Source organism: Emydura macquarii, unplaced genomic scaffold (genome assembly GCF_026122565.2).
Source record: "Emydura macquarii macquarii isolate MOO-44397 ecotype Brisbane River unplaced genomic scaffold, CSIRO-AGI_Emac_v2 contig_499, whole genome shotgun sequence".
NCBI classification, from domain to species: domain Eukaryota; kingdom Metazoa; phylum Chordata; order Testudines; family Chelidae; genus Emydura; species Emydura macquarii.
The window spans coordinates 292,574-436,752 of record NW_027130636.1 but is presented as its reverse complement, the minus strand read 5'-3'; the positions used below and the strand labels follow the sequence as shown (position 1 = coordinate 436,752).

Genomic DNA, 144,179 nt, shown 5'->3' with positions numbered 1-144,179 from the left:
CCCCAACGGGGGCCCAAGCTGGATCGCTCCAGGAGGGAGCTCTGCACAGACACTGGCTCTGCATGGGGAGCAAGGGAAAGAAAGGAGATTCTAGGGGAAGGACGGCTTTTGCTGAAGGTTTGGAAATCAAGGGAAGGGCAAAGATCTGGGAGTGGGATAGCTTGTCCCCATGAAATGGGCTTAGCCACTGATCACACTCCCCCTTCTCTCTCTCTCTCTCATTTTTAATTTTCCTGTCTGCCCTCAGATGATTTGACACTTCCCCCTGCCTTGTTGTGCTTTGCACTGGACCTTCCAGACACAACCACATTAACTGCGATCCAGCTAGCTTGAGTAACAATAGCAGAGAGGCCGGGGCAGCATCAAAATGACAATCCAAATTGTTGCTTAGACTCGATTCATAACAAAACAATCAGTTCAATTCAGTTTGAAGCAAAAAAACAAAAAAAAGTTTCAATTTGATTCGAATCACAATGCAATTTTTTTGTTTCTTCCTCCCTTTCCTCCACTCTCTTTCAGTGAGGAGTGGGGGAGCAAACCAAACTATTTTCATTTTGATTTGAATCAAAACCAGAAATTTTTGTTTCGAAGAAAAATTCAGCAAAAATTTTGAAATGGAACAAAAATTATTTTGTTTCTGTCACCTTTTGTTTGCAGAAAACGACCGCCATTTGCAACCACAGTAGGTCATTGGCACACATTTGCAACAACGGAAGCCATGTGCTTTGTTTCTCAGCATGAGCGAAGGATTTAAAGAAAGCTCCGGTAACATCTGACACGGCTTGGACCACCTTCTGAAAACAAGTTGTGTAATAAGAATAAGGAAGGAACAAAAGAATTTCTTGCCTCAGATACCTTACAGAAAATGATACAAGGCGAAGGAGCTTGTTTTTGTTCTGTGTTTGTTGTGAGAGGAGTGTGTCACAGAAGGAACATTGTAGTCTTGGTTGAGAGAAAATGGCTCCATGCCACTGATTTTCTAATTGCACAGGCCTCATTTGTGTTCTAGTGGATACGGTGGTGCCTTGTTCATTTGTTTTGCATTTATAGTCACAGTAGGGATTGTACTAATGGCTCATTAGGGACCCAGTTTCCTCAGCCCTTTCATTTCCTCAACCACTCAAATGTGCAGCGACAAGCAAAAAAGCTCACAGAATGTTGGGAGTCATTAGGAAAGAGAGAGATGATAAGACAGAAAATGTCGTATTGCCTCTTTATAAGTCCATGGTGCGTCCACATCTTGAATACTGCGTGCAGATCTGGTCGCCCCATCTCAACAAAGATATTGGAATTGGAAAAGGTACAGAAAAGGGCAACTGAAATGATTAGGGGTATGGAACAGCTTCCATACGAGGAGAGATTAATAAGACTGGGACTTTTCAGCTTGGAAAAGAGACGACTAAGGGGGGATATGAAAGAGGTCTATAAAATCATGACTGGTGCGGAGAAAGTAAATAAGGAAGTGTTCTTTTTTCCTCATAACACAAGAGCTAGGGGGTCACCAATAATAGGCAGCAGGTTTAAAACGAACAAAAGGAAGTATTTCCTTCACACAACATACAGTCAACCTGTGGAACTCCTTGCTAGAGGATGTTGTGATGGCTAAGACGCTAACAGTGTTCAAAAAAGAACTAGATAAGTTCATGGAGAACAGGTCCATCAATGGCTATTAACCAGGATGGGCAGGGATGCAAAACCATGCCCTGAAGTGTCCCTGCCTCTGTTTGCCAGAAGCTAGGAATGGCCGACAGAATGGATCACTTGATGATCACCTGTTCTGTTCATTCCCTCTGAAACACTTGGCATTGCCCACTGTCGGAAGACAGGATACTGGGCTAGATGGACCATTGGTCTGACCCAGTATGGCTGTTCTTGTGTCTCTTACAACAGAAGTCCATATGGTACTGGGGACTGTGTCTTTAAGGCCTGTGCTTCCTAGACACAAGATATGGCTAACACTCCAGTCATGGGGTGTGAGTGCCACTGATGTGGACGTGCCTAAACTAGCTTTAATCTAGCTAGCTGGGGTACCTGAGCAGTGAATAAAGCACCTGAAGGGCTGTGTGAACACTGAACACACCGTCCACAGGATTTTCTAACCCGCATCCAGATTCTGCTCACTAAATTTATTTGCTCAGAGCTGTCCCTATCAACTGTACCTCATTACAAGGAGCACCCCTCATTTTAAACCAAACTTGAACCTGGGCACCAAATTGCTTGAGCCCCGGCACCTCTTTCATTACCTGTTAAGCACTGAGCACCAGACACAGCCTTGCTGTTACCTCATTTTCCAGTGCTGTAAATTCAGACATCCAGAAATGCCAAGCGATGAGTAGCCATGCGAAGTGTTGTCTAGAGACTACAACAGACACCAGGAAACTGTCACTGACTCACTCCTGGGCCATGGGTGAATGCCTTAATCTAGTCACGGCTCAGTTTAAGCATCTGGATAGTATGTTATATGGGGGCAACAAACACCTCCCATGTAATTGACCCAACATGTCTCTACTGCGGTGCCTTAGGAGAGCTCACTCCTAAAGAACTCCACCTTGCTCCTCTGCAGCAGAGGGCGGGCCCCGTCACCACAGCCAGTACACATGTTCTTTATAGATAAGTAGAGCAGAGTGGCTGGAAAGGACATATTTTACATCCCGTACTTCTCAATGCGAACAAAACGTCCGTGCCTTTCATACAGCCCATTTGAACAGGAAATGGACAGCAGCAGAACGAGTTTGCCCTCCAGCCAGCAGTGTAAGATTTGGGTGATGATAAAGTGTTCCCATGGGCAGCACGGAGAAACTGCATGAGTCACTGTACAAACACCTCTCTTTGACCAAAGCACATCTCCTTTCCTGGCTCCCCCATCCGGCGCGTGAGAGATGTGGATACAGAGATAAGCACCTCTTGGAGAATGCAAGGATCTTAGCAATCATCAGGTAAGTGTCTCAACCCAGGCCAAAGCCCATTAAACACATTTTTCAGAGGTACACATATAATAGGAATTATCATTTGTATTTCAGTGGCACCTGGACACCCCAACCGAGACTGAAGAATTTACAATCAAATCTGAGGGAATATTGTGATTCCCGTTTTACACATGGGAAACTGAGACACACAGAGCTTCAGATCACACAGAACACACATAGCCGTGCCTGAAAACCTGAATCTTAATCCCAAGCCTTACCACAGGACCATGTCCTCTCCCAGAACACCAGCTCTCATGGCACCATTTTACTCGCAGGAAGGAGAAGAATAAGTTTGACCTGTGCTGACGCTAGAAAGGGTTTTTGGGGCTCAGAGATACAGGGCGATGGTTCCTGAGACACGGGGAGAACCCTGAAGATTAGTAGAAGTTAGTAGAGCCAGATGATTTTTCACTCAAGCAGTCATCAGAGCTGTCAGAGTCTCTTAGCCACGTTCCTGCATTGGGCACTCATAGTGCAGGGTGCTGAAATCAAAAGGCAGGACAGAGACCCACGTCCCTCCCTTGGTTGTGCTGCTAATCCCCATCCCGTCTGTCATCTTTCTCCAGAGATTCTGGGGCTGTGACAATCCCAAAGAAGCATCTCGTTGCCACCCTGTAAATTGACACTACTATTATTATTTGTATAGTGCCCAGTAGCCTAGCGACAGACCAGGACCCCGTTGTTTCATTGATTCCTAGGCCAGAAGGGACCACTGCGATTCTCGTCTGGCCTCCTATACCATACAGGTCAGAGAACTTCCTCCAAAATAATTCCTAGAGCAGAGCTTTTCGAAAAGCCAATCTCGACTTAAAAATGGTCGGGGATGGAGAATCCCCCACAATCCTGGGTAAGTTGTTGCAATGATTAACTACTCTCACTGTTAAACATGTACCTCTTATTTCCAGTCTGAATTTGTCCAGCTTCAACTTCCATCCCTTTGATTGCATTTGACGTTTCTCTGCTAGATGGAAGAGCCCGTTATTAAATATTTGCTCCCCATGTAGATATTTATAAACTGTAATCAAATCACCCCTTAACCGTCACTTTAAAATAAATTAATTGAGCTCCTAGTATAATAGTCTATCACCAATTGTGTTAGGTGCTGTACAAACGCAGAACAAAAAGATGGTAGCTGGCACTCATCCTTTTGAAGGCGCAACGTAATTGAATCCATCTCCTAAATGAAGGCACAACACAGCTCCATTCCATTCAGTTAAGATCCGATTCAGAACACAACCCATGGCTGGGGCAAAATCCAAAGGAGACTTCACTTTTCTGGTGCAGTTTTGTGTTCAGCCACTCCGGGTAAAATGGAGGATCAATCTGATTTCTTCAGGGCAAGTTACACAAATAAAGTAGCTTCTTAATGAAGGGCCTGATGAATGGCATTCCAGTTGCTGAGTTATAAACTACAGCCTTGGAAGAGGATTTCCAGTTAGCAGCTTTGTACTGTTTCTCATTTAGTATGTATCTATTCTAGTCTAATCAGAGAGGTGAATAATGTGACTGGGGAGAATCTAAAGAACTGGGCTCTGTTTAGAATATTTTATCTAAAGCACTGCATGAAATCTGGGGGGAGGGAGTCTGCCCTCCCCCTCCCTTCTGCTTTGGAGAGGAATTTCCATGTTATTTTAAGTGGATTTTGGGGTGAATTTCAATGCTCATGAAACAGAGGGGCTGGCCATGCTGCCTAGAACCAGGATAGCTGGCACAGGGGCGGAGAGCCTGCATCGAACAGCTCTTTGGGTACAATGCTCTCCTGATCTGCACCATCTTCTCCTGCTAGATCTGTGGTTTCACTTACAACCTTCATATATGGAGGAGACACAGGTCTGCCCCTCTGCTCCCAACCTGTCCCGCTTCCATCTCAAGATCAATCTGCATAGATGAACTCCCCGTATTTCCTCCTGAACCCTCGGATGTTTCCAGGGACAGATCCACTATTCTTCTCACCTTCAGTGTCACTTTTGATTCTTCTCACTCTCCCCCTACCCTAGTGTTTCGTTAAGGCCCCAGTCCTGCTGTGGGCTCCAGGAGAGGTGGCCCCCCTTTGAGCCCACCTGGGCGGCTCACTGTGAGAAGTCCATTGCAGGATTGGGACCTCCATCCTTCAACTTCCTCCCCGATAGCATCTCTCAAACCTGCTCTCTTCTTCAAGTCCCCACTGCTAGAATCCTTGGCCACACCTCGGTCCTCTTCCTCCTTGGCTTTTAGCAGCTTCCTCCTCTGACAGCTGCAGCTGAAAGGTGCAAGCTGAGTATTTGTTATACTATTCATTATTCATTTCTGGCCTACCTCCTTCTCACTTCCATGAAGCTAAAGATCGAGGTCTTTGTCCTCCATTTCCTGTTGAAGAGCAGACAGCAGGCGGGGTGGGCAGGAGGAAGGAGGGACTTCTGGGGAGGAAGTCCTTCTCTAGCTCTTTGCTGAAGCACATGGTGTGTGTCTGTTCTCCCGCTGCTCCCGCAACAACTCCTCTCCCTGCCAGCCTATCCAAATGCATCCCCTCTACTCCCCGTGCTCTGAGCCTGGCCCTGAGCCCCACACCTGGAATTCCTTCATCAGCTGCCTCTCTCTCACCGCGTGAAATGGAAGCTCCTTACCCATGTGGCCCTACATTATCTTTCCCCACACACCTCTCTGCCTTCGTTCCCTCCTGCAGCGCTGCCCCATCTCACTGCCTTGCGGCCCTCTCCCCTTAATGCTTCTTTCGTCCCTTCCACGCTCAGCTTCACTCCCTGCCAAAAAGCCAGCTTCATTGCGTAAGGAGAACCCCTGGGTGACGAAGTGGAGATATTCTTGGGGTTTTCTCTGAGTGCTGTGTGCGTGCCTCAGTTTCCCCCATATGTTACTCACGTATTTCGGTGATGGGACCCGGGTGTGTGATCATTGCAGAGGCCACGAGAGGGTGGATGGGCCTTCCCCAGCCACATGTACTCAGACAATAGACAGGACCTCTCTGCCCTGGGTCAAGCAGCTGTAACAGGTTGCGGCAGGTAGTGATAAGGATGGGGTAGATTCCTTGCCCGGGAAGAAGACAAAGGACTGGGGAGGGGCCAGGGAATGGCTCTGGGGGGTGGCTGTCTGGGAGGACTAGTCCCCCGTGAGGGGGTTTGGGGAGCCGGGCCTGAGAATGTGGGCTCTAAGGCTCCCTAGTTGGTTGCTGCTGTGACTTTTGATTCATCTACTTCTTGTGCTGTGATCCTGAGAACGAAGAAACTCTTCTGATGCCCACGCTGGCTGTGAATCACTTCTGGCTGCAAGGCAGGTGCCTGGCCCCTTCGGGGGCATGTAGGAGCTCCCCAGAGTCCCGTCCAGTGAGACCCACAGGGGGAGTTCAGGTGGGGTGGGGAGGGAGGGGGGGGCTGAACGCTCCAAGGCCAGATTCAGGAGGTGGCTGCACGGGTGTGTGCGGCCCCAGAGGGGGGCAGACTCCAAGCAATAGAGTCCGGACTGGCTTCACCCCGAGCGGTTCCAGAGCCCTGGTCCTGTGAGACTCCATCACACCCTGGGTGGCGCAGACCCTGCATAGCTACACCTGCACCATCCTACCACCCTGCCCCTGGCAGAGGAGGTGTAGCTGGGCAAAGGAGCATGGCCACAGCATCCCGGCAATCCTCAGCATCAGGATCAGACCCTCAAGGTCACTGACAACCATGTGCAGTTTAGAGCAGCCCGGAGTCTGCTCTAAATAGACCCCGGGACTGATCCATCCAGCAGCGGGATGGGCTAAGATTGTGTAAAGGTGGCTGCTGAGCTGTGAAGAGAGCAGCTGTAGCAGGGCCCTGGTGAGCGCTCACCTGTAAATAAAAACATATGCGTCAATAGCCCTTCCTTGTGCAATAGGCTGCTGCTGCAACAGTGCAGCTTCCTAGCTCTGGGTTTACCACAGCATGCCAAGTCACCTGACTGCGGCAAAGGCAGAGCGCTCCTGCAGGCAGTGCGCAGGTCGGGTGCCTTGCCCCAGTCTTGTGAAATAAAGTCTTCTGCCTTCAACAGGCCAGGCTGCCCAGAAAAGGGAAAGCAGATGGGGGCATGGAGACAAGGCTAGAGGCAGGCTGCGTCCTGCACCCATAGCCAGCCATGGAAGGGAGCTCAGACATTCAGGTCCACATCCTCAGCTGGTGTAAATCAATGTAGCCCTGCTGATGTCAATGGAGCTGTTTACAGCTGCTGATTGTCCGGCCCCAGATGTACGTCATGCATTCATTTCCTTTTGTGCGAGCGTCTTCACCGAAGCTGCGAGGTGAATGAAGCAGGTGCTGTGATTTGGCCCTCAGCAGGACCAGAGTTTTCCACTGGCGTCTGCCAAATGTCCTTTCAACTTGCTGTGTTCAGCTCTGCCTCTAATTACTAAAAATAATCCAAGTTTTCGGGAAAGATTAGGTAATTTCCAACACACATAGTTTGCTAACATTCTTGAGGTAGCATAGTAACGGAGTTATTCCAACAAAATACCCACGGTAACTTTTTTCTTTCCGTTCCCCTGAGAATGTTTCAGTGGCCTTATTCCTCAGATCTCCAGTGTGAATTGGTGCTGTTAAGAGAGCCCTCTGCACTTTCCTTTCTCAGCTCCCCCTTCCCCCCCCCCTTTTTTTTTTTTTTTTTTTGCTTTTTAACAATTATTTTTACCTTTTTATCCATTTATGAAGCCCACCAAGCTCTTGGTTTCAATGACAACCAGTGGCAATGAGTTCCACAGGGAACGCATACACTGCGTGTATAAGGGAAGAAAGCATTTCATTTTATTTGGCTTAAATGTGCTGCCTTTCAAGCACTGAATGTCCCTTTGTTCTGTGACAGAGAACAGAAGTACCCGATTTACCTTCTCTAGACCATTAATTATCTGTCTAGCTCTAGCCTTTCCCAGCTTGTCCCCTTTCTAAACCAAACAGACACAACCTTTCCAGTCTGTCTCTCTTGAAATCTTTTTGGACCTCTAATTATTTTCCCCAGCCATCTCTGAACGCCATTGTAAAGGGATCCGCTCACCACAGGAGCACCTCCTTGTGGCCAGGCATGGCATAGCAGCTGTCTCCCCTTGCTGACGGTTGCTCTGTTGCTGCCGTGGTCAGACTTTAGTTCACCCTTTCTGGGGTAACAGAGTCCAACCAAGCTATAGTCTGGTGACCTTACAGCAGGCCTTCCCTCAGCCTCTGGGATCTATGGTCCTTACACCTCTTACCTCAGGGGGTTTCACCCCCATCATCCTTAGTGGCTGGTAGGGGAACCCAGGCCCTTCATCTACTCTGGGTTCCAGCCCAGGATCCTAGAGCTGGCAGACAAGGTCTACACCCTGTTGCTCCCTGAACCACTTCCTACCTCCTCTATCCCCAGAGTGTCCACAGACTACCTCCCTGCAGCCCCTTTCTGCTGCAAACTTCCTGGCTTTATAATCCCCACCCAGCCCCTCCCCATCTGGACTTCATCACCAATTAAGCCTGGCTTGCGTGGCTCTCTCTCACGGATACTGCCAGGTCTGGTAACTGGGCTCTTAGGCCCACATTCTCCCTTCAGAGCCAATGTGGGGTACACACCCCATCACACCCTGCTGCTCTGCTAGTGCCTTTTGACTGGAAGCGAACAGGGGAGGGCTGCTACTGACTTGTGTTATGGCTTTCTATGCCTCCACTCAGCCGCCTCATTTGGTTACTTGGCTGGTTGGTTTTACACTCAGGAGGAGTCTTCATTGAGCTGCCTACAACGATGCCCAAGTCTTTCCCCGGAGCAGATGAAGTTATCATAGAATCCAGGAAGGGGCCTGACTCGTTCCAATTATTCCCCCTGAAGAAGTGCAGCACTTGCAGTTCACAAGGCTGAATTTCATCTGCCATCATGTTGCCTGTTCATCTAACTTAGCTGAATCCCTCTGAAGTTCCTCACAGACCTCTAGTTTTTGACTAGCCTAAACATTGTTTTCTACATGTTATGCCACCTCACTGATCACCATTCCTCCTTCCCAAAACGAGTAGTTAAATACTGACCCTGCTGTGGAATTTTGGAGCACCCTGCTATTTACCCTTTGCCCTGCTGAAAACTGACCACTTACTCCTGCCCCTTGTTCTTTTCTCTCTTGCCCAGGTTCTGATCCATGGCTGCAATTTGTGTAACACCAGAGCTCCTTAGTTCGCTTTAATAGCCTCCGAAGAGGAACCTTATCCAAAGTTCTATGAAAGTACAAACAAGTTGTATGTTTTAGGAGCTTGGTGATTCCAGTGTTAATTACCACTTCAGCAGCTGGTCTAAGCATCTCTGATGGCCAGGTACAACATTTGCTACCCTCTGGTCCTCTTCAAGTTCTTTCTTACCCTTCATAATTTCCAGCTTTCACTTCCCTTGCCCTAGTCTATGTTCTTTTTCTATCAACATTACTAGGACTGGATTTCCATTTCTGGAGTATACATATTTGGCTGATGTAGCTTCACCATTTAACCATGCTTCCACCACCACCACCTTCTTCCTGCTTCATTTCCTCTGCTGCTCTGTATCAGGCCATAAGGTTGTGCCCTCACAGAGTTCTGTCCTCCCATCAGTCCTTCAGCAAGGCAGAGACAAGGGAGGAAGAAATTTCAGGGGCCAGCATTCTGACATCAGACAGAGAAAATTGAACGAGTCATGGACATTTGGGATAACAGAATATCCAGACCTGCAGATTAGCATCATTTGAGGCAGAAAATAGACGCTAACCCAGAAGCAGGGAACTCTCAGAAACTCACAGCATGAATTCTGCCCTGCAGTAGCAGTGCATGGGACACAGAGCTCACGGAGGCCTGTACCTCAACCTCAACACCGGTTTGAGCCCTTCCTTTACCGTCAGAGGTAGTCCCGTGTCCTAACACCCAGGCAGAATGGTAGAGGGTTGGGTGCTACCGTCAGCCCTGCAGCCAGGTGGGGCTGGAGTGAGCCAGGGACATCTGAGCCTTGTGCCCCAGTGAGCTAAGAATGTCAGAAACCTTACTCCTGGGAGGAGAACTGTTCTCCCAGAGCCCTGGGTCCTGATAATAGCCCCAGGGCTGGACGGGCATAGGAGAGGTAAGGGGAGATATGTATGCCAGTACAAGAGGCAAAACCAATAGCTGGTAAGGAGTGGGCCTGGTCGATGTGACCCCTGCACAGAAAGGGTTCTGAGACAAATGCAGCAGGAGGGTGAATCATACTGCAAATTCCTGAGAGCAAAGGTCAGCTAAAATGCAACCTAATCAATCCCCCACTGTGCAAACAGCTGGCTGCTTGCTAAGCAAACACAGCTGCCATGGCCCTGGGCTTCCCACAGCCTTGGGGAGACTTTTGTAATGGGGTAGCTGAGAGGAGGGGGGCAGGCCCACCAATAGCATTTCCAGGCCCCATGGCAGAATAGTCAATGGGCCCCCTAGAAAGGGATGGCTGAGGTCGCCAACCTCCCAGGTCCCTAGGACTCCCCAGGGAGATCACTGATGAACCTGGGAAAATGAATAGCAGATACCATCTCCTCAGCCCCTGGGAACCTGCCTGGCGTATAATAAGCAAGCTCAGCTCAGGGGAGGGGCCAAGAGCATGAGCAGCGGGGGGCCTTAGGGGAAGAGCAGGGTGTGGAGGAGAAGAGGATACGTATCTATCCTCCCATCTGCCCGTGCCCTTTTAAATCGCTGGGCCCCATGGCAACTGTCTCCCTAGCCCTCCCTGTTGGCGTGCCTGGAGGTGGGCTGCTAAAGCAGCTGTGCAGAGCTGCTATTTGGGCGAGTTTATGTCCCTGGTGGGGTTTGAGGTTGTCATCACCTGCATCTGCAGAACAAGAGAAATATCTAATCCAGAGCTCTGGGTTCTGGGGGATGGAAATGAGTGTAGAGTCACAACTCTGGAGGCTGAACAGGGACCATCTACACCGCAGCCGAGAGCATGCCTGCTAGCCAGGGCAGACAGATACACACTAATGCCTCTTGAGCTTTCACGCTAAAAGTAGCAGGGGAGCGATTGCACCACAGGTGTTGGCTGTGCCTAGCCACCCAAGCTTGGACCCAGAGGTTGGGTGGGCTTGTCCACGCCGCGGCGTCCACACGGCTCTTTTTAGCCTGCTCAGCGCATGCAAGTCTGTCTGCCTGGGCTGGAAGGCTCACTCCCAGCTGCAGTGTAGACAGACCCTCAGAGTCTCCTTTGCCCCAAGCTCTCTCGCTGGTTGTGATCATTGTTCCTCTAAGGGCAGCGTCCAATCAACAGCTGCTGGTTTGGGCCGGATTTTTGTGTGTTGCTTGGACAGATTTTTGTCAGCACATTCTGGAAAAAATGGGAGTCAAATAGGCCAGATCCCCAGCTGCTATAAATCACCGTAGCTCCGGTGGAGTCGGTGTTTGAGGTGTAGGATTGTGATTGGCTCACTCTCTCCTTCCTCATGGAAGCACGTCAGAGTCTACCTCATCCTCTGTCAGTTCCATCCCTCTGTCCCAACCTCGTGCTCGCCTTGGTTAGCACTGACCCAGGTCTTTCTGTTCCCAGGCACCTGCCATCAGCTCCACGGTGCACCTCTTAGATAACTGGTTAGTTACTGCTCCCATGCCACATGTACCTTGGACCTCAGTCTTATTTCCCTCTGAACTGCTGACCTGCTGCACAGAGGAAGCTGAAACCCCAACCTTGGCCCAGCATTTAGTGCTGTTTGCACAGTCCTTGATTAAACACCCTGGCTGGAGCCCGTTCTATCGTGTGTGCAGCACTCTGCAAAGAAAGTCAAAGATCTCATTTGCAAGATGACCTGTTGCTTTGTGTACTTGCAGACCCTGGAAGAGCTCCCAGAAACATTCCCATGCAGCCATTGTTCATTGTTTCATGACAGAAGGGGCTACGCCATTCGTTTTGCATCCAATTTTCTCCGTCTCTCCTGTGCTCTTCAGAATTAAGCCAGTTGTTAGCTTTTCTCCCCTAGTGAATCATCAACACAGGGGTCAACAAGACTCAAGCCAATTAATGCAATCAGATGGGGTAAGGAGGTTTGGCACATAATCATGGGGCACTAGTATCCTGGCCCAGATCCACAATGGTATGTAGGCACCTAACGTCCATTGAAATCAGAACTTGCTTCAGTACAGAAAAAAACCCATTATCTGCACACCCATAGCTGTCACCTATTCCCACACTGGAACCCCTACAGGGAAACATCAAACACTTACAACCCATACTTCAGGTAAGATTTCTTTCAGGATGTGGTCCCTATGAACCCCCTCTTCTGGCCTTCAAACAACCTACCAACCTCATCATCAGAAGCAAGTTCCCACAGACCAGGACACTCCAACTCAAAGCAGCCCCAGACCCTGTCAGAACAACAAATGCAAAGCCTGCAGATATATCTCCACAGCTACAATGATCATCACCCCCACAACACACCTGTCAAGATCCACGGGACCTACACATGCCCATCACACCATCCAGCACATCAAATATCCTAACAACAGCTACTCTGTGGGTGAAGCCAGACAATCAGTGCGCTCCCGAATGAACTCATACAAAAAATGATCAAAGACAAAAACACCCTGTTGCTGGTGGGTGAACACTTCTCACAAAGCGATCACTCTGTATCTGACCTGTCAGTCCTCGTCCTCGAAGGAAACCTGCACAACGCCTTCAAAAGATGACCCTGGGATCTTAAATTCATAATCCTGCTAGAGATTAAAAACCGTGGAATAAACAGAGGCACTGGTTTTATAGCCCATTACAACAATTTGTAACATGTCCTGCTGCATGCAAGACCCCTTATGTCCCAACTTGTATTTAGCTCAAACACTAGTTACCTTCCCCAGACCTGCAGAAGAGTGCTGTGATGCTCGAAAGCTTGTCCCTTCCACTAACAGAAGTTGGTCCAATAAAAGATATTCCCTCATTCGTCTTGTCTCTATTGAAATTCATGGAAGTTGGGAGCCAAAATCCTTTGTGGATCTGCATCTTTAGGCCTTTGGGAAGCTATGAGTGACTCAGCTGGCACCTGGCCCCGGCTCACTTCTGAATGTTGGTGAAAGGTGACCTGGGTCATCCACAGAACAGACAGTAGCAGAACCCTGGGTATCAGGGCAGAGAGCTCAAGAGGTGTCACTCAGCCTCCTCCCAATGCTCCACTAGGAGGCGCTACCTGTAGCGATTGGGAAGGTGATTCTGAAGCTCTGGGCTGGACCGTTGGTGACATTCCTGGACTGTGGGAGTGTTTGTGCCACTTTGTGTTTGGTTTAACATGGCAGACTTCTCTTGTACTTCAACTGAGCAGATCAGTGACCCTTTGAGACTAGCCTCTGCCAAGCTCTTGCTAGTGCTGGGTGAATAATGGATGTTTTGGTTTGGTGGCTGCCCCAAACACCTGAAAAACTAAAATTTCATTTCAGGCTGACCTAAAAGTAAATTGTTTTGAATTTTTCGGTGAACCAAAACAAAGTAAAAAAAGTTTCATTTCAGGTCTCATAGATTCTAAGGCCAGAAGTGAACATCATGATCATCTAGTCTGACCTCCAGCACATCGCAGGCCACAGAACCTCATCCACACTCCTATAATAGACCCCTAATCTTTGGCTGAGTTACTGAAGTTCTCAAATCATGATTTCAAAACTTCAAGTTACAGAGAATCCACCGTTTACACCAGTTTAAACCTGCAAGTGTCTCGTGCACCAGGCTACAGAGGAAGGCAAAAAAAACCAAGGTCTTTGCCAATCCAAACCCAAATGTGGCAGTCAGTTGAACCCTGAGTATTTTGGCATGACCCAACAGACATAGGAAAGAATTCTCTGTGGTAACTCAAAGCCATCCCCATCTAGTGTTCCATCTCTGGTCGTTGGAGATATGTGTTAAAAGCAGTCGTGGATAGGCCATATGCCATTACAGGCACTCTTATACCATTCCATCTGTAAACTTATCAAATTCAGTCTTGAAACAAGTTAGGTTTTTTACCTCCTCTGCTCCCTTTCAAAGGCTGTTCACTCCTCTGAGGGCTAGAAACCTTGACCTAATTTCAAGTTTAAATTTGTTGATGGCCAGTTTATATCCATTTGTTTTTGTGTCCACATTGGCACTTAACTTAAATAACTTCTTTCTGTTCCTGATATTTATCCCTCTGATGTATTTCTAGAGAGCAATCATCTCTGTCCTCAGCCTTCCTTTGGTTATGTTAAGCAAATCAAGCTCTTTGAGTCTCCTCTCATAAGGCAGGTTTTCCATTCTTCTGATCATCCTAGTAGCCCTTCTCTGCACCTGTTCCAGTTTGCATTCATTTTTCTTAAACATGGGAGACCAGAACTGCACACAGTATTCCAGATGAGGTCTCACCAGCGCCTTGTATAATTCACGGCTGCATCACATTGGCAGCTCATAGTCATCCTGTGATCAACCCATATGCCCAAGTCTTTCTCCTCTTCTGTTCCTCCCAATTGATAAATCCCCAGCTTATAGCAGAAATTCTTGTTGTTAGTCCCTAAGTTCCTGGTCTTGCACTTTGCACCATTTCTATTACTCCAGTTTTCAAGATCATCCAGATCTTCTTTTATTATAGTCTAGTTCCCCTCCTATTGGCAATACCTCCCAACTTCATGACATCTGCTTATTTTATTAGCACATTCCCACTTTGAGAGCCAAGATCATTAATAAAAAGGTTAAATAAGATTGGTTCCAAGTCCGATTCCTGAGGGTCTGATCCTGATGCTGTAACCTCTCCTTTAATCCATTTCTTATCCATCTTTCAACTCTCAAATTAATCCCCATCTTTTCCAGTTTAATTAGTGATATCCCATGTGGAAACATATCAAATGCCTTACTGAAATCTAGGTAGATTAGATCAACTGCATTCCCTTTGCCTAAAAAATCTGTTATCTTCTCAAAGAAAGATCAGGTTGGTCTGGCACAATCTACTTTTTGTAAAACCAAGTTGTATTTTATCTCAATTACTCTTTACCTTTATGTCCTTAACTACTTTCTCTTTCAAAATTTGTTTTAAAACCTTGCATACTACTGAGGTCAAACTAACAGGCCTGTAGTTTCCCGCATCACTTTTTTCCCCTTTCTTCAGAATAGGTACTAGATTAGCAATTCCCCAGTCATTAAAAATCCTTGCTATTGGGCTTGCAATTTAATTCTCCAGTTCCTTTAATATTCTTGGATGCAGATTATCTGGGCCCCTTGATTTAGTCCCATTCAACTGTTTGAGTTTAGTGGTAATTTCTACTTCCAGATCCTCATTTCCATTAGCCACCCTGTCACTATCCCTAAACTACTTATTACCCTTATTAAAAACGGAGACAAAAATATTCGTTTAGGTGTTAAAATATGCCTAGATTATCTTTAATCTCCCCACCCCATGCTCTGTGTTTAGCACTCCCACTTCTTTCCTTGTTTTCTCTTTATTTATATGGCTATAGACCCTTTTACTATTGGTTTAAATTCCCTTTGCAAGGTCCAACTCTGCTTGGCTTTTAGCAGTTCTCACTTTATCCCTATACTTTCTGAGCTCCAAGAGGTAGCTTTCCTTGTTGATCCATCCCATCTTCCACTCCTGGCAGGCTTTTTCTGCTTTCTCTTAATCCCCTGTTTGAGATGCTTGCTCATCCACCTTGGTCTGCAACCCTTCCTTATTCATTTTTCCCCTGTTCTCAGGATGAAGGCTTCAGATAGTTTCTGCACTTTGGTTTAAAGTAATCCCAAATCTTCTCCACATTCAGATCTTTGAGTTCTTCAATCCAGCCCACAACTTCCATTCATTAGTTAAAAGTTTGCCCATTTGAAATCAAGGATCCTAGTTGCAGATCTATTTTTGTTTATCCTTCCATTTAGTTTAAACTGAATTAGATCATGATCATTCGAACCAAGGCTGTCCCCAACAACCAGTTCTTCTATGATGTCCCCACTACTCACCAATACCAAATCTACAATGGCATTCTCTCTTGTAGGTTCAGCGACTATTTGGTGAAGAAATCTGTCAGCTGCCACATTCAGGAATATCTGGGCACTACTATTATTAGTAGTAGCACTTGTCCTCCAGTCTATATCCGGGAAGTTAAAGTCTCCCATAATCACACAATTCCCAGTAGTATTTATTTCATTAAAAACATTAAAGAGGTCGCAATCTGTATTGGATCCTGGAGGTCTGTAGCATCCCCCAAGCACTAGCCCAGCGGAGCCTCTGGTAGCTTTTTCCCCAATGTGATTTTGATCCTGACTGTTTTATCCATTCTATCACTTCTAGTTTCTTTACCGTCTCCCTCATCATTAATATACTCTACCACCTTTACCTTGATTTCTTTCTTTCCTGGGCAGCACACACCCTTCATCTCTGTATTCCAGTCCTGACTACTATTCCCCCATGTTTCTGTTATCCCTATAGTATCTGGTTTCACTTCCTGCACCAGTCGTTCTAGCTCCTGTTTTGGTTTGAGGCTGTTTAACTTTTTACAAAATAAAATTGCAGTATAATTCTAAACAAAATGGTGTTTTGAATGGAAAAATCCATTTCCATTTTTGGGAAAACATTTTTCCTGATTTCTTCCCAACTAAAACCATTCAGTAAATTCAACCCAGATTAACAGAATGTTTAGGTTGACCCAAATCTTCATTTTTCAATGAAAACAAGTTTTGAGGAAAAATTTTCACTCTGCTCCCCCTCCTGTTGCTAGGGGGAAGGAATCAAGAATGGCCCATTATCACTGCAGGGCTGTCTAATAGATACAAGCACCTAGTGAACCTGCTGTATTAAATAGCCAGCATCAAAAATACAGCCTAGCCGTGTCAAAGGAAACACTGAGCTCTTAATGCAGAGGCCCTATAAATTCATTCAAGCGACATGAAGTCATTAGCATTTGCTCATCACTGAATGCAAGGAATGATTGTATCAATTCTCTTTGAGGTTTCTAGCAGACCTTGAACATCCCACCTGCTGCGCCAATGCCCCTCAGCTTTGTACATGCTACAGCATTTGCATTGCAAGCACCTCATGGCTACACATAAAGCTCATTGCAGTGATACTCAGGTGTTTGCATCACCATTGCAAACGCGCTTGCTTTGAGTGAGGCTGATGCTTCTGCATCCTGGAACAAGTCCCGCTGTGATGTTACAGAAAGCTGTGACAAGGCAGCCCATTGCTTCTGCTGGCACTTACCAGATCTGGGCCTGAGCCACTTCCAAAGGCAGCAGGGTCTCATAGTCCCAAGCCAAGCATGCGTCTGGGTCAAGATGCTACCTGGTGACTCTCAGCCTTAGCATTGGTAGTGCTGGGGTAGCTCTTCCCCATATCTCACATGCACATGGAGCAGGCAATGGAATAAGCCAACAACAACCGGTGCAACAGCAGCTTGACATTCTGTACCACTGACATTATCCATCCGCTGCGGGGAAGCTCCAGGGAGTGGTACCAGGTAAAGTGGGAGAGGTGCAATACTACACAGGCCAGTCAGAGATTGCAAGGACTGGGACTGGGCCAGTGAGGCACAGCATGGCTAGCATGGATGCAGCAGACCACTGCAACTTGCACTGCTCCACGTTGTGTTGTAACATAGGTGAGGCTCTTGAGTAAATAGTGCCTCCATCTGTGCCCACACCTGGAAACACAATGGGCTGCAAGATGAAGATTTTGGCCCCTCAGCCCAAAGTCAGGTTTCATCCTTAGGCTGATCTTGGGGTTGGATTATTGCCTGGGATCATCTGATGAATGTTGCATGGACAACCTTTGACAACTGTTCCCTAGGGTGGTTACTGCTGAGCTATGCTGCAGTTAGGAGATATCTGGGCTTTAAACTGAGCTCTTCTTTTGAAAGGTTCACCTGGAAAATCCTTTGGGGCAGAAGGCTGGGAGAGGAGGTCTGAATGTGGGAGGAGCAAGACAGGGACACACCAGTGTGTACCATAGGAAGTTGGGGTGTCTTCTGCATGCATTAAAACTGGAGGGAGCAATTGGTGTGTCCCCAGAAGTGACTACAGTGCCTCTGCTGGCTCCCTCGACTAGAGCAGGGCAACAAACGGTGGTCCTGTCCTGTGAAAGTTTTCAAGATTTTGGGGGAAAATATTCCCAGCCTGAATGAGGATAAAAAGTCAAAGTCTCAAAAATTTTCATATACCAGAAATTCAAAATACTTTTTGGTTGGGTCAATCTAAATGTTTCATTTTAATTTTAAACATTTTTTTATTTCATTGTTTATTATCATTAGCTTAAATCTTAAACAAAAAGTTGCCTTGAAACAAAAAACCAGAATGTTTCATTGAGAAAGTGTCGCAACAAAACATTGCCAATTTCTGCACTCTCTCAAAAACTCTTGGAGTAGGAAAAAAATCATCAAAACCCACCTTTTCCCACAAAAAGAAATGCTCATTCACCCTGTGCAGTAACTGAGTCTTTGTGATGTGTGTCCCTCTCAGTGCTTCACTCTAGGTGCATCCCTGTGCCTTTGATAGGAGATTTCTCATAGCAGCATCTGTTTAGCTTGTGGATGCATGCTAGTCAGCCTCTTGGCCTGGACTGCTGTTATATAGCACTGCATGGGCGAACCGCCCTCAGTTCTTCTCTACCGCAAAGCCCGAGAACAGACAACTGCAAAGCAGAGGGAAAGTAGGATGGAGCCAGGAAACCCTTTTCATAACTACCACTGTAGCGATCAAATAGACGGCATTATCAGCAGCGGCGAGGGAGGCTTGTAGAGATGTTCTGGCAAGTAGCTGGCCATCTGCAATAAATGCCTGGAATTGCTTCCTGTGCTGTGCCCGTAGGCGGTCAATAAAAGAGTTTAGTTTGGTGTAATTTACAGGATTATATTTTGCCATTAATGCCTGGTAAATGGCAATTCTAAATTGTAAGGAGGCTGATGAATAAGATTTTCTACAGAGTAGGTATAGATGCTTATGGTCTTTTTCATGCTGTGTGGATTTAGCGTGGTGCCGCCTTCCACATTTGTTAACTGCAGCGACCACCAAAGAATTAGGAGAGGATGAGAAAAGAAGAACTCTGAGTCTTTTGATGGAACATAATATTTTTTATCCACCCTCTTGTGTGTGGGTGGAATAGTAGCTGAGTTGCACCAGACGATCTTTGCGGGGCCTTGTTGACAGGCAAAGCTATGCAGGCAGATGAGGGTGAATGAAGGATGTCAAGCAGCTTAATATGAGGTTCTTTAACCTCCTCGAGAGGGATCTGGAAGGAGTCAGCAATTCTCTTGACCAGATCCTGGAATGGCTTAAAATCATCTACACAGGATGGAGAAGGCATGACTGCTTCATCCAGAGATGAAGAGGAGATGTTGGCCAGAGGAGAGATCTCTTCACGGGCTCTCGCTGCCTGCTCGCTCCACAAAGGTTTCTTCTTGAGGATCAGGTCTCCTAGAGAGCAGGCAATGAAGCTTGCCTATTTCTGCGACAGGTGGTGCTCGAAGCCCTGGAAAACTGTTGGAGATAGGCCACCTTTAGGGTCCCAGCATGGCCAAGGAGGGGGTGACCGAGGCATAGGAAGGGGCACCCATGGGTGCTCAGACCAGTGAGATGGTGGCTGCAGTCTTGTGCCATGAGCGGTCATAGGTTCAACAGAGACTTCTGGAAAGGGGCCTCCACAGCGGTAAGGAGGAGAGCCCTGGATTGATATTTGAGACACCGAGGCAAGATCTCCATCAGAATCCTCTTCCTCAACCTCACAATGGAATGGTGGAATGCTCAGAGAAATCTGAGATAAAACCATCGGTACCGGCATCGGGTGACCTGCTGGCGATCTCGATGTCCTCGGCACCAAAAATACATCAGAGCCGAGCAGCAGAGAATCGGGCATCTCTGATACAGCCAGGTCCCAAGGAAAATGAAACGCCTGCGGTGCTGAGCGTGCTGTCAGGACAAAGTCCATGGTCTGCACCGAGATAATAGTGGCTGAGGGCACGGACAGTACTGTAGGTCCTGGCCACTCTGATGGAAGTACAGTTGAAGTCCAAGCAGGTTTCTTCAGTACCAAGGAAGGAAAGGAAAAGCTCTTTTTGCCACCTGGGTTTGCTAAGGGTACCGATGATCTCTCTGGGCCCGAGGCTTTGCCATCTTTCACTCTAGTGATGCCCTTGGTACCTGTGGAACCAGCAGCCTCATGGGTATCTGACCGGAGAGTGGATGGTGCTGAAGTGCCTGAACAAATGGATGACCTTGGCTTTTTTTCACCCTATCTGGTGAACTCAGGGCACGATCTCTGGAGGACTTATGAGTGGAGTCTTGCGACTTCCTCTTGGATGCCCTGGAGGAGTGCAGCATATTTGCTTGGAAACCAGTGTACGGGGACTCCCCTGGTCTGGGTCAGAAGCCGGGTGTAACAAGTGCACCATCATGAGGAGACAAAGTTTGATCTCCCCGTTTTTTTCTGGCTCCAGATTTCAATGCCGGACAGAAGTTACACTTTGGGCAATGTACCATTCCCCAAGGCCACAGATGTACCAGGAGTACCCGTCATTTACTGAGATTGCCTCCCAGCATGAGAGACGATGTTTGAAACGGGGAGAACCGGACATAACCTCCCAGTGAACAAGAACTACCTTATGTACCTAACTAATATCTATAACATGAATTTTTTGGGTAACAACATTTTTTTAAACTGGGAAGCTAAAGTTACTCCTACTTACTAACTAACTAACTACACTTATACTAAGAAACCAGGACACAGCTGAGCTAATCTTAGTGGGGCCAGAGAGCTGCACAGTGCTATGTAACAATGGCAAGGAGCACGAGGCTGGCTAGCACACTGTAGGAAGGTGCAGTGGCCTTCCTCCGAGCCTGGGCCCGAGGAGGGCCTACCACCGTGGGGTCGGGCAGTAAAAGGACCGGCAATCCAGTCTGCCCGGCAACCGGGGAGCCAGCCAGCGATAGGTCCCGCCGGCCGACCAATCTGGCAGCAGAGGGACGGAGCCTTCAGCCAGGGCTGTGGATACAAAAAGCAGGCCCCGCAGCTCAGTAGTCAGAGAGCTGCCGCCGGAGGCAGACATGCCGTCCTGCTGGCTGCAGCAAAGGCCTGAACCAGGCCAGACCGCACCGCTGCCCCAGCGAACACCTCCCAGAGCAGAGGCCCCAGGAACGGCCCAAGCGGCCAACCCCTAACAGTTGGATAGGGCCTCCGGGCCCCCTAGACTGGCCTAGGCCTAGGCCTACAGGCCCCAGTGACTGGACCGAGTCTCCTGAGCCTGAGAGCTGGGAGATCTCCCCTGAGGCTGGACCCGACCTGGAGGAGCTGCCTGAGGCCGAGACCCCAGAGATGGGACAGGACCTGGAGAAGCTACCTGAGGCCGAGCCATCCCCCGAGCCCTGTGACCTGGAGGATCTGCCCCTCGCGGAGGAGCTCCCCGCCTTGCCACCTGTAGACGAGGAGGGACTGGCAGGCCTACCCTGGGCTGTGTACCCCAGCGACCCTAAGGACCTGGCTGACACAGGTACCTGGGAGTACGGGGAGGAAGTGGCCCAGGGACAGCCATAGCCAGTGGCCGAGACAGGGGCAAGCCCCCGTCAGCGTGTTGTGGCAGGAGCCCCACCAACTTAGTGGCAACGCCTTTGCCGCTGCTAGGGCCCTGGGCTGGGACACAGTGGAGGCGGGTGGGCCTGCGTCCCCCTCCCCCCTTCCCTAACCACCCCGGGAGAGCGGACTCTCCTACCGCTACAGACAGCGGAACCATTGCTGGTCTCACCCTGCCTGAGGGGTTGGAGACCCCTAGACTATTTGCTTCCTGGTCTTACCCCTGCCTGAGGGGTTGGAGACCCCTAGACTGCTTGCTCGCCCGCCCTGCCTGCGGGCCGGGCCGATAGACTGTTTGCCTGCCCGCCCTCCCTCAGGGCCGAGGCACCAGACTCATACCAGGCGCTAACATTCCCCTTGTAGGAAGGTGCAGTGGCCTTCCTCCGAGCCTGGGCCTGAGGAAGGGCCACAACCATGGGGCCGGACCAGACCCCATGCTACACATGCCTGTGTGGACCGAACAGATGCCTTTATGAGAAATCTCCAATCAGAGTCGCTGGGGCCGCTAGCGCATCTACAGAGGAGCGCACCCATAGGAACACTGCTTGAAGAAAAAGTTCCAGTTTCAATAAATCTACGTTTTCCCATGAGGAAACGTATCACCACAAAATTCCCGACCAACTCTATACAGGACACGGTGCCCCATCAGCATCAGGGGCCATGGGCAGGGGGACAGGGACCAGCTGCTCAAGAGTCTGTGGGTCATAGTCCCTGGCAGACACAGCTCTGGGTCAAAGTTCTCCTAAGCATGACACTGGGCAGGGCAGGTTTTAAGCACCCCATAGACTTCTGTGATGGTGGCCCGGCTTCTCCTGGCATTGCAGGCAGCCTGCCTGCGGTGCTGACGCTGCTTTAGTGACACCTACGGGCATGAGTGGTAAAAAGTTTAGCTGCAGTTGCTCCCCACCGATCCTTTATTTATAAGGGCTATTGTGTCTACATCTGTGGTTCTCAACCTGTTTAGCACTGTAGGCTGCAGCTGTCTATGTAGGCCTCATCCACACAATATATATACTGTCTCTATGGCCCCGAGGATGTCATATGGGCCGCAGGCGTGTACTGATTGGGCCATGGGTTGAGAACCACTGGTCTACATTAATACAACAGCCGTGCATTGGACAGGTGACTGGAATAGGATAGCAAACTTACTGCTCCTCTGACTTTATTTTCTCTGCAGGGCAGAGTTTGTTCTACCTTCTCTAGGAACCTCAAGGGGCTTGAAATTCTCGTGCTGGGATGGTATGCCTTTACTGATTGCTGCAAGGCTGTTATTGCCACTAGGTGGACTCAGAGAGCTTACTGATAAACCCAATCTTTTTAGGGCCAGTCCATAGCCTAAAATACGAGTCACGATACACTAGTCTGGAAAGGATGAGAGCCATTGATGTAGACAACTATTTGAACAGTAACAAAAAGTGACAATTCCCCTACCTGTAAATTGGAGATTTATTGGGAAGTATACCAAATCTGAAACCTGGACCATTTTTGCAGGCAAGTACATCATGCTGAGGACTTCCTATTGGGTAATAATACCTCTTCCACCTCTGTTGAACAGGAGCTTTCTAAGTGTTTGAACCAAGAAGGAGCCATGCTTTATGGCGGAGAATCGCCAGGTTGGGATCTAGGATATGTTCTCTGTTCTGCAACAGAAGGCCCAGAATGGGTTGCAGTGGGATTGGCAGGCACATCACGAGCTGAGACAGATAAAGGTACCAGGTCTGTCCTTTCAACAGTAGGGGAAAAGGGGGAAGAAGGCACAGAGAAGATTCCCATCCCAGAGGATGAAGAGAACATCGCCCAGGGAGTGCCGGCCTATCCGTGCTCAGGAGCAGTAGTCTGGACATTTCCTGAATAATAGCCTTCAATTGGTCACAATGTGACTCCAGCATCTCTTCAATTTTGAATAATTCATATCAGTGTTTCCCAACCAGTGTGCCGCAGCACACTGGGGTGTCGTCAGATCTGAGCAGGTGTGCCATGGAATTTTTTGAAGAACTACTTGAAGCGTTCTGAATTGGCTGATGAATATTCATGAGTTCATTTGGAGACTATATGGTGGTGTGCCTCAAAATAATTAAAGGTATCAAACTGTGCCACGGCAGATAAAAGTTTGGGGCCCACTGATTTATAAAATCATATTTTTTTGTGAGGGGGTGGTAGTTGGCGATACAGAATTGGAGCATGGCTGAGGAGTATGCCTCTCTTTTGGCCCCTATCATAAGGCGTAGACCTCCTCTGATATTGATGGTCACAGGAGTTGATGGCATCCACCACGATGGAGTTGGGTGGAGGGTGGGAGAAGAGGAATTCAGATGGGACATAGTATTTTTTGCCCGCCCGCTTGCAGGTAGGTGCTACCGACGCTGGGGTTTGCCATACAGTTCATGCCAGGTCTAAGATGGCTTTTGTAAATATGAAGGGTGATTTTAGAAGAAGAGGATGAATGGGGAATGTCAAGGAGACTATGGCGAGCACCCTTGACTTCTTCCAGTAATATTTGGAGAATGCCTGCAACTCTCTTTGCCAAGTCCTGGAAAAGACAAATGTCGTCAACCAGAGATGACGGGGAAGGGATGATTGCTTCATCTGGAGAGGATGAAGGGGTGATGGTCTTCAAGGGCACTTCTTCCTCAGCACTGCCCTCATGCTCCTCCATGATGTCTTCTGGACACTCCAAAGCTCTGGATGCTGCGGCCAAGGGGGTGTGTCTCATAGGTTCTCGGACAAGACACAAAGCCTGAGAGGCATGCTGGCGATATGCCACCCATGGGTCCCAATATGGCTATTAGGATGGTGGTACCCATGGGTGGCTGTACCAGAATGGTGGCAGGGCCATCTAGGGATGTACTTTAGAGCTTGGATGATACTGTGCAATATACGGAGCCTGGGAGGTGTTCTGTGACGCCACCTCCTCTGGTTCGCTGTCTGACCCCTCGCTACCGAGCAGGGATGCATGGCATGGCTGTGAGGATGAGTCTCTGCTAGATGGAGGCTAGATGCAGAGGTCCCCGTAGCGGTAAATCCGATACGCAAAGGTCCCTAGAATGATGGAATTGCGCCGGTACCAACCAGCTCGGTGCTGATGGCGGTGCCAGGGGGATGGGAATCTTGCCCATAACGGCTGTGTATGTACCGGATGAGGCATTGATGACAGTACCAATGCAGACTCTCCACTCAGCAGTGCAGGGACGCAGACACACCTAGAGTGGAGCAACCGTAGGGATGCAGCTTGAAGAAGAAGTTGAATGTTTAGGAGTTTTTACATTTGAAAAAAGCAGTCGTGCCCCCACCAGGTGGCGCTGTTGCACAAGAGCAGCGGCAGGTTCCTCCATGTAGGGCCAAGCCCTGGGAGTGTCACGTGCAGCCTGCCACTGCAAAGACCATCGACTGGCCTAGCCCATCATTCTGTCCATGTCACCCTCTCTCTGGAGCCCTCTACTAGCTCCCCTTCTCCATCACATCAAACATAAGCTGCTTGTCTTCACTTTCTAGGCCCTTCACAGTCAATCCGCCCCTTGCCCACCACCCCTCATTCACTGTCAAGCTGCCAGGCAGTGCTGGCCGCCCATCAGCCCATGACACCAGCCTCCACTGGTGACCTTTTCACCCAAGCACCTTTGTGCTCTCTCCCCTGCCACCCCAAACAGGCCTTCTCCTCCCCCAAACGTTCCCATGCCATGGAACCCACAAACACTAGCCAATGGTTAGCAGCTGGTACAACAGGCCCTGCTGCCTGCCATGCTGATTGCATGGTCAGTGCGTCCTTGTACTCCCCCGTTGGTCTGTAGCCAACTGTGGTCTCTCGTCTCAGCTTGTAAGCGCCTCGACTGGCTTTTTGTTCTGGGTATGTACAGTGCCCAGCACAACGGGGTCCTGGGCCATGACCAGGCTCCAAGGCGCCAGATAACACAATTAATCACAACAATCAGTGATCTCTGATGCGTGTGTAACCCAGGTCTGCTTGGTGGGGCACTTTGTCCCCCTGTAGCAGCACCTCGCCCAGCTAGCTATTGATGAATCAGCGACAGCCTGAGCTAAGGGCCATGTGACTTTTAGCTCATGCAATAGAGCTCAAACACTAAGGTTCAGAGGTCCCAGGTTTAATCCCACCTACTGACTGGGGTGTGTTGGTGCCACACGTGCTCTTGTGTCAGAGAGGAGTTGGTTTGTGTTTCTGCACTCTGTGTCCATGTGAGCTGAAGGATTAAAGGCGGGCAGTCTGTGAGGATGGGAACCTGGCTGTCACCAATAGCCAGTGAAGTGACTAGAATCATGTGTCGGAAGCGTAGTGATTTCCTACCCTTTTTAGTGGGTAGTATTTTAGATGGAACAGGTCTAGCTAGCCCTTGAGTTTGCAGGGCTTGTGCCAAAATAAGACGTGCAGGAAAGCTCCATTGCCAATTTCTGCATAGTTGAGGAAGGGAGAGGGGCTGATACCTCCTGGAGATGAGTGTGGGGGGCGGGGGCCTAAGGTGCTTGCCCAGGAGCGGTCAGGGAGATTCTCAGCAGTGGGTAGGGTCTGCACACCTTGAAGGTGGACTTGTGGCATGTGAGGGGAAGAGGAAGTGTGGCGGGGGAATCATGGCAAGCTAGCAGGCAGGGGAGGCAGGATGGCCCTGTGGTAAAGGCCCTGAATTAGGACTCAGTAGACCTAGATTCAATTCCTAGCTCTGCTGCAGCCTGTGTGTGACCTTGGGCAATTACTCAATCTCGCAATCTCTCATTGAACAGCGACGGCCCTAGACCAAATGGCGTCCCCCACCCGTTATTTGTTGTTGCATTTGTAGCCCATTTCATGACTTTGATACACAATTCAGCCCTGAGTCCCCTTTCACAAATACACAATAAAACAAGGAAGCACAAGGAGGGGGGTGTAAGAGGGGAGGCCTCCTGATTCATACTGAGAAAGTGGGGCAATCAGCTAGTTATCTTATATGCCTGTACATGAATGCAAGAAGCCTGGGGAACAAGCAGGAGGAATTGGAAGTCCTGGCACAGTCAATGAACTATGATATGATTGGAATAACCAAGATTTGGTGGGGTAACTCACATGACTGGAGCACTGTCGTGGATGGATATAAACAGTTCAGGAACGACAGGCAGGGGAGAAAAGGTAGAGGAGTTACACTGTGTGAGTGCTCAGAGCTCCAGTATGAAACTGGAGAAAAGCCTGTTGAATCTCTGGGTTAAGTTTAGAGGCAAGAGCAACAAGGGTGATGTTGTGGTGGGTGTCTGTTATAGACCACCAGACCAGAAGGATGAGGTAGATGATGCTTTCTTCAGACAACTAGTGAAAGTTTCCAGTTCACAGGACCTGATTCTCATGGGGACTTCAATCACCCTGACATCTGCTGGGAGAGCAATACAGCAGAGCACAAACAATCCAGGACGTTTTTGGGTCAACTTCCTGGTGCAAGTGCTGGAGGAACCTATTGGGGGCCATGCTCCTCTTGATCTGCTGCTCACAAACAGGGAAGATTTGGTAGGGGAAGTAGAAGTGGGTGGTAACTTGGGCAGCAGTGACCATGAGATGGTCGAGTTCAGGATCCTGACAAAAGGAAGAAAGGAAAACAGCAGGATACGGACCCTGGACTTCAGAAAAGCAGACTGACTCCCTCAGCGAGCTGATGGGCAGGATCCCCTGGGAAGCTAATTTGAGGGGGAAAGGAGTCCAAGAGAGCTGGCTGTATTTTAAAGAAACCTCATTGAGGACGCAGGAACAAACCATCCCGATGTGCAGAAAGAATAGCAAATATGGTAGGCACCCAGCTTGGCTTAACAAAGAAGTCTTTGGTGAGCTTAAACACAAAAAAGAAGCTTACAAGAAGTGAAATCTTGGTCAGATGACTAGGGAGGATTATAAAAATACTGCTCAAACGTGCAGGAATGAAATCAAGAAGGCCAAAGTGCAATTGGAGTTGCAGCTAGCAAGGGCCGTGAAAGGGAACAAGAAGGGTTTCTACAGGTATGTTACCAGCAAGAGGAAGATTAGGGAAAGTGTGGGCCCCTTACAGAATGGGGGAGGCAACCTAGTGACAGAGGATGTGGAGAAAGCTGAGGTACTCAATGCCTTTTTTGCCTCTGTCTTCACAGACAAGGTCAGCTCCCAGACTACTGCACAGAATGGGGAGGAGGTGAACATCCCTCAGTGCTGAAGGAACAGGTTCAGGACTATTTAGAAAGGCTGGCCATACACAAGTCCATGGGGCTATATGCAATGCATCCGAGGGTGCTGAGGGAGTTGGCTGAGATGATTTCAGAGCCATTGGCTATTATCTTTGAAAGATCGTGACAACTGGGGGAGGTCCCTGATGATTGGAAAAAGGCAAATACAGTGCCCATCTTCAAGAAAGGGAAGAAAGAGGATCCAGGGAACTACAGACCGGTCAGCCTCACCTCAATCCCTGGAAAAATCATGGAGCAGGTCCTCAAAGAATCCCTTTTGAGGCACTTGGAAGAGAAGAAGGTGATTGGGAAAAGCCAACATGGATTCACCAAAGGCAAGTCATGCCTGACCAACCTGATTATCTTCTATGATGAGATGACTGGCTCTGTGGATGTGGGGAAAGCAGTGGACATGATATACCCTGGGTTTAAGTTAAAGTAGTATGGGTTGGATGAATGGACTATACAACAACCACCAAGCCAGGTGGGAGAGGGAGGTCCCGCAGAGCCCAAGGGGGAGGAAAAGGGGCCTGAAACAAAGGGAGAAAGGGGAACTGGTGACCCAGACATGGCACAGCACCATGAGGGCAGGGAGTGCTGGGCATGTGGGAAACAGTGCCAGGACCGGGCCGGGTCTGGCAGAGGTGGTGTCCAGGGTTTTAAAGGGCCCCGGAAATACCCTCATTCCTAGAATGCCTGGCCACACCAGAACCCCAGGGGAGGGGTTTGAGGAGGCAGGAAAAGGAGAGTCCTGGGACAGAAGCTGGGTGCTGGATTTGTGGGGACCCGGAGCATCTAGGAGCACTGTGCCTATACTGAGGAGACAAAGGGGAAACTCAACAGCCCCCAGAGAGCTCTGGTGGCCACATGAAGGAGGGAGAAGAAGCCCCCAGTCGGGATCCCTTCCCGGGAGAGGAAGGGGACAGAGAAAAACAGGGTTACTTACCAGTAACTGTTCTTCTTCGAGATGTGTTGCTCATATCCATTCCAATAGAGGTTAGTGCGCGCCCCGTGCACTGGTTCCCGGAACTTTTTTGCCCTTAGCAAGCCCCGTAAGGTTGGCTCAGGCGCCCCCTGGAGTACCACGCTCATGCCGTGGTACATAGGGCGCCGCCGACCCCGCGGGCCCCCAGTCCCTTCTTTCTGCTGACTCCGACAGCAGGGACAGGGGGTGGGTGTGAAATGGATATGAGCAACACATCTTGAAGAACAACAGTTACTGGTAAGTAACCCTGTTTTCTCTCTTCGAGTGATTGCTCATATCTATTCCAATGTAGGTGATTAAATAACCATACCTTGGAGGTGGGTAGGAGTCAGTGTCTAACCGCTCTCGCCAGCACGGCTCTGCCAAAGCCCGCATCCTCTCTCGCCTGCTGCACGATGGCTTAGTGGGACGTGAAGGTGTGGACCGAGGACCAGGTTGCTGCTCTGCAGATGTCCTGCAGGGGCACTCTCTCCAGGAAAGCCACAGATGAGGCCTGGGCCCTAGTTGAGTGCACTGTCACAGCTCCTGGAAGCAGCACCTTCACCTGTTCATAGCAGGTCCTGATGCAGGCGGTAATCCAGGTGGAGATGTGCTGGGTGGAGACAGGTGATCCCTTCATCCGGTCTGCCACTGCCACAAACAGCTGCGTTGACTTCCGGAATGGCCTGGTCTGCTCGATGTAGTAGGCCAGGGCTCATCTGACATCCAGCGAGTGCCATCTCCTCTTGTCCTCTGAACTGTGAGGTTTAGGAAAGAACACGGGGAGGAAGATACCCTGGTTATAGTGAAACTGAGACACCACCTTAGGCAGGAATGCACCTTGTCTTTGTAGAAGACAGTATGGGGGGCTCCAAGGTCAAGGCCCTAATCTCAGAGACCCTCCTAGCTGATGTAATGGCTACCAGGAAGGCTACCTTCCAGGAGAGGACGAGCAGCGGGCATGTAGCCATGGGCTTGAAGGAGGGTCCTGTCAGAGTGGCAAGGACCAGGTTCAAATCCCAGGGAGGCACCGGGTCACGGACCTGCGGGTACAGCCTTTCCACCCCTTTGAGGAACCTGAGGGACACAGGGTGCGAGAACAGTGACCTCCCCTCCAACGGCTGGTGGAAGGCCGAGATGGCCGCCAGGTGCACCCTTAGGGAGGCCAGGGCCAGGCCCTGCAGTTTCAGGTGGAGCAGGTACTCCAAGATCTCCTGTATGGGTGAATGGCTCAGTGGGATGCCCCAGAACTCTGCCCAACAGGTAAACCGCTTCCACTTAGCACGGTACATCACCTGAGTGAAAGGTTTCCTGCTACCTAACAGGACCTGTTGGACTTGCACCGAGCAAGCTCTCTCTCCCTCTGTTAGCCACAGAGTCTCCATGCTGTCAGGTAGAGGGAGTCCAGGTCCGGGTGCAGCAGGCGACCCTGGTCCTGTGAGAGCAGGTCGTAGCGCCTCGGGAGCGGCATCGGCGTGGCGATGGACAGGTCCAGCAACATGCTGAACCAATGTTGTCTCGGCCAGGCCGGGGCGACCAGAATGATGTCCGCTTTGTCCCTCTTGATCTTGGGGGGAAACGCACACATGAGGGTCCCCGTCCAATCGAAAAGGAACGTGTCGGAAATGGAGCCCTGCTCGCGACCCCAGAGCAAGCAGAACCTCGGGCATTTCCTGTTTCAGGACGACGCGAACAGGTCCAGTTGGGGAACACCCCACCTGTGGAAGATGGAAGTCGCCACCTCCGGGTGCAGTGATCAATCATGGCAGGGTAGAAACGACCTGCTGAGGCGGTCCGCCTCGTCGTTCCTGACCTCCGGGAGGTGAGAGGCAGATATGTGGAAGTCGTGCCTCACCGCAAGATCCCAAAGGCAAGTGGCCTCCTGGCAAAGGGCCGAGGAGCGCGGCCCCTCCCCCCCTTGCCTGTTTATATAAAACATGGCCGCTGTGTTGTCCATCAGGACCTGTACCATCCTGCCCCTCAGGAATTTGAGGAACATTTTGCAGGCTAGATGGGATTGGCCCTGGTGCCGTGGGGGGGGGGGAGGGGGGGCCGGTGCGCATGGTGTCCCAAGCTGCGGGACCGGTGCCTCCGGGACTTGCGTTCCCAACTCGTCTTCCCCAATGACCGGCTCCAGGATGAGGAAGAGCAGTTTCGGCGGTGCCGGCGGGGAGGCGAGCAGCTGGAGGAGCTGGATGAATACCTCCTAGGCACCGAGGTCTTGTATCGGCGCTTGCTTTAGGAGACCTAGAGTGGTGCCGAGCATGGCTGCACCCCCTTCTGGACTCTGAGGAGCGAGACCGATGGTACAGTGTTGAGGGCTCAGTCGGTGCCGAGTCCTTCAGTGCTGAGGGCTCAGTCGGGGCCGAGTCCTTTGGTGCCGAGCCCCGCACCGGGCTGCAGGTTAGGGATCTGGAGCGGTACCAGCGATCTTCGGCACCGGAAGACGAACGACGACGCCTGCAGTCGTCGGGCGCCTGGACCTTTTTCTGGCTGCGTGCCGGTGATCTGGACTTGCGCGTGGCCGTGTCCGTGTCCCCCAGGTGGCTGTGGGACCATGACCGGGATCGGTGTCGGGCACGCCAGGAGCCATGAGGCGGGGCTCATGCAGGGCTGTGAGCCGGACATCTGGACTGGTGCCGAGAGGACTGAAGCCCTTCGGCCACCGGGATCCGCGCCGGACTGCAAACTGGAGATCGGGAGCAGTGCCGCCCCTGCTTCTCAGACGTCGGTGAGCGGGATCAGTACCGGGCGCAGTCGGGCTCTTGTGTCTGTGCCAGGCTGTGCACCGGGGATCGGTGCCGGGATCCCAAAGACCGATCCACATGCGAGGCAGAACTGTACCAACTTCACCTCACGCTGGAGCCTCGAGACCGCCCTCGGTGTCAAGGAGCTCGATGACTCTGTGTCGGAGCAAGGAGGGGAGCCCACTCTCTCAACCCTCCTCAACCATCTGTGGGGAGACCTTGACTCCTGTCTCCGCCACCCACCGGAGGCACCCAGAGCGGGTTTACCCCGAGACGCCGGTCCCGGAACCCTCGGCCAAGAGGGGGACCGAGGCATGGGCATGTACATGAGGGCATGTGCCGCAGCGAAAGCCTCCGGCATCGACGGCCCTTGCAGGGGCATTCGCCCACCCCCAGGAGTCAGGGGAGGCTCCCTGCGAGGAGATGCCAGTGCTGGAGTACTCTCCACGGCACGTGGCTGGGGCATCTCTTGAGTAACCCCCTGCTGTACCGGTCGCAAGGGGGAGTCCATGTGGGCAGCCTCTGGCAGCTTCCTTTTCTTCAGTACCGCAGGTTGTTTATGGGATGGTACCAGTGCCGGCGGAGCGCTCCGCACCGACAATATGCTTGGTGCCGCCGGAGATCTGGACGGTTTGGAGTCCGGCCGGAGCATGGACTCCATCAGCATCACCTTCAAGCGGACATCCCACTACTTTTGTGTCCGGTGCTTGAAGGCCTTGCAGATCCGGCACTTGTCCTTATGATGCTGCTCCCCGAGGCAACGGAGGCAGCGGTCATGAGGATCGCTCACCGATCATGGCTCAACCCTAAGCCCCTAAGTGCTAACAATCTATCTTCTAACTCTAATCTACTTAACTTAACTGCTGTACTTAACGCTAACAAACAACTAGAAAAACAGGGATTGCTACTTGCTAATAGAGCAAGGGGCAGACATTCCAGCAACAGTCAATGTGCGGAAAGAAAGAACTGGGGGCCTGCGGGGTCGGTGGCACCCTATGTACCGTGGCATGAGCGCGGCACTCCAGGGGGCGCCTGAGCCGAGTCTACGGGGCTTGCTAAGGGCAAAAACGTTCCGGGAACCAGTGCACGGGGCGCGCACTCACCTATATTGGAATGGATATGAGCAATCACTCCAAGATAGAACCTGATGGTTTTACGAGGGGGGGAGGTGTGTGACAGGGTGTTGGGGGGTGAACCCCCTTGTCAGCGCCCTGCCACGCTAGTGTAGCTAGCAGAAGGGCAGCAAAGCAGGTAGCTGGGGTGGGGTTGATTGCCTGAAGGGAGGCAGCTGGGCAGAGGAACAGATTGAGCAGCTTTCCAGGGGAGTAATTAGCCCATGAGTGGCAGCTTTCCAAGAAGCCCTAGAAGGCTTATAAGCCAGACCAGAGGGTTTGGGAAGGCAAAGAGAGAGGGATTGCCTGGCCATGGCCCTGGCCCACCCCTGCAAGGACTGACCCAGGCAGGGCATTGTATGGTGGTGGGTACTTCAGACACATGCTGTAAATAAACCATGGTGACTGCAAGTCTGTGGGTCCTCGCTTCCTTTTTGGTCCTGAGGGGAAAGGAAGAGGGAGGCGGCAGCACTGGACTTGTTACACACTGATTGACCAGGAGACATCTTGGGTTGTTTCAGACAACGTTCAAACAATCCAGGCATCAATTTTACATTTGCCCCCAACACGTCAGTTACCAGAATAGCTCTTTTGCAAGATTTTGTTCGTCATTTTAGCCTCAGCGGCAGAAAAACTCTTTGGCTGTTTTAGCTACAAGGACAATTTACCAGATTGTCACAGGTGATGGGATGCTGTAGAAACACCCTCACAATGGGAAGAGACTGACCCTGGAGTGCAAGAAAGCTACATCGATTTGGGATTTACTCAGATGATGATGATGATGAGATGACAACTACACCACGCAGGACATCTAAGAGGAGTTATCAAGAGAACGGGCACAGGTGAAACAGAAAGGTGGGAATCTGTCTCTCCTATGGCTGACGCCCACATGTGGGATGCAATGTGTTACAAGAAACAGGGTGAGGAACACAAAAACAAGTCCTCATGGAGGAATCCCTCAGCCTTTGAGCTTTCCTTGCCTAGTGCAGATCATCAAGGCCATGACTGCTCTTCTGATGTAAATAAGTTTCAACAACAGAAGCGAGGAGATGCCAAATTGAGAGGAACATAAGTAAAAATGGGACTAAACTGACTGATGTCCCTTAAAATAAGGGACACTTGAAAGGCTTGAATTGGGTAGGAGTGAGACACCCCTCCTTAGCAACTCTGTGAATCCAGTAACAAAAAATATTTCCCCTCAGCCATCTCTCCTGGCTAGAGACCTTCCTGATTGGAGGAGAAGGAATTCAGCACAGACAGCTCCCAGAAGAGCTGGGCAACAGGTCTGGACTCGCAGGGTGCTCTCCTGCTAGATGTTAAATCTGAATTTTACAGGCTTGTTCTGCACGTGGCGGGAGCTAGCAGCCCATCTTACACTGATCTACTTCCACCACCGACAGAAGGAACAATGGAAAACAAGCCTACTGACAACATTTTTGCTGCAGGCAGTTTAGATGAGATCAGGGTGGGGGACAGCGCTCCCCCAGACTTGGGGTAACAGCAACCCCCCAACTCCCTCCTCGGTGGCTGGTATGCAGAGAGCTCTCCATCTTGTCGCAAGCTACTCTACCAGCTGGGCACAAAGGAAGCTGCTGAGATTCGCAGCATGGTGCCGTTGGGAACTGCTGGTTCGTGTCGTGGCTCTGTGAGCGGAGTCAGTGTGGTGTGTACGGGTACCAAACTAGATAATCCTTCTGCCCATTCATCTGAATGCTGGCATTTCAGTCCAAGGGAGGGGACCCACTAATAAATATTGACCCAAGTTACTTAGAATGAGAGCTGGGGTGAGCCAATAGGTCTTCCCAGGGTTATTTGTAGTTATTTGCCAACAGGGTGGGAAAAGGGCTCTGAGTACTATGTGCTATTGGGGGATTGGATGAAGGCAGGGTGTGGCGTACAGGATTCCTGTGTTGGGGGAAAACACGGTTCCCGGATCAGCCATCTGCTGCACTTCTGCTTCTCTCAGATACCGTGGTGATGAGACCTGATGATCACACTTGCTTTTCCTCTCTCTCTCATCAAGGAGAATTGGTAGGGAATAATTAGCAGGCTCTCCTGCTGCAGGCATCTCTAGAGGGCCTCTGCCTAGCCTGAAGTGGAAGCCATGATGTTGGAGCGGAGCTGTGCCAGAAGCCTCTCCTCAGGCGGTGCAAAGGCCATTTGCCAGACTGCTGAGGTTTCACAGACTTGTTAGGGGCTGAGAGAAGCTACCACAAGGGAGCACATATCTCCGTGTCCAAACTCCTTCCTCATAGAGAGAAAAACCTGCGTGTAAGTAGTAGAGATACCCCTCACCGGGTATAGGGTAAAAGAGGGGTTCCCACACTGCCGTAGGTGTACCCACCACTGGCACATGAGTTTGTTGGAGGTGGGCGTATACTACAACAGGTTGATCTGTCCCTTGTAAGGGGGGCCTGGGATCAGCTGATCTGTCCCGTGACGTGGCCCCTTTAAGGACACAAGTGTGCAAGGGAACAGGGCCAGGCATCAATCAGGGAGTTGCACCCTGAACCTGATGACCCCCAGCTGTTAGGTGACTCCCCGGAGGAGAGCGGCAGACAGGGCCTGGACAGGGGAATTATGGGCGAGCATTGATACAGGAGAGGCAACCCTGGTATGGGAGCCAGAAGGGAGCCTGGGGGCTGGGGAAGCCTGTTTGAATCCTGGGCCAGCCCCAAGGAGGAAGGAGGGTTGTGAGTTGTGAGTCCAGGGAAGGAGGGGAGCTGAGGGAAAGACACTCCAGAGGAGCCGGGGCTGCAGTGGGACTGGCAGAGCCCCCCACTGCAGAGGGATCTGGAGGTCAACTGCAACTTGAAGCCTTGGAACAAGGGTGAATTGGAACCGAAGTGCCTCAGACTCCCCCTGGCAGATCTCCGCCAGCTGCGGAGACAGCCTCCTGACACCGCCTGGAAACGAGCGCCAGCCACCGGGAGAATGGTGCAGGGAGTGCTTCAGCCGTCAGCTTTTAACCAGGCGAGCGTGAGAACCGCCAGCACTTGGAGGCGGCTGGCCTCAGACACAGCTTTGCACAGAACCTCCTTGCCCTGCGAGCGGTCACTGGAACAGTCAACAGAACAGCTCCGCTCGCCTGAAGGGCATGATTTACGGAGCTGGTCAAAAGCCTTCTGACAAGGTGCCATAGAAAACGAAGGAGAAAGTCTGCAGTAAAGACCAGAATCCCAGCCTGGACGAAGGACTAGTTCAGGCTAGGCAATGCGTCTGCCCAGTGGTACCTGGAGCGCATGCAGGTCTGCATGCAGAGCCCCAGCTGCTTCCTCCCCATCACTGACCCTGCCATGGGCATCAGCCCCCCTGCCTGACCGGCCAGCTCAAATTCACAGCATGTTGTGAAAAGGCACCCGCCTCTTTTAGCCCCTCCTCTCGCTTTCCATCCATCCCACGGACACGGCCCTCCGTCGTCAGCACCACAGGGGCCAAACGTGCCACGCCGGACACATTCCGGCAGCTCCAGATGGAGCCGACTGCCACGCCGCCCTGCGTTTTCAAAAGGTGCCAGTAATTTCAATGGGCCCCGGCCCTGGGTGCCCAGCTGGAAACACTGTCCAGGGCTCCCATTTTCAAGGAGAACTGTTAAACAGAGGAGCACAGCGGCCCACCTAGCCTTACAATCTATGACTCAGGTCAACAGGAGCAAATCAAGGTCCCTGAATCTTTTTGCTGCCAAATGCCAACATGCTATCAGCACTAAATAAATGTTAAACACAATAGTAACAAGCGGGGAGAGATTCAGCCCTGGGGCCAGTGATGGAGGTTTTTGAATGACCTGGCGAGCAAGCTGGTGACTTGCTGAGAACACAGCAAAGGGTCTTTCCAGGTGGCGAGGCCACTGGTTTAAATGTCCCCGTTCCCCGCCTTGAAGGCTACATTAAACATGGGCACTCCTAAGGCAAAACACACTGCCACCCCTAATCTAACCCATCCAGCTACGCTAGATTCTCTGAGAAAAGTCACCTCGAAATCACCGTGGCTAATTGAATGGATAGGCGGCAGCGCTACAAAGCCAATACACGCTTGAATAGAGAGCTTTGTGGGGGGGAAGTCCCGCCCTGATGTTTTCCAAGTGGAAAATTCCTTTACCTGCAGGAAATTTCAAGTGAGGTTAAAAGGGTTTCTTCTCCCTCAGCCCCCCAGCTGTGAAAATTGGAGGAAACAGTAAGTGGGGGGAAACACCAGCATTTCCAAACAAAAGTTCCGACAAATTCAGAGCTTTCTCACAAAAAAAACTTTCATTTCAGAAAATGCATTTAATCACACATGATTTTTCTACATTCAGAATTTCATTTGCTGAAACGCTGCTTTCCACTAAAACAAACTGGGGCGGAGAATTTTCCTTTGAAAGCTCCTCTGCTTACATGCACTAGGAACAGAAGAAAAAAAGCAGGAACAATGGTCCGGGCCACTTCTGTCCGGTGTTCAGCTTCGGACACCTCATTTCAAGGAAGCGCTAACAAATGTCTGGAAGGTCCAGGGAAGAGTTGTGTTGGTAAGGGGTAGGGATCCAAGGAAGCTGCGTAACAGAGCAGACCAGCATGGCTAAACTTTCAGAGAGACTAAAGTTGATTCTGTCCCTTTCATGCCATTTTGGAGAGATATAGGGGGCAGAAATACTCCTTAGAGAATACCACTCAGGACAGGGCTACAATACAGCCAAAAGGTGGCAGCTGCTGAAAATCAGAGCAGCCCCTAGACCTGTTCTAATTTGTGCCAGGGCTAAGGCAGCCCATACTGGGAGGTTAAGTTGACCTTTGCTCTTCCTCTGCCTAGACTCTGACCCCTGCAAGGTGCAGCACAAAACCATGCTTGTTTTACCTTATCCCATTTCTATCGCTCGTCACTGTGACTCTCCATCTTGAATCTGTGAGAAGGGGACCGGGACTGGGACCAGGACCGTGTTTAACAACATTGGTCATACTGAACATCATACAGAAATATTGGTACAAGGGGGGACTTTAAGGGGAACACGACTGTGGGCCTATAAATATACAGCTCCCCTCCTTCAAGGCCTTGATCTCAGAAAGGAGCAATATTTGGACTGTCAGCTGGGTTTGCTGTCATTGCGGTACGGGGCACCTTTATTGATCTTGGCTTACCAGTGTACTCTCTTTCATTTATCACTAAGGTGTGTTTCTTTCTCTCATGTTAGCTCGATATGATTCTACACTGTATAAATTCTTCCCACACACTCCCTGGTACTCTTATAAACAAACATGGGCCTTTGGCAGACTGGGCCCAAACTTTATGGACTCTGAGAATCCTTGAGTGACAAACCCCACCAAGTTGCCCGATAGATGGCTTGCCATGGGAATGATCAGCAGGTCCACACTGCCTCTCTGCCCCTGAAATAACCCCGACACCTCCTAGGTGTACCCAGATTTGGGGAGGCACATTGCTACCACCTACCCTTAGCATGAGGGAGTCTCAAATGTGCCGGCTGTGGCTTAGCTCCCTGACTCCACCAGCCCCTGGTGGCACAAGCATTTCCTGACAGGCCTCCATAGGCCTGCCTCTCTCTCTCTGTACAGGTTAGCCACTGGCACATACCAACCCATGAGTCCTCAGACTGCCCAGCTCCTGGTCCATGGCACACTCAGAGAGCTCTGATCCCGTACTCCCAAAGGAACAGTACGCACCAACTTCCTAGGTTCAGCTCTGCAGCACTTAGATAGAGCTCCAACGAAAATGAGGGGGAGTTGATTATTCAAAGAAAAGTGATTTTTCAAATGATAGTGAATGAGAATACTGGAAACCAACGGTTATGTATGAAACAAAATCATAACATGATTTCTAGAGCCTACACTTAATTCACAGGTCATTGCCCCGCCTCCTAAAGGGTAGCTTACACCAAGTCCTTTTCCCAGTATTTTCAGGCAGAACGGCTGAGATCCCTCACTCATAAGATCAAGCCCACTGGCGGATTGAAAGATTCCAGAGCATCTCTCTGCACCCCAGATATATCGGACCAGATCTTTGATGTTCACCTGGAAGCAGGGTGTCTCCTCCTCCCACCTCCCCCGTGTGCCGCTTCCTGTTCATTTCCTTCTGCAGTCTCTGCAACCTCGTCACTAGTATTTGACTCAATAGACTAATAGCCTTCTCTGGTAACACACACAGTACACAATGGCCCACCAAGGGAGGTACGTGTATGCCCATCTCCTGTCTGAAGATGCTGGTCTCCAGGCATGTTACCTTTGAGTGACCTGCCTTTAACTAGTAGGCCTAGTGAACATAGTTTTCAGCATATACACACAACTCCTCACAGATTTCCCTATATACAGCTCACAAGGATTGGAATGACCAGGTGCCACAGGCTTTCATTACAGACCTTACATGACCCCGTTTGGTGACCCCAGGGGATTCCTGTACATCAACGTACCCCTCTGCCTTCTGCCACTTGGCATCAGGAGATCCTTGGGTCACGTAACCCACCCACTTTGGCTGTATCCCTGGAATAAGGAAATGGAAAAAGTGGAAAGGAAATGGTCAGAGAAAGAAGTGATGAGATTAGACTCTCAGACTAACGGTAAAAGCAATTAGTCAACATTTTCAGAAGTGAATAGTAAGTGGTGGTAAAGGTGGAAAAGCTAGTTTTGTAACAGTATTTGAAACTGATTACATTTCAAAGAGTTTGAAACAACTGGTTTTTTGTTTTGTTTTGTTTTTTAAACTTTTTCAATTTTTCACAAAATTTTAATCAAAAGTTATCACAGTTCTTCATTTCCCAGAAACCAGATTATTTTTGGAAAAATTTCAGTATTTTTTCCATGAAGTAGTTTGATTTTTTTTTCCCCACGAAAAATGAGCAACATTGACAATTTTTTGTGAAAATTCATTTTGGGGGGAAAAGTCCATTTTTTTTTTCAATAGAAAAATCTCTTCATTCAAAACATTTTATCCAGCTGTTGTGACTTTTGGGGCCCCACACAAGACCTCCCAGCGGGGCCAGAATTTCAGAGAATGGAGAATCAGGTTGCTTTTAGGTGGCTTGTTGGGTACCCAAATATAAGGGCAACAGAGCTGCCAAATTCATAACTGGTGAACAATGAACAATTTTAAATGGGTGGAGCAAAGGGTGGATGGGGATGTTGAACAACATTTGTCATCTTTTTGAATGCATTGGCCTAACATTGTGAAATGGAAGAGACGATAGCCTGGCATTTGATAAATTTGAGGCTGGAGGACAAGGAGTTCTTCCAGTGTCCAGTCTTTCCTTGTGTTAGGATCTCCTATGAAATAACTCATGACCCCCACATATTCCCATTATACATTTACAACGTACAGCCTACAGAATGAATATTAAAAAGAAAACTAACAAGCATGGATGTGAACATGGATTTCATTCTAAACTGAGTAAAGCAACTAGAATCTTTGAACCTTAAGTTGTATATCCATCTAAGGAAGAAACAATGCCCTGCTACTTGGTATGTGCGAATTGACTAGCAATTCTTCCCCTCTCTTATTACAATTTTTTTTTTTTTGCTAGCAATTATCACCATTTCCCTCAGGTGCTCATTTTCTCTCTGAGCCTCACCACCGAGAAAAGTTTCTCGCATACAGCAGGGACAGGAAGCGTCACCATGATCTTGTAAATCTCCTAGGCCACAAGCTGCTTCTGGAAGAACAATGTGGATGGAGCTTGGTTTCCTGTGCACTGATTCTGAGGCCAGGACTGACTTTGCTGCTTATCTGTGGAATTGCAACACAGGAATTGCCAGACTGGAGGAGACCAGTCATCCATCTAGCCCAGTCCCAACTCCAAAAGCACTGGTGCCAGTTGCTTCAGAGGAAGAGGTAAAACAAAAATGTGGTAATAGTCTCTTATGGAACAACCAGGGAAAGTTTCCTCCTTACCCACTAATTAGAGCTCGGATTATGCTACAACACTCTGACTGCAAAGCTTCCAAGAGGCTGTCTTTGACCTGCCTGCATGCCCCGCAAAATTCAGGTGCTGATTCTTAAGCCCTGGACTTTGCTCGTCCTTGTTACACCCTATTCAGGTAGCCTGGCCCATGCATAGCCCTCGAAGTCACTGTGACTGAGCTTAAACGCACACGGTAGCAACCCTGAAAACTGAGCCATAGAATGGCTAACGACTAGGATGCCGTTATGGAGAGAGACCAGGACCCAGGCAACCACCTTGGAGGAGGAAAGGAAGGGGCACAAACTCCCCCACCTCCCCCCACGCAAGTACAATTGCAGTGATGTAACAAAGATGCCTGAGCAAAGCCAGACAACATGCTTTCCAACACTTGCAACCACAGCAGCGAGCAGACCCTACTGCAGAGAACATGAATCTGCATGGCACAGCTACCTTCCAGCTTTTCCCCACTGTCTGCCAGGGTACTCAATTAATTAGGTGCACAGAAAGTAAATAGTTGGCAAGCATACTTGATGCCGAAACGTGTGAAACAGCCCAACTGTGTCAACTGACGATTGTTTGCCGTCTGTCTGTCTGTTGGAAAGGTGCTAACACAGAGCCATCTCCGGCTCACCGGCGGAGAGAACGGCTGGGAGGGAAGTTTGCAGCAGCCTCTCAGGAAAAGGCAAAACATATTTGCTTTCCACCTTCCCCCTTTTAAAGCACTATGCGCAGCTGGCACAATAGGAGTCAGTCCTCTTGCGAACGCCCCGGCACACCATGCTGAAATTCAAAAGGTACCTGAGCAAGTAAGTGCATTTGATTTTAGACCTCTTCCATTTTATTGATGTCAAGCCCACCTGCCTCGTCTGGTCATGTCCACCCACCTACCTATGGTGCTGTAGAATGACTTGCGCGTTCAGTACCAGTGAAACTCCTGGGGAAGCAACGGACAGGCTCTGCATGAATATTGGGGAAATTCAAACTCATGAGACCCTTTCACAGATTCACTAGGACATAAAATAGCATTTCTCGCGTCGGATCGGGCAGGACAAGTTCCGTCAGCAAGCCCCAGTGCTGCAAAGGAAGAATGGCAGCAAAGAGCTCGCTGGGGTTAAAAGGGCAGTAGACTGTATTCCTGCTTTAAATCTGATTTTTAAGCACAGAGCTTTCTAATCCCCACTGCATATTGCTTCCTTCCCAATGGAATTTGAAGCAGACGCATGGCCAGCTGGGGTGGTACTGAGCATATACGCATGCCTGCCATACTCACATTCTCTGGTTTCCAGTAGGGTAACAACTAATTCTGTTCCCTTTCTACTGGGACCTGTGCTGTTCAACACATTCATAAATGAGCTGGGAAAAGGGGTAAACAGTGAGGTGGCACAGTTTTCAGATGATACAAAACTACTCAAGATCATTAAGTCCAAAACTGACTGTGAAGAGTTATAAAGGGACCTCGCAAATCTGGGTGACTGGGCAAAATAATGACAGATGAAATTCAGTGTTGATAAACGCACAGCAATGCACATTGGAATACATAATCCTAACTTTACACACAAAATGATGGCGTCTAAATTAGCTGTTGACGCTTAAGAAAGAGATCTTGGAGTCATTATGGATAGCTCACTGAAAACATCCACTCAATGGAGCAGAGGCAGTCGAAAAAGCTAATAGAACATTAGAACCCATTAGGAAAGGGATAGATAGAAAATATCAAAATGCCATTATATAAATCCATGATATGCCCACACCTTGAATACTGCAGTCAGTTCTGGTCCCCCCATCTCAAAAAAGATATATTAGAATGCAAAAAAGTACAGAGAAGGGTAACAAAAATGATTAGGGGTATGGAACAGCTTCCTTATGAGGAGAGATTAAAAGGACTGGGGTTGCTGAGTTTGGAAAATTGATGACAAAGAGGGGATATGACAGAGGTCTATAAAATCATGACTGGTGTGGAGAAAGTGAAAAGGAAGTGCTATTTACCCCTTCACATAACACAAGAACAAGGGGTCACCCAACTAAATTAATATGCAACAGGTTTAAAATAAACAAAGAAGTACTTCTTCACATAACTCACAGACAACCTGTGGAACTCATTGCCAGGGGGTTTTGTGAACATCAATAGTATAACTGGGTTAAAAAAAAGAGTTAGATGAGTTCCTGATGAGGAACCATCAATGGGTATTAACAACGATGGTCAAGGGGACAACCCCATGCTCCAGGTGTCCCTAACTTCTGACTGCCAGAGGCTGGGGCTGGACAACAGGGGATGGATCACATGATGATTTCCTGTTCTGTTCATTCCCTCTGAAACATCTAGCACCAGCCACTACTGGAAGACAGGATACTGGGCTAGATGGACCATTGGTCTGACCAGTCTGGCTGTTCTTATGAAACACAGGGTTTGTCTTGGTTTCATTTCTAAAGGGAATAGGAGAAGTGGAAGACGAGACTGCTGTTTATTATACCAGATACCACCACTACACTGGTACCTGATCCTCCCCTCTGTTTCTCTCTCCTCAATTAGAAGGTTGGCTCTTTGAGACAGGGATGGTTTTGCTACTGTAATACACAGAATAAGATGACAACATTTTGGGTTTTTTACTCCCTTGGAGTCTTGATTCAGCCCCACACATTGATTCAGAGTTTTTATACCCAGCCTATTTCAGGGGTAAATACACCATCCAGGGGAACCTCTAGCACACCAATACACACATAACTTGACTTTAGCACAGCTTTTGATATGGTCTCCCACAGTATTCTTGACAGCAAGTTACAGTATGAGTTGGATGAATGAACCGTAAGGTGGATAGAAAGCTGGCTAGATCATCAGGCTCAACGGATAGTGATCAATGGCTCGATGTCCAGTTGGCAGCCAATAACAAGCGGAGTGCCCCAGGGGTCGGTACTGGGGCTGGTTTTGTTCAACATCTTCATTAATGATCTGGAGGACGAGGTGGATTGCACCCTCAGCAAGTTTGCAGATGATACTAAACTGGGGGGAGTGGTGGATACCCTGGAGGGCAGGGACAGGATACAGAGTGACCTACACAAATTGGAGGATTGGGCCAAAAGAAATCTGATGAGGTTCAACAAGGACAAGTGCAGGGTCCTCCCCTTAGAACAGAACACTCCCATCTACAGACTGGGGACTGACTGGCTAAACAGCAGTTCTGCGGAAAAGGACCTGGGAATTACAGTGGACAAGAAGCTGGATATGAGTCAGCAGTGTGCCCTACTTGCCAAGAAGGCTAATAGCATATTTGGCTGCATTAGTAAGAACATTGCCAGCATATGGAGGGAAGTGATTATTCCCTTCTATTCGGCATTGGTGAGGCCACATCTGGATTAGTGTGTCCAGTTTTGGGCCCCCCAGTAAAGAAAAGATGTGGACATATTGGAGAGCATCCAGCAGAGGGCAACAAAAATGATTTGGGGGCCGGAGCACAGGACTTATGAGGAGAAGCTGAGAGAACTAGGCCTGTTTGGTCTGCAAAAGAGAAGAATGAGTGGGGATTTGATAGCAGCCTTTAACTACCTGAGAGGGGGTTCCAGGGAGGATGGAGCTAGGCTATTCTCAGTGATGGCAGATGACAGAACAAGGAGCAATGGTCTCAAGTTGCAGTGGGAGAGGTCTAGGTTGGATATTAGGGAAAAAATTTTTCTAGGAGGTTGGTAAAGCAGTGGTATGGGCTACCTAGGGAGGTGATGGAATCTCCATCCTTAAGGGTTTTTAAGGTCTTGCTTGACAAAGCCCTATTTGGCATGATTTAGCTGGGATTGGTCCTGCTTTGAGCAGGGGGTTGGACTAGATGACCTCCTGAGGTCCCTTCCAACCCTAATTCTCTATGATTCTAAGAAAAGATTTCATGGCCCCACTGAAGTCAATGGGAGTTTTTGCTTTTGGCTTCAATGAGGCCATGGCACCCCCCAAGGTGTTATCTCCTGTTCTTCCTAACCTCCAGGGGAGGCAGCCTTGCTTTTCTCATTTGTTGACAATTGAGCTAGAAAATTTAAACTCTGTTCAGAGCATCTGGATAAATAAATGAGTCCGATTAATTCCATGAGAAACTGAAACCCACTCCCTGGTGCATATTTGTCCACTATCATTAATGAAATAAGCCTCTGCCACCTAGTCAAACACTTCAACAAAACTTTGACAAATTTCTCAATACATCAGAGAGTCAATATGGGCTGAAAGGGAGAGGCAGTGTTTGAAGAATAAACAAGCTGTAGTGTACTAATAAATATTTGATTCTCACACAGTTAATCTGTGTTAGTTTATTAACTCTTCTGCATTGTTTGATTAATGGGATACAGATCATAGCTGAGAACAAAGTCACTATTTTACCTGGGCAACGGCTGTCTCCATTCTGAAGATGAAGGTTTGGAAGGGAACAATTTTAATGAGCATTGTAGGTGAAGTAAAGCAAACTCTCAAGAAGAGAGCTGATGCAACACCTTGAGGTTATTAATTATTATTAATAATAATAAGCAATGAGATAATAAAATCAGGCATAGGGACTTCTCACATTAACTTCTCATTTGAAGAAGCCACTTCTAATAATGTTTATATCCACCCTCCACAAAACTGCACTGCAGGATCTGTCCCCCATGCCTTGGTCTGAGAACAGTTCAGACTGGGCCCAAGCAAGCTCCAACCCAAGCTGCAATGTCAAAAGCAATATCTGTGCAGCTATTTTTAGCATGCTAGTGCAAGCCTCTCTAGCAGAAGTCTGTGGACCCGAGCTGGAAAGTTTGCTTGTAGATGCGGCGTAGACACAATTTAAGTGTCAGTCTGGGGCTCTTTGCTTCTCACACATCACCACCTCTAAGGTGCTGCAGGGCCAACGGGTCCCCCACTGAAACCGGTGCAGCTATCTCTTGCCTGCGCCAGGTTTGCACAAGTGTAATTGATTGGAACATAGCAAACAGTTCTATTACTGATTCCCAAGGACTACAGTCCAGCTCCCTCTCTTAGCTGTCTTTGTTCTGCGCCGCTAGCAGGAGTGAGAAGTATGGAAAGCCAATTTCTGTTGCTGAAGTCAGCAGCTCTGCTTTGAATACACACAGGCAACACATCTGCTGAGAGGGTCTCACTTTTATGCAGTCACTTTCCGCAGTAAAATCTCATGGTAAAGGGGGTAAATGGAAGAGCCTGGCAAATATTATTTCTAGCTTTTATCAGTGTTTACTTTTCAATTAGTTGAAAATGTCCCTACAGCTGGAAGTTTAACCTGGGCTGCACAGCTTCAGCTTTTTTTTTTTTTTTTTTTTTTTTTTTTTTTAAACTATTGTTGACTCCGTGCTCCTTCCATTATGCCACAGGGACCCTAGTAAAAAGTATGACCTATTTAAAGGAGATAAACACAAAGGTATTTCTTTTTAGAAGACTTTAGGCCTGATTCCTCACTGCCTTGCCCCTTGTGCTGTCATTTACAGCTGTGCATGTGATTGCAAAACTCTACCAAGTTAGAATGACTATATTAAAATTGGATGTATCTGTTTCAGGAAATTGAAACTGACATACAACAGTCAGCTAGGACGACTCTGGATTTCACTCTTGTTCACCACCATCCTCTGTGTTTCTCTTCAAATTTTGGGGAATCTGCAATCTACCAGGTAAGTTCCACGTAGGATGGAAAATAGTTCTCCTTAGGACTCCCAAGAATCAAGCTCATAACTGGATTTGGACAAATCCTGCCCCGTTTTCTGCTCTGGTTCATTCCAATTCTCAGCCAGATTCATTTCAGCTGTGTCTATGCCCCTTTGTGTCACTTTTCAAGGATGTCTCCAGAATGACTTTACTAACAGGAATGTTTGGCAAACCAATGACCCTTAACCAAATATTGCGGAGTATTTGCAGAAAGTGAATCTTTGTTGCAACCCTGAGCATGTGTGCTGGAGACGTGATCTTATGAGCCACTTCTCCAGCCAGGCAACAGAAACATGTGATTTGAGCTATTTGCCTAGTGGAAACTGCTTGTATTGCAAATATCAGACATTTGCAACAAACTACTTGCAAACAAGCAACAGACCAAGAACTTCACATCAATTTGGGAAAATCATGATCTGTTGAGGCAATTTCCAAACAGAAAAGAACATTAATTGAATAATCTATTCCCCCAGCTCTGCAGACAACTTATGCATTTGGATCCCCCCAGCACCTTAGAGATCTCCCGTCTCAGCTTACTAGCGTCGACGTGTCCATGTTGTCCATTTCTCGCAATTCACTCCCAGTTTCATACCACAGCCAACTAGCAATTCCCTTCTTGTCACCTGGATACTATCGGAGCCAATCCGACACCATGACAGCTGGATCGTCATGCTGAGCCGAGAAGGCTGGATCTTGCATTAAGAGATCTGCACACTTATTTCATAGTTGCCATAGATTTCAAGGCCAAAAGAGATCCTTTGATCATCTAGTGTGACCTTTATAACATAGGCCATTACATTTCACCCCATTACCTCGGTGCTGAGTGCAATCACGTGGGTTGGACTAAATCATTTGAGTCCTCAGGAGATTCTCATCTGCCACAGGCAGAGAACAGGAGAGAGCAAGGCCCCAACCAAATCCTTGGCAATCCTTAGTACACTGCTGTCACCTAGAGACTTGGAAGGTTAGGGAATCTGGGAAGGCTGGACTGGATTAGAAGGTTGGCAGCTGGAGTTAGGTCGGCGTGCTGTGTGTTGAGGGTAGTTAGGTAGCTGGGAGCTTGTCAGCATTTGTAGGACAGATCAGCAGCTGCAAGACAAGAGGTGGTTCAGGTAAGAATTGGTGGGAAGAGCATCCACAGGGTTTGAAGGCGTTCTAACATTCTCCCTCTTACAGCAACTGCAGATGTGACCAGAAACTCAAGGGACTTGCCCTCCAGCAAACCACTGGCAATGAGATCTCATTCCAGCAAGGGAAGGGGACAAGCTCTGTCCATCAGTTTCCTGAACCTCTGGAAAGTGGCATCCCACAAAACAGGCAGGAAAAAGTCCTGCCCGAGCTCAGTTCTGCGGAGGGCCTTCTGCACGCCCCAGAATTTGGCCAGACATTCAATCAGCCAGAGGCTGGCCACATGGAGAGCCAAGAGGAGGTCTGGAAGAAGAGTCATGGAGAAGACAAAGAGGATGTGGGGACCCTTCACACAACCAAGAGATTGAAATCCCAGCCCCCGGGCTCTGAAAGGGCCCCCAAAAGGGATCATGTGGCTAGGACAGTGACTCCTCCTTTGAGCAGGAAGCCCATGACCCAGGCTGCAAAGCCCTTCAGCAAAAAACCAGAACCTGCAGTAGGAATCATTGCTGAGGGGCAAACTTCCAGGTCATCATTGGGGAAGGTGGCAGGGTCATCCCAGAGCCAGCCGGGAGCCACAGGTTCCCCTAGCCACATGAGGGGCAGCTCTTCCACAGCTGCTACAACAGCTGCCCCAGCAGCAGCAGAGAAGCCAGAGGCGACTGCACAATGGAGCACGGGCAGAGGGTCGCGGCAGAGCGAAAGCACTGTACCCAGGGCTGGAGGAGCAGGAGGAGATGCGCTTGCCCACCGCCTGCCGGCCATCTCCAACTCCTCCCGCCCCACGGCCTGCAAGCCCAAGACCCACGTGGTGTTCCTGAAGGTACACAAGAGCGCCAGCAGCACTGTCATGAACATCCTGTTCCGCTTTGGCGAGATGCACAACCTCACCTTCGCCCTTCCCATCAACGGCGCCAGCCAGCTGGGCTACCCGCACTACTTCCTCGCAGAGTTTGTGGAGGGATTCTCCCCACGCAATGCATCGGACTTTAACATCCTCTGCCACCATATGAGGTTCTTCAAGGTGCAGGTAAGGCATGGAGCATTGAGTCCTCAGAAGGGAAAGGGGAGGGGGAAGAGCAGTGAGGTGGCCTGCACTCCTCTCCGTGCCACGGAGCACAGCTTGTCGAGAGTGGAGCTAGGATGATATTTATTGACCCGGAAGCTGTAGATGCTGCCTCACAGGTGTTGAGCCACTGGCAACAAGGCTGGCAACACAATCGTTCTGCTACTGGGGGATGACAGGCTCCGGGGATGAACCTCTGGCTACCGGCGTGTCACGCCTGTCAGCAGATGAGCCGCGTAATGGTTTTGGATTTGTGGATGCCCCTGGGGGAGGCGTGTCTGCAGCTCCAATCCACCAGCACAGCTGGAACTGAGCTACATGGGCATGAAAAGGGACCTCCCCCTTCAGCCCCTGGAGGTAACCCTTCTAACTGCAGGTCAGGGCACGCTGGCAGAGCAGTAGGAGGGAGCTTCCATTGCTGCTGCCCATTTTATACCTGCTCAGTGGCCAAACACAGGACTTCAGTCTCCAGCATTGTCACTGGGGCCCCATTCACTGCACTGATCCCGGGCAGCGAGACGTATCCCTATTAAATAGCCCATAAAGCCCTCTTCCTAGGCAGCAGGCGAGTAGGACTTGCTACTCCACCCATACTCTCTAACTCCGCAGTGAGCTCCTGGGACGTGTTAACCCAGCTGCCATGGAAAGGACACGTGTGTATGTTAGACCGGCAGAGGAGACTTTCCTCCCTTTCTTCACCCCTTTCCACCTTTTCCCCCCACACCTTCAGGTGGAGAGGGTGATGCCGAACTCCACCTTCTACTTCTCCATCCTACGGAACCCCGTCCACCTCATGGAGTCCTCGTTCACCTACTACAAAGGCCTCTCCCCCTTCGCCCGGGCCCATAGCCTGGAGGAGTTTCTTAGCCAACCAGCCAGGTTCTACAATGCCTCCACCCACGACAGCCATTACGCCAAAAACCTCATGACTTTCGACTTCGGCTTCAACCACAATGGGAATTTCTCTGCCGAGCGCATGCAGTGGATGCTGCAGAGCATCGAGGAGACCTTTGACCTGCTCCTCCTCTCAGAGTACTTTGACGAGTCCATGGTGCTGCTGAAGGAGGCACTCTGCTGGGACCTGGACAGCATCGTATCCTTCCCACTCAACAGCAGGGATGGAAGCACCAGGTCACCCCTTTCAGAGAGCATGGTGGAGAAGATAAAGAGCTGGAACAGGCTTGACTGGGCAATCTACACGCATTTCAACAGGACCTTCTGGCAGCGGGTTGACAGGGGCATGGGCAAGACACGCATGGAGCAGGAAGTGAGGGCACTCCGGGAAAGGCGGGAGCAACTGGCCAAGACCTGCCTTCAAGGGGGGGGCAGCGTAGCGCCCCCAAAGATCAGGGACAAGTCGCTGGCACCACTGCAGCATGGCTCTGCCAGAATCCTGGGCTACAACCTGAAGGCAGGGCTGGACGAGACAACGGAGCGGATGTGCCGGCGCATGGTGACGCCAGAACTGCAATACAGCAGCGCTCTGTACAGGAGACAGTTCCCCGAGAAAGCTCAGCGGTTCCAACGGCCGGCTCATCCACCCAGGATACGCAACAGGGGGCCAGTATGAGGGGGTACGAGCACAGCTGCCTGTCCAAAACACCCAGAGCGTGAGGAAACAGGGCCCCTGGGTCCCGGTCTCCCCCTGCAGCGCCCGTTGGTGGCTAGAACAATGAATTTCATCCCGCTATTTCCTTCCATATCCCCATGGCCAGGGAGGGGCAGTTGGGAATGTGGGGGGACAACTCCAGACTTATCTGTATCGGGGGAGGTGAAGCTGGCTTAAAGAAGATGGGTCAGAGAGCAAGGCCTCAGGAAAGAGCAAAGTAACAGATCTTTGTCTCTGGTCTATTAATTATTTGTATTGTTGTAGCACCAAGGAATCCCAACCATGGACCAAGGCCCCATTGTGCGGGCGCTGTACGAACACTGAACAAAAAGACAGTCCCGCCCCCCAAAAGCATAAGACAAGAGACACAGCCAGACGGGGGAGCACAAGCAAACAGAGAGACAATAGAACAGAGGGATGATTTGGTCGGGGTTAGTCCTGCTTTGAGCAGGGGGTTGAACTAGGTGACCGCCTGGGGTCCCGTCCAACCCTCATCTTCTATAGTTCTAACACTGCTGTGGACCTCTGGCCGCAATACTCTGCTTTTGCAATGATCCCGCAGAATCCAGCTGATGCATCTGAGCCATGCGCATTGCTCGGTATGAAAAATATACACAACTCAGGGTGAATCCACCACGCCGGTTCTGATTCGACTCCCCACAGATCAGGAAATTTGGGCTGAAGTGATGCTCGACCCAAGGGCCTTCCTGTTTAAATTGTCTTCACTGAGCCAGATGGCAATTAACAGGAAAAGACACGTGATTGGTTCTGATCCTATGAACAGACGTGTGTTGTGTGAATAATTAAATAAATCATCACAGTAAATACAGACAGCGATGGCTGTTTCATCAGCTTCTCCAGCCTTCACGCCCAAAGGGGCTGTCTTAATTCTATGATGACAGCTGCCATTTTAGTGGTATTCCTCTCCCACCCAAACTCCCGCAGAAGGTGGCATCTGCTGAAGCTGTTGGCAATACAGACAAACAGGAGAGTTTCAAAGTTGAAATCACGGTCTATTAATTTTTTTAAAAAACAAACTTGATTCACCAACAAAATCTGCTGCCTGTTGGCTGCTTCTGACACGCTGAGCTGCCTCTCCTGCGTCGCAAACCAGAGCAACTGTGTTGAAACAGCAGCTTCTTGTTTGTTCTTTTTTCCAAAAATCGTTGACTGGATCCTTTTGTGGTATATTCGTTTTCCTATGAAGGAGTCTCCCTGACAGCCCCGTACAGCCTGATGCATCAATTTGAGAGCCATGCTCTGAAAAAGATCAAACTCTCTCTTCACATGTGAGGCTGTCTCAAACGTTTGAGCTTGATTTCCGAACTCCTGAGGTTCAGAAAAGTTTGGCCGTGGAGCTGAAACATCTCGCATTAGCATTTAAAATCAATAGCTGCAGAGTTAGTACAAGTGTGTTGACACAGAGCAAGTGACTTTGCCACGTGCAAAGTTGATGTGCTGGTTAAAATATAAACTAGTCAAAAGTTGCGCTGTGAACATTTTCTATTGCTGTAACACCAGAACACTATGGGGAGGTAATAGGAATGCTCCATTTCTTTTCCTGGGGAAAGATAAAGGAGAAAAAAAACCCAGCTAGCTTCCCTCATTGGTCCAACCCTTTCCCCTCCCCACAAGAAAGTAAGGCAAATCGATCTGAATAAAATAAAAACTGATCCAAACACCTCTTTATTATTATTATAAACTTTGTGGTTTCCCATCTTTGCCTCGTGCTTCCCAGTTTTGGTCTGAAGCATTTCCACTGCCAAAAAAGCATCCAAATAGTACAGCATTTCTTGGTTCAGCCAAAATCAGGAGAGGCTGAAGGCCCTCTTGTGAGACAAGTCTCAAGCTTTTCAGTTTGATTTCCAAACCCGTGAGGTTCAAAAGAGTTTGGCCGGGGATGTGAATTTCTCGAGTTTACATTGGCTTTGCCAAAGAGCGCGTATGAGGTTTTGAGGTGGGTCCAAGGGGCCCTGGCTCCAGTAGAGGGTTGTGTTTTATCAAGCATAAAAATGTGAGCAGCATTTCCCTGCTGCCCTGCCCATAAGCGACTCTTTAGCTCACATATTCAAATCATATCTGGACATATGTTGGCACCTGACTGTACACGGTTGTGCTCTGCTTTTTGTTCGCTGCATTGTTTCCTAGTCATCACTATTTCCTCCGAAGTCTCACTATTTAAGCACACAGGAAATACCAGTGGCGTACAATGGGTCTCCAGCACCCGGGGCCAAGCCTGCATTTGCGCCCCCTCCCTTGCAGAGGGCCGGAGGAGTCCCTGGCTCCCATCAGATGTCGCCGCCCCCCAGCTGCCCTAGGGATGGAGATCTGCACATCGTGAAGGATCCCCCTCCCCACAGGGATGTAGTTCGGGCTTTTGTGTCTGTCCCAAAAGCCAGAGATCTAGTACCCTTAGCAGCGCTCATCCTGCCTGTCACAGCGAGGGCTGCACTCCTGCAGCTAACAAGCAGAGCCTAGTGAGGGATCATGATGGATAGGATTGACAATGGTGCACATCACTCAGTTTGCCCCAGTTACTGTTTGTTTCAGGACTGGACCAGAGAGGACAGGGCTAAGGGATGGGGTGCGGAAAGAGGGAAGCGTGCATGGATCCAGGCTACACTACCCCTACCTCTGCTGAACACCATGAATTCCCTCCCTTTTCAAAGCCCTTAGTTCAGTCACAAGAGCAGCCCACGTTTCACAGAACTCTTCTTCATCAGGCACCATTCCCCCTCCCCATCACTAAACTAAATGGGAGCCAGGCCTTGTCCGCTAGCAGAGAAACAGGAAGGAAACTGCGCTGGCTGGCAGAGCTCTGGCTGGGCGTTCCACTCACTTGACACAACACCAGCCAATGACCAAGCTGTAAGGGCGGCTGGCGGTAGGGAGGGACGGATTTTGCTTCTGAGGAGCCAGCACCCAATGGTAACTCTTCCGTCTTGCACCAGCCAAGCTTCCCAAGTCCAGAATACAAGTTACAACCCATGCCTGGCAGCATGCAACAGAGGGCACAGCGGCACCCCCCTTCCCTTAACGTACTACACACGGAAGTGGACTGAAATCCAGCAATTCTGCAACAGGCTGTGACAAAGTGGAGATATTCTTGGGGGTTTTTCTGACTGCTGTGTGTGTGCCTCAGTTTCCCCATGTTACTCATGTCTTTCGGTGATGGGACCCAGGTGTGTGATCATTGCAGAGACCACTACAGGGCAGATGGGCCTTCCCCATCCACATGTACCCCCTGCCCTGGCCCAACCAGTTGCAATAGGCAGTGGCAGTTGGAGACCAAGAGGAGTGGCCACCTTGCCTGGGAAGGAGACAAAGGACTGGTGAGGGGCAAGGGGACAGCTCTAAAATGGGGGTGACGGGCTGCCTGGAAGGGAGAGTCAGTGCCCCTTGGGGGGTTCTCCAGGAGCAGAGGCCAAGGATGGGGCTCTGGAGCTCCTTGGGTGGTCGCTGCTGTAACTTCTAATTAAGCTGCTATCAAAGTCTTTCTATGTTGTGATCCTGAGATCTAATAAACCCTTCTGATGCCCACGCCGGCTGTGAATTGCTTCTAACTGCAAGGCGGGGTGTATGGCCCTTTGGGGGCATGGAAGGACTCCCCAAGGTCCCATCCAGGGGACCCCACAGGAGGAGCTCAGGCAGAGCAGTGGTGCTGGATGCTCTGAGGCCAAAGCCAGAAGGCGGTGGCATGGGTGTGTGGAGACCCAAGGGGGCAGACTCTGAAGCACTAGAGTCCGGACTGGCTGCACCCGAGTGGTTCCAGCGCACGGTCCCTACGGGACTCGGTCACACAAGCGTTTTATGGATAGTCAGCGTTTTGTTTCCCCTTTGTTAAATTCCATCCACGTGCTGCAGGATCTCACTGCAAGGAAACTGATCTTTCTTGCAGATGCCCCTGATGTTATAGCCCACATTGATAGTGGTGCTAAGTTTGGGTAATTGGTCTCCGGTTTTGCAGTTTGCCCAAATCCAGTGTCACTCCCAGGAGTACTCCGTCACATGGACCCCGTACTGCAAGGCACTCTGCACTCTCACCTTGATGCAGCAAGGCTGTTAAAGCACAATTTTTACTTTAAGCAGGTGAATAGGCTTATGGAGGTCAAGGTGTCTATGCATGTGCTTTAAGTGTGAGCGTACTTAAGGGCAGAGCTGGTTGGGAGTTTTCCTGCCATCATTTTTCAACAGAAAATGTAGTCTCTGCTCAAACAGACATTTTTCCAGCAAAAACTTGATTTTGCAGATTTTTCTTCCAATTTTCCATAAACAAAATCTGCATAAAATATTTCTTTTCACGTAAGTTCAGTTTAACCAAATTGAACCACTTCATTTTGTGTAGGTTCAGCACTGAACTGCATTCGTCCATAATGCCACACTGCTTCATGGAAGTTGCAGTTTGAGTGATTAATGCCTCCATTCTCTCCTATTGGCTGGGCTCCTAGACTGACCTACATCTCCCATGATGCCCTAGGGTCATTTCCCCTCCCCCTCTGACTGGGCTGTATGGGAGTTACATGACTGTAGTGCATCATGGGAAATATAGTTCAGCCCAGGACCCTGGCTTGGGTGAATGGGAGCAAGAGGCACCTGAACTAAAAGACTCATTAGGCCCTGCAGTACCATTGGCAAAGATAATTTAATATTGAACTAATTCAAATGAAGCATTTTGATTCAGGACAGTCACAAACATTTTGTTTCAATCAATAATGTCAAAATAAAATATTTCAACATTTTTGCATTGTCATTTTGGGGAACTTTTCATCCCGTGAGAAATTTTGATACTGGCTTTTTGTCCTGATTGGGGATGAAAATATGCGGAAATATCAAGAATTTTCCAAGGGACAGAAATTCTGATTTTCACATAACTCTACTTAAATGTTTGGCTGGATCAAGGCTCAAGTGCTCAGCACCTTGCATGACTGAGTCCTTTAACCGCTGCTCAGAGCAGGCCGGAATGCTATCCCGGCACTTTTCTTTAGGGAGCCGGAATGGCGTTCCAGCACATTTATTGGTATTCCATACTTGCAGTAATTGCAGAATTTCCGGTACTTGCATTCCAGCACTCCTTTTTTTAGGACTTCAACACAGCCTTAGAGAGACACTTTTATTCATGGGAACAAATGAGAGTACTGACATGGCATCCAAGGACTAGAATATTTTAAAAGAAACACAGGTTATATAAGTCCTAAATGTAATGTACTTCCTGTTAGAACAGGAAATGCACTCTCCATTTACTTGGGGAGGGCACTGTTCTTTTCACACAGTTTTTAGAATGTGCTACTTTGTATAAGTATCTCTCTGTCACACACACACACACACACAGCTGTGCACATTTGCACTGATCACACCAGCATCCACAGTTAGGACTTACCGTACGGGCAGTGTTTAGAGATATTTTAATTAGTTTCAAAGATGGCTGATCCCGCTACATCCAGTATGGTCAAACACCACATTTTCTAACTGGATTGTACAACTTCAATAGCAAGTTAAATTTGGTGCTAAGTGAATTGAGTATTCTTCTCAGTAACTCATGTAAGAAAGGAAATCCACAAAGTCCAAATAATCTTACTCACAACTGTCCAATCCACCATGATAGACACAAAGGAGCCTTAGTGGTTTGGGTATTGTACGTTTGTAAACCATGATTCATTAATGAAAAAAATGTGGAAATCTGGTTACATGAAGCAATTAAATCATCCTCTCTTCCCAAGTGACTGACTTTTGCTAATAAATACAATGTTACCTCTGCATAGACTGTATTTCTTCTTTTACCTGATTTAAAAAAGGTGTGTGCCCCCAAGACCCAGAAATAAACCATTGGTTCTATAGCACAAAACAAGCAGCAAGAAAACAGGTTTATGGCTGGTCATAAGATTTGAGATTTTTGCTTCCAGAAATGTGGTTTTGATTTCCAGAAATGTGCTTAATCACTACAAACAGTAACTTTGAATAAGAATTGATCAAACTGATTTTCACTTGGAAGATACATAACTACTACACAGTCAGTGATAGCAATTCCATGGTGCAAGTATTTAACAGCGAGGGTAACAAGTCATTGGAAAAGCGTACCAAGGGAACCAAGCTTGGATGTTTTTCTAAAATCCATACTCTAGTTCAACCACAAATTACAGGACTCAGTGCAATCTGTGGGTAGAATTCTATGGCCCATGTTATTCAGGTCAGACTAGATGATCAAAGTAATCCATTCCTGCCTTGATATCTATGGTTGTACCTTACACAGCAAATTCTCATGTCCTGGATTAGCAAAGAAAAAATTGCACTGAGCATGGTGGAAGTCCAAAGGGTGAAAATAAGAGTGTCATAAACTACCACCTGTGTTTGAAATGTTTTTGTGTTTGCTTTTACTCACAATTGAGTGTTTGAGCCATCTGCCGATAGCCAATAAGTGATGTTATTTGTAACGCAAGTGGCATCAGGGCTGCAGAATGGTGGACTAAGTTTCACCAGCATATGTTTAGCAGTGGGCGGAGGGAAGAGACTTTGTTTCCTACTAATCCACAATATACTATTTTAAAGAGGCTTTTTCCCCACCATCACAAGAGATTTACTCATAGACTCATAGACTCTAAGGTCCGAAGGGACCAATATGATCATCTAGTCTGACCTCCTGCATGACGCAGGGCACAGAACCTCACCCACCCACTCCCGTAATAGACTCCTGACCTATGACTGACTTATTAAAGTCCTCAAATCATGGTTTAAAGACTTGAAGGTACAGAGAATCCACCAGCAAGTGAGCCGTGCCCCAAGCTGCAGAGGAAGGTGAAAAAAACCCTGAAGCCTTTGCCAATCTGCCCTAGGGGAAAATTCCTTCCCGACCCCAAATATGGCGATCAGCTAAACCCTGAGCATGGGGGCAAGACTCACCAGCCAGACACCCAAGCTTCTCTGTAATAACTCAGAGCCCATCCCATCTAACATCCCTTCACAAGTCATTGGCATATCTACCACCAGTAATCAAAGATCAGTCAATTGCCAAACTAGACTGTCCCATCGTACCAACCACTCCATAAACTTATCAAGCTCAGTTTTGAAGCTAGCTCGTTTTTTTTGCGCCCACTGCTCCCTTTGGAAGGCTATTCCAGACCTTCACTCCTCTGATGGTTAGAAATCTGCATCTAATTTCAAGTTTAAACTTCCTGATAGGTAGCTTATATCCATTAGTTCTTGTGTCCACATTGGGGCTGAACTTAAATAATTCCTCTCCCTCTAGTATTTATCCCTCTGATGCATTTATACAGAGCAATCATATCTCCCCTCAGCCTTCTTTTGGTTAGGCTAAACAAGCCAAGCTCTTTGAGTCTCTTCTCATAAGGCAGGTTTTCCATTCCGCGGATCACCCTAGTAGCCCTTCTCTGCACCTGTTCCTGTTTGAATTCATCTTTCTTAAACATGGAGGACCAGAACTGCTCACAGTATTCCAGATGAGGTCTCACCAACGCCTTGTATAATGGTACTAACACCTCCCTGTCTCTACTGGAAATATCTCGTCTGATGCATCCTTGGACCGCATTAGCTTTTTTCACGGCCACATCACATTGGCGGTTCATAGTCATCCTGTGATCAACCAATATGCTCAGGTCCTTCTCCTCTTCTGTCACTTCCAACTGATGCATCCCCAGCTTATAGAAGGAATTCTTGTTTTTAGTCCCTAAATGCATGACCTTGCACTTTCCACTATTAAATTTCATCCTATTTCTATTACTCCAGTTTACAAGGTCATCCAGATCTTTCTGTATGCTATCCCGATCCTTCTCTGTATTAACAATACCTCCCAACTTCATCATCTGCAAATTTTATTAGCACATTCCCACTTTTTGTGCCAAGGTCAGTAATAAAAACAAAGATTTGAGCTTTCAGTGCTTGATTGAATAAAAAGGAGAAACTATTCGCTGTGAGAGTCTGAAGGGTCCTTTGAACCTCGCTGGGTCTCATTCAATCCTGCTGCTAGATTCCCCCCAGCACATTTCTGGCTATTGCTGAACATGCAATTATTTTAGTATTTGTGCAGCAGTAGCAAGTCGGAGCCCCAGCCAGGGACCAGCCTCCTCCACTGGGATTTTACCCAACCGGCACACAGGGTAGAAAAAGGGGCTGATGATAAACCAGGATTTTGCCCTAGGAAATCTCCTGAGTCTTTAAAAATGCCCCGTTAATTTCTGACTCTGCATCCTCGAAGGGTTCACTTCTGTGACTGCACTTTTAGCAGGGGACACCCGCTTGTAGCTCCGTGCAGTGCTCAGGTCAGGCCCAGGAAGAACTGGAGCAACAAGTGGTTTTCCTTCTACAGCCCTTCCAAGCCCTGCTGTCCTGACAAAGCCTGGATCTTGGGGCTGGCTCGCTCACATGCTGCAGCGGCTGTTTGCAGCTTGAGAAGCTTGTCATGACCGGTCCCTCCTCCACTTAACACAGAACCACCGCACGTGCTGGAGGGACGCTGCGCGTGGAAACGGAATCACCGTCTGATGGGCACCGGGAAGAGAATCTCCCGCAGGCTGGAGAAGGTGACAGAGCTGTTTGGAATTCACAGGCCACGCAACGGTTCCGTTGGCAGCTTGCGCATTTGAGAGCTTTCGGCTCTGCACATGAGTCAGGACTGTCCCAGGAAGGGGCCGGTATTTGCACAACCATTCGCCCAGTGTCACACTGTTCTAGGGGCATTTGATCCTGGGACACTGAGACCAGGGAACCTCATTGTTTCCCCGGGTTCTTTCTGGGTTCTGCGTGCGACACGCAAGGATCCTGGCCTGGCACGCGATCTCGGAAAGTCAGTGTGCCTGGTGAAGCGAAGGAGTGGCCTCATTTGGGAACAAGACCTAGCGGGGCCTGGGGTTGGTCTGTGTAATTTCCATGGCATTCAGCACAGCACTCGAGGAGCGTGCCTGGCTCACACGCACTGCAAGCCCACTTTGTGCAATCACAGCACAGCGGCAGGCTCCCCGGGGGCCCTCGAGCAGGACCCAACTGTCGCTCTTGGAGCACCCAGTTGCCAGCCAGCTGGGGCTGTCGGCAGACGGGCCAAAGCTGCAGATAAGATCCTAAGTCACATGCAGATAATGTTTTCATTAACAAAAGGCTGGGTAACAATCTGCCCACTGATTAGCAGCCCGGCCACCGCTGCCAGCTTGGTGGAGCTGGAAAACAATCTGGATAAACCAGAACTGGGAAAAACAACAAATCCAGCCTCCTGCAGCGCCCACCGCGCTCCGAGCCTCACACCACGCACGTCCCACCGGAGCCTGTAACACAGGGTGTGGAGGGGGGGGCCCGGGGCCTTGGTCAGGGTGTCTCCTCTGGGGTGAATTCCCTCCTACAGAAGAGTGAAGCAGAAAAACATCAGAGTCACAAACTTTCTGACACCCAGGCCCCAGAGGGAGCAAACCGCAGAGAAGTGCAGGACGCGCTTTGGAAAAGGAGCCCTTTCTCTGAGCAGTCGCTGCTTTGCCTTTTTATTTTTAAAGGGACAGGATAGGATTTCTTCCCCTTGAACATCCCGATGCGACACTGGAGGCAGATGCCCTGGTGGGGACTTGCTCCACTACCTGGGGAGGAAGCTTGTGTTCAACATGACAGGGACGTTACAGGATCGGAGCCGAGCCAGAGGGTGGGCACTGAGTCCACTGCAACAGCACCCAGGGTCAGCCCTGCAGAGAGGGAGCGAGGCGGACCGATGCCCATCTGCGCTGAGGGAGGAGAAGGGCGGTGGCGGTGATTTCCTGCCCACACAAGGGACACAAGCCGGGGGAAGGTCTGGAAGAAGGGCTGTGCCCCGGGCAGGAGGCATGTGCCCTGTGTTGGACTTGGAGCACAGCACTGGAGCCTGTGACCATGCCAGGCAGGTGTGCGAGGGCAAGGCGTGTGAACTAGCTGGCGACGCTCCCTCGCGATTGTCACAGGTAGGCCCCCCACGGGCCAGCGCTGAGAAGTCACTAGCACCCAGCCCAAGGGGCTGGTACACGAGCAGTGGAATGAAAAGCCGGTGGCGCTCTCCCCCTGGTGCCCCTAGCGAGTGGTCCCTCACACATCACAGGTCCTGGCAATCTGGCCTCCCCTAGCCTTCACTCTGCTCTGGGGCTCGATTCGCAGCTGCGGCTGCCCTTCTCCGGCATCTCCTGTCTGTGTTTGAGCCCAGGCACAGCCTTCCCCTTGGGGCTCCGGTATTTGCTCTTCTGACTGTAAAGCAGGTTTTTCTGGAAGAGCCTGGGGATGGTCCCCTGGTACAGGAGCAAGGCTGTGAGCATCCCTGAAAGCAGAAACAGGGAGTTAGGCCCTGTCATTTACCATCTCCCCCTGCCACCCTTCGACACCCAGCCTCTCCTCTCTGCGGGCCAGATGGTGCCCTTCAAACTCATGCCATAGAACTGTCCCAACCAGACCCAAAGTCGCTGGAGTGGCCGTAACAGAGAGGCATTCTCCACCTGCAGAAGCAGGGCTGGGACTAGACCAGGTCACAAAAGAACGGCCAGACTGAAGTAGTTTTCTTTGGAAGCAGCCATCCAACTTTCATTTCACAAATTAAGGCTCTCGGGCTTATGGTAGAGAGGCTAACCTTCAAATTACAGACCAAGTGAAACCGCTGCAGCGTTTCTGAGTCTGCAGACAGCCTGCAACAATATAGCTCCAAGCGGTGTGAACATCACCTTGTCTTTCACGTCTCCTATCCCGCCCAGTCCAACATGCTTCATGCCTTGCAAAAAGTGGCCCCCACACCCCCTGGCCAGTTGACATTTAATACCCCTCCCCCCCCAGGCCAGTGTTTGGCAGATGACGTTTAATGCGGCTCAGTTTGGCTCTGGCAGAGTTCTGGTCTGGTTGATGGGCAGAAGGCAGGGTGACCAGATGTCCCGATTTTATAGGGATAATCCCAATATTTGAGGCTTTTTCTTACATAGGTACCCATTACCCCCACTCCCATCCTGATTTTTCACACTTGCTATCTGGTCACCCTAGGAGGAAGGGTGCTGGGGAGGGCGAAGAGTGGCTGGCTCCAAACTTACCAATGGCAACACCAGCTCCCCCATAATAAAAGAGTAGAAGGAGTTGCCACTGAGGAGCAGGAGTTGCCAATTTCTATTCTCAGCACTTGTCCCTTTTCTGCAGGTTCACTAACACGGCACACATGCGGGGAAGGCTTCACCCCAGCATGGCAGGTCAGCAATAAACTTCTGCACCTATTTGTGCCCTGCACACAGCTCACCTGTGAGGGGCCCCAGCCAGTAAACCTGCACGTACTCTTGCAAGACGTTCCCCGAGCAGTGAAAAGTCACTGTGGAGGCCAGGGTGGGGTTGAAAAAGGCCCCTGTGAAAGGCCCAGCTGTGAAGGAGGAAAACAAATGGTTAACGGGGCTCACATGCTCAAAATGGATTCGAACCAGCGCACACCGGGATGGAGGATAAAAAAAAGTTCTATTTCCAGAACTTTGTGTTTGAACTTTCTGAAAACTTTCCGGAAAAGCACAGACAAAGTCACCCTGCGCACCCTTCACTCGGCCCATCTTTCTTGCCTCCATGTAAAACAGATGCACGTCCCTCCAGCCTCCTAGCTGAATGACATCAAACCTCTGATAGCTACACAGTTCAGCCACGAACCTCACTAGCGCCAGAGGACACTAACCCTCATGTCCACCGTGGTTAACGCTGCAGAACATACGTTATCTAACTGCCAGGGCAAACAGCACTTACGCTGTCTGCAATGAAAGGTGATCAGTGACTAGTGAATGGTTCAAATGGCTGTAAAATGTCCACACACACGCCCCGCCCCGGCACGGGACCGTGAAATGATTGTTGAATTGTGTTTCTGGGGTGCTAGTGCTGCTGTCTTGTCAAGACGACCAGCCACACCACAGATGTGTGGGTGGGTGTCCTGTACATTCACATGGTGAGTACATCCAGTGTAGCAGAGCAAAATGAGTGAGATTGTTAAGAGGTGACTTGACCACAGTCCATAAGAACCTACATGGGGAGATTTCAGACAGGAGGCAGCTTTTCAATCTATGAGAAAAAGGCACAACAAGGGCAGCTGAAACTAGACAAATTCAGACTAGAAGTAAAAGGCTTTTATTAAAAAAAAAACCCACTGAAGGTCATTAACTCCAGGAAGAGACTTGCTTAGAGATGCCTGTGGTGGATTCGCCAGGGCTTGGAATGTTTAAAAATCAAGACCGGGAGATTTTTCTACAAACCCTGCCTTAGCTCCGACAGAAGTGATGGGTTAGGCACAGGAATCCCAGAGGGAAAAATCTTTGGCTTGCGTTATGCAGGAGGTCTGGCCAGATGGTCATAACGGAGCCTTCCGGCCTTAAAATCTACCAATCCTGGAGATGTGTGGCGCGTGTGGGGTCTAATGCCCAGGATCTGGGGAGGAGATGCACCCTAGCTTGGCTCTCTCTGGCTAAGCCCCCCACTTTGACAAACACTCATTTGTCCTGGGCTAGGGGGGCTCCGGGGTCTAGGGAAGGCCACAGAGCTCAGCGTGCAGAATGGTCCAGTGTTTTGGGCCCTAGTCTAGGACCCCAAAGACTCAAGTTCCAAGTCCCTGCTTTGTCACAGACTTCCTGTTTGACTGGGTCTCTCCATTCCCATCTGTACAATGGGGATAGCAGCACTCACCCGCCACACGGGGGGCTGGCTGCCGTACTTGGATGCTACCAGAATGGGGGCACTACAAAAGCCACAGATAGGGACGTCTGCTCTCTATTCAGTGCTGCACTCTGTTCCTCTAGCATGCGGGGGGCTCCTAAGATGCAATAGATAGTGCTTTACCTGAGACTGCTAGTCCTGAAGATGCACCGGGAGCACCTCTAGCGTACAGAGCACCAGCTGGATGCTGTTTTCACAACGTGAGCAGAGTGTGAACCCAAACTAGCATTGGTTAGGAGCTAACCACTATGTAACTGTAGGTCCCTGGAGCCGAAAAGCTGACTCATTAATGCCCCCCCCCCTCCGTTCCATCTACATTCCTTTCTTGAATCTACACACAGCTATGACAGGGAAAAGAAATGGAGAAAGCTCCTCACCTGTGTAAGCCAGGGTGGTTACAGTTAGTGCCATGATGGACGCTCTGTACACAGGGGGGCTGTGCTGGAACTTGAGACCCACCAGATGGAAAAAGAAAGAGCAGACGCCTTCCACAAAGAGGCCATGGTGCAAAGAGGTGTGGAGAGAGGAACTGCAATCCAGGGCCATTAGATTCTGGATGAGGTGGAAGTCAGTCAACTCCCAGGACCAGTAGCGTTTGGTGAGAATCTGTGCTGCCTCCATTCCCACAAACTGGACCAGAAGTTTGACAGCGGTAGCCACGAAGGAGGAATCCATAACCAGGAATTCTTGGAGAGAGACAGTGGGGTTAGCAGAAGCTCCATCAAAAGTCACACCATGAACCACGAAGAGAAGGAAGAGGAGAGTCAGGATCACATCTGGGCCAAAGCCACCACCCCAGGGACCGATCTCCACCAGCATCCTCAGTTCCAGGCAGCAAGCACACAACTGTAACGAGCTGGCCAGTTCTCTGACAAGAGTACAGTACAAGCCACAAGGCAGCAGTCTCTTGGAAACCTGCCTGACTACCTCGCAAACAGCCACAACGCAGACAAAGAAGGCAATGGAAACATTCAAACCCGCCATACCAAAACCCAGCAGAGATGGCAAGAGCGCAGCGAGCGTCACTGTTCAAAGAACAGATCGACCTTCTCCTCGTCCTCTTTATAAAGGCACTTCTAAGCCAACGTGGCACAGCCTGACAGGTCTCCAGACAGCCGGGTCAAGGGAGTCATCGGGAAAATCTACACGTGCAGCTATACAAAGCCATAAGGAGCTGACAGTCAGATTCTCGTATCTACAACAGCAGCTGCGGCCAATATTAAGGTATCCACTTAGCTACCACCAGCAGCCTTTGTCCCGATGCCTTCACCCCAATCAGAAGGGAGACACAGCCATGGCACCCATGTGACTCTCATATCCTCCTGCTTTAAAGATCAGCACCCTTGCAATTAGAGCACCACTGACCTGGAGCCTGGGGTTGGTCCAGCACTTGTCTCCAGTGCACGTTAAGCTGCTGGTTTGTTTTACAACTGGATCTAGCAAGTGGGGCCGGCTGCTGTCACCCCATGATGGCAAATCTGGGAAAGCCCAGCTCCTGCCCCAGGGGGGAGTACTGGTGAGGTTATGTTATGATCCTTTGGCTAATTTGTCCTGGCGCAGCAGGTCACTGCATAGATCTGCTGACCGGAGCCACTCGTGACGGCTTTGCTTCAGGTGCGCAGAATATTTGGGCTGCTTCTCTCTGTTTCAGTGTTAGGTGTTGGTTATTGTATAGTCCCAGAGGGGCAGGGAGCTGGAGGTGAAGGCCCTGCGCAGTAAACAAGGTGGTGATGAAACGGAAAGGCAGCCCAGAGCTGGGGTATACATAGGGAAGGAGGTGGATAGACAGCAATTTCTTTCCAGAGCCAGGCCAGGGAAGGCTAACTTCCTGGCATCCTGACAAGTCTTATCATTGCATTTCAGGTCTCCTCTCTCCTGAGGCTCCAAAATACTATTGGACCCTCCCAGTTTGAGAAGTGAGGGGCTCTCCTTGGAGAGCCAATATTACCTGTTGATCAGGGAGCAGGCCTCACTCAAGAATTTGTATTGGTCTTTCTTTGCCCTCGTGCCCCAGGTAGACAAAGCACGGTCATTTCTGTGTGCTGTAATCCACAGAAAGAGAATGGAGGGAGCTGAGATACCAGCAAGGAAAAGGAAAACCAGAGTAAAAAGATGATTTAGGCCTGGTCTACACTGGGCTTTTATATCTGTGTATCTACCTCTCTGAGGGGTGTGAAAAATCCACATCTGAGAGGTGTAGCTACACTGAGGTGCAGACCGTGCTTGCGTGATGGCAGAATTCTTGTTGGTCTAGTGACCTCCGCTCGGGGACCTGGATTACCTACGCCCATGGCATCGGTAATGTCTGCATTGAAGCGCTACAGCAGCTTTAGCATTTCTTCCCCCCTCCAGCGATCCATGGGTAGGAGACAAGCTCAAAGACAAGTTCCCAGCTCGCTGTCCCAGATGTGATAGATTTATTAGACCCCCATTTCTACAGGAGTAGTGGAATGGACACGCTTAGCCACGCATTCTACCACCACGTCCTGAACTCCCTGAAACAAGACTCCACCCAAACTGGTCTTTAATCCAGAATTGTTTTAAATCCTGCTGGAACACCTGAGGAAGTTTGTTGCATGTACAATTCCAGAGCCGAGGGTCAGCTTTGGCAGTAGCATTTGTTCCCAGTGGCCCACCGAAAGGCACATTAAGAACTAAACTGTGGGAGGGTTGGGAACAAAAGGAGTTGATCTGCGATTTGAACTCTGTTCATTTGATTGTCTACATCATTCAACTGCAGCGCTGGCCTATGCAAATCCAGTTTTCTAGTCATGTGAAATATTTACATTCTGGCTAATGTGGAGAAAGGATGGCCCCGTGCTTTGGGTATGATGCCTGGGGCTTCCGAGTTCCAGCTTCAATTCCCGGCTCCGCTACAGACTTCTGTATAACCTGGAGCAAGTCCCTTCCTCCGTTTCTCAGTTGCCCATCTGTACAATGGGAATATCAGGACTACCCGCCCTCCCGGGGTGTCGTGAGGATAAATACACAAAGGACTGAGTGCTCAGAGACTGCGCTCATGGGCCATACAAGTACCACAGATAGATGGTAACACTCAATTGCCCCAAGTGGGATCACAGCCCATGGCACTGGGCTCTTCCCAGAGACAGAATCCCCTTCCCCTGGTGAAGGCGATCGTGTCTGGTTAAGTCTCTCTCGCTGTGTAATCAACCTATTAATATCCACACAGAAACAGAACTCCCAGACACGACTGTCTTCATTCACTTTTATTTTCCCCAGTACAACCTGTACCCAAAAAAATCTCCAGGAAACACAGGTATTGAATTAACCTTGAGCTGATTAGGCACTGGACACAGTTGAAAATGGCTCCTTTGTTACTGTGTCAACTTGCAGAACATGCCACAACATGAAGACAGCGAATGCACATTTTGAACCAATCACAGGACTCCTCGACCCCTCCTCCCACCCCACTGTTACTCTGCTGGAAAGAGAACAAGGTTCTTTTCACTGAAGGCCCAGCAGTTAATTGTGAAGATATAAGCAACCCCCCTGGCTTTCTTTCCCTGCCCCGATGTTTGCAGAAAGAATGCTTCTATCCCTCTAGCATCACCGTTGATTGCTGCTGAAAGAAGCATGTGTTCTGCTAACCCTTTCCCTCATGTCTGTTAAAGATCCAGGCACCCATCATGGCAGCACAGAGCACGTGTTTGGAAATTCTTAAATTCAAAGTACAGTTCAGTGTGATCTCCCCATCCTTGGCTGGGCCCCCGAAAAAGGCAGAAAGCCAGCTTGGGGGGGGTTCTACAGAATAAAAGACTTTTACTGGGTTCCCTGCCCAACAGTTTCAAACTTACAATGTTGTAGCCATGCTGTTCTCAATCCACCCACTGACCTGTGAAAAGGCCCTACGAGGCAGCGTGAAATCACCAAGTAGTACGGAGTGGGGGGGAGGAGAGGGCAGCTCAGGCTGGAAATACCTCAAATGGTCTCTCTCATTTAGGGAAAGCTCCCTTTGGAAGCCAATGGGAGCAGCACCCCATGAGTAAGGACTGCAGGAGAGCAGGGTTTACAACCGTGGAGGGCAGGTAACTTTGTCTGATAAGAGAAGGTTGAAGGACTATTTGTACAGGGAAGGAGTCACTTTTTCCTTGGCTCGGAGAAAGGGACGCTGGTGGTAGCACACTACTGGTGAGGCTACTCCAGAGCAGACAGAATCCCTGAGATCAGAATAATCCACTTCCCCTAAGCAGACGATTCTCCAGAACCACCATTTAGGACTTATCTTTTGGGGGAAGAGGGGGATAGAACTCAGCAGCTAGTGATTCCCCCCTCCCCCCAACCTAGCTATCACCAATTAACTGGAATGCCTTGCTATAAAACAACCCTGTTTAGGAGCAGGAGGCAGAGCAGCAAACTAAAGCACCACAAGATGTTTTTTTCCATGTCTGACTCTTTCACACATCTTGAAAGCCAGTCTGCCTCTGAGGCTTGGTTCCAGTTAATATTCTCGACACATAGGCTGGGTGGAGGCCAGAGAATTTTACCATTCTAAGAACTGCTTGGACCCCCTGACAGTGATGATATAAACTGCCCATGCTCTCATGCAGAAGTGCTCCTCCTCCATCCAGCAAGCATAACACGGGCTCAACCTACACCACTACAGCAGCAGTGACTGAAGTCACAGCCATCGTGGAGCTGAGCTGACCTCAGACCTCTCAATTCTCCAGTTATAAGAGCAGGCCAGGATACATTGCTGTAGGAGGAACTAAAACATTTTAACCACCATTACACAAAAAGCTGCCACGTGGGCATGCTGCCAGAGGCTCCCTCCTTTCTTCCTAGCTTACAGCACCGAGAATATTTCCCAGCAGAGTAATGAGAGAGGATGATTTATGCCAAAACTTTTCAAAGATTGAAATGATGAGAGTCCAAATACCTGCTCCTTCTCAAATGAAGCCCTCTCATTCACTCATTTCATGCATTTCAAAGGTATAACTACTTTGGGCCATGCTTAGGAAATCACTATTGAAAGGTCTTCAAAGCTCTGTCCTGTATCTAAGCTGCAACAATGTGTGTGGCATATCCTGCAACTACATGACACCTCCTGCTCAAGAGAGGACTTGGAAAGACATTGAGTTACTAAGAAACTAATATAATTAGCAAATTATGTAATGACAGCTATGGCATCAACTGGTTTGCTATCTCACATTACTGCACAGGTCACACTGCAGAGTCACGTATGCAGCACACTTTGGAGTGCACTGAAATACAAAGGCAAAGCCACCTGAGAAGCAGTTCAGTAGAGATCCACTTGCTGAAGTGTTATTGCTGTAGAGCTAATATGGCCCAGTTCCCATTTTCATTTAAATTAACTGTGGTATTGATACTGATCTGAATAAAAGCAATGGAGCAAGGTCACCTGTGCAGTTATACTGGAAACTGTATCCAGCACGAACCTTTATCAGCCACATTCCCACTTTCACAATACTCATTGGATATTTCAGATCAGAAAAAATGTCTTAATATATGGAGTTACAGGGGAGTCGCATGTTTTTTCCGCCTTTCCAAATGAACCAATATGTTGTATTTTCCCTTGCCTTTCCCCTCTTTCCTGGTTTCCAAAGACAAGAGCTAAATTAGCAACCCCAAGTTCTCTCCTACACTGAATTTATTTTTAGGGCTGTCAAAATTTGCAACAATAATTTTTTAAAAACTTTAGGCATCTGGCTAATTTCAGGGTCATGTGGAACAGTGGCATTAAATGGAAAATGGCACTGACGTTTCCATGAAAAGCAAAATAAAAGATTCCTTGAATAAACTGAAAAGTAGGGAAAAAATCACAACCCATCCCTCTCTGTCTTAGCCAACACTTGAGCAAAAATGAAAATTTTACCCCACTATGATTTAGGCAATTTTAAGGTAATTTATTTTATTGGGTATAAAAGTTCCGACGCCCAGTCAGCTATATATAGTGAGGTTTATTTTCATCACATGCACAAAGTCTTCTGCATCCCTCCACAGACAGCACTACATAAAAGAAGTCTAGGAGAACCACAACTTATTTGGCTCAGAGGGATATCTGGAAAATCTCAATCATTATAACAATGAATGAACATTCTCTGGGAGATGTGTGAAGACAGCACCACAGATTTCAATGATGATACAAACCATTTGACCCCACACTATATGTGGGTCCCACTTTTCTGAATGCATATCACACAGAGTGCAAAAGCAGTTACATTGCAATTGCCAGAATACAGTTCTCTAAGGGTGCAGCTATACTGCAATAAAATGATGGTCATGGGTGGCCCAGACTCGCAGGGCTAAAAACAACAATGTAGACATTCAGGCTCGGGCTGGACTCTACAAAGGGAGTGGGTCTCAGAGCCCAGGTTCCAGCCTGAATGTCTACACCATTTTTAGCCCCACAGCCCAAGCATCATGAACCTGAATCAACTGACCTAGGCTCAGATTCAGTGCTGCAGGTTTTTATTGCACCATAGACGTAGCCTGAAGGATGTAGGAAGTGGTAGCAATAGTGGGTGGTTTTAACTTTCAGAGATGAGGGAGCACCCTGAGGCAGAGCTAGCATAGACAAAGCATTGCAAGAGAGGCAGAGGGTTTGATTTTTGACAGCACTGCACCCTGCATAGGCCTTCACACCTGTGCTACATGGGGGTACATCACTTGTAGAATGTAGCACCTGCAGGCTCCCCACTCAGAGCCTCATCATGCAAGGCACTGTACAAATGAGACAGAGTCCCTGAGCCACACAGTAAAACCCAAACCCGGCTGTGTACTACTCCCACTTTGCACAGGAGGCAAGGCAGAGGAGAACTGGCCCCTGCGTGTTGACAGGGTGTGGGGTATCACTGAGCACTCTGGTTTGAAAGGATGACACTTTGCATTACATGAGTCAAAACCTTGGCTACATGCGGAGTTCAGTAGCTACTTTGGTGTATCTGCTTTGTTCAAAAGGCTACAGAAATTATACAGGTCACCTTACTAACATTTGAGCTGTCAATCATGACGTACCATGTGGCACCCAGTATTTAAAGGGATATATCTTCCAGAGGGAAGGCTGCCTGGAGAGGGGCTTGTGGTCTAAGCCACGGGAACATGGAATCACTGCACATGGAGGCTGCGCTTCCCGGAGGTGTTCATGTGAGGATTCAACATACAGAAGTTACAGCACTGTTTTTCCTCATCCTCAAAGAGGATTAAAATAAGATGAGGTTCTTTTTGACCTTCCCTATGACGACACTGCTTCCCCAAGTAAGCCCTCTGAAGTACTGCATGAGCGCACACATTTGTTCTCGGTCACACACCATGACTGTTATTGCTGCCAGCTCCTGATCTCCACTCAGCTCATCGCATAATCCCTCCTCTCTGTATTGTTTGATAAGCAGCTACCAGGCACTAATAATCCCAAAGATCCTTTTAACAGTTTGAATCCACAACAGGAAGCAGTGAGCAAAAATTGCTTCCGTTTTGTGGCTTTTCAGTGTCCAAAATACAGTGAATCGGAAATTTGTCTCGTTTCTGGTGGACACATCACCATCACAACTTCTGGAGCCCTCCCTCATTGGACTAGCTGCTGGAACACCCAAAGTGTGACTGGGCATGGAAACAGACATTCATTTGACCTATGAAACCAGTCTCTCTCCAGGTCAGAGCAGGACAAAGTTGTACTGCTGCTGCCATGGTAAAGATAAATATAGTTTCCAGTGCTGTCAATTTATCTCCTCTCAATTCCCTGTAAATTTGTGTTACAGATTTCCCAGGTAGCCAAAGCTATAGTTAAGGTTACAGTCTGAGTTTCATTGTTTTCACTTGTTCACAATTCTCCCCAAAGTTCTCATTTGGTGACAAAACTGACCTTTGAGTCACCCTAGAGGTGACTCTTTGGGGGGACCCTTCAAGCCATTTCAGTTTTCTGCTCACTGTAATTAAAATGGAACAGCTCTCCAATCTGAGCACATCTTTCCTATAGAACAGTCTCCTATCTAAGTTCAGAGGAGAAAGGAAAGCAGTCCCATGGAAAGCACACACTGTGGGCACCTGCTTAGAATTTAGCAGAAGCTATCAATGCTTTCACCCTCCCTTTCGCTAGGTTACACGAGGCTAGGAAAATGGCACATTTTGTCTGGCATGATCAGGGGTAGCTACTTTTACTGGGCCAATTTCATGGAAACATGCAGCAAAATATAAAAGCCTCAAGAAAAGGAGAGAAATGATAGCTGTGAAGATTTCAGGATGAGTGCATTTTTGTGTAATCCTATAAAATTTTCCAACTCTAAAAAATTTTATTTTTATAAAAGGCCCAAGTCTTCAAAATTACACATGTTCCTCGTGGTTCCCTATGGAGTGGTGGCAGCCAAATGCAGAAAACCAGTAAGACATGCAATAGGGCATCTGTACACAATTATTGCACCTGAGCATGTAATCGCATAAATTGTGCTCACATTATGGGCACACATGTCCTTGTGCACAACTGAAAACCGCTAGTTAAAAACAGATTCACGTTTTCAATCTTTTTCCATTTCCAAGATTCAGCCATTCCACCCTTAAATCAATATGCTGCTGCCCTTATAATCCAGATCAGCCCTGTAGAAACCTCCTTTCAGCTAAACTGCAGCAGTGAAAGTAGGAACTCAATATTCCCTGAATCTTAGGGCTTCTCTGCATGCATGGTTGCACCTGTTTAATTTAATATGAAATTTTAAATCAATTTAGTTCAACAGATGCAATAGGGTGAGTGGATGTGATTGTTTTGGGTTTAGACCAAGCTTATTTTGGTTTACCAACTCAGATAAGGAATAGGTTTTAAAAGGACAAACTGAAATAAAAGTGTCCATGCTGGTGGTTGCTATGGGTTAACTAAATCAGTTGCAAGTTTGTGTGCAGACAAGGCCTAGTTCTCCTTAATAAGGAGTAAACACTAACATCCATATGGATTATTTAAATAAGCAGTTTCTCTTCCCAATTAAAAAAACCCCTAAAATTAAATTCAAGAACCATCTAATGCAACGTTAAAAATATGAATTCAAATGCACAAAAGCTACCATGATTAGGGAAATCAATCATCTGAAGAGGCAGAATACTGCAATATTCTTGCACATTCTAATGCCCCAATGTTTTGAGGCTGTAAACACTTCTGGAAGATTACTTGTTTCCACACATCTCTTACTTACTGGACAACGTTTGAGAAGGGGAAGAAGCTATTTGCTTAAGTAAAATGAAAGGAGAGTGTAATGGATAGATGCATGATGCAACCTTTACGTTCACAACAGAAAAATTGTTAACAATGGAAACTTCATCCAGATTTCAACCAAACCAGCATTGGCCCCTAGAAAGGCTCACTTTGTATGTTCGTTTCTTTAGTAACCCATTTCTGTACTGATAAACAGTTACTGAAGAGAAAATCCTGAGTCTATATCAACAGGCACTTCTGATCCAATACCATCCTGACCTCTTCTCACGGTTAGCAGTTAAGAGTTGATCTAAGGAGATCGTAGTCTTCTCTTTAGATGCTTCTTGCACTCTATTCTGCGTAACACTTAAATGGGACATTTTTAATGAAATATTGCAGTCTTGTCAGAAATAGTTTTACTGGAACTTTGTATTGCCATCAGCTTGATCAATGACTATTGACTTGTCAATTACAAATCCAACCACTAACAAAACACTACATGACAGTACTGTGGCCTTGGAAGATACAGTGCAGACAGTCTGGTCAGTTCTTTGCTAATGGTTCTGCTTTAGTAGCAGCCTCCCAGAAAGACACTGTTAGTTGTCTGCTCCATTAAGAGAAGGGAGGACAATCCAGATGTGCTCTCCTGGTTTCAAAGAGTCAGGAATGGTTACTGGAGGTAGGACTGATTTGCAAATGGAGTTCAGCAGCAAGAAAAGCCTGCAGTTGTCATCTGATGTTGCTGTTGTCATTGTTGATTAGGAAGGTTTGGAAGACAAAGAATAATCAAGCTGAGATACACCTCAAAATAAAAATTAACCACACTGAGAACAAAGTGTGCATAAAAACATTTAAATGTCATGCTTCAATTCAGAGTTATATAAACACTGAGAATATTCCCCTAAATCCCTTTAAAATATCTAAACATTTATTCTTTTATGCTACTCTGATCTTAAAAAGATATAAAGTCAGGAAGGGGAAAACAAACATTTAAAAAAGTTTATTTCTAGCCCTGAAAGAACAAAGTTATTAAACAAAGTAATCAAATACAGTAGTTAATATCGCAGAAACAATTAAATAACAGAATGGGATTAAATTAAACAAAAGGCAACATTAAAATCTGGATACAGTAATAAAAAAACAAAGCTTGCACCTACTTCCATTTCCATCTGGCAAAGTGAAGGAGAGAGAGAAAGCAGACCAAAGAGGTTTGTTCAATTCCAGCTACAAAAACCTTTAACAGTATCCTTGGTTTTCCCACCCTTTCCTGACAGCAGAGCTCAATTACTCTGAACTGCTCCGGAGCACATCTCTTGCAGCTACTCAGCACAGAAAAAGATACTTGCAGTGCGAATATTCAGATCAGAATATGACTTCAGTGGCATGTCTACTTGGCTGGAAATCGAGTTTGTTCCGATTTTTGCACTAAAAAAATCCTGGGAGTCAAGCATTGCCTGTACACTTGCTTACAAGCAGTGAGCTACCCATTTCTCCCCCCTATCTTTACTCCTGACCAATTACTGTGTTGTGCCATTGTAGCACTTATTCATATTCATTCATGATTGTTCCTGTCACCTGAGGTGACTGCTAGAGATCTGGGAATCCTGCATATTCCAAAGTGATATTTTGCTTTCAGCATCCACTCAAAGTCTGGCTATTCTCTCTTAACCTGCACTAGTTATTCATCTGGTCTGGACAGAAAAAATGAACTAGTCTCATTTCTTACCTGATCACTCATGGAGAAAAATGGACACTTCCTATTTTTGAACTATACTTGGAAGACATATGCAACATGTGTTCAGTTAGAAGACTGATGGCCAACCTACTGACATGCAAACTGCACAAAGGCTACACAATGAAGCACAGAGCAGCAACTTCCCTATGACTCTCTTCTTCTACTGACTCTCTAACTTTTTTCCCCTCACTTCACTGCAGAAATTAAACATTCCTATTATTTCTCCTCTTTCCTGGACCTTTCTCCTAACTTTGTCCCAATGAACTTCTGGCAACAGGAGCAAAAGAAACTTTACTGTATCATCATATACCTACAAGGGGTGCATCTGTGCACTTTTTAACTGTACTGCACAGTATCCTAGGCCACACGAGAAGAACTGGGATGCATTTTGGCAACTCCTGGGTGAGTTTTTTTGGAAAACAAAACTAAAATTTGAGAAATCACCACTTAAAGAGATACAGATACTGATCTGGACAGATTTGCTATTACAAGATCAGAAGCATGTTCTCTTTATCGATAAGACTGAACTAATAAATTAAAATGACTTACTAATTTTAAGTTTTTCTGCTAATTTCAGAACAAAATTATATTTATATGGCAGAGCAGGCTTTGCTACCAGTGGGAAAAAAAGCCAAGTTATACTCCTGCACCAGGAGTCTGATTTTCACAAAGTCCATTGCCAGCAATGGACAAACAGGGAGCCAATGATGAGAAAAGATTAAATATAATCCAAGACTCCTTGCTTCTCCCTTTTGACAGGAAGATTTTACGTTGAGTCTCATGCATCAAAACTGACCATTCTATTCTAACGGTAATAGTATATATATACTGAAAACCATTGATAAAGTCTATAATAGGAGAAACACATCGAGAGTATTCCAACCATGACATGGCACTTCCTTGGAACGAACTATGAGCATTCTAGAGCTTTATGGCTAGTGGATTGCATATTCTTTTGATGTCATCCTTCTCATAAAAATAATTCAGTTTGGTACCTGTTACATTAGTGGTTACAAGAACTCAAACTGAAGTGTGGTGGTGCTATTTGCTTCATGAATAAGGTATCTTGTTGGTGTAGAGCAATTTGCTAGTGCAATTTGTTGAAGGCTACAAAGTTCTGAGAGAATGAAACCCCATGCTATACAGGCTCAGGAAGGGGAAGCTGTTTTGTTCAGGTGCAGGCAGACCCAAAATCCAGAACAGACATTTCAATACCTGTATAAACACAAATTATTTTTAGAGAATCAAAAACCTTCCCACAGTAACCAGAACATGTGCAAATCTCTGGCTTACGCAATTTGTCAGACACCAAATGGAATCATCTCACCCCAGAACTTAGACTCTCTCTGCTTGACATGCACTGCCAGTTGGGAATGCAACATAACTGCTTAGCACCAAATTAGTGGCTATTCTTTCATGTGAATCATTTGGCACATTACAGGTACTAACAGCTCCTTATCAAAATAATCTGTAGGTATAAATGCAGCAATTTCAGTGGCTGAAATCAGGGACCAGGGATACTTCTATGGCTGCGACTGTTTCCACCTCAGCTGGCACCATCAAGAAATCAACAACTCAAGTTACTTGCTAGCTCTTATATGAAGGCACTTTTTCTTGCACAAAATCTCATCTTCTGCCATCCTAGCTGGTAAAATGTCTTTAGTGAGAAGGAGCCATCATGACATGACAACTCTCTTCAGCCACACAAGTAAGCCCCTTTCATGTCTGATGGAACTACTCTCCCTCCTCAGACTGTCTCCACAGAACAGCACTTCAGTGTTCCCAGAGGATCATAAGCTTCTGTTTGAATTATTAAAAAAAGTCTTGGATCTTCAGTTTTCAGATCTGATGAATTATTTGTTCTTTTGCTTTAGTTAGTAGAAATGGAGCGCACATAAAAATGGAAAAAAATAGCTCTAATACTTAAATCTTGACAACTCTAAGGTTGCTGCATTATTTGTTTTTGGGAATAAAATTACAACATATACAAAAATGTATTTGATACAAAGGAGGGAAATGTAAAAAAAGTCAAAGGCACCAGCATAAACCCCAAAACCCAAGTAAGAGCATAGATACAACACTTGCTTTTAAAACCACCCACTACACCACACAAGACATCCCTTCTGCCCTGGCCAACAAGTCTAGGGGAGATGGAAACAGAGAGGAAGATAATTGGGGTGAGGGTGTTCTTTCATCATAAACAAACATCTGCTCCCTTCTCCTCATATGTGAAGTTCACTGATGTGTCAACAGATCAGAGAGAGCTGAACTCTTCTCTTCCCCCTCTCTCCATACTTTTCTTAAAAGCACGTTTCATTTAAAGTTAGTTTCTTAAGTATCTGAGTCATTAGTTCAACAGTACAGTCCCAGCTAAACTGTACATAAGGGGGGAGGAGTAAGATGTACCTTCACATTTCTGTCACACCTGCTATTAATCGAGTCATATGGGAGATGGCCAAAGCAACTTGAAAAAAGACAGGTAAAGGAAAGGAAAGAGATCAGCAGATAAAATTAATGCCTCTCTCCAAAAGCTTGAATCTGTCATTCAAGTATTGAAAGTACCCAAGAGGGCACAATGAATGGGACCTGTAAGAGCGAAGTCATCAAACAAAAAAACCCAGGCATGGTAAGCAGGATTCCTGGGCCGTCTGCTAGAAAAGGTGAAAGGCCAGTGATTGAGTCTAAAATTCCTTTTGGACCCAAAAAAGTTTTACTTAAAAGTCACCATATTTCATTTCGGGTGTCTTCTGGGTGCGCATTTTTCCCTTTTGCAGACTTTTTTCAAACCCCCTCACAAGAGTAACAATTTTCATATATTATAAAGATTTTTAAAAAAGATGAAGGCCATGGTAACAATGTTAGCGGTTACTCTTCATTGCTTCTTTGGCTGCCAGGATCAATGGCGTCAAGCTAGACAGAGGTTTGGCCAGTTTCAGGAAAGGATGCTGCCAGGAATAGAGAAAAAGTAAATTAGTGAGAGTCAAATTTAAAAACAAACTATCGTATTTACACAGCACTTCCCATCCCAAGTTGGGAAAGCACTTCACAAAAGTACCAATATGCAGCACCTCATGGAGACATGCCCAGTGGAATGATTGATAGTAACACAGATTTGCTGCAGCTCTTCCTCCACAAAGCAATATCCAACATCCCTGGCTAGCCCCTGCCCTTGTCTTTCCACTAACCTTCCTCATACAGAGATATTCTTTTTTGATATTTTCCTACTATCTGGTTCTGTGTTCACTTTGCTGGCTACAGGAGCCTCTCTGCTTAACTTAAGCTGTAGTGTCACTGAAGAATCACCAGTGGCAGAGAGTAGCCAGTACTGATTGCAATAGAAGAATCATCTACATTTGAGTTGCAAATTTTGATTCCTGTGTTTCCCTACCACTATTCTCCATTAAACGATCCCTCAATAGAAAAAGGAAGACAAAGACAAGCTGATGTCAGCACTAGCTAATTACCATATTAATGACCTCTGCATTTCAAGCGTTTTGGTACTTGTACTTACCTGTAATAGCTCTTTGGCTGACCCTCTTTTCTCTACATCCATCTCCAAACAACGATTTAGAAAATCCCGGAATATCGGGGAGAGTTTCTCTGGATTTTGCAGCTCTGGTGTGCCATTAGTTGCTATCAAATACAAAGCCTGCAAAGAGAGAGAGAGAGAGAGAAAATCTTGTTACACCCAAGTCATCTGTTAAAACTAAAAAAACATGGTTTGCAATTCAAGTTAGAAGCAGCACTTATCGAAGCACCTCTAAAAGGGAAGGAGACTGACAGAGCAGATGTTAGCGTGTGACACTTCAGTTTCCTCGCTGAACCTTCAGCTGGGATGACTGCCATAATGGATGCCTGATGGAGGTACTAAAATGTCTTTTTTCCCCCCTGTTGTGATCATTTTCTTCCTGGTTGTTTTACATGATTAGTATAATGTAGACTATCACACATTCCCAAAATTCTGTCCCTTAAAAACATAAAACATGAATACCCATGGAGGGTACCTCATCTAAGCATGGCTAGTATGCCTTTGTATACTTGGTAACCATTATTCACCATGAATCAAACTCCCACCACTGAATACATGGGCAGGTTTCATGATGCAAAGCAATCTGTCAATGAGTAACTATGGAATAAGAGCAGACCAAAGACCAACTTCCACCCCAGGATGCTGAGATGGGGGGGTTGCTCTATGTGACAAACTATGGACAGACTACCACCACACGCACCTGATTTGGTTAAATGTTTGGGCACAACTTCTGAATTCACATCCCTCCACAAAGGGCTGGGAATGTTAGAGGCAGTGCATTAGGCCTGGTCTATACTTAAGTTAGGTCGGCACAGCTCATCATCTGGGTGTTATCACTATGTTGCCCTAACCCCCAATGCAGACACAGCTAGGTCAACAGACGAATGCTTCTGTCAACCCAGCTACTGTCGCTCGGGGAGATGGAGTTCCGAAAGTGATGGAAAATCCCTTCTAGTGCATGGCACCACAGCACTCTAGCTGTGCCCCTGTAGCATAGACATGGCCTCGGTCTTGAGTAGAAGGAATGTAACCTGCTTCTTTCCACTTCGTAGACGCTTGGAAGAATGGCATTGCGCACCTTCAGCAACTGTCACTTGTTCTTATTAATAGCAAGATGACTATAGATACTTAAGAATTTAGGGTGATGGACACTATAAATAGCATATCTAACATATGGAGAGAGTGTATAAGTCTCTTTATTGGCACATGCTTTGTACTGTATTCTTTGTAATTTAATAGTATTTACTTTTCTGAGTCTATGGAAGTTTACTGTTGGCAAAAGACTGTCAGTACTCAGTGATGAATTCTTCTACTTAATTAAAAAACAGGTACTGCCAACATGCCTCAACCATGTTCTGGAGAGACCATCTCTCAGGATGACAGGTTAGCACCATCCTCCATGTCTATTAGATCATCATCCTTTTTACTGGGAACTACCTGCACTAGTTACTCTTGATTTTTTCATGTAGATTCGTCCTTTAGAAGCTACATTTAGTGGACTAGAAAGCCATCAGCTGATAGCCATTTCAACACTTCTAACCCAGTTTGGATTCAAACCCGTCACCTAGAAGTTAAAGGTCACAAATCCTTTCAGAATATTTCTGAGCCACTGTTTTACATGATTGATTGATGCAGCACTACTAAAGGATGAAATATCTTACCCTCAGAGGGTTTTCATTAAGGTACGGGGGCTCTCCTTCCACCATTTCAATAGCCATGATACCCAGAGACCAGATATCCACTTTCGGGCCATAGGCTTTCCGTGTGACCACTTCAGGGGCCATCCAGTAAGGAGTCCCAACCATGGTGCTGCGTTTGCTCTGCTCTGGGGTGATCTGAGCACAGAAACCAAAGTCGGCTGCATGATAATAAAGGAATTAGTTAGTGACAGTTAATTCAGTGCACCCTAGTCTGCTGTGGACCCCATCTCAAGGCCCCAATTATCTAACCATTTTTTCTATTATTAGAGAAACATCTTTTACACCTGTACATTTGCAATCTCAAAGTTATCCTATACTTTCCATGTCAGAGCAGGAAGTCTAACCTACAAATTCATACAAACACTGAATATATCCTAATAAAATCCTACTTAAAGAATTAAGTTCTTTTAATAAAGGTAATTTGTGGTGCCCTATAAAACAGTGACGTTTTGTCTAGTCCCTCTTTCAAGCCACCTTGAATGCCAACAAAAAGGGACCAAGAACAACATGTGGGAAACTGTTTTTGTGCACTGGTATAGACTTTATATTATGTTGGATAATGTAATGGTCCTGAACCTGAAAAGATGACACCATCAGACAAGCCTCCTGCACCAGTACAAAAATGATTTATTTCTGTACTTACCATCTTCGGTATTTTATCATGGGTCTAGCTACTGTGGTTAACAGAGGCGTAGAGGTGAGACTCTAGATATATGAAGCTTCTATAAAGTATATTCAACAGAAAAATCTTAGAGGAACGTAACTATCACCAAGACAAGAAAACAACTGAAGAGCAAGCAGACTCATTCTGTAAGGGTTCAATTCAAGGTCTCCACCTGCTGGCTGGAAAAGTGCATTTTCTTATGCTCTGCTCAGGTTAGACGCAGCAAAATAAAGACTTCAACTGGGAACAGTTTTTTCAAGGCTGTCTTTTTGTTTTTTGTTTTTAACCAGATTGTATTAGAGGTGAAAAGCTATGGTTCAAAATTAAAGCATTTGAGGGTTAGAGCATTTTTAAAATGAAACATTTTAAAGTTATCTAGATTTACCAGGATTATGGTTATGTGGGGGCCACATGTGCTATGCTCTTTTGGAAATCTGGCCAATATTTTAGTGCCTAAATGCCCTACTAGATGTCTCTTGAAAATCTGGCCCTTTATTTTTACTGGAATAAGATGATACATCAACAATACATCTTCAGTGCAAATCATTCTACTTTGTCTAACCTGCAGAGTTCTCACTTCTTTTTAGACATGCACAGCATCAATGAGAACACAGTCTCAGCAAAAACTGGGTTTTATCCTAAAATTTACATTAGTTTGAGAGAGGATTTCAACTCTAAAAATACTCCTCCCTCCATTTAAAATACTTGTGCCAGATGGTGCTGACAAATGGGTTGCATCACTGAAAATCCTGACTGCTGTCCGAGGGCAGTTTAACAATCTACTATCCATCTCCTTCCCAATCGCCAAGCAATAGCAGCCAGTAGCTCATCTTGCTAGTCTTTCGGAAAGGCTTTCCCCCTACTTCTCTAGCATCATTCCCTTATACTCCCTCAAAGGGTCACAGACAATCAAGGTGATTTCAAAAAAATGACAGAAGCAGCAGCTCTCCTACAGGGCAGTCTTTTATAATTCCCTGGTACTACAGAAAAGCCATCCAGCCTCCCACACAACACCAGAAGGGAGAAGGAAGGTGAGTGGCCCCGGCAAACTATGCAAGGAAAGCGTTTCAAGGAGACCAGGCACTGGCAGCCCACCCACTCTTCATTCACATGGGATCCCCATTCTATTCCACTTGCACTGGCCTCCATTGTTGGCTGCTTCAGGGACAGCAATGCTGGAAAAAAGGCCACCTTCACATACAGCACCATCCTGAGACCCGAGATGCCCTCAAGAAGTGCTCAGACCCCTTCTTCTAGCATAGGAGTGCACCTCAGCCACCTCCTGTGGACCAGGTCTGTCCACCACCCTTTTCATTACAAACTCTCCTTGTGGTTTGTGAGGTGGGTGCTGCCTATGCCTCCTTCACCAAATATGGAATTACAGATTCCATTAACCTCAGCAGAGCCACCTGCTTAATTTAGCAAGTTTCTATACTTACTTCTCCCTGCCTCTCCATGCCATCGCTGCTGATTCCTCTTATCCTTCTTTACCCTTCCAACAACCACCTCTTGTTCAGACCTGCTCCTAGCTCACTGCTCCTCACCATCTCCCTGTCCTTCCTCAAATCTTTCCTCTTCATGGAGCCTCTGCTAGAATCCTCCCTCCATTCCATCTCTCTCACTTACACCTTCCATTGTCACTTCATTAGGAAGATGGCCTGTAAAAATGTAGTTTGTACACAAAGCAAAATTTCTACATTGTTAAGATGTCCACTTAACTTACCTGAGTAACCACGTTACTTTCACTGTTCACCCTTCCCCACTACTGTTTGTGAACTGTCCCATGTGTCATCACTGAAATTAGACTGCAAACTCTTGGGACAGAGAATACTGGTAGATTTCCCATTGGTGTCCAACTCCCCAAGGCAGCTTTCAAGTGTCACCCCATGTCTTTTTAGGCCTCTGTGTGGCGCTTAGCAAACTTTTAGGTACTCAGTGTGTCAATCATAATGCACTTCTCCCTAAGCATTCCTGGCAACTTCTGAAGTTAAATTCACTCCATTTTTGAAGATTTTTTCTTTCTCCAGTTGCTGTATGGAAGATCCACACAACAACAGACTGACTGCATAATAAGTGCTGTCAAATGTACAATGTAAAACTGAAAACAAAAAATATTTCCCTGATTTCGAACATTATTTTCACCTTTGTAGTTACTTTTAATGGTAGTTTAAAAACTTCAGACAAGCACAACAGGACCCTAGCTGGTTTGCAGCCTTTAAGCAGCACTGAAATACATATTTGTAATTTTCATGCTATCAATTAAATGAACAATGCAAAAGCATTTGGAGCAAATTCTGACAATCTGAAAGGAGTCAATAAAACTGTTCAGATTAGCGCCAGCTTCCCTCACTGGCAATCCTTGCATCTTTATCTCACTTTACAATGCTGGTTAACTCACATTTACTTGTTACGCATTCACGTAGTAACAAGTTACTTAAATATTCTTCTTGTTTGATTTACTGACCGAGTGTCTTTCAGATACTCAGAATTACAAATCCAACTATAGTGGGTAAAATTCTTCTTTGCAATGCAGAATTAATTCTATTGCTGATTTTCAGTAAAAATTAATCTCAAATATCTCAGACAACTATCCGCTTACAAACATACGGTCTATTGCAAAATATGTTTAAAAAGAAACAGGAAATTGAAACAATTGTCTGGCACTCACTGAGTTTAACTGATCCATCCATTCCTAAGAGCACGTTGTCACTCTTAATATCTCTATGGATTACCTGGTTGGCATGTAGGAACTCTAGTGCCTGCAAACACTGCACAGGTGAGGAGGAAAAAGGAAAACATTTATCAAAAGCAAATACAGTTTGTATATTGTGAATCCAAAAGCAAAGTTTATGTGCAAATAATGCAATGTGTAAAAATGTAGTAGGTATTACTTTAAATATCCAGCAGAGAAAGCTCTCTTGATGAGAAAAGAATATTACCATCCAAAATTCACTGAGGCCAAAACATATTCTTTAACCTCAGAGAATATGCTATTTCCTTGTTAGTATAGTCTTGCAAAATGAACTAAAAATCCTTACCAGCCAGGTATCATCCATGATTCCCCAAAGTTCCAAAGCACTTAACTTTTCTAAGTGTTACTTTTCACAGCTTTCCAGTTGTTGGAGAAATCCTGACTGACTAATGGGATCAGTTTCCCTTGGTAGAGTTTCACTATAAGATGAATGCTTCATTCTTATATAATAAACACAGTGCTTGATATAGAGATGGGTGCAAAAGAGTTTCTATTATAAAAATCTATGTTTTTACACAATTCTAGCTATCTGAAATATTCACTTTTTAAACTGAAATTTTCCATGCTAGGTTTCTGCCTGAAGGTATTATTTGAGGAAAATCCCTCAACGGAGTTCACCAAAGGTAAAAAAACTACATTCTTTCCCAACTGTAATATATATATATATATATTATATTTTTAAAGGCTACAACTGAAACAGTTGGATTTAGTTCTTGCCACGAATTAATCCCTATTGAGAATTAATATACATGCTTAGCTTAGAAAAGTGGTTTTGATTGACCAGTCATGAATACTCGGAATTTACATTCCAGGCAATAGAACTATTGGTTAAGTCAAATGGTGTGTGCTGAGTAACTGCTCATTCATGGACAGCTAGTTAAACGCAGAGTTTTAAGTTTCCATTTAATGTGGAAACTGGAGACAATTTAACTTTGTATTTGGCATCTAGACAGATAATTCTAAAACTGCCATTTTCTTCTTAGGGTATGTCTATACTGACGGTGGCAAAGTCACCGCTGTCAGATCGACCTATCTGGATCGACTGAGCAATCAGTGAAGACCCGCTCAATCAATCCAGAAGTCGACGCTGGTAAACCACCCCCTCAAATAGCGTAGCGCTGCATTGACAGGAACACGGTTCCCGTCGGCACAGTGTAGTGAAGACGCTGTGCAGAAGGGAAGCACAGGAGTCAACGGGAGTTACGCAAGCTATTCTGCCGTAGCTTGCGTAACTCCTGTCGATTGCCGCTAAATCGCCAGGTAAGTGTAGACCAGGGCTTAATGAAGCTGAGCTTGAAGTCATCAGATTAAAATGTTTTGACTATTTTTCTTTTTTAGTTTTATTCAAAACCTAAAACGCAGGCTAGGAATTCAGCCTCAGAAGTTTGCTTTGAAAGTGTTGTACATCCTGCAACTTGAAAAGGAAGCTGGGTTTTATTTTGAAATGGCCTTGATGAAAATTCTCAGGGTCTGTTCATGACCAAGAACATGGACTATTTTTTCCTATATATTTGTCCAGCTCCAGTCGTCAACAGTGCCTCTATATGCTGCTGCAATATGAACAGTAAATATAAAGAAATTGAAGAGAAATTAACTGGGTAAAAAGATTCCTGGAAATTAAAATGCAAATTAGTTAAAAACCAGACGATAAACTGGAAATATCCAAGCAGGAGTGTACTTATTTTTTATTAAGACTTTATTGGCGAAAAACACTTTCTTGTTCACATCTGATTGTACTGTAAATAGTTACTTTTATGCCTATTTTTGCATAGAGGCAGATCTGGTTTCTCAGGAAATAATAATCCATCCACACACGTTGAGATATGAGGTTGCTTCCCAGTCCATCCCTTGCAGTGCATCATCTAAGCAGATGCCCAGCTGATGCACCCTCATGGGCTTTTAAAAGCTTCCCCCGCAGTGTAGATATTACAATTACCCCCGTTGTCAGTAAAATGAGTCTGTGCTGGACTCTTGCACTCAGACACAAGGAAATAACTTGTCTTCAAATCTTTCTTTGTAAATAAATCACTCCAGCTATCTGAATTTTTTGTTGCTCATCTCTGAACTCCATCCAGCCTGTCAGTATCTTTCTAGTATTACATGGTAACCAGAATGAACATAATATTCTAGGTGCCAAATAGAAAGGGACACTCCTATCCCATTGCTCCATGATTGGAGGCATCTATATACCAGCCCAAAACTGCATCGGTTTTTATTGCCACGGTGCATTACAAACTCATGCCTCATTTACTTTCTGCTATCACCTTTAGCCTGCTCTTTCCAGCACTGGCTTCCCCTCCCATTGAATATCTGGTTTGGAATGTTTTTCTGCAGATCTTTTAGGTTGCATTTTTTAGGGTTTTTTTGCTATTTTCTGCGTGTCATATCTTTAGTATTATTTCCCTGTCCTCATTAGCATGAGTTCTCCCCAGTTAAATATTCTTTTTTAATTTAGTTAGAATGCTGCTTAATTCCGCTTTCAGATTATTAGTGAAAATGTTAAATTAAACCTGGACATCACATCAATTATTACAGTGGCTGGCCAGTAATGTAAATGTATCTCAAAAAATGGGGGAGGAAAATCTGCACTCTCCCCCTCTCCCCACAAAAACACAACACTCACCTCTCTGCAAACAGCAGCGATCTGTGCCTCATCCATGCAAGTTTCTGTGACCACATCAGTGAGTGACCCTCCAGCGAGGTACTCCATCACAACAAACAATTCATCACCGACAAGATAACTAAAGACAGAAAATACAGAAATAAGCTCCTTGCCCATCAATGGAGAATCAGGACTGAAAGATGACTGACAGCGTATTGCAGCAATGGTTCAAGGGAATACTTCACAACAGGCCTGACAAAATTCACTCTAGGGTACACTTAAGGCACTAGCTGAAGCAATCTTGGAACCATTAGCAATCATCTTCAAGAATTCATGGAGGAAAGGTGAGGTCTCAGTACTCTGGAGAAGGGCAAACATATCACCTGTCTTTAAAAAGGGGAACAGTGAGGACCTGGGGAATTGTAAACCAGTCAGCCTAACTTCAATACCTGGAAAGATACTGGAACCAATTATTAAACAATTAGATTGTAAGCACCTAGATGATAATAGGGTTATAAGAAATGGCCATCATGGATTTGTCAAGAATAAACCATGTCAAACTAACCTAATTTTCTTCCTTTGTCAGGAGTACTGGCTTAGTGGATGGGGGGAAGCAGTAAATATGATTTATCTTGATTTTAATCAAGCTTTTGACTGTACCACATGACATTCTCATAAACAAACTAGGGAAATGTGGTCTATGAAATTACTAAAGTGGATGGTGGTTGAAAAAACTGTACTCAGTTGTCATCAATGGCTCACTGTCAAACTGGGAGGACTTATCTAGTGGGGTCCTACAAGAGTCCGTCCTAGGTCCAGTACTATTCAGTATTTTCATTAATGACTTGGATAATGGAGTGGAAACTATCCTATAAAATTTGCAGATGACACCAAGGTGGGAGAGGTAGCCAGCACTTTGGAGGACAGGATTAGAATTCAAAATGACCATGACAAATGGATCTGTAATCAACAAGATGAAATTCAATAAGGACAGGTGCAAAGTATACACTTGGGAAAAATGCATATATACAAAATGGGGAATAACTGGCTAGGCAATAGTACTTCAGAAAAGGATCTTGGGATTGTAGTGGATCACAAATTGAACGTAAACCAATAACAGATGCAGTTGCAAAAAAAGCAAAAATCAATCTGGGGTGTATTAACAGAAGTATCACATGTAAGACACGGGAGGTAATTGTCCCACTCTATTTGGCATTGGTGAGGCCTCAGCTGGAATACTGTGTCCAGTTTTGGGTGCTACACTTCAGGGAACATTATGGAAAAGTGGAGAGAATCCAGAGGAGATCAACAAAACTGGTCAGATGTTTAGAGAATCTGGCCTATGAGGAAAGGTTAAAAAATGGGGCATGTTTAGTCTTGAGAAAACAAGACTGGGGGGAGACCCTGATAATCTTCAAATATGTGAAGGCTGTTATAAAGAGGACAGTGAACAATTGTTCTCCATGTCCACTGAAGGTAGGACAAGTAGTAATGATCTTAATCTGCAGCAAGAGAGATTTAGGTAAGGTATTAGGAAAGCTTTCTAACTATAAGGGAAGTTAAGTATTGGAATAAGTTATCGTGACAAACTGTACCCCATGTACACCCTTATGGTGTGATTTATGTATCACTCATGTTCACCCTTACAGTGTAACTGTATATTGTCTAATGCAAAGTATGCCATGAAAGGTGTTTTTCGAACGCTCATGACATACTGAACATTATTGTTATGGTAGCATGTTTTCTGCAATGTCATACACATGTACAGATATGAAACTCTGCTGTGTCATATCCCCAAATGAGTCCCTCACATGGCTTGAATAGATGCAGACAAACATAAGCTGTGTTTTCACGCCCAGCAGAGGCATGCATACAGGAACAATGGACTGGCCTAAGCACGTGAGAGCACTTTGGCTCAAGTGGAAGAAATCATGACCGTTGCCAGACAAGGCCGATCATTCTGACCCCAGAATGTGTTGGGGGAACTTGTTAAAAGCTGAGGCATCTCTCCCCTGGAATCATTCCCCCAAGCGACAGCAAAGACTGGCACCTACCCACAGGGAGGGGGAGCCTGGTTGCAAGACACATCGCAACCAGCCAGTGTGGTAAGCTAACTGTAAAAGATTAAAATATTAATCTTAGTTTAGGAGACAAGTTACCTTTTAGTTAATTGTGATTAACTCCTTGACTCAATATTAACTTTTTGATTTATATTAATCTGACTTGGATTCACTTAAAATCTTGCTGTAGTCAAACTTGTTTGTTTTATCTAAAACAGTGCATGTGGATTGAGTGTGTTCAGACCTCACTTACAGTGACAGAGCTAGTGCATATCAATTTCTTTGATAAACTGACAGACAAATGTAAATGAGCTGTAGGTGTAGTGTACAGCACTGAACCCTGCAAGACCACAGTTCTTGGTGTTGCATCTGGGACTGGGGATATTTGCTGGGAGTCTATCCCATGAGTGGCTGGCCAGAAGTGCTCCTTCACTAGGTCAGAGACCGTTACTCACAGGAGGCTGGGCGTGGGCTGACCCAGGAGTGGGCGGTTCACACAGCAAAGCAGGATAAATCAGGACCCAGGAGTGAGAAATTGGGGTGATAGCTACACACCAGTCCAGATTGCAGGGAGTTGTGTAATTCTATCATTGGAGATTTTTAAGAATAGTTTAGACAAACACTTGCCAGGTATGGCGTACTTGATCCTGCCTCAGTGCAGGGGAGGGACATGAACTCTTGAGGTTCCTTCCAGCCCTACATTTCTATGAGTTTGAGCAATTAAGGGGAAAACGTTTTAGGTAAGTAGCTGGGGCCACATTTCTCTTATCAAAATGCCAAATGATCTTCACTGACTAAACAGTCAGGACAACAGTTTTGCATCTCATCTAAAACATCACCTCCAGCAGCACAGTGCTCCCAACCCCATTCCGGGATACTGATTTGGTTCCGAATCAGAAAAGAACGCTACTTACTGAATCACCAACCCTACGCCCTGCAACACACCTGGCTTCTGCCTGGAGATATCTTAATCCATATACTCACTAAGCTGCCCCGAGTATGTGCCCCAAAGAGGCCAGGTGGGTTTGTAGTCAGTGAGCTAGCTAGCCCAACCAACTGCCCATGCTACTCACCACATGCCTATTTTTAGTGGGCTAGCTCAAGCAGAGCTAATGTGTTTGTGTACCACAGCTGGGAAGCATGCACCCAGCTGCTGTGTAGATGCACCCACAGTGATATCACGTTAAACATCTTGGAATCCTGACATCTGGGAGAAGGAAGATTAACTGTTTGATTGTCTGCAGTTACCTGTCTAGGAAGTTAACTATGTTAGGATTCTTTAACTCTTTCATGACCAGGATCTCATTAATAATTAACTCCTTCTTGGGCTGCTTCTGCAGGTTTATCTGTTTGATAGCAACCTGAAAACAAGGGGAAAGAGTAAAATACTAGATGAAGTGTTATTCTTACAAACCTGAATGCTGAACAGTTGCAACACTAAATAATATTTATAATATTACAGTAAAAGTTCAGTGGGTGATTAGCACAGAGGATTAGCCAAGACATGTGGGTTAGCAACAGCAAGGCCTGCTGTATCCAACTGTCCAACAGTCTGCTGGCTGTAGACTGTCCTACAAGGTGGGACTGGCGCTGTATTTTATAAAAAGGATGAGTCAATAAGGTGACAGCATGATTATTTCAGACAGCAAGTGAAATTCAGAAGTGATAAATGGTGATCTAAATTACACATCAGAAAGTCAGTGCTTGTGCAGACAGAGGTAAGCTTACAGTATGAGGGGAAGCAAAGGACGGGGTTATGTCAGGAAAGGAACAGGAAACTATGAGGTGATGCGACGGGCACGGGAGGCCTGCTTTATCTTACACCTTCTTACATCCTTCTGTTAATTGCAATTCCTGCTGTTAATTCCCCTTCCTTTTCCAGTTACACCAACTTACTAATATGTAACTTATACCACTATTAACATCACCTCCTCATAGTCCAGCAAATGCTGTGCCAGCAAAAGATTCACTGCCAACACAGTGCAGACCAGAATAGAGAGAAGTGGAGGAAGGGTTTGGGAAACAGAAATGAAATCAGTCAGGAGAGGAACTATTAACAGCTTGAATAGGTGTGATAGCCATTGTAAGTTTTTCAGAACAAGGCAATATGATTGTTTCTATATGTTTTGTTCTGAACAGACTACTGTTTGAAGATAAGTGCGTTTGTGAGGCAACAGGAGCTGCAAATATCAAGGTGTGAAGAAACTATGCCCAAAAGAGTGATTCAATAGAGTGAGTGATGACAGAAAGGCAGATGCATATTGTTAAACAGGTGAGGGCAAACTTTTACAGCATAGTAAGACAAGGAACAAAGAGGAGTTTGGTGGGATGACAACTTCAAAATTACAGCCATAAAGTCTGAAAAAAAGATCAGCGTTGAGAAATTGAAAGGAAAGTTGGACCATTAATAACGATGGTATTCTTCTTGCCTTGAAGAACCATGTCCATCTATGAACTGAAAGTAGATGTTTTAATTAAGACAGCTGGAGGAAGAATGGTCTACTGTCTGGTGTGTCATCACCTCCAGAGCTAATAACTTTTAGAGATGGGCAGCTGAATATTGTTTAGAGCATTCAAAGGACAGCATAGCCCACAATAAGGCAAAAGAAGTAGCGAGAAAACCACCTGAAAGATGGTTTCGCTGCTAGAGGGAGGAATGAGATTGGAAGTGATGGAATGTTAGATCAATGAGGTCAGACACAATGAATGTTCAGACACTGGAGTTTTTGTGGGAACTACACAGAGGATCAGTAGTGTTATTGGAAGGGAAAGGGAAAAGCTGACAATGCGATACTAGCATAAACGGATGCAACATTGGAGTGGAGGAAATAGTAAACACTGTTCAGAGGATAAGAGGAGTAGGAGAGGTGTGAAGTGGGTGAAGGATTGAATTGGTACTGTTTGAGAGTACTATTCTATAGAAATTATAGAATAGCAATAGTATCACTGGAGATCAGAAGGAAACCTGGTAGAGGGGCTATGTAATATTCACAACAAAACATGACAATATTGCATATTTAGGTGCACAAGAATTTTAGTTTCTTATTTTGGTCATAAGGATTTGAACTATGATTGTATCATGGGTTCTGGAGAGAGAGGCAATATATAGCTGTTTGGTTTTTTTGTGTGGGGTAGAACGGTTGAAAGATGTACAATGAGTTAGCTGTTTCTAGGAAGCAAAGAAGGGCTAGAAAAATGGAATCGAGGTATCAGGTTTTGTTATAGATGGACAAGCATATAAAGTACTGTGTGTTGACAGGTGAAGGAAAGTACTGGGGAAAACTACTCATTACATCCAGAGTGTGGTTACTCTTAGGCAGAAGAGGTAGAAGTGAGGAAAAGCTAAGAGCTACACAAGAGAGAGGCACAACTGTAAATGAGAATATTTCAGCTATTAGCAAAATGAACATTCAAGGTGCCAGAGGAAGTGGCGGCAAGGGAGAGACTGACTTAGCTGATGGGTAAAGCAATTAAAGCAAAGACAACTATAGAAAGCAGCCAATAAATTGTGAATTGTAGTTGAGAGGACCAGTGGAGTAACAGATGTTCAAATGACAACACCAAAGCAAATAGGATGGTGAAGGTTTAACCAACAATTTGTAGATGACAATGATGCCACCATCTCTGCTAGGTGGTATAGGTGTAATCAATGGGACGAGCCTGGGAATGGGATATGGAGAAGGTAGGTTAATTAAAATAGAACAAATTGTTTGGCAAAAAGCAATCTGCACATGGGCAAGAATATCAGCATCACAGATGAAGCTATGTAGAAGGCACAGACATTAAAGTTAGAAATTAAATGGGCTGAAAGAGGTCTAATGAAGGCTAAAACAAAATTATTGGTGAGTATTGAAGACAACATTTCCTACAACACTTAGAGCTTAAACAGTTTTCAAAACCCACAACTCTGAACAGCCAAGTCCATTTGCATTTCATTAGAAAAACAAAACCCTATTTTAGTATTCATCATCTGATTTCTACAAAACAAGGCATGTACTGTTATAAATGACGATGACAAATATTTCTACTGGGAGTTAATGCCAGAAATGGGAGCCACTTGTAAGAAACCTATCCAATTCACTCCCGTCACCCCTAGCTGAAGATTTAAATGGAAAATATTCACACAGAGCACACAGATCCTACCTCCTGTCCTGTTGCCACGTCGATAGCTGTGAAAACTGTACCTGAAGCCCTGTGAACATAAGATATGTGATCAGCTGCACAATTTCAAATCTAACAAGCAGATACATGCACAGGCATATCACAAAGGCAGATTTTTTTAAAGTTTTGCACACCTAAAAACTGCCAAGAACTGTGCGTTGTGAGAAAAATTACCTCCTTTTGTAAAAACATGCTGCCTGTTCATTTCAGCAGAAGACCCCTGGCTTTTGTATTGTGTGAAAGGATTAACAAATGCTTCTCTATGCACTTTTTCCACATTATTCCTTATGCTGTTCTAGGCCTTTATCATATCCCCCCTTAGTCATTCATCTCTTCTCTAGGCTGAACAGCCCTAATCTTTTTTAGTCTTTCCTTGAATGGAAGCTGTTCTATATCCTTGAACATCTCTGCTGCCCTTCTCTGAACCTCTGCCAGTTCCACTGTATTCTTTTTGAGATGTGGCGACCAGAATCGGAACAGCATTCAAATATAGTGGCAACATATTTTCCATCTCTTTCCTAATAGTTCTTTACATACTACTTGCCTTTTTCACTGCCACTGCACATTAAGCAGAAATCTTCAGAGATCTATCCATGGTGACACCAAGATCTCATTCTTAGGTTGTAATAGCTAATTTAGACAAATCATATATATGTATAGTTGGGATTTTTTTTCCCATGTGCATTACTTTTCATTTATCAATGTTGAATTTTATCTGCCAGTTTGCTGTGCAGTTTTGAGAGATCCCTCTGACCAGGGCCCAAGCATAATTTTTTCAGGCCCAGTACAAACTTGTAACACGGGCCCCCTCCCACACACATACCATAATCCCTCCTCCCATACATACAATCTCATAAAACATGAAAACTTAACTATTTTGAATAACTTTGTATTGTCTGCAAACTTTGCCACTTCACTGTTCATCCCCTTTTCCAGATCATTAATATGTTGAATAGGACAGTTCCAGTACAGATTCTTTGGGACTCTGCTGCTCAACTCCCTCCACTGTGAAAACTAGCCATTTATTCCTAATCCTTTGTTTCCTATCTTTCAACCATGATCCATGAGAGACCTTGTCAAAGGCTTTCTGAAAATCCAAGTACACTGCATTGATGGATCACCCTTACCCACATGCCCTCAAAGAATTCTAATGGATTGGCGAGGCATGACTTCCCTTTTAGGAGCTGGTGAAATCAATAGGCAGCAAGTTTACATAGGCCTGGTCTACACTTACCTTGAAATTCGGCAGCAATCGATGGGAGTTACGCAAGCTACACAGAGTAGCTTGTGTAACCCCCATCGGCTTCATAACTTCTCTTTTAAGTGATGTCTTCACTGCACTGCGCCACTTGAGGGGGTGGTTTTAACGTGTTGATTTCTGAATCGATTGAGTGAGTCTTCACTGACCGCTCAATCAATCCGGATAGATCAATCTGACAGCGGTGAATTTGCCCCGTCAATGAAGACGTACCCATAGAAACAAGAGGAAGTACTTTTTCACACAACTCATAATTAATCTGTGGAACTCATTGCCATGGGATGTTGAAGGTCAAAAGTATAAGTAGGTTTAAAAAAGAACTGGGTAAGTTCGTGGAGGATAGGTCCACTGATGACTAATAGCCAAGATTGTCAGGAGAGCCTCCCCATGCTCGGAGCAATCCTAAACCTCTGACTATCAGAAGCTAGGAGTGAAAGACAGGGGTGGATCACTCCACAATTGCCCTGTTTTGTACTCTCTCCCTGAAATTCTAAAATGGGTCACTGTTGCAGACAAAATATTGGGAGAGATGGACCCTGGTCAAACCCAATATATCAGCTCTTACGGTAAGAAAGAAGGGCATTCAAGGAAGGACTCCTAAATATAAATATCAGCCAGCTCCAAAAGAGCACATTAGTCACCACAGAACCTCTGTCTTCCATAGTGACAGGAAAACTTTTCTTGTGTGTCAGTGTACACAAATCCCTATATCTTGAGCTATTCCCAAAGATCACATAAATCAGACAATTCTAAAGGGGGTTCTATTTCACCCCTCAATCCTGAACACAAAAAAAAATCTATCAAAAGATTGTTAGAGGGAATGCAGAACGAGTAAGAACAGTGTTTAGATCAAACAAAAAACTGCATAAGCTCTGGCTGAATTTACCCTTCCACTGAACTTTTATATTGAAATGATCCATGGAAATATCTAGAGCTAATTACACTAGATTGATAGTATCTTGACACAGTTAGGAAAGACTTGTATTCTATCACCATCACCTTTTCACTAGTCATAACATTAAAAGAACAGATAAGTTTATCTCATGAGGGGGGAGAGTAAAAGGGAGACAAAAGTTCATTTAAATTAATACATTTTCACTCCCGTCCAGTCTCACCAGAAAGTGATCTGTTTAGAAAATTAATGCACACACACAGCCCCATAAAGGAACCAACTAAAAACTTCCATCACTGTTCGAAGTCTACTGCATCTGGTTATTATTACTTATACGCTGACATTTCTGCTTTGATAAACAGTGGCTAAATGACAAAAGAACATCACACGTTTCATACTAGTTCATTCACTGAAAAATTTTGGACACGTCTATAAATACTCACCCTTGCCCAATTTTTTCATATCTGGTGTATTTTTTCTTGGGATCCCCTATGCTCACGATAGTCCCTAAAAAAATTCCACATAAAACATAAGACCAACCAGTGCTTTAGAGAGCATTCTTCACTTTTTATTAGAGTACAACATGTACCTTTTCTTTCAATTCTTATGATCGTAAAAACAGAGCTTTTTATACTGGACTGCATCTCAATGAAATTATATTCTTCTGTATGACTTTTGTGACTCATAAAACCTTTGTAGGATGAATCAGTAATAAATCCAATAATCACACTGCCTGTTCTTAATTTATCCATTGTCTGTCCTACTGTAGACAATGGCATTGGTTTGGTGAATGATTGCACCTATGAAAATTATGGAATTAGTAGCAGCAAAAATCCACTATATTCGGCACTAAAAGTAGTACCTCCACAGATGCTGATCACCAAACCATAAATGCAACATTGGCCCTAAAATAGCTTAAAACAGGGAAATTTTGTTTACATGTTAATTTCCATTCTTCAAGACCAGTCCAGATGCCTGAATACAGTTCCTCCCAGCTAGCAGATATAGAAAATAATCAAGTCTTTTGATCACATCACTATTACATGAAAAATTAGGATAATGGCATCAAAAGACTTAGTTATTTGTCTCCATCTTCTGGCTAAAAGAAACTACAGCCAAGCATCTGTAAAGATTGTTTTGTAATAGCCTCAGATCATTAATCATGCTGGTTTGATACCTGCAGTCTTTTCTGTAACAGGCTCCAATAGGTATCAAATTCAAATAGGTATCAGTTCAAAGAAATGTGCTGATCAGGTTGCTGAGAACCTCTCTCACGTAAATAAGGGAATTACTGACAACACCAGTACTGAAGTTTTTATTTAAAAAAATACAACTTACGTAGCTTTTCCATGATCTCTTCATCTGACATTTTGGTCTTCTTTTTCTGCTTGTCAGCTGACTTGGCAGCACCATCAACACAAGAGTCACCAGCTGGTGCAGGGATGGGGTCAATTACAGACCGCGTGTAAATCTGTGGTCAGAGAAAGAACACTCACTAATAGAACTCAGTTCTCTTTGCAACCACTGACTTTCAGGTTCAAAACTGCCATAAACTCTTATGCGACTACTAGTATTGTTTCATTTAAAACTTTTGGAACCAGGAGCCACACATTTTGAGAAGTGTTGCTTCTGAATAATAATCAACCTGGCTGCAACACTGCTTGATTCTAACTGACCTAGAGACTTGCTAGACAGTGCAGATGGCTAGGGGTTGATTTACTCAGAAAAGAGATGACTGAGGCCTGACATGTTGTCTAGCTTGCACAGCTGAGGACTCATTGCAAAAAATATTTTACAATGTAATCAGTACATCATGGCTCAGCTATGCCAGACTGAATGAAAATCTCTCCAAACACTGCAGAAGCGTGAACTACATAGCAGTTTATGGAGGCAAGTACCAGACTAATTTGAAAGCTTAGCTGGAAATGAAGACATTACTAAGTCTAACCTCTGCTCTTTTTTTTTTTTTTTGGAGGCAGGAGTGGTGCTTTTTGCCCATTTGTTCTCTAATAGGACTTCCTTATTACACCATATCCTGGAATAGAGGCTGAAGTTTAACTGCCCCTTCATCCTTTGTACATTATCTCTTATTTCTTCAGTCTCTCCTCACATTGCATGATGCCCACCCATCAGCCATGAGGATGGAAACCGCTCTTTATTTAACTGTGGCACAAATCATCTGAAAGGAAATTTTGTGAAGTAAGCCAGCCATATTAAAATGAAGATTCAGCAGATACCTTTGCACAGCCCAATCTTTCAATCCCCTGGGAATAGAAGACAGTTCCCATTTGTACGTGGGTCTCCCCCTAAACTACCTAATGGTTCATCATCTGAAAAGCTGCATAAATTGACAGTTATACTTGCTATTGTGACAATACTTACAGATCTTTAGACATGTAATGTTCCACCTATGTTCTTATTTAAATGTCATGTGGCCCATTCCTTAAAGCAATATTCTGCAAAAATTGTATACAGTCCATAACTACCCTTAAGGAAAAGCATGGCAACAGTAGTAGACAGGGGAAGAGATGATGATATTTGGCTTTTATCAGAAAACAGGCAGGAGAATAGGGAGGGTCTCCGGAGGGAGGTTGGGGGGACGGGACTTAAAGATGGTGCTAAAACTTAACTAAGACTATAAAAGTGTTTAAGCTGTTGCATATAAAATTTAGTACTAATAATATTCTTGTTGGTGGAATAAATTCCCAGACTTAACTATAATGCAGAGGGTTTTTTTGTGATAGGATAATAGTTTAATAGAAAAAAAACAAGCGCACAGTACGTAAGTTTTAAAAAAATGTAAATTAGCCACACTTTCTGGGATTTGCTAGGTGCATAGATAAAGTTTTCTAATGACCCTCCTTATGATGTGTCTTGGATTTGGGATTTTTGCAATGCAAACCTGCAAATACAGTAACACTAAATTTGGATACTTCAGGGTCCAGCTGGTACTTGGGAGCTAGCTATAGCTAGCAAAAAACATTAATATTAAAATAAAATGTTATCTTAATACTGTATAAAGTGACATTTTGCAAATAAAAAACCTCCCCCAATTTGTTGTGGGAAGGGACTGTGGGAAAAGACCTGCAATAGACAGAAAAAATAATGTAAAAAAGCAAAAATACTAGGGCAAATTTAAAAACAAAAAAACAAAAAACAAAAACTTACTGATTTTGTATGATCTGGTCGAGGGGCAATCACTGGAGGAGGAGCCTCTTCATCATCATCGTCATCTGCAACTGCTGTTGAGGGCTCTGAACCTTTTGCATTGGGCTATATTTTATCATTGAATGGAATAAAGGGGAAATAAAGTATTTATAAACTATAATCAAAGTTATTGTTTTTCCCCAAAAGTGTTAACAGCTTAAGAGTTTTAAGCATTTTTAGAGTAAAGATCCAGGAATTCTTAGCAATTTAGAACTAAAATAAGTACTCTGAGAAATGTACGATTCTCAGTACATTTTATTACAATATTCAGTTTATTACCTCACATCAATGAAAAGTGTTGTTCATGTTTTTAACAATATTTTATTAAAAAGTAAGAAATGTCTGAATACATATTTAAATTACCTGTTCTACTAGTCTATGTTGCTAGAAGAACATGTTAAGTATTTCTCATCATTCTTTAAAAACTAAATAGACATCCATGGAAAGCTTTGAGCTGACATGGAAGTATATGTAAATATCCTTAAAACTAAACCACACACTGAACTAAACAAACTAAACCTACTTTGTTTGGTGTAGGAAAACTTGGTTTAAAAAAAATAAAATTCAAGAAAATGTTACTCAATTTATTAAGTAGTATATAATATGAGAATTTAATTTAATTCAGAAGAACTGAAAATGAGCAAGCCTGGAAAGATGCAAGCAATAATAAATAAACTTACTGCTGGTGTTCCTGAAGCGAAACCATCTTTTTCTAAACAGGGAGAAGAGTAAGAAGTGAATATATATAATTAGTGGAATAATTAAATAATAATAAAAGTGGACTTTGTAAAGTAGATGAGCAACACATCAGGAATATGGACAGTTTATGAGGTTTCCCCACTTCCAACCAGGTGAATTCTCACGTTTCATTCATCAACCATTGATTTTCCTGACTAGATCCAGACATAGTACAGGTAGGTCTTACAAAATCTTCCTCCCCGCAGGTCAGCCAATATATATCTCAAATCCTGACTTGCTACATGACTGGTTCTCACATTAGTGGAGACTGTTTTGTCAAATTGTGTATTGGTTTTGATGTGCATATGAGAGATAAGATTATGATCAAACTGACGTTATTGTTTCATTAACTATACTTGAAGCCTAGGGCAAAGATGCAATACAGTCTATTTTTAGAATGGAAATCTTTTGGATTTAAACAGCTGAAAGGAACTGCATACACTAGGAAAAATACAATCAAATGTTTTTCCCAGCCAACCACACTTACCCATCTACTACTTGCATTTAAAGTGATAAGTTAGGATCGAAGGTTCAGTCTATCATTTAGGATAGGTGAGCTAATATAAGTTACTGCATAGTAATTGTCCAAAAGCATGTTTGGATGCAGACAATGGAAGTGATAATCCTTACAGAACTTAACCAGTTAATAATAGTCTTATCATTCTAGCTTCATAACCACAGCTCATTCATTAATTTTAGTTGACTGGTACAGCCATTTTGAATTTCTCTGTTCCATTTGTTCTCTTCCCCACCTGAAACAGGAGACTGACTGTACAAAGAGTGCAGTTTAGTGGAACCTTTATTTAGGAGTGTCCCTTACACATTAGATACTAGTGTGATTCTTTGGCATGGCCTTAACTTCCCAAGTCTAAGTAATGACACACTGGGAAGGGCAGACTAGGCGCCAAGAACCCAACTCTTCCACTGAATGCCTCATCTGCACGTGTCTCTCACCTGGAGCGGAGAAGCTCAGATATTTCTGTTTTGCTGTGTCTTTGGAGTCATAGAATTTCAGCACATCTAGTACAGCCTGAGGGTTCTTCTTCTGCTCTAGCTTAGTGATATTTGAGGTCTGCAGCAACCGAGCCCATTGCTCTGGCATTCCCTGAAACAGGAGACAACCTTAATAATTACAATTTTTAAGGTCATTTAAAAAAATCAGAATGGGTTTGCTTTCCACATTTAAGGATTAATTTGTGACCCTATGGTGGGGGTTTCAGTCATGGAATTGCACAGATGTAGGTGATACAATATAAACCTAGCCTTCAGCTGAGCAAGCACAAACATTCAACAATTCTATCAGGTCTTCTGGCTTACTGGGGCACTGCAGGAAGAAATTGTGTTCCCCCAAATCCCTGCCCCTACACACACCCTCCGCTGGTCAAGTACATTAAATCAGTATTCCCCATATCTATTGTAAATGGAAGTGAACTAACCAAAGGAGGTACTTGATTTTTCTACAGCTAGCCTGTAGACTATAATAGGAATTCTTAATAAAGGTTCTCCCATGTGGTATAAAGTAAACCATAAGGATTCCAGTGACTAATAAACACTTATATTGCAGTAACACCTAAAGGCCAATCAGACTGAGGTCTCAGCGTGCTAGGCATTGTAAACAACTTGTGATGGAAAGGAACAGACTAACTTGAACCATATTCCTAAATGACAAATTCTCCTCACTTCAGCAAGGACACGATGGCTGTCTAAACAGCTCTAAGACAGGCATACTTACAGTGAATTCTCCAGTAACAGCATCAAAGCCAACATGGATGGTGTGTTCAAAGTCTGATGGAGGAGAGATTTCTGGCCTTTCCTTTTCCTTTTTTCTGCTTCCTAAAAGAACATTGAAAAGCATCCACTTAAATTCAGAGAAGGTTCAGTCTCAAGATAGAAGATCCCCATTGTCCCTGTTTAATACAATGACAATCATTGAAAATTAATATATCCTTTATTTATTCTGAAAATTGGACATGTACATTTCATAAATGCATGGAGCAGACTGTGCTACAATGTTTCAATTTTAGTTTACATTTCAGTGTAAGAACTGCTAATTCACTGCATTCAAAATTATTATTTATATTGGGGGAGCAATGAAAACCAGAATCAGGACCTCATTGTGCCAGATGTTGTACAAACACATAAGAGTCTCCAGTCTCAAAGAGTATTAATTGAAGATATGATGCAAAAGCAGGTGTAACAAGCCACAGAAGGAGAAATAGATGATAAACTAGAAGAATTAATAGGGAATAGATCATGCAGTTAGATAGATGAACTTGTGTGTACAGCCTTATTCAGATTCAATTACATTTTAAATTAGCTATTTTCTTAAATATATTAGATTATTCCCATTGCTATCTAATTTCAGGCTTTTTACAAAAATCTTTGCCTCTTCCCTTTTTGTTTATATTTTTAAATTAAAATAATACAAATCACAGTTCCCTAGCTACCCCCTACCCACCCACCCCCCTTTTTTTTAAGCTTGCCATACTGTGCTCAAGGTCCTTTTTTATACCATCTCCAGACACTGTCAAATCTCCTTTAAATTAAAAATGTACCCACAATTGAATTGGTGACACCATAGGAACGCCAGAGGCACTGACGGGTATGCTGTTTCCACTACCCTCTTCCTCCCAGGAAAAGCCTGTGTCCTTTATTGGTCGCTCCCTAGCGTAGGGAGAAATGGGGGTGGGTGAGGCTGGAAGTTCTGCCTTTCAAAGTCTCTCGTTGAAGAGGGGACTGGGTAGCAGGGCATGGGGGAGCCTGACCTAACAACGGAAATGTTCAATGTGTGATCTCTGAACAACAACAGACACTCACTGACTCTAGGTCCACTTACTGACAAACAGCTGCATTTATTCTAGTGTGCACAAATCTCGCAAGAATGCCACACTGTGCTCATTATAATAAATGAAGGACAGTGAATGCACAGCACGTTTTAAAAAACTTATTTCTTTCTAACTTAATTATTGCTTTATAAATTTCCAAACAATATAACCTGCTCAGTGAAGGTGACACGCTATAAGTTTTAAAACAGATACTATAGCTAAAATTATATTTGTTTTAAAACCACTCTAAGGCTGAGGATGTCAAATTTCAGTCCATAAAAAAAAAAAGTTAGGTTATAAGCAACTCAAGTAGCACCACCTCAACTTTAACTGTAACGTGACTACGGAGATACAGAAATATGGGGAAAAGAACATGCCACAGTTGAGCAAACGGGGCCAGACAACAGTTAATAAAAATAAGACTTTATCCACAGGAGTTGAACACTCAAATATGGAGCCATCTCAGGAATTTGTTTCTCATTACTGGCTTTCACTGTATTTCCAACTGTACAGACCCCCACAGTAACAGGAAAGGAAAGAGAAGGAATTAAAGACAATACTTCTAGAACTGAAAAGCCATGTGTCCTGCTTATAGCTGCACAATGCATTGGAAAGACACTGCTGTTATAAACAGGATATCTTTAATACGGCTGCACAGGTCTAGGAGCCAAAAAGTAAATGGACTGTCGGATGTTCTTATAAAGAAAAATACTTCAACTACAGGATTAGGAAAACCTGCCTCTCTCTTTATATGAAAGCATTAGAGCAAGATTCCTTGCCCAACCTTTCACTGCTACTTGTGTGAAAACAGCAAATGACTTATGTTCCTCAGGACTCCTGGTCTGAAGCCCTTGATGGCTTCTAGAGAACATAACTTGGTGTTTAAATTCCCAGGTATGTGCTACACAAATAAACCCTTCTCCTTTCAATCAAATACACATCTTATTAGTACACTGGGACAAAAATTCTAAGAACTTGTGCTACACCAACAGGAATAACAGATCATAGAAACACTTTAAATAAATGCAGGCAACAAAACTGAGCCAAGAGGCTGGGTCAATGAGTCATTTTGGCAACAGGTACTTGAGGCTCCATTAACAAGGCCACTGGGAGGCCACTCGATTTTTGAACCTCTGATTTTATTTGCATTATTGTTCTGTATTTAAAAGGGACTCCCTTTAGTACAGAGTGACTCCTTTGTTTCAAACCACAAATCAATTTAAGATACGGTCCCTTACTCTCAGAGCTAACAGGAGTTTAAAGAGTGTTGCGGAAGTAGTAGTGTTCTCAGCCTCTAGAAAGAAGGGAGCACCTCAGGCCATTTTCCAATTACCCTCACAGTTGAAAGGTGAGAGGAAGACATGCACACAGCACTGCTTTAGATGGAGGTTAAAATGTGGGATCTCTCAAGGTGGCATTCATGAGGACCAAAACAAGCAGAAATGTAAAATCATGGAGAAAACACCCACTCCACTTATAAAATATCAAACACTAAAAATGCCCCCAAATGAAACTGAAGGAATCTTAGCTCAGTCACTAATAAATATTCCACGCAAAGAAACCAGCAAATACACAATAAAAATTTGCTGCATATGCACATTTCATTCTCTTAGACATGTCAGCATGGCATGCCCTGACCTCGAGTTGCAAATTCTAACCTTAACTTCTTCAGCATAACCCTCTCCCCTGCAAAGGGATAGTGAGTGCTATGCACTAGTTGAGGTAAATCCCGAGCAACTGAGATCAGTTTGTGGGGGATTAGAGCCTTAGTTTGAGATGTGTACAAAACAAATTAGACAAAAGAGATTTTGTAAAATGTGGAGTTTTTCAAGAGGCGTATAACTCGGGATCCCAGATTTGGAACACTAACCCTGCACCTCCACGAGGGACTGCAAATTTCAAGACAATCCGAGTTGGTGTGAGGATTTAGAGCACTTAGCATTAGTCGTACTTTAAAAAGTAATTGACTCTAAACCTAAATTCCAACACTTGGCTGTAACTATAGCACCTCTAGTGTGGTGCTGTCCTAGCCAAGTAAGTATGTTTGGTTTGTTCACTCAGCGTTGGCATTCTAGTAGATGCTCTTTTAGGTGATCATCCTTGGAATTAGTGAGAACAAGCACTTACTGTGTCATGTTTGCATGGGAGCAGAAACAGCAGCAGTTCTTTTGCCATATTACTTGACTTTGTGTGTGTGTCTGTGTATACATCTGGAGCCAATATATACAGTGCTGAAATCTTGCAATAGGGAAATAAGTATCCTACACTTTGGCTCCAGATATTTGGCCATGCTAATCTGTCATTACAGTAACAGGGTGGCTCAAGATGACATGCTGTGTCTTTGAACCTGAGCTATAACCAAATGGCATGTGTTCAAGTCCTACCCTTGGCAGTTTTCAGTGTCTTGTGCTTGTTCTCTTTCTGCATTCAGGCTTATTTTGGAAGTTATGCCCTCAGTTCAAATTTTCTGGTTAAAGAGTGATATTTTTAAAACGCTCTAAAATACACGTACAGACTCTGATTTTACAGAAGATGAAAAGCTTTAGTAAAGGTCATTAGAATACAATCATGTTTCCTAACCAAGGGAACGAAAGGTGATCAAAAGAAAGCAAGTTGCTGTGTCATTTTGTCATGAGGTTTCTGATCCACAGCTCCCCTAACATGAGTTGCTCATAACATTTTCAAATTCTTTTTTTTCTTTTTGATACACATCGAGGGAATATCTAGGGGAGGTTCAGAGCAGTGAAGGAGACTGTGGCTCCATTTGGTCATATGGGGCCTTCTTATTCTCCACCTTAAATGATGTTTCAATCCAATTTCATTTTGTAATTTGCTGAGGGGTATTTCACTGTTTAATGCCAATCCAAGCACAATGGGGTTTTCCTCCCATGGTGTTCAGAGTATTGTATTTCCTTACATTTTTGTTTGAAGGAAGGGATTTGCAAGTACTCTGGTGAAGGTATCCGTGCAAATGTCAGATAAGCTGGTCAAGCCTACAGATAGTGCCCCAGGTGCTAGGCTAGATAAGCACTATTCTACCCAGGTTTTTATACTAGGTCCTTCACAACGGTTCCTGGCATGAGCTGCCACTGCTGCCATCAGAATGGTAAAATACGAACTTCTGTAGTAAGAGTAGATCAAACTGGGGCTTGTAGCAGACAAAAGGCACTGAACCCAATCCTCACACTGAAAAAAGATCAGTTTCCTTAGAAGTTTTGGAAGATTTTGCCCCCATTCTACAAATTCAATATTCAGGAGTTGCCCATTTTCCCTCATTCCACTTAATCAGCCAAAAGGTACCTGAGAGGTCTATTCCCTTCACCTCAACATGGAAGTTTTGGGCCTGTCACGGTCCATCAACCATGACCAGTGGTAGAAATTTGTCTCCACCCTTGTCCCTTCAGACTTCTCACTCTAACTGTTTAGGGCTTGTCTACACAGGGAAACTGATCAGCACAACTCCTGGATGACTTATTTATCTGGACACTATTCCAGTATAAAAGTGACTTTATTCCAGAATAAGTACCCTGCTTCCAAAGCTATGCCAGTCACAGTCTCTGTATAGGCAAGCTCTCAGATAGGAAATACATGTCTACTATCCATTGTAGAGAACCTCCAGAAGAATACTGAAAGCTATCTTATGAACATGAATGATCCCGCCTCTGGGGTTTCTTCTAACAGGTAAAGCATAATCACAGAGTGACAGCTACAGGGAAAGACAGATGAGTGAAAATAATTGCCTTAGGGGAAAGACTCAATATGGTGAATAAATAGAGGAACAAAGTCTGTCAAAGAAAGGTGATGAAACCTGTGTCAGCACGACTGAAACACTCCTGCCAGGTATATCAGTCATAAGCAGAAGCAGGGAGGGGAAGAGTGCAAGCAGGAGGCACTAAGGCCTGGTCTACACTAGAGAGTTTTGTTGACAAAAGTCACTTTTTATCAACAAAACAATGCTGGTGTACACACTGCAATGACCCTTTTGTTGACTGCCCTGTTTTGTTGACAAAACAAAACCACCTCAACAACAGGCGCAGAGCTTTTTGCAACAAACTTTTAACAACAAATCATCAGTGTAGACACTGCTGTATGTTTGTGTCATGGTAATCCACCTCCGGAAACGTCCTACAATGCCAACCCTGACCACTCTGGACATCCGTTTGCACTCCGCTGCTCTGCAGCCAGCCACCCCCGCCTCTCCCCCTTTGCAGTCACAGTAAGTTTGAAATCTTTATTCCACTTCCTGCTTAGTTGGCATAGAGAGCTTGCATCTGATCTTACCAGCTGACCATGGCAACTCCACATAGCAAACGCTCTCCTGCCTGGAGCACACTGGAGCTGCTGGATTTGATCAGCATTTGGGGGGAGTCTGCCATGCATTCCCAGCTCCGCTCTAGCCAAAGGAACTTTAATACCTACGGCCAGATTTCTCGAGCCATGACGAAGAAGGGCTATGAGCGGGACATGCTGCAGTACCGAGCAAAAGGAACTGCGGCAGAGCTACCACAAAGCCAGGGAGGCAAACCATTACTCTGCTGCGGAGCCAATGAGCTGCTGCTTCTACAAAGAGCTGGAATCCATCCTCAGTGACGACACCACATCCACGCCCAAGATGCCTTGGGGCCACCGGATACTGGACTAAACCCCGATGAAGAGGTCATCAAAAAGCAAGTGGAGCTCGAGGATGACCCGGAGCCGGGGAACAAAGGTTGGGAGTCAGGAGCTGTTCTCGACCCCAGAACACTACAGCCAGCCCCAACCCTTCAGCTCAGGAACTCAGGATGCAGGAGAAGGAAGCTCTGGTAAGTGTTTGGATGCTGATGCTGCTTGTGTACAGGAGGCCTGGGTGTCCTTAGGTTGGCTAAAACATACAGGTGCTTGAAGGGCTAGAAACGCACAGGAGTAGCTGTGTTAGCATGTGCTTTCCCATTCCCTTGTGCATCTAGGCAGTCCAGCTGAGAAGCACATTAACGCGCGCTGAGATTTCATGGGTATCCTCCGGTGTGACCTCTAGGAAACTTTCTTGGAGGTACTCTATGATTCTCTGCCTCAGATTCCTGGGCAGAGCAGCTGTGTTTCTGCTGCCCCCCCCCCCCCCAGTTGTAGGTTACTTTCTCACGCCAATTGGCAATCACTTGAGCGGGGACCAAAGCAGAGCACAGTCGTGTGGCTTAGGGACCAGGTTTGAAACTGCTCGCATGGAGGAGATGCATCTAGCATCCTTGCTGACTCTAAGGAGCGAGATATCTGCTTCTATGGCCCATCTGTGGAGAACAGTGGCATAATTTGAAATTTGTTTTCCCCATGTACCTGCATTTATGCCCCATAAGAGCACCCACCCAGAACCTAGACCTACTTGTATGGTTTTGCCTCCCCCCAACTCACCATTCTCAGGCTGATCAAGGAGCTATACTCTGCGCAGGGGGACAGGGAGAATGAGATGTGTTTCATAGTGATTCATGTATACTATTAGGGCACTCACAATAATGGCTTTGTTCATTGCTTCTTGTTCTTACACAGATGTGACCTTTGCAGCCAAGGCCCTATGCCAGCGGACCACCTACGACTGATAAGGATGTGACCCCGGAAAAGCAAGGAGGAGATGTTCCAGGACCTACTCCTGTCCTTTGAGGTGTCCAAAGGACAGAAAAGGGTATGGAGATAATCAATGTCAGAATCTCAGAAGATGGGCAGACAGGAAGGGAAGGAAAACCAGGAGAGAATTTTAGCTGGCCATGAGTGAATGATCATGGCCATAGAGGAGCAGACAGCTCCTAAAGACAGTAGTGTTATTGCAGATACAGTTCATGCAAGATTGGCCCCCCTTTCAGCAGCAAGAAAACGTCTTCCCCTGCAGTCCACCAACTCCCCCTACACATTCCTACTAAAGTCATGGGCCATCTCGCTACCCCCTTCATTCCACCCCCTCAGACAGCTATGAGAACGACAGCTGGACTTACACGCAGCTGTCATAGCTGGCACTGCCCTTCACTACTTTCCCCCCTGTAGGATTTGTTTGTGTTGTGTGCTGTTTTGTGTTTAATAATAAAAGTAAGCTCTCAAAACAAGAAGCATTCTTTATTTATGTGTTGGACATGATTTGTACACCTACCACCAACACACATGTAAAGCTGTCTAGTGGTCATAGAATGTCACAGAGAAGTTTCAGAGAACACCTGATGGGTTCTCATTGTCAAAATGGGCCCTCAATGCCTCCCTTATGCGTATGGCCTCCCTGTTGTGCCCCTCCAATACCCCTGGCATCTGGCTGCTCATATTCAGATGCAAGGCAATCTGTCTTTGCAGTCCACCCAGGGGCAAACTTCTTGCTCTTAGCTTCACATAAATCATGGAGCACACAGCAGGCAGCTATAACCATAGGAATATTGTCCTCATTTAAATCCAGCCTGCCATAAAGGCATTTCCAGCATGCCTTTAACCTACCAAATGCACATTCAACAGTCATTCGGCATCTGTTCAGCCTGTTATTGAAGCGCTCCCTGATGCTGTCCAGGTTGCCTGCATAAGGCTTCATGAGCCATGGCATTAATGGGTAGGCTGTGTCTCCCAGGATCACTATGGGCATTTCAACATCCCCTATTGGAATCTTTTCGTCTGGGAAAAAAAGTCCCTGCTTGTAGCTTCCGGTACAGGCCAGTGTTCCTGAAGATAGGAGCATCATGCACCTTTCCTGACCAACTTCTCTATGGTACTCCAGGCGCCTGTGGATCACTGTGGAACGCCCACGGTGATCCACAAGTGCCTGGAGTACAATAGAGAAGTACCTCTTCCTATTGATGTACTCCGTAAGCAAGATGGTCCGGTGCCAAAATTGGGGTGTGCGCCATCTATTGCCCCATCAGTTAGAGAATCCCATCGCTGCGAAACCATCCACTATTTTACGCACATTGCCCACAGTCACAGTCCTTCGCAGCAGAATGCGATTAATGGCCCTGCATACTTGTGATAACACAGCTCCAACGGTGGACTTTATGACTCCAAACTGACTAGCAACTGACTGGTAGTAGTCTGGAGTTGCCAGATTTCATACAGCGACTGCCACATGCATCTCCACTGAAAAGGCAGCTCTCATTCTGGTGTGAATGCGCCTCAGAGCAGGGGCCAGCTCCGCACAGAGCTCCATGAAGGTGGCTTTGCGCATTCGAAAGTTCTGTAGCCACTGGTCATCATCCCAGACCTGCAGAACGATGCAATCTCACCACTCAGTGCTTGTCTCACGCGCCCAGAAGTGGCGGTTCTCCGTGAATGACAACAGTAATGCGGTGCTGTTTGTCTGCATGTCACTCAGCAGGTCAGGCTCCTCGGATTCCTGTTCTGATTCGGAGCTCCTGATGTACTGCGCAACCAGCCGCGATGTGTTCAGAACGCAGAAAGCAACAGTAGAGAGTAGCCGCAGGATCCATCTTTTCAGGTAGAGATGGCGGGCGGACAGTGAACGGCGGGGAGCCATTGAAAAAATGGCGCAAGTCACTGCCAGCAACAGAATGAATGATGCCATGGAAACGCAATGAACCATGGGACATTGAGCCAGTACCCATGCTGCTCCGCGCTCCTCTCTGCCATCCCAGAAGTCTTAGTGGCAGAAGCTCCCGAGTTGCACGGGGGGATAGCTGCCCACAATGCACTACATTCATTGTCGATATTATAGCACCAAGTGTGGATGCGTTTTTGCAACAAAATGAGTCCGGTGTGAACGGGTGTGAACACTGTAATTATAATGCTTTTTTATCACCGAAAAAACTACCGTCGACAAAGCTTTCTACTGTAGACAAGGCTTAAGAAGAAATATATTAAATGAAAGTTAACATAGTGAGGCTAAAACTGGTTTCCTAGTAACAACATAAGATAGTAACATTACTCTAGTTCCTCATCCACATAATCCAACCACACTTGTGCCAATACATTTAAAATAGCTCTATTTTGATGTCTAAATATTTGTTCCTCTCCAGTGATATATTATGTCCAAAGGAGACTCAGATTACACTGTGCAATGGGATGTATTTTGGTATATATTCTGTTAGGAAAAACACCTAAAATCACAAAATAAATTACGGTTCTGAAATGCAGAGAAATTTAAGTTAAGGCTAAAGCCATCCTGCAGGGCTGTAACTTATTAGGTGTTGGGAGGATCCTTCTCAAGTACAATTTTATAAATGGTGTTTGTGTGGAAGAATGAAAGCTAGTTTGTTATTTATTTGCATTTCAGTGGCACATAGAGGCACCACTGAAATCAAAGATCAGGAACCCACGAGACAGAATATGCACATAACAAAGGACTTATAACACAAGTGTAGGACAAAAGACAAAAAGCAGACAGTATGAACAGTAAGGTGAAGCAGAAGGTAAAAAGGGTTTTTCTGAAGGGTGATTTAAGAAGGTAGAACAGAATTCTATTTTGGAGGGTTTTTCTGATAGCTGCCAATGTAGTTTTAGAGTCGTCGTCGTTTTGTCCACTCCCAGGCATCTTACCTTTTTCAGTGCCAGAGAAGATGGAGATGATTTTGTTCCTAGGTTTTCTCTCTTCTGGTACAGAGGGCAGGGGTTTCAAGCTGTGGTTGGCAGACAGCTGATCTTTGCCCCCTGAACTGAAGATGGTGCTACTCATCCGGACGGGAGGGGCTGGTGGCTTATCTTCCAGTTCTCCGTTATCGGACATGGCTTTTAATGGCTAGGCAAAGCCCTGAAATGGAAAATAGGAAACAAGTATAAACATGACTGGCAAACCCAAGATAACAAAACATTGGAGACAGATGCAGGATTCCTTCCAAACTGCCAACAAAACTTATCTGCAAAGAGAGGAAGATATATTTCCACTGGAAGGTGTACTAAGCATGTTAACTAAGCTAACACCATCATCTAAATCTCCAAGTGTTTTCTTATCCTTTTTATAATTAGGCCTGGAAGGAGAATATTTTTATCTGTAAGTGTCATAAATGTCAAATATCACCGTATACACATAAACCAACAAATATATTTTCATCAATGATAATCAAAATTTACAGATAGGCAAAGAAAGAAAAATGCTGCTTGAGTACTAGTTTAACTTAAGGATATTTAATTTGTATATTTTGACACATGGTATTGATAGTTTGTGTTTCAATGGTTATAAAGTTTTAACTTTTTGAATATCAACATTACTGTCAATAAATAATTGTCTGACACCTCCATAATCTCCTGCAATTGTGAAAATATAAATCAATAATAATCAAAGCGCTTAAAATAAACATTGATATCTGTTGAAATAAACAATTGAATTCTGTCAAGCCTATTTATAATGCAAACACTTTGGGGCAGGGACAGTATTTAGGTCTCACATAGCGACAAGCATTTTGCTAACACTAAATATTTAATAAAAATAATGTTCCTCCACTCCTCCTAGAAGCACATTTGCTACTACCCACTACACCAATTTTATATGGCCTGCTTTTATATATGCTGACTAGACACCATCTTTCTTGGCACCTCAGATTGCAAGAGAAGGCCAAAAAGTAAACCAAATCAAAAAGTCAAACTAACCAGGATCACAGAAGACAGATAAGAAAAAAGACCAATTACAATAATTGCAGCAGCTGCCAATTATGAATGATACAAACACAAAGAAGTTTTACATTCTCCCTAAAAGCAATACAAATCCCTTTCATGACGTACTACCCCTATTCAGTGGAAAAGGGGTGGCTGAAAGAAAACCTGGCCAGAAAAGCTACCCTATGCCCTTCCAAAAAAAAAACCCAAAACCATATGTTAAACGTGACAGAACTCAACCATAAAAGTGTGACAGGACTCAAAAACAATCCTTCACCTGTCTGATGGATGAGGCTAGAAGTAGCTTACTATACATCAGTAATTAATAGCATCTGGAACCAGCCAGTTCCATTACTGAAAGTCATTTTGCCTCTATTTCCTAGTCTGTAAAATGGGTCTTCTCAACTCTTGGAAAGGCTTAGAAATTCTTGAGCGAAAGATGCCATATCAGCAAAAAGTAATTGACCCAGACTGAAGAACAGCTATGATTACTGAAGCATTTACCATTTGAAAACCAGAATATACATCAATTAAGAAAATATTCAAACTTGAGATCATTCAGAAACTATTTTTTTTTCAGCAGGAAATTTGCAGAGTGGGATTTCTACAAGTGATAGAGATAAGCCTTGTGTTTCTATATTGCCTTTTGTTCAGCTGGATCACAAAACTGTACTGATCCCTTGAACTGACTGTACAAAGTATAAATTTTATTTAAAGCAAAAAAAAAAAAAAAAAGCATTAATGCTTTAAAATGAAAAATCTGCAAATGAACAGTTAAGAGATCCAGACAATTCAATTTTCCCTGTTTGTAATCCTTCATTCACTCATCGGAGATGCATTACCCATCCAAATTTAATATTGCCTAAAATTTGCAAAAGTATATTCAAATAAATTACTAAAATTGTTTGAAATGATTTTTTTTTTTTTTTTAATAAATGGGATTTGATAATCTAGTTATTTGTTAATCTGATATTTGTGGATAAACATTTTTGCAAATTGTAGGAGGTAATGTTAAAATTGAGCGAACAGTATAACTTAGATGGGATGAACACAAAGATGATGAAGGATTAAAGGCTGTGAACAACATTTCAAGAGACTTCAGCATTTTGTTTTTTAAGAAACATTTAACTGTTAAAGTAAACAGGAGTTGCTCAAAGGACAAGATTGAGCTTCTTGTCTCCTACAAGACAGAGAAACCAATGCAAATAGCTTCTTGATTATCCAGGTAATTGAGACATTTGGGCTAGAAGACAGGCACAATGTTGAGAGCTACTAGTGCTAGTCTGCTATTAGGATTCCTATAAAAAAGCAGGGATGTCTATGTTCAAATGCCTCCAATAATACTAAAATGGAGAAAAGCCAAGGAGAGCCAGAACCTACATGAGAAGTTCCACATTTGGGAAAACCTACACAGGATTTCTCCCGTAACAGCCTGACGACTTTTACTGTGTCTGCTCATAATGAAATATGGAGTGTACAGAAACACTAATAGAAAACACACTGAAGAAAAATGCTTACTACATTGCATCTTGGTGACAGCTAAGAAGTAAATCACTCCCTCATGATTCCTGCAACTCTTGGTATGTCTGCACAACAGAAACAGTGCCACACACCTCTTCTCCTCCCTACTCCCCTCCAACAGTGTGAAAAATGGATGTCCACTGGTTTTTACTCATTTCAGCAAACTGCTCTATACTGGTATGGAACTTGATTGATCCTAGGCACATCACTAGGGAACCATTTTCAATATCATTTAAAGGAGTCAGGGTAAAATGTGTATGACACCCTTTATCAACACATCTTATTTTCATAGCACAGATCCTATGCTGTACAGTATCTTTGTACACTGACATGTTCCTGGCAGAGAAACTGAAAACTGGATTGCCATCATCTAGCTTCTCACCAAAAGGTGCTGTACAGTGCCAGTTCTTAAATACTAAACAAATCAGGCTAGTGGATTCACTTCAAAGACCACAAGCATGCAATGTCATATATCATGTAGTTTGAAATAGAGCATAAACTAACTGCTGCCATAAACAAAGTAAAATAGTTGTTCTGCAAATATCTTTATAATGCCAGGTAGTATTATGCAAAGGTTCAGAAGCTTAACTGTAAACTGGGCAGTTGCTAGTTGTCCCTCCCTCTCTGCTGAGAGACTGATGTGGGACAGTTGTCATTGCTGTGTAATGTCTACCTAGAAAAATGTGCCTTCAGACACTTTTCTCTGATGAGAGAGGAATAGATATGGCTGCAACATTTGAACACATCAGTGGGGATTTAGTTGTTTAGATTCAAGCAACTTTTTCAAAACCCAAAGGTTTGCTGAATTTGTTTATCGATGCTTTCAGATGTTTGTAGTTATATGCAGGACCCTGTGCATTTTCCAACATCTACATTTTGAGGCAACAGAATTTCAAAATTTCATTATTTCAAAGTAGGGACAATGAGCATATACAAAAAGATTATGGTGTGAGCTATTGGTTCTATCAAAATGGAAAGTATTTGAACAACCAAAGGGACAGGGCAAAACAGGAGAAAAATATGCATTGGGGCCCTCTTCATAGTGGCAGATCTTATGTGCTAGGAAGAAATGACATATGTGGACCTCAAGGGGCCTGCTCTGTATAGCTAGCTTTCAAGGAAACGTGAATAAAAAGATACAGCTAGAAGGCATGGGATCAGCTAGTACAAAGTGGAGTACCTCAGGAAGAGGTTATGTATGGGTGGATGAGGTTCTGTGGCCTGCAATGTGCAGGTATTCAGAATAGAATAGATCAGGGGTGTCAAACATACGGCCCGTGGGCCGGATGTGGCCCGCGAACCGTTTTTGTGTGGCCCGCAGCCCCTGGAGCCACCACCGAAGAGGGGAGGACGCGACAAGTTTTGACGGCAGCAGCTCTGATTCTGCGACCTGCCACCGAGAAGAGTCGCCGCCTCCTCCCCTTTTCGGCAGCAGCTCACGGTGTCATAGCTGCCGCCGAAAATCGGAGGAGGCGGGGAGTTTTTCCGGCAGCGAGGATAGCACCGGGAGTTGCCGCCGAAAAGGGGCTGCCACTGCGCCGCCAAAAAAGGGAAGATGCCCCGAATTATTCATCGGAAGGCATCGCTCCTAGGTATGGTCCAGCTGAGGTACAATTTATTAAAATGTGACCCGCCATCATCATCGAGTTTGACACCCCTGGAATAGATGATCATGATGGTCCCTTCTGGCCTTAACATCTGAGTTATAACCTAAAATTGTAATAGCAACTACTAGTTCTTTACCTGGAGAAAGCGGTAGAAATACAAATGTTCAGAACATTTCTTGTGTCCACAGACTTTTCTTGTAAGCTCCTTGATACTACCTTCACCACCTACTGCAACTGAACAATTGCTCTGTGTTTTGTTCTTATGCAGTTTAGATTATTAGGTCTCCAGGGCAGATACTTTGTTGTCTTATTTGTTTTGGAAAGTTTGGATAGGATGCTGTATAGATAAATTAATGGCATCATAGCTGTGGAATTAAGATTAACTAAAGCTAAATATCAAATTATTTACAAGTCATATTTCAAACATTTTTTCTAATATTCTTTTCTTGTGCAAGCCTAAAATTCTGAGGACTATTATTATTTGGAGCTGTATGAGCATCCTTGAGGCAGCTCACATCAGACTTACTTTACTCTGTACTAAAATATTTAGCCTGAAGAGACTTGTTCCCTTCCTCCCCCTTTTTTTGGGAGGGGAGTGGGGGGAAGGGGAGACTAAAGCAGATGATTCAGTTATGGGAGTAGAGCACTGGGAAATCCAAAGGCCATCCATTCAACAAGAAAAAAAGGCACTTAAAAATGGCAGAACAGCAGCTGTGCAATTTCTTAGATCTCCTCTTCTGAGGCTCACCTGATCAGCTGTTTAGTTTTTTCAGAGTGCCTCAAAACACCAAGGACCTTGCCTGAATGAGGGACCTAGAGCATTGAGGAGAAAAATGATCCTCAGCAACATTGTGGGGAGAGCAATGCTGCTGGCCAATGTGACAAAAGTAGAATGGAATGGCAGAGTGAACTGTGCATTTAGTATTAAAATTAACCACCCAGGTATGTAAATAGTTTAGCCACTCGCAACACCTTGACATAGCTGTTTGTGCATCACCACACACTGGCTGGCTTGCTGAATCAAACCTTTTATGGATATGATTGCAAGAAGCATGAAGCAACTGCAGTTCTAACGAACTGCAAGTAGTTCTTGAGTACTGGCAAAACAGGAGCCTATTCAAATTTCTGAGCGTTTATCTAGATAGCTTGAAGATATTTTTATGCTTTTTTGCCTTTTGTGCCTCTGTCTTCACAGACAAGGTCAACTCCCAAATTACTGCACTGGGCGGCACAGAACGGGGAGGAGGTGAACATCCCTCAGTGCTGAAGGAACAGGTTCAGGACTATTTAGAAAAATTGGACATACGCAAGTCTATGGGGCCAGATGCAATGCATCCAAGGCTGTTGAGGGAGTTGGCTGATGTGATTTCAGAGCCATTGGCTATTATCTTTGAAAGCTCATGGCAATTGGGGGAGGTCCCGGATGACTGGAAAAAAGGCAAATATAGTGCCCATCTTCAAGAAAGGGAAGAAAGAGGATCCAGGGTACTACAGACTGGTCAGCCTCACCTCAATGCCTGGAAAAACCATGGAGCAGGTCTTCAAGGAATCCATTTTAAGGCACTTGGAAGAGGGGAAGATGATCAGGAACAGTCAACATGGATTCACTAAGGGCAAGTCATGCCTGACCAACCTGATTGCTTTCTATGAAGAGGTGACTGGCTCTGCAGATGTGGGGAAAGCGGTGGACATGATATACCTTGACTTCAGCAAAGCTTTAGATATAGTCTCCCACAGTATTCTTATCAGCAAGTTAAAGAAGTAAAGGTTGGATGAATGGACTATAAAATGGACAGAGATGGCTAGATCATCGGGCTCAACGGGTAGTGATCAATGGCTCCATGTCTAGCTGGCAGCTGGTCACAAGAGTGCCGCCTCAGGGGTCGGTCCTGGAGTCAGATTTGTTCACATCTTCATTAATGATCGGGAGGATGGGGTAGATGGCAACCTCAGCAAATTTGCAGATGACACTAAGGTAGGGGGAGTGATAGATACCCTGGAAGGTAGGGATAGGATACAGAGTGACCTAGATAAAAAATGGAGGATTGGGCCAAAAGAAATCTGATGAGGTTCAACAAGGACAAGTGTAGAGTCCTCCACTTAGGACAGAAGAATCCGATGCACAGCTACAGACTGGGGACCGACGAGTTAGGCAGCAGTTCTGCAGAAAAGGACCTGGGGGTTACAGTGGATAAGAAGCTGGCTATGAGTCAATAGTGTGCCCTGGTTGCCAAGAAGGCTAATAGCATACTGGGCTGCATTAGTAGGAGCATTGCCAGCAGATCGAGGGAAGTGATTATTCCCCTCTATTTGGCATTGGTGAGACCGCATTTGGAGTACTGTGTCCAGTTTTGGGCTCCCCACTACAAAAAGGATGTGGACAAGTTGGAGAAAATCCAGCGGAGGGCAACAAAAATGATTAGGGGCTGGAGCACAAGACTTATGAGGAGAGGCTGAGGGAACTAGGCTTGTTTAGTCTGCAAAGAGAAGAATGAGGGGCGATTTGACAGCAGCCTTTAACTACCTGAAAGGGGGTTTCAGGGAGGATGGAACTAGGCTGTTCTCAGTGGTGCAGATGACAGAAGGAGCAATGCTCTCAAATTGCAGTGAGGGAGGTCTAGGTTGGACATTAGGAAAACGTTTTTCACTAGGAGAGTGATGAAGCACTGGAATGGGTTACCTAGGGAGGTGGTGGAATCTCCATGTTTAGAGATTTTTAAGCTGTGGCTTGATAAAGCCCTGGCTGGGATGATTTAGCTGAGGTTAGTCCTGCTTTGAGCAGGGGGTTGGACTAGATGACCTCCTGAGGTCCCTTCCAACCCTGACGTTCTATGATTCTATTTCAGTAAGCTGTATGAGGTTCATATTCATTAGACTTATTACTTAACTTCCCAAAATCTCAGACAAATGGGCATGTTAGGTCTGGTGAAGAGATAATTGAAGGGAGATCAAGCTTAGTATAAATATGTAAAGTGATGTTATAAGTGGAGGCAGATCAATCAGTCACATTAGTCAACACAGCAAAGCAAACAATAATGAATTTACACTGTATCAAGGAAAATTTAGAATGAAGATTGAAAAATTTAACTAGAAGAACAGGTAGGCAGAGAGAGGCTGTGGAGTTGCCATCTTTGGAAACAGCATTACAGCTCACTTAGGAATTAATAAGTCCATCACAACACAGGTCTAGAATCCACTAGGTTTAGTCTAAAGTTAGTCCCACTGCTGTACATCTGCTCCCCAAAACATACCAAGGGGACTGGGAGGGATTAGAGTTGATAGTTACAGGGCACTGAGTGTGCAGCTCTTAGCCCCACTATCTGCTGTTCCCCCACCTTGTAAACTTCCAGTGCTTCACAGGCTCAGGCGGCAGCTGAAGGAGTGGAGCCACACACCTGAAAAGCCTGAAGAATTTGGCAGCATTTTCAGAAATGTGCTGATACCAAGGGTGATATCAAAGACATTGTATTGTTGTAGTAAACTAGTCTGAATGGGTGGTTTCCTGGTAAACTTGTTAGGGATAGCCTTTAATTGTGTTGGCGCTGGATTCTTTTGAGACTGGCTCGATTGGTTTCTGAGCTCACATGCCATCCTTTTGTTTCCACCTCTGCATCTGAAGTGAGCGGGTCATCATGTTTGTTACTGAGTTGGGTCGTAGGCTGCAGAACTCCCACCACACTAGGGCCTGGTCTACACTGGTGACTGAGGTCAACGTAAAGTCACTTACATCGATCTCTGAACACACGTGTCTCCACTGGAACTACTCTTACGTTGACTTAAGTCATGGCAAAAGTCAACTTAAGACCACCTCTGCAAGTGGCGTAGCACCTAATTCGAATTTATTAATTCAATTTAGTGTCAGTGTAGACACAACTTCACTTAAATTGACTTGGTTGGCCTCCGGGAGGTATCCCACAATGCCCCCTTGTGACCGCTCTGGGCATTCGCGCTGTGCTGTATTGTGGTCATGCTACCAGGAAATGTCCCTTCCCCTCAAGCCCCGGAAAGATTTTAATTTTCATTTCCTGTGCTGCCAGCGTGGAGAGTACTCCTTATGACTACTATAAAGCCCAAACACGCTCCAGCATAGAGTCGACCAGAGGACTTAGATCTCATCTGTCTGTGGGGCGAGGAGTCCATTATGGCTCAGCTCAGAGCCAGCAAAAGGAATCTGGACATTTATGGGAAGATATCCCAGGGCATGCTGGAGAAGGGACACAAGAGGGATGCGCAGCAGTGATGCGTGAAGATCAAGGAGCTGCATCAGTCATAACAGAAAGCCAAGAAAGTTAACAGCCATTCTGGCTCCTCGCCCAAAACATGCCACTTCTACGATGAGGTGCATGCAATTCTCAGTGGCAATCCCACCACGATGCTGTCCCCACAGCATCGACACCTCTGCTAGGTCACAGTCCATGGACAATTATGAGGAATCCATGGACAAGGAGGAGGAGGCGGCTGAGGAGAGCAGGGTGTCTATTCTCCCTGAAAGTCAGGGCATATTCCTGACCCCAGAGCAGTCCAACTGCACACAGGACAGCACTAATGATCCCAGGGAAGGCACATCTGGTGAGGTTTTTTTCTTCTTAGCAGTTCTGTCCTTTTACATTGGGTGCAGAAAGTGGATTTCAGGCGTTTCAGTGACTGTACTGGGGGGTTACCCAGGGAACAGTTTATTTCTGTGATGAGATATGCTCCAATAATCATCAGTTGATATCTCACGGAAACTTTCATGTAGGTAATCGGTTATCCTTTGCAAAAGTTTTCTGGGGAGGGCTGCCTTGTTCCTCCCTCCACGGTAGGATACTTTGCCGCAACACGCTGCCATCAAGGGAGCCTGCATCATGGCGGAACACAGCTGGTACCCCGCTGCGTGCAGCAAATCTTCCCTTTCCTCATGAGTGACCCTCAGGAGACTGATATCGCTCATAGTCACCTAGGGAAGACGGCGCATGTTTAAAATATCAGAGCTATACAGCAGATGTCCTGTACCTTTGTATTCCCCATTGTAGTGTCCTACCAAGTCACTTTGATTACTTTTATTTGGTTTAAGCAGGGACTATATCTTCTCCCCTCAGCCCCAAATGCTGTCTGCAGATCCCCTATGTAAGGGCACAGCGAGCAGATCCCTCTGGGATATCAGGAATGGAATGAGGGTCTGTGTTTGCCCTGTGCACTGCATGGGGAGTATGGTCTACATTGTAGCAGTTGTATCATTTTCTTCACTCTGCTAACAATGGCTACCTTGTGAATTTTTTTTTTCATTCTATAGACACCTCGGCCTTGGCCCCACCCTCAAGAAATGCTGCGGAAAGACTACCATAGATTAGAAAGAGGAAAAAAACAAGAGATGACATGTCTGGCGAGCTCATGAACACCTCCAGTGGCTGCAGAGACCGAGCTCAGAGCGTGGCAGCTGACCTTGTCCCAGAACATGGACATGGACAGGGAGAGTCACAGAGAAATGAAAGAGCATGACTGCAGTACCATGCAGGAAATGCTGCGAATCATGCGGGACCAGGCAGACATGCTCCGGTGGCTTGTGGAGCTTCAGGAAGAGTGGAGGCAGGACAGAGTCCTGCTGCAGCCCCTCCATAATGCTCCTCAACCTAGGGCTGCGCTGCCCTCCCCCTTCCCCACCTCCAAGAGGTCTCGGACGAGATTGGCCAGGCTGCAGTACATGCTCGCCTCAGCAGAAATCAGCAGTGGACACATTCACAGCTGGCTGGCCAGTTAGCTACCATCCTATCCCTTGAGACAGTGAATGAACACTCCTCCACTTCCCCCATGACTTGAATGTTCGTAAATAAAAGTTTGCATCACTTCAACATGCTTCTTTATTAAATCATTTCTTGTTCTGGATGGATTTGGAGGGTATCGATATCGATTTTGGGGGGGGGGGGGCGGCGGCGGCGCGGAATGTTCACCAAAGGCAAACAACATACAGGAACAGAAATCAGTCCTATTGCACAACCTGGTTTTCAAAGCTTCCCTAATGCAAAGCGCTCCGCAGTTAGCTCTCAGTGTACTGCTGGCATCTGACTGCTCATAATTGGCGGCCAGTCTTTCTGCCTCCACAGCCCAACCCTGGGGGAACCTTTCATCCTTCACTTCACATACATTATAAAGAACGCAGCACGCAGGTATCATCGAAGGGAGGTTCTTTTCACTCACGTCAAGCCTAGTGAAGAGACTCCTCCATCTACACTTTAAACACCCAAAGGCACATTCTACAACCATTTTGCAACTGCTTAACTTCTTATTAAAACACTCCTTGTCGCTGTCAAGGTGCCCGGTATACGGCAACATTAGCCAAGGGAGCAAGGGGTAAGCAGGATCCCCCAGGATCACTATGGGCATTTCCACACCCCCGATGTGAATTTTTTGGTTGGGAAAAAAGTGCCCGGCTGCATACTAGAGAACAGCCCCACGTTACGAAATACGCGCATGTCATGCACCTTCCCAGACCACCCCACATAGATGTCAGTGAAACGACCCCTGTGAACCACAAGGCCCTGCAGGACCATGGAAAAGTACCCCTTGCAGTTTATGTACTCGGTTGATAGGTGGGCAGGCACTAAAATAGGGATGTGTGTCCCATCAATTGCCCCCCCCCCTTCCCCGCAGTTTGGGAACCCCATCGTGGCAAACCCATCCACTATGTCCTGCACATTTCCCAAAGTCACTATCCTTCGTAGCAGAAGTCTATTGATGGCCCTGCATACTTGAATCACGGCGGTGCCCACTGTAGATTTACCAACTCCGAATTGATTCCCAACCGAGCAGTAACAGTCGGGGGTTGCCAGCTTCCACAGAGCGATGGCGACTCTCTTCTCCACCATCACAGCTTGTCTCAAGCGAGTATTTACGCGCTTCAGAGATGGGGCCTGCTCCAAGCACAGTTCGAGGAAAGTTGCCTTTCACATACAAAAGTTTTGCAGTCGCTGGTCCTCATCCCACAGCTGCATAACGATCTGTGCTTGTTTCCCTGGACCAGAACCTGCACTCCACGAACTATAGATGATGCGTTACAGCCTGCAGCAATAGTGAATTGTTCTGCTCAATGGCTTGTAGCAATGTAGCCTCGGTGGCATCGCTGTTGCCTGTTCTTTGGCTTCTTGCTCTACTTCGAAAATACTCGATAAGCCACGATGTATTTGTGATGCTCACAATAATAGTGCAGAGTTGAGCTGGCTCTATGTCTCCGCAGCAATGGCGAGCACACAGAGTAAAAAAAAAAAATCGCAAAAACAGTTTTCCTGTTTGTTTGAGGGAAGAAGGGAGGGGGAAGCAGCGTTGCATCATGGGACGATGACATTCGTCCCAATAGCCACCACAGCTGGTTGCACTGTGGGATAGCAACCCACAGTGCACTGCTTTGAAAGTCGAAATAAGCGTGGACGCATGAGACCTGCGCAAAAAGCGTAGTGTGTGCACGCTGTTGACACTTCTAAAAATCGGCTGCTGAAAGTCGACTTTATGTAAGTCTAGAAATACTCTAGAAATCTCCTTTGGTTCCCCTCCTCCCCCCACTTCTAAAAGGCAGTTTTTAAAGCTATTTTTTCTCCCAGATGTTTTTTCAGAATAATTGTTCATAGTCCTATAGTTATCTCATTCCCTGCAATCTATTTCTCTCATTTGTTAAACTGGTCAATCTGACACTTGTTTTGGAGTGCTTGTACTTTAGTAGGGTTTATGGTTTTAAATATACTGCACTTGCTGCTGGATAGCATCCAAGCACTTGGCAGATGTCTGGAGAGGGGAGGAAACTATATACGTATAATAATTTCACAGAATAAAGTATTTGAATAGTAAAAAAATTTCAGATTACAAGCCAAAAATTATTAAAATCCCAGGTGGTTTGTTTTTGTTTTTTTTAATTTTAACATGTCAACAGTTCTATTAAACTAATGTTGAAATGATTATTATTTACCATATTGCATTAGATAATAAAATGAATACTGGAAAACTAAATTGTTTAGCCAAATTACTGCTCAAACAAGGTACATATGTTTATCAAACAGCAGTAAGTTTGACAACTATGTAAGCTTTCATTTTTAGTAGAAAAATATTTTGCCTTTATTACTAATCAATGAAAATGAGTTTTTCTTTCAGGAATTAGAAAACAATTATCAGTGATATAAATTAAATACACCCTGCCAAAGGGGATCACAGAAAAGGAAAGCAGATATCCCACAAACAAATCTCCCCCAAGCTAGGAAATATCAAATGGATAAAAGCAGCTGGGTGGGAGAGATTAAGCCGGGATCATGTGACAGTAGGTAAAAAGCAGGACTGGAGGAAATGTTCTACAAGGACTAGTGTAGCAAACTGATTTAACAATGGGTGAGAATCAGAACACAGTCCATGTTATAGCAACACTTGCTCGAAGTTCTAGTGACAATTATTCTCAGTGTTCCAATCCATGCTTCTAGTGATTCCGATTGCCAATTTATCCCTACCCCTTCATTTATTAATTTCTGAGCCACAGTCTCCTCAGAAGTTTCCTGAATGTGATGGTGTCTGATTTTGTGTGTGTATTTTTGTTAGTTTGTTCTGGAAGGGTAGGAAGAAAAGGTAAAATTAGTGGCAGACCATCAATAAGCAGGTATAGATGCTGTGTGAATGATGCTTCCAATTCTCATTTTGGGACCACTGGTTTTATCTTCAAGGACTAAACTGTTTTTCAGTACAACGCAAAATGCAGCATGTGTACATGTACCCATTTTTTTTTTAAAGGCTCCCATTAAGCAAGAAGTTTCCTGCAATTAGTTCACATAGCACCGATCATAGCTCACTTCCTCCCTGAGATTAGCTCAAACAAGTTTTCTGACAAGTTTTTATTTCAGCCTGTGCTACCAAGCCACAGCTCACTTCCTGCCGCATCACTAGCAAGCATGTTAGCACAGCAGCTAATCAATTTTAAATGACTTACTCACTGTAGAGAAATTCTAATCTAGTTTCAGAAAGAACCCATAGCCTAAGGTTGCTTCATACCAAAAGCAACACACAAAAAGGAACTATTAAAAGTTGAACAGGTTGGTTTCATAAGATTTCTTACACATGATCAGTAGGGGCTCCAAAAACTACTCTTAAGAGGCCAACTTTAAGTATTTTCAAGGTATTTCTGCATTTCAGCTCATCAGAAAATGTATGGAAAAAAATACCAGTTGCACACACAGAATTACTTGTATCCAGACTTTGGCAATTTCAAGCTCCATTATGGCAGATGTGGGATTGGAGGTTGTGAGAAACAAGAACGAGAGTAATCTTGATAATGGTCACCAGGAGTCAAAATAGTAATCCACTACACTTACAGTCATAATAAAACACTTATTTAGCTTCTACATATAAATATACTGAAGTCAAATACCTCACACCATGAAAGTCAGACACCAATTTTAATAGGGTTCACTGCCACGACTCTTACCAGTTTTAGATAATTGCAGAAAAACTAATATGCATACCTAAGGCCAGACTACATAGCTGTAGCACTGAAATTCATTGATGCAAAGGGGACAAATCCTAATCTAATACCGTACAACCAAGTGAAGAACTTCAACCTGAAAACATGTTCAAGACATTTCATTAATGTATTTGGTTTGACTAGCAGTTATTACTTGCACTAGAAAGACTAGTTTCAAAACTTTAACAGTGTTAGGATAAAAGCTCAGAGGAAGTCTATTATCAACTTCACATCTCATACAAGGGCAATAACTAATTAAATGTATGGGCACGAGAAGCCTCACTGATGAAGCAGAGAACTCACTTGAGCTTTTCCTGCCACATTCCCACAGTGCACAGACCACTTCAACCCTGGAAATGGTTAGAATACAAGCACCTATGTCATAGGGGAAGTCTCTCCCTCACCTGTCTGTCCCCAGGCTATGCGTGCTGACAGATCTGAATCTGCAAGGGATACAGGAGACGTTCAGAGTAATACCTTGCAAAATAAGAACTAGCAAACCAAATGGTGCACACAAATAGAAACTCAGGCCAAATTCTTTTCATTCTATCATTTTTCAGGCTCCCACTCCTCCCTATCTTTTTTGCTAGCACACTCACAAGTAGAGGAGCAAACCTAGGGCAAGTAAACATAGCTGAAATTTAGTTATCGACTGGACAAGGCAAGAAAAAAATAAGGTAGTGTCAGAACAAATACTGCATAAAAGCAAATGCAAAAGCTAGCTTCAGCATTGAAGTATGGAGAGAGAACATGTCTCTCCAAAGTGACTGGTCACATGCTATACAGTAGACTTAACTACAGAAGAAATATATTCTGATAATAGGGTGTTCAAAAGGGTTGCAAAAGTTTTGGTACCTCTTTCTAAAGAAGGTAGAACATACTCCAAAGCCAAGCAACACCAGAAACAATTAAAATATTTCCCCCTTAAGGCCATTTCTGTGTAAAGATGCAAAATCTTATACTCTGCTAAAATGCTGTCAGTTTAGGTAAAGGGCACTTAAAGTGATGTGCAGAGTTTTCTAATAAGTGGCCCCTGCCTGCCATTAGCCACTCTCTTTCATATTGAGATGGCCCACAACCAACGCATTGCAACTAGCACTGCTGCTCTATAATCTTTCCCCTTACTGCTGCACAGCAAGGCATGATTTTTGTGTAATGATTAATAAGCAAAGACATACAAAGTAGATGCCGCTTTTAAAGCTCCTGGCAGGTTGCCAAAGTGGCCCTCATAATGTCTACACATACAGTTATAACAAAATCAAACAATGGTTCCTGGTGTGGATAGCTGCTGCAAAAAAAACAAAAGGCTATAGATGCAAATCTGGAGAAAAATCATTTCCTACTACACTGCTCTCAATCATAAACAGATCTTTCTATTACAAAAGATATACTCTGTGCCTACCTTGCTTTTCACTATTGAAGATGGCACATGCAAAAGCCTCAATACCATAAACCTTCTGATATCTTCTTCCATGACTAAACTACATCAAATTCCAAGAACTTTAATTATAATTTCTGCTAAATAAAATATGCATTTGGCACATAAAGATAGTGTTATAGCTGATGTATTAATGAATGCAAGTGAATTATAAGTGAACAAAGCATGAATTCCTTTGTTCTACAGCTTTCAAATGCCAACTCATTAATCGCATTTGTTCCATAATCAAACAACCACCAAGATAGAAAAGCCGCAAAATTGGTGTCCTCCCTAAAATTTGCCTTTATTTCTCATTTCCCTTGAATATGGAAGGACAAAGCCTGCAAAAAATGAGGGTTGCAACATGGTTAATCCCAGATGATGAAGTAGGACAAAACAAAAACAAGCCAGGTTGCTGTATTTATTAGGACTGCAGATATGTGCATGGTGCAAATACATGTTGTTGTACTCCTCCCCCATTAACTCTGCCCACGTGAGCCTTTAGAGAACCAAAGAGAAGGAAATGGCCAATTCCCTGTAAATTTAAATTATCTACAGGCTCACAAGAACCAATGCAGAAGAGGAGAGGAAGGAGGTCATGCTGTGTGTTCACATCACCAGCACATCTGTGATCCCAACAAATGCAGTGATCTGGGTTTTTGTACTTGTTTATATTTCAATAGCTGAGGGCAACACACTCTCAAGTCCTTATTTGCACAAGTTAAATTTTCCAAGCCCAAAGGGAAATGTTTTTTTTTTCTCCCAAGTTTAAAGGTATGGAAAACTGAAATTACTAATTGTGATACGATAGTGACTAGGGCCACTAGTCTGTGCCTCTGAACCCTGACAATGTGTCTTAATTAAATCAATTATTTTAAATGTAGCACTGAGCGAACAAACCGTTTTGGAGCATCACATTTTGGAGAAGGTGTCACACCATGGATTACATGTACAGTTTGACCATTCATATGTTTCTGCCAATGTTCATAACAGGATGCAGAATTATATCCTGGGTACAATCACAATCCTGTGTAAAATGATTTATCCTTGAGACATGGGACAGCGGTAAGGCATTAGGGGATCACTAATTGCACTATTAGAATCAGGAAGAACCTAACTTTTGGTTTCCATCACTACAGTGGTACTGGGATTGACACAACTGTCGCACATTAGAAAGAATGGTAGAAAGAGTGGCAAAGATGGGGAGAGAAAAGATAGGAACATACCTAGTTCTCCAGAAAAAGTCATTATCCCATATAAACTAAGAGTTTAGCTCTTTGTACCCGCTCCAGGGACTAGACCATGGATGTAGATTTATGAGTTACTACCTCTGAACTAATGGACCTGTTCCTTTCATTCAGGCAATAGAGCCTCATGCTTTGAGACCCAGCAGCCCTTGGAGCACTGTTACACAGCGGTACACCAAATGCAGAATACAAGAGAGATAGACCTCTGAAGCTTGGGACCAGCTTCTCCAGCCACTGCAAGTGTGTAACAGCTGCTAAGAGCAGGGTTCTGTCCCCCTCCGCTCCCAGTGGCTAGACTATGTAACTTGCTTATGAGTTTGCTACTAGTCTAGAACAAATGTAGAAGCTCATGTTTTTAGATACAAATTACTCATCCACTCAACAAGCCCTCACCTTGTACAACCAAGCTGGATGGGGATTGAACCCAGGACCTGTGGGTCTAACAGCATGAGCATGTTAGTGGTGGTGGCAGTGATTTTAAACACATTAGTAAGACATTGTCTCAGGTCTGTTTTTGGAACTGAACAATGTATAGGGATAGTACACAGTAAATTTATAATAAACCAAGAGTCATCTCCATAGGAAAACAGTAGATTGACATCTAAATGACGTGATTCAGCTTAGTGATGCTATAGTCCTATTTGAGAGCTCCTCACAACGCAATATCCCAGTTCAGAACTGGAAAAATCCACTTGCTACTGGACAGTGAGAAACTTTCCGGGGCTAGCATGTGCACTGGTGACCTAAATTACCAACTGCTACAAATTATAAGCTTTTATTTAAAATAGGTTCTGGTCATTATTGCCAATATAATCTTCCAAATGAGACATGAGTGCAAGCCAATGCAGGGACATCTTTCTGAGCCTACAGATGGCTCCACTGCCAGTGGTGGTGCTCAGCTTTGTCCAAGTGTCTTGCCAGTTTCACTACTAATCAGAACCCACTGTGCAGCCCTGAAACTCACAAACCCTTTAAATTTCAGGCTGCTGTTCAAGCCTGGGAAAGGTACAAGAAGCTGCAAAGGTAGGCACTACAGTTACTCACAGGAAAATAGGATGAAAAAGCCAGAGGCAAGGAAGAGGGTAGAAAAGCAAAACTATTCCCTCAAGCCTCTAGCAAACCCAGGGAGGGATCTTTGTGAAAGGCAGGGCAAAGATACAAAAACTCTTTTCTCCCTTCTAGTTGCTGGATGGAAGTTAAGTCTCAAATTTCAGAGGCCAGCGTGAAAGACAGAACACCCTAGCAAGGTCCAGGAGCAATACCCCTGGTAGAAATTCCAACATTCTCTCCATTCACAGCAATTCAGCACTGCAGAAAGCATGTCTTCTCACCAAAAATGTTTCCCAAGAACTCAATGATAAAGCCCCCTGACTTCATTCATATCTACACCTCCCAAGATAAACAATAAATTCAGAATAGCAGCAGACTGCAGGAAGAGAAAGGATGGTGTCATGGTTAAGGCTGTAGAATGACCCTGGAGAACTGGATTCTATCCCTGCCTCTGCCACAGAGTTCCTACACGATGCTGGGAGATGCGACCACTTTGCCAGAGGGTTTCACAGATATCTGCTGACAGCCTTGGAATGGAGAGTCTCAGGAGTCTTGGGATCTATTCCAGTCAGAGTGTTCTCTAGTGGTCACAGATCCTTCTGCCCACTCCCCCACGCCTGAACCCTCCGCTTCCCACCTCCTCCAGCATGTCCATGTCCTGTCTCTTCTCCCACCTGATCTCTTCACCCAAGTCCCATTCTTCTCACCCAGCCAGCTCCAGTCTCCACTCCTCAGGCTTCTCATCCCACTCCTAGTCTCCCTGGCCAGCCACTTCTAGCCTCCCCTCCAGGCTCCCCATTAGAGTCCCAGTCTCTCCCGCCTCCCTTTGCCAGTCTCCTTGCCTAGGCAGTCCAAGTTCCCCGTTCTCGGCTCCTCTTCCCCACCTCTGTCCCCAAATGACTCTTCATTAGATTCCCAAAAGCATGCAGATGCTAGTAGACCTTTGCCATGAAATGGGTATAAGATTTTATTTTTAATTTTTTTTTTTTTTAACAGTCAAATAACATGTTCCCTACACGCATTCTTGGAAACAGCTGAAACCATTTTGGCTGAAACTTTACAAAAGAGATTGACATTTATTTTCAGTTGTTGGTTGGCACTCCCATTCTATTGTGATGGATGCATTATATGAATTCATACAGAATAAACAGATGTAATAAAAGGCTTTAAATAAATGCCAAAGCTGACATCTTGCATGCTGAGCAGCAAAGAGGCAAAAACATAAGTTCTGTGTGTCTGAATTACCGTAGTGCTAACTCCATTCCCTCCTACCTTTTTTTAAGTACTGGTGCATGCTGCTCATCAATTTTAAATATCTAAGCTAGAGCTTCAAATGTAACTACATTTTCATTTTGACCATTCAGGCACTGAAGGCTTTCTACACTAACTTATGTTGATCATGGAATTAACAATTAACATTTTTATAATATTCTTCGCTCATGACTAATTTTCCATTCTAACTATAAATTTTACACAATTAGTGTCTTATTTTAATATTAAAATACCACTGAAATCATTTTTTTAAAAGCTTGCTCCTTATTTTATAAGGAGAGATCCTCTGATGTACTTTAATTTTGTTAAAAAAACAGGAAATGAATTACAGTAAGCCATTTCAAAACAGATTCAAATACAGATATTATATACAGATAAATATCTGTTTTAAACATGGGAGCACTGATAAAGCGCATAAAATACCAGCTTTAGCAGATACCTACAACTAATATTTCTCCACAGTGCTTATAAAAGATTGGTCTACTGTGCATCATTACCCATGTACTGTGCCTCCCAAATTGATGAGCATGGCACTCAAGAAACACCCTGAGCAGCAGAACACCAGTTAGCAACAGTCAAAACAGCATTTTCATGGGGCCAAAGCACTTTACAGATGGATCTTGCCGCAATGGGAAACTAGGATTATATGACTCGTCAGGATTCCTGTTATCTCTGTAAATCACTCAATGCATAAAACTGGTCTCAAAGTTTCTCTTTCCTGCTGGCGCCATGTATAAAGCACTACTGCTCTATAAGGAAAATAATCCACATTTTCCTTACCAAGAATTTCACAGGACTCTAAAGATTAGGGAAGAGAGTGATATTTTGATGGCTTAAGAAATTTGTTCACTCCTGCTCGGTAAAAATGTTTTCCAGCAGAGAAAGACAGCTAAATCTACATTCATCTCCAGTCTTGAGAAAAATTCCAGAAGACAAGCAAATTGATTTCTCCAGTTAAGATACTTCTTTAAATTATGAAACCTATTCTGTTGATCCATGTTCCTGGCAGATGTTAGAAGCAGTGAAGAGGCAGAACATGGCTGCCACCAGTTACTTCCCTAAATAAGAGATGGCCCAGAGATATTCCCCCATAATTCACTTACAAAAGTTCACCCAGGTGGAACAGGAGACAATGTAATAAGGCACTCCTAAATTGTAATGGGACAAAAGTAAATATGCCAATAACAAATTCTAGAAAATGTGTCCAGACATGACTGAATACCAAGAGAAGCGAAGGACTGAGAATCTTGATAGAGCACATTTCAAAGTCAGTCGGTAACTTGTTATTCCAGGGAAATAAGACTAGCTTTAAATGAATATAGGAAAATGTTTTAACCTTAAAATTATCTTTTCTTGGTTTCCCTCTCATTCTCTTTCCTTTCAATCTATGTTTCTTCTCTTGCTTTCCTTGGGAAATTATTTAATTTCTCTAATCCACATCCAGACTGATGGCAGCTACGATAAATCTTTGAGGGTGAGGCACACAAAAGATTCTGAAGGTGGGGTAGAATTAACTCTTTAAAGGTAGAATATTCAGAATGAAATAAAGGTCAATTCGAAAGGGTATGATACCAGACTCAGATTCCAACATTCTCTCTGATCTGTTTGAAACAGAAAAAGAAACTAAAGATTTACAGTACACTACTCAAAGAGCTTTATCTTCTATTTCCACTTGCTGGTTAGAGGGATAACCCCTGTGGTCTGGAGAGTTCAGGGATAAACCTCAGAGTGAGAAAGTCACTGAGGCCTCTCTAACCTTTCTCAATCGTACCTATGAGGTGGGGAAAAATTTAAACAGGTGAAAGAAGCAGCACTGATGAAAGGGAGATTTTAGTAGCATTGCCTTGACTCAGCAGCTAAGATAAATGCTGGCACAAGCCTCCACCCCAAAGACCTCAATCCTAACTTTGCTATTCCAGTCACAAGTCTCTATGGAGCAGAGACTGGCAAACATGCTGATTTATGTCAGATAGTATGGTGTTTTTGTGACAGAAACAAGGGCTAATAAACCAGACGTTAATTTGGGGAAGAATTTGAACTCCTGTCTCCAGAGATGCATTCAAGCCCTCAACTCAGTGCACAGCCTACATCCTACATACATTCAGTTGTAGGACAATTGGGGGAAGGGTTTTTTGTTTTTTTTTAAACAGTGATCTAGAAGATTACTTATCCTGTCTCCAAAGCTGTTTTACATGTCTGAATCCTGGCCTACAACAGTTTAATATATACTTCCAGGGAGACAAAGTTAAATACCTTTCATTTTCAATACAGCTGCAATAAATGCTGTAGTATTACCTAATGTTAATTAGTATTTTGAGGATAGCTAAGGTCTTGCCATCCCTTCTCCACTCCTATTAGAGATGTCTCATTTGCTATAAAAAAACCACAGATTCTCTGACTAAATCGTCAAAAGCTGTTTTGGAAGAGACAGCCATAACATTTCCCTGTAGACAGAGACATAAAGGAGGCACTTCCTTTCTACCTCTTTTTTTGTAAAGCACATATGGCTCCTAGGAGAAGCAGATCAGGTATATCTAATTTCTATTCTATTCTCTCTCAAACTGCATCCGAAAAGCACTGAATAAATGACAAACCAGGAGACGTATGTGTACCAACTTCCTGATTACACTGGTCAGAATTCTGTTTAATATAGAGAATTATTTCTGATCTTCTAAGTTTGGACACTGAATCAACACACCACATGATCCAATGGCAGGAAGATGAAGCTAGACAAATGCAGATTGCAAATACGGTGTACACTTTTAACAGTGAGGGTAATTAACCATTGAAACAATTTACCAAGGGTCATGGTGGATTCTCCATCACTGGCAATTTTTAAAAGAAGACTAGATGTTTTTTTTCCCAAAAGATCTGCTCTGGGAATTATTTTACATTATTGTCTGTGTTATACAGAAGGCCAGACCAGAAAAACACAACGGTCCCCTTCTGGCCTTGGAATCTGTTAAACTATGAAAACAATTGTCAGTAACTAATTGTAACTCAATGCGGTACTCTGATAAATTCTTGAGAATCCTGCACCTGAGTCATAACTTGGAGTGGAGAAGAAGAGGGGACAAGCACAAAATACTTTTACTCAGCGCATTTCCACACACAGTATTTTGATTTTAAAAGCTGGGCACTATTGTAGAAATTTATAACAACTTGTTTTATTATTATGAATGCCAAATACTCAATGCTATTTCACACATTAGAAAAGTGGGCCTTCCTCAAAGTAATGAATCATTTAGTATAAATATGTATGTTTATTTCCTATGTAAAGGACTACCATGGAAAAAAGTAGTAATATTTTGTTGAAGTGAATTACAATCCTTAATACCAGTTTGTTTATTTTATATTTCATCTGCTAACTGAAATATTTCCAAGTCAACAATTTAGAAACACTGAGCTGAAACTGGCCAAAAAAGCGATCAGAACAGTGAGAGGCACAAAAGTTTACATCTATTCAGTACAAAACAGACCTGTACTGAAATAAACCTCTCCCTCCTGGCAGATGACTATGGTCAACATTTTCAAACTGGGTGCTTAAAATTAGACACTTAAAAGCACATTAAGTAACCTAAATAATATTGCTCTGATTTTCAGGCGTGCTGAGTGACACATCCAAATTAATTCAATGGAAGCTGCAGGTGGTCAGCAACTCTGAAAATCTAGCCACTTATTTTGGTGCATAAATATGCTTAAATTCCTAATTTTAAGCACACCAGTTTCAATCACTTCAATACCAATAGCTGGAGATAGTGTTTCTGTTTAGATAGATTTCCTAAATCAGTTTAATCTACTCCCTTAAGGAGTCTGCTATGTTAATGTTTCAGTGCAATAGATTCGTCTTTAGCTCTTTCACCACAAAGGCTGTGTTGGTGTAACCCAACCAGGGTCTGAAAGTCCCTGCACAACTAGTCAGCACCAGGCTGAAAAGTGATCACTAGATGAGGCAAAAAGGTGCTACCTTTTATAAAGCAGATTAGAGCATTTGAAATGCATTTGTGTCTACCTAGAAGGTTTAACAGTCTATTACGCTAGATTACCAAGGAATGCAGAAACTCTACCACCTCCCAACCCACATTTATTCCCTTATTAAAATGCAGTGCAGATCCAAAGTAACAAAATGTGAGAAGGACAGTCTTGTTTGTTAAGGCAGTAAGCACTGTCATTTTGACATTCAAGACATGGGGTTCAAGCCCCTGCTTTGCCAGATCTCTTGTGAGAGTCATGGAGACAAAACTCTTCCTCCTTTCCATCAGCTCTAGAGGAGGATGTTATTTCAAGTACAAACACCCAAATGCTAGAGGCTAATACAAAAAAAAACTGTTTTTAAAGGAAGCGTTCCAAGCAGAGACCAGGGACAGCATTCTGGTTTAAAAAACCACAGTGCCCTCCTCCTCAGCACTGAGCGAGGAAACAGGAGAGCCTTGAGCGCTGTCTCTGCACTTCACCTGTGGTTGTCTTCTCCCCGCTGACTACTATGCTGTGATCTCCTGCTAGAAAGCATCTGGTAAAGCATTCAAGCCTCTGGGGCGTGTCCGCAGAGGGCATGATGGCTAGCATATTAATCACCCTGGCAAATAGGCTTACTCATCAGCTCAGTCGATATTAGGTAGATTTCTCAAGCTCTGAATATAATGAATGCTAGGGTAAAATTACAACCAATGCAATATTTGAAATTACAGTGTTAAATCACACCAACTAGTCTGGTAATCCAGAGGTACTGAGCTGTCAGAGGTAGGAAATACTGAAGGCAACATGCTCAACTCAGGTGAGGAAGAGGAACAGTTTTCTAGCTTCCTCTGCTAGCTCTGGAGGAAGCGCTGTCCATCTCTCCTACTTCAGGAAGGATGACCACTATGATCCAATTTGACAGAAAAGTAAGAGAGAAAAAATGAAATGACTGTTGGTTATGTAAGTTCCCAGCCCCACTAAAAAGTCACCCAGAGATTCACTTCTATTTAAAGATGGCTTATTCACAATTCAGACACGAGGACAGAACTACTCAGCTTCTCCTAGCCAAGTTATAGCCAACATCAGAACTTCTAACATTCAGATAAAATCTCACTGGGCCTCTGCCTTGAAGCTGGATAGGACGCAATCCCACAGCCTGGATTGTACCTGGGAATTTGTCCTGAAGCAGGCAAGCCAGTGTTTCAGTGGAATATAGGAGAGCAACAGTGGAGGTTAGAACCTGAGCTGGTACCTAGTTACCAAAAGGATGTGAACTACCTCACTGAAATTGGGCTTTTATTAGCCATTCACTCTGATACAGATACAACATACAACTCCTTGATGCTGAAGAGCTATCTGTGACAATGAAACACTTAGTAAATTACACTCAGGCTGCTAACAACCCAGAGAGTAAGGGTATGTCTTCCCTGCACAAGTAACCTGTGCTCTTTTCCCCAGGTTTTAGCCCATATTCTCTTATCCTCTTTTCCACAAAGAAAAACTGATTCATGTTTGGAGGTGCTTTAAGTCCAGGCTAGCTTACTCAGTTTAGCATGGAGATGTGGGAGATAGGACAGAATCTGAGCTCCGCTCTATCATTGGCTGGAACCTGTCCAATTTGCTGTAAGGATGCAGGCTAAAGGCTAAATCATTTGTAGAGCACTACCAAATTCATGGTCCATTTTGGTCTATTTCATGACCATAGGATTTAAATATCAAGTTGAGGGTTTCAGATATTTCCATCTGAATTTTCATGGTGTTATAACCATAGGGGTCCCGACCCAAAAGAAGGTTGGAGGGGGATTACAAAGCGATCACAGGCAGTCACGCTGTTGCCACCATTAATTCTGTGCTGCCTACAGAGCTGGACAGCCAAAGAGGCTGGGGGGGATCATCACTTTGGGGGGGGCAGGGCCAGCCTTATGGGGTGATCACCCAGGACCCCGTGGTCCAGGGAGTGCTGTGGTCCCCCACACACATGCAGCCAGCCCAAGGCTCCTTTGACCACCAAGCACTGGGCCTGGAGCCAGGGAAGGGCAGGACTGAGGGCAAGTGTGCTGGAACCTTCGTAGCACCAGAACCAGCACCAGAACCAGGAGAGGAGTGGGGGCCATGTCCCCCGCTTTTTAACATGGGTGTAGTTTGTGGGACAGGGGACAACACTGCCCCCCAAACCACAAGCCTCGGGCAGCTGTGGAGTGGCACCAGCAGGGGCTGCACTTCACAGCGGGGAAAGGTGATAACTGATCAGCTCCCCTGCCGCAAAGCGAAGCCGGCATTGTTCTATTCCTGCCCAAGGCTTGCAGTTTGGGGGGAGGTAGGAGGGGGCGGGGGGCAATGCCGTGCCCTGCCCTCCCAAACTAAGCCCATGTTAAAAAGTGAAGGGAATGGTCCCCTGGCCTCCCCGGTTCCAGCGTTGTTGGCTGGGGCTGCCCCAGCCAGGATCTCCTATCATGCACTGGCCCGAGTTGCTATTCCTGGCTGGGCAAGGATGGAACTTCTTTCTCTCCTGCAGGGGCCGCTCCCATGGCCAGGTCAGACTCACCTCTGGGAACCACCCCAGCTGCAAGAAGCTCCGCCGATGCTCCCTGTGTAGGGAACACTCCCCCCTGCAGCTGGGGAGCGATGGGGGAAGGAAGCGGAGCAGGGGTGTGGAGCTTCCTGCAGCCCAGGAAGGTTCATGAAGGAGGGTCACACAGGGGAATGCAGAAACAGTGAAGACGTAGTGGGGCTTTGCCGTGGGGATGCTTGTACCCATGCTAGGCTAATCTGGGTGCCATCATCCAGGAGCAGTGAAGACACCCTAAAATAATATCTTGTACTGACAGTGGTCACTATCCACGAGGAGTCTCAGGCACTGCCTGTGACTTAGCCTAGGGAGAGGAAGTAGTCTCTGTAAGTCAGGATTTGCACCAGTGAAGCTAACAGGTTCAAACAGGGGTAAAAGAGACTAGTGACAGAGAAGCTGGAGTACCACAAGGCCAAAAGCCTGAAGGTGCACAGTACCAGATGGAGAAAAATCTGAGATTTAAACTTGGGAGCTGTCCAAACTGAAAACTGAAGCCCTAATGATGTTCTTGGTCCCAAACTAGATGCAGGAGAATGGCAAGAAACCTGTTTTTTTCAGTTCTGAGAATTTCACAAATCCATCTCCCACTGGATCAAGGGCTCATCCACAAAGTGCTAGAGGAAGGCTGTTCTGAAGAAAATCTTGCCTGGACCCAATAATCCAACAGATCCTATGATATGGTAGTTGGAGTTCCACACCAATGACTGTTCCAAGTGCTCTGACATCCGCTCCTCTTGAGGCTTCAAAGGGTGTTGACTCCTGGTGCTCTATCCAGACATAGCCAACTAGCACCCCAATGCTGACAACTGAGGGTGCCAGCCCAAATCAGAGGAGGCCTATGCTTTCCAGGACCCTTAAGATCCTGGAAGTTCAACTTCACTGGGTTCCAGCTGGATCTGACATTAGGATTATTGTCAGAAAATCTCTCTCTTACCATATGACACTTTTGAACTGCCAGACACAGAGATGCTACCATCAACATCTCAAGAACTCTGACCTCAGGTCAGTAGAACACCATCTGGCAGTTCCTCAGAGGGCATCTTTAAGGTAGGATGACATTTCAACCTGGAATTTTGCAACAGGCAGCAGCAGCAGCAGCAGAACCAGCAGTGAGTCCTTTCTATAAGTTCTGAGACTCATCAGCTACCAGAACCCATTATAAGAATAGGATTTTTGAGGACAAAACAATGGAGGGTGGGGGAGGAGAATGCCATCATTTTAGAAAAAGCCCTTTTTTGCAGTCACACTAAATGTGTTGCCTTTAGAAAGAGATTAGGTTTTTAGAAAGCAAGAGACTGCAAGGAAGGGACAAATCTGCCCTAAGCTAGAAAATGCTGATGTCCCTCAAATATATATCTGAAATAAACCCTAGTATATTTGACTAAAAGGCTGAATCACATTAAAGAAGTTCTGAAAGCATGTGCGTATGTGGATAGTTGTGAACTTCTGTGGGTATGTGATGAGTCAGAGGTGAAGTAAGAACCTTCAACTTAACAGGAAGGAGAAAATTTCAGAGAAACAATCAGAAGCTGCATAATAAACACATTGTTAGTTAGCCCAGCCGCATCTCCAGCACTAAAGCAGCTGTCCTTATTCTTGTTCACATTGATGTTCAGTACAAAAGGAAGAGGGTGCATATTATGCCAAACCCTACTATGAAAAGAATACATCACATTTTAAGTTATATTTAAACCTGTCATAACTACTTACTGGTTGCCTACTTTCTGCCATAGTTCTTCAACATGACAGAAACTTTACAGGTATATTTCTCAATTGATCATGCAATGAAATATTAAATACGCCTGCACCTGCTTGTTACTATGCTTAGATACTACAGTGGTGGAAACCAAACTGCAGAACATTAATGTGATACTGTTTTTAATCAACTGTCAGCTCATGGGTCACAATTAAAACTGTATCAAACTCGGCAATGAACAAAACATTGAATCTCAAATCAGTAGGTGAACACCCTATACACCAAATACGAAAGCTTAAATTTTCTGACTTGTTGCAAAAACGTAAACACGTGCAATTTACACTATTTGCTTTCAAGAGGGGGATGACACTTCAGATTGTGAGTGTGTGTAACCACTGCTCTTTTATTCAATTTTGTCACCAATGGAGAAATTACCATAATTCAAATTATGATAATGTAAAACGGAGAGCCACTACAGCCAAGATGGGGGTCCATTGTGCTAGGCACTGTACAAACACATAGTAACGCCAATCACCCAAAAGCTTACAAAGACAACACTCTAGTGAGAGGAGAAACAGAGGCAAAGAGATGCCCAGTCTCATACAGCTGATCTGTGGTAGAGCCAAGATTCCTGACTACCAGTCTACTGCCCTATCCAGTGGGTCACACTGGCTTTCATAAAACTTACAACTATTTTGATGTTAAGTGCCATCATACATAATTATATAATTCAGATTTGCACTAAAACTAACCATCATTCTACATTCTAATATACCAGATAATTCCCAATCCCTGTATCTGTATTAAATTAAGACATTAAAAAGCTACAGAAGTAGTTGGAGTATATGTATCTTATCACAACAGTATGTGCAGAGAAAGAAAACAATTACCTTCACTAGCTCAGAGACAGAATTATTCTGACCCAAGATTCAAATATAGCATCTGTTTGATGGCAACAGGTAACAACTAATTTTCCAGAACAAGGATAACACATTTCAGTAACAAGTAATCACACTTTCAAGTCAAGCAAGCAAACCTGGATAAATATAAGTTGGCAGTTTTTGTATCTAAAAGTCAATGAGAGGCTAGCAAGAATCTTCTGGAAGAGAAGTCCAGCTCCCATTCAGGCATGTGATCTATATTACCAACATATCTAGGACAAGCATGCCCTAACCAGTACAGAAATTTTATGACAAGGAACAATGATTGAGGACTGCCCAGCTACTACCCTCTCTTCATTCAATTCATTTTTAGGACATGTCTGTAATGATGCTCACAAATAGCGAGTCCATCAATTTTTAAAAACTGAGCATTTAGCTATGCTCCCAATTAAACTCAATAAGCAGCTGTTGCCCATGTCATTTTTCTTCCCTATTAGTTATCTTCAATCTAAAGTGCTAAAACTCTGAAGTTAAATTTGGATCTTTGGGGGAAAGGCTTGTCTTTTTAGTTGTTCTGGAAAGCACCTAGCAGGGTTTTTTATGTTTTTGAGAACTACACAAATTCTCTCTCCAGAGATAAACAAGGCAAGCTAGTTAAAATGGTTCTAAACACCATTACATAAGTAGTATGTGAAATTATGCTTTTCATTCACAAATTTCAAAGTGCTTTACAAAGGTGGTTAAGTATCACTAACCTGAGAGCTTTAAAACCTACTTGGTTTGGGTGAGCAGACTGCCTGAACTGTCAAGTTAAAAGGAGACCTAACCAGCAATTTCTGCAGAACTTTTTAATTTAAACAGTAAGTGTCTAGACCTACTAGCTACAGAAATCACCTCTGAAAAAGCCAAAACACATGTACTGTTTTCATGAATCTTCAGACAGCCAGCTCCAGTGCTGCTGCTGTCCCTGGCTTATCCAAGCAGCAGTAGAGTGAAATTTAAAACATTCTGGTCAGATTTATTGCAGCTATTCAGAAACCTATGTGAGGGGTGCTGTAAAACTATCAATTGTACACTACTGTTGTTTGAGAATGCAAGTTTTGTAGCGAGTCATAGTGGAAGAGGAACCAAGCAGAGGATTTTCTGGGGAAGAAGTGGTGAAAACATTACCCCACCCCCTGCACCCAAACAGTCTCTGTGGAAAGGGTACAGAAACAGAAACCCACTTGCAACAGCCAGGATGCTCTGGAGGTGGTGATGAGACAGGAAGCTTCTTCCTCGGCAGCGAGAGCAGAAGGAGCTTCAAGTTTATCTGATAACTACTTGCAAGAAGCTGATACAACATATGACATCCCCAGTCAGGGTCCAGGAATGAGACCCAATAACCTCTCATTTTCCAAAAGCTGGGAATCACAAAGAGGGGCCTGCTGACCTTGGACCTTGCTGAACCCCCAACTTCATAGCTAAATCTGGGTAGCAGGTGTGAAATTTTGAAGGCCTGCTTATCTCCTCATTTTGTAGCTAGGAAAACAGAAAAGAAATGACTTGTCTAAGGATAGTGCAGATCAGATGCAGAGCTGGGAACAGAACCAATGGATCCAAACACCCAGTACCACACTCTACCCTCTAGACAAGTGAACTTGAATACAGCCAGTAAAATGCAGACCAATAACCAATTAAGCTAACATAACTGACTTTCAAATCAATCTTGCAGATTTCATTCTTGATCAATTTAAAGCCTTGAAGTACAAGGCCAGTTCTCTTACAACACAATAATCCAAGTCCCAAAAGAGCTAGTTCACTATCTGAACTAACATCATTTTAATGCCAAAACATTTAACACTTCATACTTTCATCAAAATGCATGATGCAAATATTAAGCATAGTTTCTTTTCATCCTACACAACAGCGATGCAAAGAACCCACCCCTAAACATGGCATGGTAATATTTTCCAGGCTCCGCTGGGCAACTGCAGACTTGTATTTAAGAGGCACTTAGTGTTTTCTTGGAAATATTCTATCTAGTTAACATGAGAGAGGTTCAAAGGAATATATAGCAAGACATTATTCTTTTTGAACCTCCTTAATGGTCCAACTGGTGTCTGTTTTTTTCCTCTTTATGAAAGCAGTGAAATTGATCATTGTAATTAAATTTCTGGAACAATCTCTTCAAGGGAAAGCATTACAACCATCTCTGACAATTTGATTCTACCCTGCTTGAACTGCCAACAACATTTGTTAAGTGCCAGTGATTGTCTCAGCCCCATACAAGTCACAAACACCTGTAGTTATTTGATTTTATACCTTGAGGAGTTATAAAATACCTTGGAAGGACAGCTATCATCTGATTGGCTAAAGTCTCTTCCAAGCCAATCATTTCCTAACTATAAATCATCTACCTGTTCAACCACTACAGCTCAAAACATTTAAGTGATTTTACAATATGGCATTGGTAGAAATTGCTTTAGATTAGTTTGAAGTACTTAAATACAACTTTCCCAGCCGAGTCCACAGATGTCAGAGCTGCTAATGACAGAGAGGATCTTAGGCAAATCTTGTTTAGTAGCCAGACACCTCCCCCATCTCTCTCAGTTCCTTCCATTTCCATTCTCCTGCTATCCTCCTCCTTTTCTCCTCACCTGTACATTTTGGTCAGACCAATCAGTTTACGAAGTGCTTCTTGGGTCCCAGCCCAAGACTCCACCATTAGTAATTTCTCTCATGCCACTACTAGGCCAGACCCTTTCAGACTAATGTAGCTGAACAGTGGCATCATAATAAATCATTTGATTTTTTTAAAATAAGCCCTTTAAAACAGTGCTGCTGTAACAGAGCTAGGAAACTTGTTCTGAAAACCACCATTTACCTTCATTGTGGTGACAGCAAAGACACCTCAATTAATAATCTGCTAATCAGCAAGCATATAGGGGCACTGGAAGCTCAGGCCAACACTCAGACAACATTTCAGGAGTTGACATTTCAACCCAAAAAGAATTTGAGAAAAGTGAAGGAAGAAAAAACAGGACAGGAGAAGATAAGTACTGAACTAAAAGCCCTCTATGGTGTAAGTTAGAGACCCAGTTAGACACAATACGCACGCACGCACACAGAGTCATATCCAAATCCAAATTCTCTCTCTTACATACATGGCTCGTGTATCTTGCTCACATGTTCAGGGTCTAACTAATCACTAGATACAGGTCAAGAAGGAATTTCCCCCAGATCAGATTGGCAAGGACTTTGCAGGGTTTCCACCTTCCCCTTTAGTATGGGAAACAGATCGCCTGCTGGGATCATCTAGGCACATCTCACCTAATCAGTTTCCTGCCATGGCAAGGACTTTGGTGACACCTCTGTCTCTCCTGTTCTCTGCCTGTGGCATACAATAGTTTAGTCTCCTAAGGACTAATGCTTAATTTATCTGAACTAATTGGGCTCAACACAGGGGTATTCGGGTGAAATATAATGGCTTTCGATATGCAGGATGTCAGAATAGAGGATCTAATGGGCCCTTCTGGCCTTAAACTCTATAGCCTTGTTGTGAGCAGGCCTGGGAGGGGTGGGAAGGAGCAGAAAGGAAAAAGATAAATAAAAATTGGAAATTAAAAAGAAGAAAACAAGCCAGAAGACAGAAAGTGACATCAACGGACAAAACAGAGATGGTGGCAACTGTGTGGAGATGTAGCATAAATGAACTTGGATGCTGATCCACCAAGGAATTCTCTAACAAAGAAAACCATTAAGGGAATGCTGCAGTATTTGGTTTGCTTACAGGAGACTGTTACCGAAAAAGAAATCAAATAGACAACTATTTACCAGAAATATTCTGTTAGAAAAGTCCTTACACCAACTAAGTTTGGACAAAACTTTACTAAAAATTCTGTTAATACTTTTTTGTAAAACTTGTTAAAATGATACAAAGAAGCCAAATATGTACTGTCCTTCCAAAACAGGGATGACCTCCAGTTTTAGAAAGCAACTCCAGAAAAATTAACCCCACAAAAATGTGTTACTATCAGACCTATTTGCAAGACTTTAAAACAAACAGGATAGTGAGAAACATAGGTTGAAGTTAGTTTCAGGCCTAAATTTTCACTTCTATTTACACAAACAAAATTCAGCATACACTGGCAGCATGATACATCTATGGTAGTCTATTTTTTAAAAAAAACCTGCATATTGTGCAGCCACAGATATATAGTGAGCACACCAAAATCACTCATGGTAAGGAAGTAACTATACATAAAATCTTTTAAAAACTCAATATATTTGTTTCCATAAAGACAGAAGCAATTGCATTACTAATTAAGTTTAACTGAATATGAAGGTCCTTCTAAAAGCAGACCATAGTATCTGAAAGGAAGAGAATTTTTGAGTGGAAGGGATTACAATTTTAAAAGCAGAACTAAAGTGAAATAATGTGAATATATTGGCTCATTTAAGTCTACTTCTGTCTTATTTATGCACTAGTTTTTGGAGTGATTGCAAGACGGTGTGGCATGAAATTGTTATACCAGTGTGATTTTGCCAGTACTATTAGGCAGCCATCCCAAACTCACCTGCGGCTATGTTGCTGTAGTGGGTGTTTTCCACTGCTGCAGTAATTCACACTGAAAAACGGTAGTCACATCTATACTGGGGGTTAGAGCAGTCTAGCTATAGGGCGCAACGTTTTTCACAGCCCTGAGCGATGTAACTAGATCCACCGGTGCAGATCAGGCCTAGATACGCCAAGCCCTGAAAGCTTTCACCGCAGTGCTACCAACTGCAGGTGCCCCCCAAGCCACAGCAGGCAGGTGAGCCGACAGCGGACCCCACGTCGAGCCACTGCCCCCGGGCCACCTCGCCCCACGCACGGGGGTGAGTTCATTCACTCACACACCGGCGCGGCCGGCGCCCACGGCGTTTCACAGCGAAGAAGGGGAGGAGGGGTTCCTGGAGCCCGGCGGCGGATGCCCGAGCCCGGGGTCTCCGTCCCACCGGCTCTGCGCCGAGCCAAGCGCTGCCTCGTCCAGGGCCCCTGCCCACGCCTGAGCGAGCAGCAACAAGGAAGCGGCGGAGAGAGAGAGGGAGGCGCCGCCCGCCGAGCCGGCCCGCGGGCTGGGATTCCGCACCGCGGCAGGTGGGAGCCGCCCAGCCGCCGGCAGGTCCGGGCGAGGCGGACACGCGCCGCCACCGGGCTGAGGGAGGAAGCTGCCGCTCTCCCGCCCCCTCAGCCGCTCCCCACCTCGGCGCGCAGCGGGTGCTGAACTCACCGGCAGCGGACGGGGCTGCCCGCTGCTCCGCGGCGCCTCCGGAAAGGAGCCGCCGGTCGCCGAGGGGGCTGCGGGACAGGGCGCGGCCGCCGCACTGAGGCTCCTGCAATGGCGGCAGCGGGACCCACCGAGGCGGCGGCAGCCGGAGGGGGAAGCGGAACCACCGCGCCGCGCGTGGCCACAGCCTGCCCAGGACGGGGAAAGGGGTGGGGCCGCCCTTCGCGCAGAGGTTCACGCGCAGGGCGCGGGAACTACAGTTCCCATGATGCATCGGTGAGGCGGGGAGCGCTCTCAAAGAGAACTACAGTTCCCATGATGCATCAGCGCGGCCGGCTTGGCCCGGAGAGAGGCAGCCGAAGTGCGCGGAGCCTGCTGGGGAGCGTAGTCCTAGTTAACCAGCACCTGCCCGACCTTGATTCTCCGGTCACCAGCCATACGTCGTTTGTCTTAAACACTGACCGGGGGAGGGGGGGGAAGCGCTGTGCTGTGCCCTCCCATGCGTCCAAATTTCTACAGCGCCGAGCACAACTGCACTAAACCCAGGGCCTCTGCTTGTTCCTGTATAAGGTGGAGTCACAGGCATGAAATTACACCAAATGGGTTACAGGAGGAAAAATAAAATGAGGCCTGTCTCAGCAGCTGTTAAAAAAACGCTTCTACCCCTATCCCCACTGTTAGGATTCACTTACCACAGTGGTATTATTTTCCTCATTTAAAAGAAAACAAAAAAAAAAAGGATTTTTTCCCCAATGGGCGATAGAATACGTGCATCAGCCAGACTAAAATTGCAGGCTTTTTAATTTCTCATGGGCACATGGGCTCTGGAAAAGCCTGAACTCCTCTGCTTCTCTGAGGTGACACCTATACAGCAATTCTGTCCCCTATTTGGGGCAAAAACACTCTTTTAAAAATAATACTATCCTCTCCTGGTGCAATCTCCTTTTTCTTTGATTCTGTTACTTTCAAAGGGCAACCCCAACAGCCAGGACATTAAAATGCTGCTTCACCCACAAAAGTCTTGTGGGCCTGAAATATTCTCCAGAAGACTGAGAGGCAGTGACATGCAAGTCTCTGGTTCTTCGCCTACAGTCCCTACCGATGGTGGTTATTTGTGAAATAAGTTACTTGAAAATGGCAAAATTCCCTGAGTAATGTATTTCCTGAGTAGTAGTGACTGATGTCTATGCCCTCCTTCTGTCAGTGGTGCGCATCCTCACTAGGAACGCTTCCACTGACTGGAGAGAGAGTGCGGGATGGTTGCAAGCCAGGGCTCCCAGCTCTGGACAGCTCCTCGCAGGGAGACCAGCTTCCCCCAGGCTTCTTGCATCCCTGCTCTCCAGTGGGAGCAGCTACCCAGGTTTCTCTGCTCCCTGAGTGGGGAGCCAGGATGGGGCACAGCCAGGCTCTAGCTGGAATCCACCACTAACCCCATGCTTTTTTTTTTTTTGTCAATTTCATGGCTCCATGCTACCTTAGAAGCTGTAGTGTGGACACTGACATACTTAGGTTGACATAAGCTACCTTATGTCAACCTAACTGTAGTGTAGACCAGGGCTTAGCGTGTTAATAAAAAATGTATTTACCATGATTGGGGGAGAGGATTTCCTGTTTCTTTCTTGAAATAGGAGACAGTGGACACAAATTGAAACCCACATCATCTCTTTGAAATAGAATAAACTCACATTTTCTTGTGTGTTTGCGACTAAGTTATGAAAGGATGTCTGGGAGCACCAGGTGGCTGCATCTCACATCCCTACAAACATACTTTACTCATCCTGCCTCTTGCCCTTAAAGTGCTTGTGTGAGGAGGAACTAATTCTTGAATCAACACAACTGAAGACAAATTAACCGTGTTTGGGTAGTGTTCTACATTCCTCAGGCACCATCAGTCTCTGCAGCTCATAACCTACGCTGCTTTTTCCCCTCTAAACACACTGATAGTTAGGGGGAACAAATGGCAGCAGCTTGCACTATGACCATCCTCCACCATTCATGGTGTGAACCACTCTTCAAACAGAGGTGTGCCAGTAGAAGCAGCAATAAGAGCACCTATAGAAGCACTGGGGATGGACACGTGTGGACCTACCCACATCTAAAAGCCTCTCTCAGCCTAAGGGGAGAAAGCACCGGACCCAAGCATCAACTAAGCACTGAGGACAACAAATTAAACAACAGGGTTGGGAGTGAGGTTCAAAATCAGGAATCCAGAGGGGGAAATGGAGCAGAGAACCCCAGACAGTGCCCACTGCTCCTCAAAGATATCCAAGGGGCCCGTGGACACTGTCCAGAGGATCTCTGCCCACAGACATGACTTAAGGGAGAATCCAAAGTAGGCCCCATAGTCACAGAACACCCTCTACCCTGTCCAGCATCCCACCTTGGTGTGTGTGGGTATTGTACAATGGCATTGTTTGAGCACCAGAAGGAGGTTGATGGGGTAGTCTTGCAACTTTATGGGGCCAAAGATAAGGTGTGCCTAAATAAAGAGACGTGAGGAAAAGTGCAGCCAGAACTGAAGGAGGAGGTTCTGAAGCAGTAAAAGTAGTTGAGACAGCAGCAGGCTTGCCTCCATGGCTTCTGCCCATGACAGATTTAATGTTTCAGTTGACCTCTCAGGTAATCCATATGTCCTGCCCTTTCCCTTCTGCTAAGCTCTCCATTCAGCCCTGGTTCCATGCAGCAGCTGATTTTCCTTCAAAGTCAGAAACACTATCTTCTCCCACCCATTAGGTTGCTTGTTTCCACAAAGCCTTGCGGATGTAGTAGACTTTAAGACCTACCCACAAAATCAGGTGCCATCTATTAAACTTTCCAACTTCTCTGTTGCACTCAGCTGCTTTCTCGACTCCTCTACACCCCCACACCTTTCTTTTAACAGAATAGGCCTTGCTTACACGGCAAGGGAAACTGACCAGCATTGCTATTCCAGAATCACTCCACGTGTGCACACTAATTCTAGAATAAAATGACCACTTGGAAGAGAAAATTACAGAAGCAGAGATTATGGCCTTG

General features: G+C 45.4%; 3 protein-coding genes and 1 long non-coding RNA gene across 5 annotated transcripts; 1 reads left to right on the top strand and 3 right to left on the bottom strand.

The window, feature by feature from the left end:
• Positions 1–6,789: 6,789 nt before the first annotated feature.
• On the bottom strand, positions 6,790–8,303 carry LOC137146954 (uncharacterized). The gene is made up of 3 exons (XR_010918101.1): positions 8,152–8,303; positions 7,599–7,680; positions 6,790–7,319 (listed from the first exon to the last, which is right to left on the bottom strand). It is a non-coding gene; the product is annotated as an uncharacterized lncRNA (long non-coding RNA).
• Positions 8,304–47,351: 39,048 nt separating this feature from the next.
• LOC137147016 (galactose-3-O-sulfotransferase 2-like) lies at positions 47,352–49,704 on the top strand. The gene is made up of 2 exons (XM_067538669.1): positions 47,352–48,098; positions 48,865–49,704. Exons 1-2 carry the CDS (start codon positions 47,352–47,354, stop codon positions 49,702–49,704), a joined length of 1,587 nt encoding a protein of 528 aa, XP_067394770.1.
• A 10,083-nt stretch (positions 49,705–59,787) lies between these two features.
• Positions 59,788–63,393, bottom strand: LOC137147015 (aquaporin-12-like). The gene is given in 4 exon segments (XM_067538668.1): positions 59,788–59,889; positions 59,892–60,013; positions 60,968–61,084; positions 62,787–63,393. Coding segments are annotated over 4 exon segments (948 nt in total).
• Positions 63,394–72,548: 9,155 nt separating this feature from the next.
• On the bottom strand, positions 72,549–141,397 carry PAK2 (p21 (RAC1) activated kinase 2). Of its 2 annotated transcripts, XM_067538697.1 has the most exons (16): positions 141,168–141,397; positions 140,472–140,522; positions 108,177–108,387; positions 98,594–98,694; positions 97,816–97,966; positions 96,804–96,835; positions 96,085–96,189; positions 94,255–94,387; positions 93,360–93,423; positions 90,749–90,797; positions 87,854–87,966; positions 84,567–84,684; positions 81,860–81,959; positions 78,489–78,685; positions 76,810–76,947; positions 72,549–76,243 (listed from the first exon to the last, which is right to left on the bottom strand). In XM_067538697.1, exons 3-16 carry the CDS (start codon positions 108,361–108,363, stop codon positions 76,157–76,159), a joined length of 1,575 nt encoding a protein of 524 aa, XP_067394798.1. In that variant the 5' UTR covers positions 108,364–108,387; positions 140,472–140,522; positions 141,168–141,397; the 3' UTR covers positions 72,549–76,156. The 2 variants fall into 2 exon arrangements, with proteins under 2 accessions (XP_067394798.1, XP_067394797.1); XM_067538696.1 differs by lacking the exon at positions 140,472–140,522.
• Between the last annotated feature and the right edge of the window lie 2,782 nt (positions 141,398–144,179).

Excerpts from the sequence above, each read along its gene's own strand:
- LOC137147016 (XM_067538669.1), top strand. The coding sequence starts at position 47,352 with ATGGAGAGCCAAGAGGAGGTCTGGAAGAAGAGTCATGGAGAAGACAAA. Across the intron at positions 48,099-48,864 it reads TGAGGTTCTTCAAGGTGCAG|GTGGAGAGGGTGATGCCGAA; the intron begins GTAAGGCATGGA and ends CCACACCTTCAG.
- PAK2 (XM_067538697.1), bottom strand. The coding sequence starts at position 108,363 with ATGTCCGATAACGGAGAACTGGAAGATAAGCCACCAGCCCCTCCCGTC. Across the intron at positions 76,948-78,488 it reads TTAATGAAAACCCTCTGAGG|GCTTTGTATTTGATAGCAAC; the intron begins GTAAGATATTTC and ends CTCTCTTTGCAG. Across the intron at positions 76,244-76,809 it reads CAGCCAAAGAGCTATTACAG|CATCCTTTCCTGAAACTGGC; the intron begins GTAAGTACAAGT and ends TATTCCTGGCAG.